This window comes from Poecilia mexicana, unplaced genomic scaffold, assembly GCF_051168715.1.
Source record: "Poecilia mexicana isolate PSO_F unplaced genomic scaffold, ASM5116871v1 scaffold_7, whole genome shotgun sequence".
Classification (NCBI taxonomy): Eukaryota; Metazoa; Chordata; class Actinopteri; order Cyprinodontiformes; family Poeciliidae; genus Poecilia; species Poecilia mexicana.
Genome location: NW_028263376.1, coordinates 17,532,531 through 17,673,053, shown reverse-complemented (window position 1 = coordinate 17,673,053; position 140,523 = coordinate 17,532,531). Strand labels below are relative to the sequence as shown.

Sequence of the window (140,523 nt, the reverse complement as noted above, 5' to 3'; positions counted from 1 at the left end):
GTTGTTTCTCCGCCATTAGCACATTGACCGATGTGTTCACACAGGTGATTGACAGCGCTAAGCCCCTCCTCCTGGCTCTGATTGGTTGTTTTTGGTCCATTTCATAGCAGCTCAGGGAGGAGGTGGATAAGCTTGAGCTTTTCACATATTATCAGTCTTGCAACAAGCTGTTATGACATGGTGATATATTTAACAAATATATAAAAACAAGTTTTTTTTCTTTTTAAAAAAAAGTTACAAAATGCAGCTTTAAAGCAGAGATTGTTGCCACCATCGGTGCTCCTCAGCTGTCAGTCCTCTGGACAGAAGGGGTCATGCCTCCTCGCTCCTAATGAGCCAAAGATGCCGTAATTATGCCCACAATCTCCCGCTGCGCGCTCTCCGATCCCCATGAGGTGAACTACTTCTGTCCTGGAGGGCCACAGTCGAGACTGTCTCACACTGAGAGACCCCACATGAAAGAATCTAATCCTGTGCTCCAAACAAACAAGCACAAATGTGCACAAGCACACTCATCTGGATCAAGTGGATCATTCTGAGTCGTCTCTGTAAAATTAGCCTGTTTCCAAAACACCCTGAACATTTTCAGTCAATCTTTCACACAGAGATACTTAAAAGAAATCAAACAAGGAAACACATTTACAGGCAATTTGGTGTCTATCACCACCGAACTCAACTTTTGAATTCTGGGAGGAAATCAAACCCCAAAAACAGTAATTCCTGAATTGATAACCCTGAAGAAGGCCACAAACTGAAAATGTTTTGGTTGTGAATCATGCTGGTTTCATGTAGCTTGTAAAGGTGAAGGTTTGGGCTTTGTCTCCGGTCCTGATAAAACCTGATCTAGTTTTGCCAGAAGAATAATATGAACGGAGGATGGCAGATGAGCTGAACCAGCGGTGGATTGGAGGTAAGGAGGGTCCTTGGGCCTTTACCTTGCAAGTTCTTCCGGTTCATAATTGAGTTTTCCAGTTTCCTTAATCGACTAAGGGTGTTTTCACACTTGATAATCCGGTATACTTGAGTCATTTGGCGACCAAAAGTGCAAAATTGTTACATTTTCAGTGTCGAACGAATCAAATCCCTTAGAAAAACCTGTTCCCCTCCTCGCCTCTGGGGGCGCTGCACCAAGAACGATCAAAGGAAACGACACAAAAACCTCTGAGGAAGACCAGGGCAACTTCCATCCATCCATCCATCCATTTTCCTTCACCCTTGTCCCTCGGTGGGGTCGGGAGGGGTGCTGGTGCCCATCTCCAGCTCACGTTCCGGGCGAGAGGCAGGGTACACCCTGGACAGGTAGCCAGTCTGTCGCAGGGCAACACAGAGACACACAGGACAAACAACCACGCACACACACACTCACACCTAGGGGCAATTTGGAAAGGCCAATTAACCTGACAGTCATGTTTTTGGACTGTGGGAGGAAACCGGAGAACCCGGAGAAAACCCACGCATGCACAGGGAGAACATGCAAACTCCATGCAGAAAGACCGGGGCTGGGAATCGAACCCAAAACCTTCTTGCTGCAAGGCGACAGCTCTACCAACCGCGCCACTGTGCAGCCCCAGGGCAACTTCCTTCTTCACAAAATGTAAACAAAAATGGTGTAGCGTCAGATTTTAGCGGCACGATTTCTCATTTTTCGTCGGTAAAAGACAGCAACCCATTTCTACCGCTAGCGCTTGTTTTGATTGTATTTACCCAGAATGCCCTGCGCTATAATCCGCTTCCTGCTTTTGGAGCGTCTCCGATCCGCTTGCATCCAAATATGCATTCAAACCGCAGCAGACATCACTGTTTTGGTCCGTATCAGAGTTAGATCCACATTTCTCCCAGAGCAGACTAAACAGGGTCAGTGAGTACAAGTTTAAATGTTTTTGCTGTGTCTTTATTTACCTTCTGATTAACTAATGACCTGTCCAGATGGATACAAGTCCCTTTTGATTCTATTATAGTAATAGTGCAAGAAATGCATGGAGCCACTTTTCTCTAAAAGAGAACTGTGGTGAATTACAGACAGACTAATCTTGCCACATAGAGCTCTAAGGGGCGGTATTATGTGTTTTCCAGACACATATGCTATAATGAGCTCAGTTGATGGGTTGTTCCTCCAGGTGTTTGCTACTCACTGGTGGCTAGTCTGAAGGAGCTGAGTGGGGAGCTGCAGCTCTGAGGAGGAGCTGCGCCTCGAAGGCGGAGCTAGGTCCACCCAAGCGTTTTGGACAGCTGGCTGGTTGCCATGGAGATTAAAGGATTTCTCAAACATGCGTGAAAGAATCAAAGAAACACTCCAGGTTTGTTTTTGATGAAAGAGTAATAATAATAGTAATAATGCATTTTATTTGACAGCCTCTTTCAAAACACCCAGTCACTTTACAATATTAAAAACACAAATTAAAACGGCAACAAAAAATGGCTATTGAGACAAAACCACGAAATTACTTAAAGAAATTAAAATGAGAAAACTAACTTGAACAGATGAGTTTTGAGTTGTGTTTTGAAGGTCAGAAGAGAATCTGTATAACATTATGACATGATGTAAAGCTGAAAAAAGTTGATTTTACATAACACTGCTCCTTTAAATCTCCTGACAGAGTGCCGGTCTGTGAGGTCTTCAGGCTACTGCTCTTTTTTCTCTTGACTTCCTCCTCTTCTAGCGAGTAAGTAAATAAACTCTATTCATGTAGCACCTTTCACAGGCTAAAAAATACAAAATGGTTTACAGAAAACCAAAATTAAAATCACAAAGGCTAAAAACATTAAATCAAATATTAAAAACAGCGTAAAATCCAGTCTGAATAAATGATTCTTTGACCCCTTTCTAAAAGAAACATGGCAGCGCAAAGATGGGAGTAAAGCTTTCCACAATTATTTATTCCCTCTTGCCTTAAAATGTGTTGGTGGAACCATTAACACCTTTTGACTGGAAGATCTCCAGAGGGTCAGAGACGGAGGCAGAACCTTGACCCGGCGCGGCTCAAAAAGAAAAGAGTCAAATGTAAAACTAATTCTGACATATAAAGGGAGTAAAACTGTCTCTTTAGTGTGTTTGGTAACACACTAAAGAGACAGCGGGTTTCTGAACTGAATGGAGACGGTCAAGATCTTTCTTATTCAAACACGTACAAAAGGTTTTTACAACAGTCGGGGCAAAGCAGGATTAATAATCTTAGAAATTTGTCTTCCTTATGTTCATTTTCTTTGTTTCACAACAGATTTTTACTTCAACTATAACACAATTAAAAATGAAAAACCTTTAACAAATATATTTTCCATTTAACTGCATAATTAACCTGAATAAATGACCATTTTCCTGAAACCAAAATGACAAACCACCCATTGGGTCAAAGACTGCAAATCAGAGGTTTATGTAGAAGGAAAAAAAAAGAAAAATGTATAATTTTATGTGTCAAAATCAAACTGACAACTTTTTTTCAACAAGTGAATCTGAAAAATAAAAGCTCTTCAAGTGAAATGAACCTTGACTTTTTCATGGAAACATTTTCTTTATAATTTAAGTGGTTGGAAATTAATTTCAGCAAAACAAAAGGAGAAAAAAAAATCAAAAGTAATAAAGATAACCAAGAGTTTGTTTTTAAAAAGGTTAAAAAAAGGTTAAAAAAAATAGAAGAAAAGCTTGTTTATTTGTTTGAATATATACAAACAAATACAGCCTGGAGCATAATGTCAAAACTTTTGTTGTACATATTTAATAAACTGGGTGGAAGCAAAAACTCATCAATATTCCCACTCCTTATCCTCATAATGTTACATTTATTTAATGTATAATAGTAACATATAATAATTAAATCTATGTTTAATATTGAATCCATTATTACAATCATTATTTCTTAAAGTTTCATGCAAAAAAAACAAAAACAAAAAAAATCTAGCATCAATAACAATAATAATATTATATATCATATCCAGCTATAATCATTTGTTTAAAATTTGATCAGTTTTATGTTTGGACATAATCTAAGTTCAAAATTCAAATTTTTTCAGTTTAACTCACTTACTGATGCAAAACGTTTTTCCAAGTATCTTTGATTTTACTGATTTTAAACTCTGATTCCTCCCTGAATTTATAATTTCAATTTTTTAGTCTTAAACAATTTTTGAATGTTTTTATGTAATTGTTTATTTTTTGGCTTTGTAAAGAACTAGAACTATTCATAGTTTTATAACAATTTAGATTTTACCAGTAATGTTTTGGTGTTTTATAAATATTCCACCTGGTGAATTATTCTTTTTGTTCTTTCTTGTAGTTTTGTATTTATTGCCCCAGATTTCTGCCCTTTTTAATGGACCTGATTATCTGTTAATATAAGGCAATTTATATGATCAAAAGGAGCTTTTTTTTCTTCTGGGGGTATTGGGCACCAAAACTGACTGCTGCAGCCCAGGGCCCTTATTCTTCTAAATTCAGCCCTGGTCGTTTGGCTTCTTTGATTCTTTGAAAAGGAGTAACATTGGATAATAAAACATAAACATGTTTTAAATAGAAACTTCAATGGAGAGACAAAAAATAAGTTCTGAGTTTTTACATTTAAACCATCAGTTTTAAAAATCAGCCCCAGCAGCGTAGAGAGCTCAGACGCACTTTTCAGATTTAGGTGAAGCCTCCTGAGCCGCTGCCGTCCCATCAGAATCTCCTGCAGACCATAAAACTCAGCTGCAGTCATCAAGTCCGCTGCATGAAGCAGCTCTGCTACACCTGTCAGACATTCGCTCTTTAATCCTTGAAACATTCAAATACTCCCAGGTGATCGCAGACTTAATTCAGACTTACTCTGCAACTGATTCAGAAATTCAGGAGGGAAAACTTCTGGGAGTAAAACTTTCCGTAACTTGTGGGATTGATCTCTGGGCTTTCATTCCTGCACCACCTTTGCCATAATCAAGCGCTCTCTGGTTTAATATAAGCTGCAGAAACGTTGCTGCTGCCGTTTAGACCTCCTCAGGTTTCTACTCCATAGCAACAGTGCTGCAAGCTTCTGAGACCTGCGGTATTTATAGACCGCCTTTGTGATTAAACCGTGTATAAACTAAAATTTTATCCTGAGAAATGAAATTACTGAAGTCTAATTAGTGGGTTATAGTGAGTTTGTGTCACTTCAGTTTGGTGGAAAGTCACAACAAGACGTCTGACGGCGCATTACGTTCAGACGAGCTTCTCCAGGTTAAATCCTGTTACTTTTCTTTAAGCCACAACATTCAGAAGAATCAGATTCAGGTAAATAAAAGATGCTCTCGCTCTCACTCCTTCATGAGGCTTGTTGAAAAACGTTTAACGTAGATCTGAACCTGAGGAAATTTAAAACGGTTTGTTCTTGTTAAGTCACTAAAGCCCAGGCTTCAGCTTGCTGACTGAATAAATCAAAATGTCCTCATAATCTGTTTTTAAAGTGCACCAGTCCCTCCTGCTGCAACACTGCAAACACAAAACATTCTGTTTAATAAAAGATTAAAGTGAACTTAACTGTTTACTCGTCTTTAAAAAAGTGGTGTGAACCTTTGGATTAAAAGGAATGCTTGATAAGTTAAAAAAGTTAAATATTTGATTGTCCAACTACATATCCCACAATGCATTGTGGCAGCAGTAGCGGCAATTAATGAAACCACTTTTTTTATTTGTCACAAAATGAGTTTTGAAATGCTCACAAAATGAGCTGTGTTTTATTTCCTGTTTCAGGACTCCAAACGGACGGTTAATCTAGGACGAGTTTTTCAGAACAGTGCAGAGTAATTAGTTACATTTACATCGACTTGAGTAACTTCTTTTGAGAAAATTTACTTTTACTAGGATTTTTACCACACTGTACATTTTCCTTTTTCTTGTGTAATTTCGTTATGAAGTATTTGTACTCTTATTTGAGTAAAATTTCTGGATTTTCTTCCCACTGGATGAAAAAGAAACATGTTTTAACCAAAGATTTACCAGAAACAGACACACATCTACAGTTTTGTTAAAGTTTAATACATTTTTTATTGAAAGAAACTGATTTGGAAAAATTTTCTTTTGCCTGATTTTGTTATTTTTTTGTTATTTATGTGATTTATTGTCATTTTCATTTTTAAAATACAAAAATTTCCACTTAACTTTATATTTTGGTCTGTCTGACAATGTGATTTTTAAATATTAAAAGATTTTTTATTTTTTTTATCAATTACTAAGTAAACTATCAGTGGGTATTTTACATATTCTGAGGAGTGATGTCATTAGGACATATAAACATTAGACAAAATACTAATAAATTGTTTATTCAGTAAAACATCTTTAAACTAAGAAACTTGCTTAATTAATTAAAAAAACATTCTGAGCTTTAAAAGATTAATCTTGTACATTTTCTAAATAATAAAAAAACAAGAACATTTATGAGCTGGAAAAGTTCAACATTTACTGGAAAAAAAAACTCTGAAATCTTCAGATTAATATGAGGAATTTTCCAGGAAAAAGGAATTTTCTGAGTTTTAAAAGTAAAGAAAATTCAGATTTCTTTTCTAGAAAATTTCTGAGTTTAATCTAATATTTATTAGATTTTTTTTAGCAAATGTTCAACTTTTAAGACAGAAATCAGTTTTTTCTAGAAAATTGAGTTTAATCTCAAAATTCTTGAGGTTTTTCTAGCAAATTTTAAACTTTTAAAACAGACATTTCCATTTTTTTTCTAGATTTTTTTTTTGATTAATCTCAAAATGTTTGATTTCTTTCTTTTGATTTCTGATATACTTGTTTTTGCTTAAAAATAATAAATAGATAAAAATTTAATCTCAAAATTTCTCAGTTTTTGTAGCAGAAATTTGCTCTTTTTTCCATCTTCAGTGGTTTTAAGATGACGCCCTAATGAAGTGACTGTTATTGTTTCCTGTTATTGTCAGGACTCTTCAGTGATGTCCATATTCACTCTGTGACGAACAAACCACCTGTAAACAGGAAGGCGAGGTAAACCGAGGCTGAGAGGCAAACGGAGCTGCGGCTGTGACTGGGTGAGAGGCAGACACTCTGAGGAGGAGTGATGGCGAATCAGCCTCGGTTAGGTTCACTCTGCTCGGCCCGGTTCGGCCATCAGCGGGAGGAAGAGAACGATTTGATTTACACCGCCCCCTAACGGAGAACCGGGTAAGTGCAGCTCTTTTTTTTAAGAAGCATAACTCAAATACCAAAGTCATTATTGCCAAAAGTACTTTTTTTGTTTGCCTTGCTGTTCTGTTGTTGTTGTTTTTATTTGTTTGTTTTTGCCACTTTTGGCAAAAAAATAATAAAAAAAGCAAAAACACTGGCCACTATTTCATTTTAAGAAGGTGACTTTATATTTTTTGTATTTACATCAGTTTCATAAAAAAATACTTGACTCACTTGACTCAATTACATGTAAAAAAAAAAAGACATGTAATTTTTTTAAAGTTGGAGCTCCATTCATTTTTTTAAATTATATAGAGCAGACAAAAATACATGTTTATTGCCATATTAGAAAAATAAGATAAATCTACAGTTACATGACCAATAAAATGAATTAAAATGTTAATAAAATAAATTCAAAAATTACTAGTGTGAAATTTGACATAATGACACATTAATTTCTCTGTGACGCTTTAATAAAACTACATTAACTGTTTTTGCAGCTCTTCTTGACGATGATGAGGTCTGAGTATGAAGATTGTAATTAAAAGCCCAAACAGAATAAAAAACAAAATCTTTCTGTCCGTTTCCCTCCTCATGCGCTGACACCTCTGTTTACTGTCGCCTCTTTCTGCTCATGCTGGCTGCATATTTATCGGCTGTGACTCCCCGTCCTGTCAGCCGCCACGGGCAGAAGCGGCCAGAAGTTCTGCGTTCGGGCGGTCTGGAACGGTGCGGCGCGGCGTTCTGCGGCGGGACGTGAACACGCAGTGACAGCCGAGCGGCTCCGCCGGGCAGGGGCACCGAGCTGCGGGGTCAAGGGCCCGGGGTGGCTGCAGGCCATCGGGACCTCGCTGCCGAGAAGTAGCCAGGAGACGACAGAACGGGCACAGTCGCCATGGAAACAGATGCGGCCCAGGATAATGATGGCAACTGGTAACTAAGTAACAGGAAGCAGAGGAATATGGAGGGAGATCATAGATTTTTACGCCTGTGTGTGTCTCTGGAGGGTGATCAGCGGTTAATTATGAAGGACGGGACACAATAGGAAGGGGGGGGGGGGGACAGGAAACGCATCACTTCCTCCTCTTTAAGCCTGTCAGATTGGCATGGGAGCTGATGCTAGCTGGAGATCGTGGGCCCCACCCTTCCGTTCCCATCACTTTGTTGAGGGGGTGGATAAGCTCTCACGATGCAAAGCAAAGAGAGGATAATGCAACTATGGAAGGAGGACATGATCAATACTTTGGTGTCATCACCAGCTGCAGAAACACAAAATATTACCAAGTATTTTTGGTCCAGTTACTAGTGAAAATATCACACTTGAAGTAAGACAAAACTAACTTACAAGTAACTTTTCAGCAAGATATGAGCTTGTTTTAAGTCAATAACTCCTGAATATTGATTTTAAAAAAGTACTATTTCTGATGACAGATTATTTTACTTCTAATATGGGAGAATGTCTTGTTATAAGTACAATAATCTGCCAGTGAAACTTGTACTTTTTTATTAATATTAAGAAATTATTGATTCAAAATAAGCTCATATATATATATATATATATATATATATATATATATATATATATTTATTTATTTTTTTTTTTTTTTGATATATATATATATATATATATATATATATATATATCAAAATAAGCTCTCATATATATATATATATATATATATATATATATATATATATATCAAAATAAGCTCATATATATATATATATATATATATATATATATATATATATATATATATATATATATATATATATATATATATATATGCTTGAATGTTAACTTTGTCTTATTTCATATGCAGAGCAAAGGGAGGATAATACGGAGGGAGGACACGATCAATATTTTTATTATGACTAAAATTAAATGTCAATGTGATAAAGGATGCATGTTTCAGCTTTACAGGTTAACTGACCAGCAACTTTACAATCTACTTCTAACATCATTTCATGCAGAGTTTGCTGCAAAACTACAGTGCAAAAACACAAAGTCTTACTAAGTATTTTTGGTCTTTTTTTCTAGTTCAAATATCTTATCGCAATTTAAATAAGACAAAACTAACTTACAAGTGACTATTTGGCAAAATATAGGAGCTTATTTTAACTCAATAATTTCTTAATATTAATTAAAAAAATCCAAGTTCCGTAGGCAAATTATTTCACCTCTAAAATGGGAAAATGTCTTGTTATAAGTAAATTAATCTTCCAGTAGAAATAGTACTTTTTAAATTAATATTTAGACATTATTGACTTAAAATAAGCTCCTATGCTTTGCTGTAAAGTTACTTGAAAGTTAGTTTTGTCTTATTTCATATGAGAGAATAATGTAATCTATGGAAGGAGGACACGATCAATATTTCTGTGATAACTCCAAATGAAATATTAGTGCGATAAAGCTTTACAGTTTAACTGATCAGCAACTTTAAAATCTACTTCCAACATAATCTTATGCAAACCTTGGTGCAAAATAACTAAAAAAACAAAGATCATCAGCTACACTGCAAAAACACAAAATCTTACAAAGTATTTTTGACCTAGTTTCTATTGTAAATATTTTAGTACACTTGAAATACGACAAAACTAACTTACAAGTAACTTTTAAGCGTGAAATAGGAGCTTATTTTAAATAAATAATTTCTTAATATTGATGGAAAAAGTTCTAGTTCCTCTGGCAGATTGACTAAAAACATTTTTCCATATAATAAGTGAAAAAATGTGAATGCAACTAGTAATTTATTAATCTATATTAAGGAGTTATTTACTTAAAAGCTAGTATATCTTGTTGAAAAGTTACTTGGAAGTTAGTTTTGTCTCATTTTACTGATATCTAGTAGAAACTAGACCAAAAATACTTGGTAAGATTTTGTGTTTTTGCAGTGCAAAACTTGTTGCCTCATGTAGAAGCGAGGAAAAAAGACGAATCCATAAACAGAGCATCAAATTTCTCTCACAGCATGCCAGTTGGCAGCATATGGCGCTGAAAAGGGCTTTGTGAATATTTAGTCAATTTGCCATTAAAGCTGATTATTGTCTTTGTCATTATGTAATTATCCAGAGGAGACAGAGAAGAAGAAGATCAGCAGCAGGTATTTGGAAACATAAAATACTGTGAAAAGTGTTCAGCATTTCTTCTGCTTTTGCTTTTTCATCACACAGAAATGTTCAAAATCATTCAAAAAAAATTTACATCAGACTAAAATAAGCCGAATTTATGGAAAATAGAAAATCTTGTTTTTAAAATATGTTCTAATGTAATATGAGAAAATAAGGAATTCAACCCAACATGGCGCCCATGTGAGAAAGTAATTGTTTCCTAAAGTTTAACTAGCTAACATACATAAATACCTCCTTTTTATATTTTTATAATATATGTTTTAGCTTAACTAACAGAAAATCCATCAATCACTGCAGGTCATTCAGGCTTTAAATCAGTCAAACACAAAATGTAAGAGAGATATTTGTTTGTTTTTTGAATCTCTTTATTGCTTAATCGTGAGTATTGACTTTAACTGATGTTGCTGTGAGGTTTTTTTGTTACTTCCTGGATGAGTTGTTGACTCTCTCTTGGAGTTATTTTGTTAAATCAAAGGTTTTCAATAGCAGCTGAGGCTTTTCTTCTTAAATTGTGTTCAGGCCTCTGAGCCAGGGGTGTCCAAACTTTTTGTAATGTCGGCCAAAATGGTCAAAAACTAAAACAAAAAATAAACTAAAATGAAGCAGATAAAGTAGTCTGATTTTTATTTTTATTTTGTCCAGGATTTTAAAAATGATGTTTTTCACACTTGTATGAAAACAGAGGAATCTAGTTGTCAAATTGTTTTGGACTCAACTGAATAAATTTATTCTCAGTTATGAAAATAGGATTTGGGTCACTTTCTTTCACAACAGTTGCTGAATTTAGTGGGTTTAGTAAAAAAAAAAAAAAAAAAAAAAAGATGATTTAGCTGCAGCAAATTATGCTTTTAAGTAGATAAACATGGTTGTACTTAATTAAATAAATCAATTAATTGATCCCAAAGGGAATTTAATGCTGTTTTAACTCACATTAACTCCAATTATTCAAAGTCTTACTGTAAATTTACAAGTTTGGTTGTAAAAAGATGAATACTTTTTGCTGTATTTAATATTTTCTTTTGAAACAAAATTATGTTGGGCACAATTTTATCCTGATTAAAAATAAAAAGTCTTTATCTTTGTCGACATCTGCTAAGTTTTTAAGTCTTGAACTACAGTTGAGTGGACCCATAAAATCAATTCAACGGCCATTAACGGCCCTCCAGCCTCACGTTGGACACCCCTGGTCTGGACTGCATTTAGTTTTTTATGAGCAGATCTTCCATTTTTTTTCTATAATGCAGAATGAGTCAGAAAAATGTGTATTTTGTAAATACATTCAGAATCTGGAGGGACATGAAGGAGGGTATAGTTTCTGTTTCCCATGTCTGAACAGAAAGCAACTTCAATTCCGTTCAGTTTATTTACATATGACAGAATTTGATTCTGAAGAGGAAACCAGATTATAATCAACAACTCAATGTGGGATTAGTTTATTAGTTTATTTAACTGTTTTAGGTAAAACTGTTTAATTGAAGTTTTCCTAATGTTGCCTGAATTTGAATTCCTTCTTTTCTTTGTGAAAAACAAAACCTGAGTTTTCCCAGATGACACTGAATTACATCTAAATTATTTAGCAGGTTTCAAATCATTACAAAACTCACTACTCTGTTGTCAGCTGCAGTAGTTTCTCGGCTACAAGGAGAAACTATTGGCCTTAAAACTCGTTGGTTTTAATATACAAATAAACAGGGATATTAATCTGAAACGCCGTTTATTGTTCTGTCACAATAAGCGACAGATGAGGAAAGACTGATGCGATTTCTCACTGCTGATCTCCTTCTCCTCCGGATTTATTGTGCAACATTATCTGCACAGTAAGCAAAATATCCCAACTGCATGAGAGATCAGCTGAGTGTTGAGACATCAGGAAAGAGAAATAAAGACACTGAGTCTGGAAAACTTTACAGAAGAAAGAAGAGCAGAGAGAGAAAAAGGCAAATGATGCATAAATGGAGGCTGATTTTTTTCTTTTTAGACTCTTCAGCATGAAATTTTAACTTTGCAGTGGTGTTGTTACTGTAAACATTATTGGGGAGAGAATTAAATTAAGTGGCACTAAGACAGACCTCATTGGCTACAAGTGCAAAAGATGATTCAATCATCAGCAGCAAGGCAGTTGAACTGCTTTACATCATAAAAACATAAAAAACATGCAGTTATTTAGAAAACCAGTAACAAACATTACATTTTGTAAAGTGCCATCATCAAATATGTTGGTCAATATTCCAGTGATTGTGGTTCAAACCAACTTCAAACAGCTGGGTTTTTACTCTATGGTTAAAGGAACTCAGTGTTTCGTCTGTTTTGCAGTTTTCTGGAAGTTTGTTCCAGAGTTGTGACGCATAGAAGCTGAATTCTGTTTCTCCGTGTTTCAGCGTTCTGGATCTGATTGATTTCTTAGGCATACCTGTGAAGACACTGCTGCAGTAATCAATGTGACTAAAGATAAACACATGGACGAGTTTCTCTGTCTGAGACTTCAGTCCTCTAACCCTGGAAATGTTCTGCAGGTGATAGAAGGCCGACTTTGTAACTGTCTTTATGTGTCTCTGAAGGTTCTGGTCAGATTTCAGCCTGATCTCTGGTTTCCAAACTTAATAACTTCTGTGACATGACTTGAAATTTGTCTTTTGTGAAGTTATACTGTGAATGAATCTTAATACAGCTCTTACAGGTGACACAACAATGTAACCATGCAGCTGCAAATCACAACGGTAAAGAAATTATTGATTTTTCATAATCTGAAAGTTGTCTGTGGATTTATCTCCACATAATCTTCTGCATCTGAATTCATATTTGATTCAAACAACCACTCTGTCTAATATTACACTGTGGCCTGAAGAGATGGCTGAATCTGTGCAGCAAAGACATGCGGACGGGTTCGGTCGGATCCATTAGAAATGCTGGGGAGGAAAACCAGAGAGGCAGAAATATTAACTAAAAATAAACTGTTAAAATAAGCAAAATATCATGTTTGCTCTGGATTTTAGACAATAAAGTTGATATTCTGTCTAAACAACTTGGGTATGTTTTACCATCCTGGGGATTTTAGTTTGATCTTTTCAAACCAGCTCAACATTTTTACTGACCAAACATGTTAATTTATGGGGATAATTAGTCCTGATTGCTTTAAGTAACCAATATGTCATATAAATCTAGTTTTCTTGTTTACCAAACATAAATTACTAGTTTATGTTTCAGTGGCTCATTGGCGGAATCTGTTTTATTTTTAATAATAATTATATATATATATATATATATATATATATATATTTTTTTTTTTTTTTTTTTTTTTTTTATTATTATAATTTTTTTTTTTTACAATATATTTTGCTACTGGTGGCATTTCAAAACTATTAGGATTAATCTGGCTTATTTATTTATTTATTTATTTAAGATTTTTAATTATTTTTCTTTGTCACATAATCATGTATAATGTTACATAATAAAAAGGAAACAAAAATCATATATATATATTTTTTTAAATTGCATAGTGTTCTTTTAATTTTATTTTATTTCCGTTGTTTCGCATTGGATTATATTTAAGGGCATATGGGAAAGAAAGATTGAAAAAATGTATATAAAATTTTTAAATTTGTTTAATTTTTGCCGGTTTTAAAAAACATTTATAGTTTCTATTTCACAAAGTGTGTAGAAATTTGTCTGTCATGTAAAATTACAGTAAACCATGCTGAAGTTTGTGACAAAATGTCAAAAGAAAGATAAATAACAGGAATATATATTTCTGCAGTAGATTTGAATCTGTGATTTTGATATTTTTGTCTGTGTGAGCAGAACCACCATAAAAAAATACAGAATGCATAGATTTGCTCATAATAATGTAAATGTGTAAATATGCACAACTTTTGTCTCACATTCATTTGTTCCCAGAAATCAAGCAGAAGTAATTTCAGTTTATGTGTTTCTGCTGCCCTCGTGTGGCCAACAAAGGAACTACGGCTACACTTTGGTGAAGATACGTTCAGTTTTTGACATAAATTAATCTTTTGCTGAAGTAACATAATCCCACCTTTAGATACATCTAATAAGGTGATTAAATGAAAATGTTACAGTTCAATGAAGAGAGGCTAAGATAAATGAAGTTCTATATATCATGTGATATATGTAACCCATGGTAACAGGAAATCATTTATAACAACTTATAGTATAACATGAAAATAGCTTAATAAAGTTGAAAAGTAACATATACATAAAAAGCTAGGTTTATGCTGTGTTGTTTGAAAAGTTACAAAATGTAACCTTAGTAGTAATTTGGGTTATTTAGCCTAAGAAAAAAATTAGGGAAAATTTTTCAGTCATATTTTACCATGTTAATTCATTTAAAAATGTCACTGTTATAATATTAAAAAATAAGCAACCTAAACTTTTAGTTAGCAAGCTAAATATTTAGTTTAGACACAAATATTTAGTTTAGACACAAATATTTAGTTTACAAACTAAATATCAAGCTCCAAATTAAATATATAAGTAACAAACCTAATATTTAGTTTGAAGCTAAATATTTAGCTTTAACCTAAATATTCAGTTAAATATTTAGTTAACAAGTTAAACATTTAGTTTGAAGCTAAATATTTAGCATTCAACTAGATATTTAGTGTACTAATGAAATATTTAGTTCATAGGCTAATTATTTAGCTTCAAACTATTTAGTTGGTGAGATAAATATTTAGGTAACTAAGTGGTCAGTTTGTAATTAACTATTCAGTTTTTAAACTAAATATTTAGCTTATTATTTAAATATTTTGTTTGAAACTTTAAGATAAATTAATGAATGACATGGAAAAAGTTTGACTTTGAAAACTGAGCTGCCATTTTTTTCCTGTTAGCTAAATAACGCAGATTATTGCTGTTGTTGTTTGACTATATAACTTTACAAATAAGATAAATTTAACACATCATCTTATGGGATTGGTGCTAAATGTGGAGGCGGCTGTTAATGAAAGTAACCGGGATGGAGTTTGAGGTCCAGCAGTTTAATTGAAGCAGAGGAAGTGCTGGTACTTCTCCTTCTGCTTTTGGAAACTTGTTAGCGGGAGGAAAAGCTGCCAGGGGCCCAGAGGAAACATGGCGGCATTACACAAAGAAATTTATTGCACGTATGACCCGCTTCTTGACCTAACCACCTCTGATAAGTACTTTATCTGAGACACAACATCTGTTCCGTAAAGTGACAGGCGTGAAAAACTGGATCCGAAGTTGACAGATCCAGTACTTCAGGTTTTGTCAGGGAGCCAACCGCCAACCATCCCCAGCCCAACGGTGGCTCTCACCTGATGGGAGCAGATTGCCTCCATCAACCACTGGCTCCTTCTCAGACGTGTTTGAATCCATCAGTGCCGCCCCGACTCTTTTGCTGCAATACCGCCGGGCCTTGTGAGCTGTTAAAGGCTCAACGTGGAGAGACATAATCACTCCCTGCTGCCTGAAAGCTCAGCAGCTCTTTGTCGAGCCTCCGGATCGGCTGTGACATGCTTACAGCGGTCTCCTGTGGCTGCACTGGCATCCGCTGTGCTGTGGATGTGTGACACATCTGATTGCACTGGTCAGGCCTGGTCCTTTAAGCCTGATCCCGTCAATTCTCATGTTGACCTTCTTTTCTAAGACGGCGTGTTCGGGCAGTTGTAAGAAAACAAATGGAGTAAATTTCTACCAAAAAATTCCTAGAAAAGACTTTAAAATTAGTGTAACTGGGTTTTATTTTAACAATATTGTAGATGTGAAGTTTGTCAAAATATTCGTTTTATTCTTTGAACCTATTTTGTTTAGTAAAGGTGTTTCTCCAGACATTTATTCCAGTATTAAGTTCTGTTATTCTACTCTTGACGTTGGTGGTTTCCATAGCAACCAGTAACTGAGCTCCGCCCCCTTTTTTGTTGCCATTGGTAACTGTGGTAGGTGTTAGGATCAGATCTGTGTTTTCTTTACAAGTATTATATTTTAACATATATTTTAGACAAATGTAATCATGTACAGTGTTCCATGAGTAATTTTGCGATGTTTGGTTTATGTTTTTAACTGTTATCATTATTAATGTTGTGGATTTTCTGTTTGATTAAACAATTGTTAACTGCTGCTAACCACTGCTAACTGCTGTTAGCTGCTCATTAAGAGCTATTGCTCTGTAGTTTGTTTAAATTAAAAACTGTATTTACTGGTTTTAATTTAATGTGTAGTGGCAGAAGCTGCTGGACTGATGTTAACTTGATTTCTTCTTTTGTTAAGTATGTTCTAATTTTTGATTACAAAGTTATGTTTCAGTTATCAATTTTGTGATAGTCTTTGAGTGTTACAAACGTAATTTTATTTCCTGCACTAAAAATATATGTTCATTGTTATTTATGTTAAAAATGAGATGAGCTATTTTGGTTTTTGGTTAAAGCACGTTTGTTTTTCAAGTAAAAGCAAAAAGTACAGCTTAGTAAAAAATACTCCTAAAAGTAATTTTTTTTCCCAAGTAAATGTAATTGAGTAAATAACTAGTTACGATCCAACTCTGACTACTTCAAAAGGGGATATTTGTAAACTATATGTTTTTATTATCTGGTAATGTTTGCTGTAAGGAAATGTTGACATGCGACTCCTGTTCCTGTTTCACAATCTATTATTTCAAAAGAACTGCCTTAAATCATGCATACAACAGATTCAACAAGGTGTGTGAAAAACAGACATTGGAGCAAGCTTTTGTGCAAAGCAGACCTTGTTATGAAAACTTGTAATAAAATCACTGTTTGCCTACTTTCATGTCAAACCAGTTTCCCCATTGTCCTTCATGGTGTTTCAACTGCTGGAAAGTTTCCCTCTGTTGAAGCCGTTTCTGTAAAGTTAAAAGATGGTTATAGCTAAATATTGCAGTAGATCAGCAGCTTATGAAATAGTCAGAAAACTGAACAGCCAAAGTGGGAACCCGAAATGCAGAAGTGAAATTTAGAGTGCCCAGCTTTTCCATTCTTTACAGTAACCGACTCTGCCAACGCAGGAAACGGCAGGCTTCCTTTCTCCATGTATATAAACTCTGCTCACAGTGAAAGTGGTATAAGTAACCTTAACTGGGGAAAACAGTAGAAATCTGTGGAAAACATGCATCAGTGACTGAAAGAAGAATTCAGAGAGGACAGAAATGTTTTCTTTGAGATGGAATAAACTCCTGCTTTGTTCATGTGGGGAAATGAACCCTGTACGTTTTGCAGCAGCAACTTGTAATAAATTGATTAATAATAAATTGTAATAAATTGATCCAACAGCATATTTAATTTTACATAATGATTGATAGGTAAAGTGACTGGCTGATTCACTCTTTATATTCTAAACACTTAATGACTGAATCAGTTTGTCTGATTAATTGTATTTCTCTCCCAGATGAAACTATAAGGTGCAGTTACTGCCATTAACTTTAACATATAGAAAGTACCCCTGGATCAGTGCTTTTGTGTTTTTTATGTATAATTTTCTCCTGTTAAAAGGGAGTTTTCCTGTCCACTGTCGCCACGTACATGCTCAGTATAAGAGATTACTGCAAAATCAACCATGTAATGCAAACTATTGTCCACTATCCCATGCTTAGTCTATGACTTGATGCAGTCTGCTGGGTTTGAAAAAGTTTAACCAATTAAAATAAACTGAACTTTACCGTATTGTTTGATAATTAGAATCAATTTAAATGTATGTAACAGACTTTAAATCTGTCTTTGTGACTGGATTAAATGGATAGGTTTGTTATAAAGTACCTTGAGACAACATTTGTTTTGAGTTATGTCAATAAACTGAATTAAACTGAATAAATGTACCTAATAAAGTGGCCAGTAATTGTGTAGACACATAAAATGGATCTCCAGTCCTCTAATACGCAGATTGGGTTCTGATTTGTTTAGGTGTAGGTAACTGATAAGACCCCAGTGTTGAACATTAACTTTCTGGGTTTCCATTAAACTTTACACAGAGAAGGTGAACGATGTCTGCATGTTATTATCATGTGTAACTCATTTAACGGTATTCTTGTCTGTTTCATTAGTATAAGTTGTTTCCTGTTGCTTATAGGTAGTTAGCCTTTGTACTCTTAGTTTGGTTTACCTGTTGTTTCAATTGTTTTCTACCTGTATAAAGAATATTGAGTTTCAACCGTCTGTTATCAGAACATCATTTTGACTGTATTCCTGTCCTGGTTAATGAAATATCATGGGATCTCTATGACTTCCTTTATGTTTACGCAGGTTTTTCAGTTCCTTTTTGTTTGGTTTTTCATTAAATGGATGTCTGTCGGCAGATTACTGTCTGCTTCACCTGTCCTGGTTTAGTGAATAATGGCGACATGCTGAAGGACAGCTGTTATGTCGATAAGTGTAAAAGCATAACAAAGGTAGACCATTTTGCACTCTGACAAACAACAAATTAGCTTACAAAAGGCAGACAGCAATGACAAAAGCAAAAGCACTTTCACTTTTGTTTTGTGCTCTGAATATTTTATTGCATGCTGGAGCTCAGCCAGTCATCTTTTCATAAAAAAAAGCATCCCAAAGTTTTTATAAAATAGTTTGGATATTTGTTTCAACTTATTCCTCTTTAAAACAAACTGTTTTCCCACTTTCCTCCTGTCATAGTTTCAGTTCATAATTTTTGTCCATTGGCATACTCCACATTTACCTTTTTTCAAAGTCTCATATATTTTCTAAATATATTTATAATCATTCTAAACAAATACAGGATAATATAACCATTAAAATCTGAGATAAGAGGGAAAATCCCTTTGGATGGACAGTTTTACAGATACATTAATTATTGCACCAGAACAAGAATCAGAGCTCTCCTCATATGTTATAATATTACTTTCTGAAGCTTATTATCTTAAATAAGTTTTAAATAAAGTTGCCAACCAAAGCTTTAAGTAACTTAGCTTGAGGTGGATTTTTTCTCTCATTTTGTCTCGCATTCTTTTGGTTGACCTCCTGACGAAACACATAATCCACCAAAAGAAATCACAGCAAATATCAACAGTTTTTAATATTGACATAAAAACTTTCACACTGTGGTTGACATGGAGTCTTCAAACATTGCTAACTGGTACAAGACTAAAAGGTGCTGTTGAAGAAAGTGGAGACTTCTGTCGTTCTTTACTTTCTGGTGACCCTTGTTTCTTGGAGGATGGGCAAGACAAACAAAGACTATCCTGACCTTTAACCCTGTGAACCCACTGTGAGCTTCAGTACGCTGTGGATGTCGAAATAAAAGGGATTAAAAAGAAGAATGTCAAGTGGCATATAGTTGTTTCTCGTTTAGTCCAATGTGCGTGCACCTGCAATCATTAAATCCACGATGTTTTCCGCTTCTCATAAAACTACAATACTATCACGACAAAAAATACTCCATATTTGAAAGAAAGTATTGTCAAACAACTAAAAGTATTTTTTATTTTTTTTACAACAAATTAAGATTTATTAAAAAATATTTTAATTTATAGAAGATGACTTGATCAGAGTTCCGAGGAACTTTTAATTTGCAATCATAACTTTGTTTCCCTGATGTATAAATATCATGTGACACAAAAGTCTATGCCTCTTCTCTATATTGGACAAAGATATCTTCTATGCATGGTAATGAGGACAGCAAAGAAGGCAAAAATCTACAAAACTTTATGTTACAGTATAGAGTGTACTTTGGGGATCATTGCACATTATCTCCATGCCAACCAGTTGTTTGGATCGAATGAGGGGAAGAAAGAGTTATACTGTAACAAACCTAAGTGGAAGGGTTTGCTAAACCTCACCCTGAACACGTTTTGGTCCAATAAGTTCAAGTTTGAGCTTTTCCGCTACAAAATGCAAAAGGTTGGTTGGTAGCAAAAGAAAATTACCTCAAAACCCATTTCTTTTTCAACGACCATGGGAAGTTTGCTAGGCTTTGTTTACAGAACGCTGTCTGAAAACTGCCTTTAAGGGTGTTGACTGATTAAAAAGTTCAAAGTTTAGTTTAAAGATCACTTGATTTGATATTAATAATGTCCAGAATTCAGCATAAATTCAACATACTTGGTGTGGACTTTGGACCTTGTAATGGGTCACATCAGATAAGAGTGCTTTGTTAAAAACCAAAAAACTAGCTGTAAGCACTTCAACAAGCTTTTGCTAACTGGTGAAGTGCTACCCACTTTTAGCAGCAACATCTTACTTCTCCTTCAGTTTAAATCCATTCAAACACTGAAGTACCATTTGAACAGCACACTATGACCAGCTTATTCATAGACAAATTGTCAAAAGTGCAAGTAAATAGTTTAAACTGGCAATTTTAACTACATTACAATATGACGACGCCCAAGTAGTCGTTCTTTGTAGTACCTCTAATAAACATTGTTTTAAGCTGTACTTTCCACATGTATTGCAAACACACCTTATCTACCTTATTCCTATGCCCCATGATGCTTTGCGTGATTTATGGACGCGACTTCCGCCGCAAGCTCGAACTCCCATTTGTTTACATGTTACCCTAACGCTAACCGGCTTTCGTTAGAGCTTTTAGGCTATAAAATATGTGGTTAACACCAGTGATCAAAGCTTAAATGTGACAATATTGCTTTACTGCAACCTACACCTATTGGGGGAGGGATGACAACTTGAAGAAATGGCCGCATTTCTTCAAGTTGCACTAGCATATGTGGCTACTTCACTGACTCAGTTGCTTCGGTTGCAGATGTGGGTTATCTTGAACTTGCTACAGCCACAAACTAAATGTGGTCTGATTATTAGAGTACAGCCACAAACAGCACAACAGTTACCCGAGCTCCACAAGGGCATCTTACAACACTGTCCAGTGGCAAGTTGCTCTCTATAATAGGTTAATATGTGATTCGGTTCGGTTCTAGTCCAGTGGGAAGATTCAGCTGTTGTGCACGATCTGGAGCTCAGAAGCTGCGGTTATTTCTCTGCTGGTTTGATTTGCAGCGACACTCAGCAACAGAGAACCTCGAGGTTCTGGTTCTGATGGATTAAATAGATCCCAATATTTTATTTTGTCTTATAAATAAAATGTCCAGGCCCAATCATAATGATAAATACTCAGATCATGAACTTTATTATTTTTTTCAATTCAAACGAAAAATAAAATTTACATCACACCAAGCTAATATTGTGTAGTTCTGGTGTTTCATACTGTCGGCACAACTCAGATCTATGACAGAGCTCAGATCTTCTCTGCTTTTCTCTTTATTACTGTCAGTTCTTCAGAGAAACGAGCTGTTAGCAGCGCTGCTAATTCACGGTCATTCCGTTACAAAACTTAACGATTGTGTTCCTGTCGCTCCCTGTGATTAAACTCACAATTATGACAATCTGTACTGAGCAGCTCTCTGATAGCAGACGGTGTGTCCGTAAACAAGTTTTACTAAATATTGTATTATAACCGAAAAGAATATAGATAAGCAAAAAAAAACTCTACAAATTACGATGAAATAATAGTACTTCCACTAGCCACCGGAAGTAACACCCATAATCATTTCCCCAATAAGCCCCTCAGGAATAAGGTCAATAGAGTTGCAGGTCCTACATGTAATATTCATTATACATACTCTTACAAGTGTAGCTTGTAAAATGACCATGTTTTCACCAGTTTGGTATTGTTGATGCAAGGAGCAGCCATATTGGATCTTAAAGTCAGTGTTAGAAAAATTATCAGACTTTCCGATTGGGAAGTCTGACCTCTCAGCTTTCTCGACTCGGAAGTTGTAACTTCCAAGTTCAGACAACAAATGGAACACACCAGCTGAATCACTGAGTGCCTTTAAATCTTGACTTAAAACCCACCTGTTCAGAGTGGCTTGTGGTTAAATAAGGGTTGGAGTCCCAGTTGACGGCGTTTCAACTAAAGTCCTAAGGGTTAGAGTCCCAGTTCACAGCGTTTCAACTAAAGTCCTAGGGGTTAGAGTCCCAGTTCACAGCGTTTCAACTAAAGTCATAAGGGTTAGAGTCCCCGTTGACTGTGTTTCAGCTAAAGTCCTAAGGGTTAGAGTCCCAGTTGACTGTGTTTCAGCTAAATTCCTAAGGGTTAGAGTCCCATTTCACAGTGTTTCAACTAAAGTCGTAAGGGTTAGAGTCCCAGTTGACTGTGTTTCAACTAAAGTCCTAAGGGTTAGAGTCCCATTTCACAGTGTTTCAACTAAAGTCGTAAGGGTTAGAGTCCCAGTTGACGGCTTTTCATCTGAAGTCCTAAGGGTTAGAGGCACAGTTGACTGTGTTTCAGCTAAAGTCCTAAGGGTTAGAGTACCATTTGACTGTGTTTCCACTAAAGTCCTAAGGGTTAGAGTCCCAGTTGATCTGCGTTTTAACTAAAGTTCTAAAGGGTTACAAAAGGGGTGCGGGTTTTAATGTTTTCTCTTTTTTATTGTATTCAATGTTACATGACTCTGTGTTTTTGTTTTTAATGATGTAAAGCACTTTGAAATGCCTTGCTGCTGAAATGTGCTATATACAAATTTTGATTGATTGTTTGTGTTAGAGATTTTTGTGTTATAATTTTTATTCATATTCAGTCTAATGTTAATCAATAGTTAATCAACATTCAGTCTAATATTAATCAGTAATGGCGTGCTGTACTAAAACCTTTTTGATTGCTGTGTTGAATATCTGTGCTCCTGAAAACTGATTATTCCCTCCAGATTTCATAGACTTGAATCCTTTTTCTGTCAAGGTAGCCAACGTTATATTTAGCTCCCTAACTCTTACTTTAATGATCAGCAGACTTTGAAACGGGAGCGGCTGAGCGTTAGCACTAGCCGACAGCTCAGTATGGGAGCTGAGAGCAGAAGGGCTACTGCAGCCGGTAGTAAAAAAAAGTGAAAAAAGTATGACTTTATTTCTTATCATCGTTTTATCATCCAATAATGAGATGGGATTTACGCCCTTGCATCTATCCTGTGATGGAACTGGACCTGGTTCATCATTATGATGGGACAGAGAGAAACTTTCTTCCCCGAGTTCAGTACACAACCTGCTTTCTGATCCGGACCCTGCTTGCACGTCATTGACTTGGGACTTGACTTGAAGCTGTTTACTTGAAAAGACTTGATATTTTACTCAAGTCAAAAGTTTAAAACACATTAATTATAAAGTGGCCCCATTAATTCATTTCACTCGTTCCGTATTAACCGGCGCAGACAGTCTCTCTGTTTTTCCACACTCCGCATGTATGTGTGCGTAGCTGCAGCACAACCAATCAAATTAATAGGATTTAAAAATAAAGTGCGAAAAAAAACGAGAGACGAAAAAACGCTCAAAGCTTTATGCCCTGTGAATAATTTCTTTTGGGTACATCAATAATGAAATATCTAACAAAAAACGGAGTGAAACATGCAAAACCTGCAAGATCCTGGTCTTGCAGGTTTTGCATCTGAGATCTGATCTCAGATGGAAATACAACTTCAAACTGTTCGGCATTTGAAGTTGCACAAAGAGGGAAGCGGTACTTTTCTTTTACTATGAGACAACTGATTAGCTTACGTCATGTTAGCAACTGTGGTTTACGTTGGTGATACCTCTTCTCTGTATACTATGTTTAGTCATAAATCCGGTGATTCATACGTATCCACATTAATGTTTACCATGTTAGCTCAGGAAGCCGGTGGATAGTGAGCAGGGAAGTCAAGTCCGAGTCTGAGCATTTTTTCAAGTCAAGTCTCAAGTCGTGATTTTAATGACTCCAGTCTGACTCGAGTCCAAGTCATGTGACTCGAGTCCCCACCTCTGCTCTGTAATATTGAATTTCTGTACAAATGTGACATACATTTGAGACCAACCTAAAAGAACCAACATTCAGTGATAAACAAACCATTTTTCGCTTGTTTGTTTATTATTATGATTTCTTATAACTCCCCCCAGGTGTCAGTCTTGCACTGTAACATGTAATGGCGTCTGGTGTGTTGTGGCCACATCACAAAATGGCCGCGGCAGAAAGGAAAGTTCTAACGGCCGAAATTTTAAACCATGAAAACCGGAAACGTAAAGCAGCCGTATCGTTGATAGTTTCAGCGGTTTATCTCCCCAGATACACTATGTATTGTCCTGTCATGTTCATCGTACGCAATGGTTGGAATTAACAATGTATATGGCACACAATGGTAGAAGCGGCAGAGTTATCAGATTTTGTTTTGGACGTATGAAAATAATCAATGACAGCATTTAGGTTTGCAATGTTTGCTTTCGGTAGTGTTTGTTCTGTGCAGGGCTTCTTTTGGATACGCTTTTTCCGTAAAACACATTCATTACGAATAACGTCCAAAGCAAACAGACCAGAAAAGCAAACAACAGAGCGGCCGCGATTGTCTCATTTGTGATTATATGTTAGTATAACATGCTAACACTTCCGTAACCACAAATTAGCATCACGGCGACGCATATCGGGTATGGATATTATTGTGTATGGTTGAAATGGATTTACTTAGTATGCCAATACACGAAACCGATTTTGTTTTTTAGTTTTCGAAATTCAAAAGTTTGATGATATAATATCTAGGTAAAACACTATTTTCGACATAAGTAGCTTTAAAAAACCGAAATCATTATTATGCTAAGAATTAAACGGACGAGTTAACTTTATTGTCAATTGGAGTATTTTCCCTTATTCGGCATTGTGTGAAGACTATTGCAGAGTAATTATAAGGGTGTGGGCTGCGGGGACAACCTTTTTTTTTTTTTTTTTTTTTAACTAACATTCTATTGGGTCATCCAAAAGACCGGGGTTGTGTGGACGTCAGCAGGCAGTGCACTGAATCCACTTCATGACGGAGTAAAGGGAGGAGGACCGTCTTGTACCTATAGGGAAGCGGCCGTGGTAAGTCTGCCATCATATAATCACAGTATAATATCAAAGCAAGCCGTTTTTGTTTAATTTTCGTGTAGAATAGTTTTATTTTTTTTTACCCTCCAGTGAATGCATTCCTTTGTTCTGGCTTTTTGTGAACCCGGTTGTCTATAGGCAACATCAACAAAGACCGGCGTAACCAGCAGTGAAAGCCGCGAAAGGTTTGAATTCTTAGGGGTAACTACAAGTCAGTTCCTATTTAGTTTACTAAAGCAAGTTAGTGGAAAAAGTCGCCTTTGCGTTCCGTATCAGCGTGCACGACAATAAAAAAGCTGCCTGGTTGTAAAATGTGTCGCTGTCTACGACGCAATAGTTTATGAAAAGATAAACATCGCTTTCTTTACACGGAAACACGGACTGTTAGTGCTCCACTGCGAAATGTGTCGCTATTACAAATGTGGAAACTGAACCAGAAGAGACAACATTCAATACATGTTGGTGTGGTTGTCACTATTGCGCTCATAATTGTTTTTCTTTGTGTGTTGTTGTCAAAACCGTAGGATCTTTAACTGAACGGGACCCCCAAAACTCGTGTTTTCGTGGTAGTAAAAGTTGCGTGTCGTGAAGAAGTTCGCGGCAAGAAAGATAACGCGAGACTTCACGCATGCTTTCTATGCATTGAGGAGATGGCAGAGGGGGCTGAGAGGAGGCATATCCCGCAGCATCATGACTCGTGTCCCGCAGGATTCCGATAAAACATTCTGTGGTTTGCTTCCGTGTACAAACTGGAAGATCTAGATACGACTAAACCGCAATACCAGATGGTAACATTTGATTTGACTGAAGAAATCTCAGCTTTTGTCCTGCAGTCATTCTGACAAAAGGAGATTAGGCCTTGTCCCACCCACCAACCCCCTCCTCAGACATCAGTCACGGAGAGAGCAGAGCGAACACCAGCCCAGCCTGCGTGTGACTACTTGTAGCAACCATGTGTGATAAAAATGCCAAAAGTGACGCCTTTTCTCTTTACTTACTTACGTTTGTTTTTTATTTTTATGTTTATCTTAACTAAAAATATTGTAGTACAAGTCTTTTCTGACAGTAAATGAAAGCAAGGTAGCTAAAAACAGTAAATTCAAGCCCACCCAACAGAAGGCAATACTGATATTATCAATATTTTTGTCTATTTGCGAATGACGGGGATGTCTGTTTACATGAAGTTTTGGTGTTAAAACTCTTTTTTGTGGAAAGCCTCTTCTACAAAATCCTAAAACACCTTCTTGCTAAATTGGTCTGTTTTCTGGAAGAACCAAAGCGACAAGTGGTGTCGAAGCAACCAAACAAGGTAGTAACAGGTCTGTAACAGCTGCCTGAATTTCCTGTTTTATTGTTTCATGTAGTAAAATCCTGTTTCATTAAAAACGTAGGACTATCAGAAAGTCTTGTGATGGTGATGATATTAGGGATGCACCAATGTGAAAGTTTGGGCCGGTACCAATATTAATATTGCAGTTAACGGTATTAAACGTACTTCCTACTCTTTCGACGCAGTTAAAAAAAACAATCTCACTGATGTCATCGCTTCTCCAGTTAAACGCTCTATAAGCTCGAGTGACCTCACCGTCACTGTCCCATGACTAACACACTGTCCTCCTGAAACAAAACATAAACAGCAACAAAATAGAAATAAACATCGTTTGTCGGCAAAGTTTTACTTATCGGACTGATACTGATATGTTTTAAAATCCCTACTACATATTGTCTTATTGCAAAGATAATCTTAGTTTGGATATATCCCTACTTTCTTCTTCCTGATCTGTACTTCCACCAAACTGCGAACTTTAGCAAGTTGAGCAATGTTATTTGTGTTAAATTCATGTTCCTAAAAGTTGGAATATATTCACCCACCATTATTTCACTCAATATTTTCTTTGTGATATTAATATTTCACATATCGTTGTCATGCCCTACCAAACGGTTCTGTCAGAAACTCAAAGGAATAAGCCTATTATTAGTTAGAAGAAAGTCTTGTCTTGGACACTTGATACTTAATAACATAAAAGCAGGCATCAAAAATCAGAGGCACCACTAATAAAACTGCACTATTTCTAAATGGTTTGTTTTGTTTCAGCATACCAAGGCACAACAAATTCAGTGTATTAACTTCTATGGCCCAGGAATGTTTTTGGTCACATCACAACCTTAAGGTCCAAACCCTTAATTAGCCAATTATTGCAGATCTGTGACTACCTTTCATGAATGCTACCTTCAGATGAATTAAATTTATACATGTTTACTTCTTCTTCTTTTTTTAAAAGAGACACACAGCATGGCAGGTTCTCCGGTTGTGAACCCCATCTCCACCCGTGATAAGTCGAGCCGTTTCTATGTGGTGTCGTGGATCAACAGGCTGCTCAAGACGAACTTCAAAAATGTGCAAGAGATGGGAACAGGTGATTGATTACAGCAGATGAACTGGTCATTTCATGCTCATCATGTTCATTTAGCCTACTTTTATCGCATAGTGAAGGCGTGGGTAACGCCAGTCTTTGAGATCAGACGCTCTGCACGCATTAAATGTTACTAATAATAACTGCATCATTAGCAAGAACTTGGTTCTGAGGAGATAATTCAGTGAACTGTCTGACTTCTCAGATTAGAGTCCTTCACTTTCAGCTCCCAATACCTGTTAGTTATTGTTGTTCCTAGCAAGCAATGTTCTTCAAATTTTGACAGTCCTGGCCTGTTCCTAACAATTCTGGGTTTTACCTAAAAATCTATTGTTTTTTTCACCCATAATGAAAATGTTCACAATAGGAGAGAAACTGTATTGGATCTTGCAGCTTCCCGTTTGTGTTACGTGAAGAAAGACTTGCACAGATTAAACAATCGTTATTGCAATATTTAAAGCAATGCACTGAGTTTATAAAGCAGAATAGCAGCTTGTTCACAGACAATTAACTGGAAGATTTGACCAGAATCAACAGGTAATATCAAAACAAAGAGGAAACCTGATCAAATGTATAGTAAAATAACTCAAAGAGCTTTAGCGATATAAAATAGAATTATAAAAAATTCATTTTGAACACCCTGTAACGTATTTAAGCACTGAGTTTGTTCATATTACATTTAAAGTGAATTCTACACACTTCATAACAGACGTTTTGTGCAACATTGTTTCTCTAAACCACATAGGGAAGTTGTTGTTTCACAAAGCAAACCCTCATGCCAACTCATGAGTTTGTTTAAAAGTTGGTTTAATAGATTGAAACCTTTAGTCTCCAGACATATTTTTTTACTGAGGTCTACAACATTGCCAAATAATTGCTTTATTTCGAGTTTGCATCTCATGAGGGGTCATTTTAATGTGATTTATCTTAGTTTATGATTGCAAAGTGGATATTAAAGACTGAAGTTGAACAAAGAAGATAAATACTAGTACAAACCGTGGCTCTGCTGCTGCCTGTCTTAAAGCAATACAAGCACCAAAAGGCTTTTGTTTTCAACCAACTTTAAAAAACTGGCTTACACAATACCGAGAGGCTCCTTTACCACCATGATTTGCATTTCATTATTGCAAATCCCTTCCTGCCTTCTTTCGTCACGGCTTGTAAATTTGTCTGTGTGGTTCAACAGGTGCATGCCAGTGTCAGATGATGGACTGCACTTTTCCTGGCTCCATTGACATGGCTATGGTGAAGTTTGATGCACAGAGTAAAGAAGACTTCAGGCACAATTTCAATCTTCTTCAGGACGCCTTCAACCAGAAGGGTGTTAAAAAGGTACAAATCTGTGTTTGCATTAACAAAATTCACTCTTCATGAGGAAAAAGTGCTGCTGCTCTCAAGGAATAATTTAGTTGCTCATTTATGTAAGAGTGTATTCACAACAAACAATTCTTTGAAAAAATTAAATTTTCCCTTTTTCTTTTCATTACAACCAGCAACCTTGTTGTATTTTATTGAGATTTTATGTTATAGAAATAAAGTAACACAATTAAAAATGGAAAAGAAAAATAAATATTTTTATTCACAAATAAAAATTTGGAAAATGTACAATACTAAATGAAGTGATGCTGGTGGTTTTCATATAAAAAAGTGTGCCAAGTTCGAGGGGCATAAATGATTGTACGAGATTCTGTAAAATGTCTTTAAATTCTCTCCTGTCTTTTTGTTTTGTTACAGACCATCCCAATTGATGGACTCATAGAGGGAGATTTCAAAACCTGCTATGAGTTCATGAAGTGGTTAAAACTTTTTTACACAGAAAATACAAAAAATAAAGAATCTACTCCTGTGAAAGCAGCAATTTGTAACAGCGTGGAGATAACTCCAGTTTCTCCATCTTCAGGTATCCACTTTTCACTTTTTTCCTCCATGTAATAAAAGAAAAAGGGTTTAGTTGACTTTAATTTACAGGAGATGATTAGGGCAACCAAAAATTTTCTTGATTTTTCCTCATAAGTCTGAGTTTTTCCCTCATAATGTAAACTCAGAATTCTAATTCTGTGCCAATCTATGTCAACATCCAAATAAACAATACATATTCTTAGGTGTATGTTCATTATGTTATTGGGGTGGATAAATCACAGTTTCTTCTCTGTTATATGATTTGTAAACCTGCATTTGATCCGCTCTGAAAACCTTTCCCAAATTCATTTGGTAAATTTGAGTTTTGAAACTAGATTTACCTGATGGTGAATAAACAATTTAAAAAAATTCTGAGAAAAAAAAGTCAAAATTCTGAGAAAATTGTAAAAATTCTGAGACTGAAGTTAGAATTCTTAGAATAAAGTCAGAATTCTGTGATTAGAATTAGAATTCTGAAACAAAGTGAGAATTCTATAAAAATAGTCAAATTCCGAAATTAAAGTCTGATTTCTGAAATTAAATTCAGAATTCTGAAAAAAAATATCTGAATACTTAGAAAAATTCAGAATTCTGAGATTAAATTAATAATTTTGAGAAAAAGTCAGAATTCTGAGAAAAAGGCCAAAATTTGAAGTCAGAATTAATTTTTTTCAGTTGCCCTAATCCTCTTTGGTATAACCAAAATCTTCTGTCTTTTCAGGGAACTCAGACGTTGAAACAAACGGCACTGCAAGGACAACTAAAACTTTTCCGTACACTGAAAAGTGGAAGGAGGAATACGATTGGGCCGATCCCAGCTCCCTGGGGGAGCAGCACACCTACTGCTCCATCTGCCACACCAACCTGGCCTCCTACAGGAGGGGCGCTGTTGAGCTGCAGCGGCACATGGAAACAAACAAACACCAAAAAAAGGTGAAGGATTTCCAAATCTGTCAAAATAAAACCGAAGCCGCCAAGCGATTCCCCTGCAGCGATGCGGCTGTCCGCTTCATTTTCAACCGCTGCTACACTGGGTCTGCTAAAGGCGAGCAGGTCTCTAGACATTTTGCACGCTGCAGACTGGGGTCAAAGTACCCCAAAGACCTTGTCGCTGTTAGCAACCGCACTCCTTACTGTGTTTATGTTTACGACGCACTGGCAGCTGGAAACGACGACACTGTCGCTGTCGTTCTGTTGGGCTTCTTCGACTCTGAGTCCTCTGGTTACCGCATCCGTCTTCTGGACGCCGTTGAGTCGGTGGACGGAGCCGGAGATCAAACTGCAGCGGCGGTGGTGCAGGCCTTGAAAAGACTCCAGCTTTCCACCGATAACCTCGCTGTTTGTTACCCCGGTGACTGCGAAGCTTCGGAGAAAATCTGCTCACATCTCAGGGAGCTGAACCCGAACATAATAGCTGTAGGAGGCCTGTACGCCATTGCTGATGCTGCGTATCACGCTGGGGTTCAGGAGCTTCCCGGTCAAATCCTAGAGCTGCTGGTCGACTTGTATGCACACTACTCCTCTTGCTCTATGAAGAACGACAACCTCAAGGCTCTCTTCGGCTCAGATATCACTAAAAACAGCAAGCCATTTTACGTCAGCATCAGCTGCCTTAGATTCCACCAGCTGGTCACCAAATTGACAGAAATATGGAGCGATTTGATTCTTTACTTCAGCTCCTGCTCTGAGGATGATGAAAAAGCCAAGTCATTGTGTTCCCAGCTGAAGGATCCCAAAGTCAAGGCAATGTTTATGTCGCTGGACCACACATTAAAGCCTCTGGAAAAATTTCAAAAGCAAATTCAGGAGTCGTCCTGGGCTAAGATGCCTCTCATCCTGGAAGAAGCCAGCACGTTGCTCAGCACGTATGCGTCTCGCTTCCTTCAGCCCAACGCCGCCGCTCGCTACCTCAACGAACACGATGCTCAAATCCTGAAAAACAAGAAACACCACCTCTCAGGCCCGAACCTTAATCTGGGCGGGAAAGGTGTGGAAGATTTCCTAAAAACAGAGGAGGCTGCAGAGGTGTTGCCACAGCTGCAAGAAGAGCTGCTGCAGTTTTATGTTGCAGCAACATGTTGCATCGCAGAGGAGTTGCCTTTAAGCGACACGGTGCTAAGAAACGTTGCTCAGCTGCTAAACCCGGAGAGCAGCCTGAAGGTTACAGATGTAGCTGTGGAGGATCTTGGGAGGAAGCTGGGAGTGTGCAGCTCCCCTGAGGAGGTCAGGCAGCTCAAACAGGAGTTCAGTGAGTATCAGCAGGCAGAGGAGGAGAGGAGTGACCAGGGAGAGAATGGAGACACACTGGAGAATCACTGGGCGAGGGTACTTGAAGGCACAGAGCCCACCTCAGTGTTCAGGAAGCTGGTTCTGACCCTGCTGTCATTCCCATGTCCTCCACTGGATGCTCAACATGTTTTATCCCAGGTATTCTAACAAACTTCCTTAAAATATTGCAACTTTTACATTTAAAGCTGCAGTTTGTAACTTTTATAAAAAAATATATATATTTTTTTTTCACATATTTGTTTAATGTCATGAAACTATTATATGAGACAGATAATCTGGAAAAAATCCAGCTCCTCCACATCCTCCCAGTGCTAACTAGAAACAACCAGTCAGAGCCAGGAGGAGGGTCTTAGTGCTGTCAATCACCCTTAGTGTATCGCTCATCTCATTCCCTTGCTCTCTGCTATGCTACAGCTAGTACATGAATGCTAAGTATAGTTAGCATAGCCACTGATGACAGCAGATAAATTGTTTTCCTGTAATGGTAACTTGTTTCTCTACCATTAGCACATTTGGCAGGGAGTACACTAGATTGATTGACAGCACTAAGACCTGCCTCCTGGCTCTGATTGGTTGTTTTTGGTTTGATAATAGCCTTAGGGTAATTTTTTTGGCTAAAAGTTTTGTTTGTTTGTTTTTTGCCTAAAACTTCTGTTGTATTTTTAAAAAATCACTTTTGGCAAAAAATTAGAAAAATTGGAAGGTGACGATATTAAACTGTTACAATATGGTGACAGTTTTAGCAAATACATAAAAAACTGCAGCTTCAACTAAATAACTAATATTGTCCTCTTTCCTTCAGGCTTTAGACAACAATGATGCTGCATCGTCTTCTGAGAGTGATACCGTCACAGAAAGCGAATGTGAGGTCATTCCTGACCGTGTTCTCACTAACGGCAGCAAAACAGACCTCCACCTTTACGCCGCCGGTACAATCCTCCACGAAGCAGATAACTAGGGATGCAAGTTATCGATTAATGAGTTAATCTAAAGTTGATTGATCTTATTGATTGACTAATGATTCATTGATAAATGGTCATTTTCTGAAAAACTTGAATTTTCTCTTGTGTCAAGATGGCTAACTGTCTTTTAAGAAAAAACGTTCATAATATGCTGAGTTAAAAAAAAATCTTCAAATCTTAACATTATTTTGTGTCAGCTGTATTAAATACTGACTGGATAAAAATGTGGTTTTCCCGCATTAAACTTAGACAAATTTATAAAATATAATAAAACAGGAACCTCTGAGGTTACTGAATTAAAGAATGATTTAAAAACAGAAACACATAAAGTGCATTTTGCAACCCGAACCAAACTCTGGATCATTTCTTTTTCCCGTTCTGGTATGGCCCCGCCAGCTTTGTTTCTGTATCAGCTGGTGTCTCTTAAGGATAACCAGCAACCCCTTCTGCTGGAAGGTGGCCACACATTTAGCAGGCAGTAAACTAGATTGAGAGCACTTTGAATTGCCTTGTTTCTGAAAATGTGCTATATAAATAAAATTACCTTACCTTATCTTACTACAACACTAAGCACAATGTCCGCTTAGAGACTAATAACATCTAAACGACGTTATTAGTTAATTGATTGCATATCATTTTAGTCTTATACACCATTAATCAACAATTAATTGTAAGTCGGTTGTTCGCATCCCTAGAAATGCATCACATTTCTGTCATTACTTGATGATTTATGTTTTAGAATCGCATTCTGTCATATTTTAACTCTTGATTTGCTTTTCCAGCTTTGAATGGCTTCGATTTGAAGCCTTGTGAAGTCCGCCTAATCAAGATAAACGGTAAAAATGAATTCTTTTATTAGCTGTGAGTAACTGTATCAATACGTTTTTATTGATAAAATTTAAAAAATCTTGCTAGCCGTCAAACTTTAAAAAGTAAGCACCCACAGTGTCTGATGCCATCAGTAATAAAGCACCTTTTGTTTATTTAGATTGTGATGACTTCATGAACGGCTCTCTGTCGCATGAGGTAATGTATGTTCATTATTTGCATCTTCTCTGATTTGGATTAGATGATAGACCATAAATGCAAATCTGAACTCTGCTATTGGACCTGAGAAACATCTGAATCTCCCCTCAGTGATCCAGGTTTTAAAACTTTTGCCCGACTTTCTTGATCTGTGTTTGGTTGTCCTACATCAAGACATCCCTGTTTTGTTTGTGTATTTGCGTGTGCATGGCATTTGGATAAGAAATGAGAGTGTGTTTTGTCTCAGGGAGTCTGGAGGGGAGGTCATGGCTGGGAGAGCAGTTTACGCCAGAAACCACAGGCCCGAAAAGTCTTTCAGGCTGGTGTTGGTACCTGGTCCAAACCCATTGGCCTAATTAAAGGCCGCAAAAGTGGTGCGGACTCCATAGACGAAGAGGTAAGTATACCTGTTTGTAACATGCAGAGTTGTTTATTCCAAGAATCATTATAATCTTAATTTGTTCAGTCAGTGTGATTAGGAATTTTAAATATAATGTAAAATAAATATTAAAGCTCAGAGCACAAAGCAGAGAATTAGACAGAATAGATCTGCCCTTATGGATCGGCCATATTGTCACTCAGTTTTTTTCAGTATCGGCACCGATACAGAAAATATCGGATTGTTGCGTGTGTAGTATTAATTATGTTAAAGTCCGTTTTGGGACTTTAATATAACTTTTTTTCAACTTTTTTCTAAGACTATATTAAGTTTAAAAATCACACACTTTTGAAAAAAGTCCTGCAAAATCTGATCTGTGATTTTAGGTTGCAACAATCACAAAAAACATCACAACATCCTGGAGGGACTGAGTAATCATTGCAGACATTCAATATAAAAATGTAAATGCTTTTTGTGAACAAAACTGGAGAATATACTGCTTAAAGCACATGTGTCAAACTCAGGGCCTGGAGGCCAATGTGGCCTCAAAATTCACACAAAATCAACAAATCCCTACATTTTTTCTGATTTTTACTGCAAATTCTTTCTCAAAATTGACCTAAAACATTGTTTTGATTGACTGCTGCCTCACCTTTCCTTGATGTCAAGTTATAATCCAAGACAAATATGGTGATTAATAAAAACATCATACATTAGCACAAATATCGTTAAAATTCCTTACAGATATTCCTAAATTAGCGCCACAAAATCTGTGATTTTGATTGCAAAAAATCCCCAAACACAAAAAATCCTGGATCAGTGAGAAAATATGTTCAAAATTATTTAACTTTAAGCAACACTTATTGTATTCATAAACAAATGGCTATTTATAGATATTTTAACAGTTCAGTGGGTTTTATCAATACATTCTGGCACAACCGGCCCTTTAAGAACATTCAGATATTTGATGTGGCCCAAAATGAAACTGAGTTCAACACTCCTGACTTAAAGTTTTCTACCATAGAAAAATGACACTTTTTTCAAGTTAGTTGTAATAATTTGACTTCTCTGATATTTCTTTAAGCTTGAAGGAATCTCACCGTTCAGTAAAAGCACTCCATCCAAAGGTCAATACCAGGTAATTATCCATTTCTGACAGTGAGGTTGGTCTGACTTACAGACCTTACAGGTCTTATTTCCATAAGACCTTACCTTACTTCCTTGTTTTTCCTTACTTCTGTTTTTCTGCAGGATGGGAAAGGATTCTCTGTGGGGGAACTGGTGTGGGGGAAACTAACTGGGATGTCCATGTGGCCTGGACTGGTGATGCCGTGGAAATCCAAGAACGCTCCTCCAGGCATGCGCAGGGTGGAGTGGTTCGGCGATGGGATGTTTTCAGAGGTAAAATCTGCTGCTCTGGTCAACCGGTTTTAATTTTTAATGTTTATTTGTGAGTGAGTGTCGGGTTTCTATTGCAGGTCAGCACAGAAAGGCTGAAACCATTTAGTTTCTTCACTTTGTGCTTCTGCAAAAACTCCTTTGCCAGTCTGCCAGTCTATAAGGACGCCATCTACCAAATCTGTGAGGTAATCAGAACAAACATGTTGCTACCCGCAGCCAGCATGGAGAGGGAATGTTTTCGCTTTCCTGAGTGGGTATTATGTCTGTCAGCTCTTATCTGCATTCCTTCCCTTTGCATTATTTACTCACAACATGAAACTTTACCATGGCTCAAAAAGGCTCACACAAAATTGTGCGTAGTTTTAAAGATTAAGGAAAGGACTTGAGATTGAACCAAAGGTTAACCTTCCAGCAGGACTATGAACCTAAACATGCAACCAGATTTACAGTGGTGTAGATCAGTGAATATCCATAAAAATATATGGCAATAATTGTTTTTGGCAAATGCTTTCCATAAAATCTGACTGAGCCTGATCTGTTTTCTCAAGAAGAGTAGAAAAATTAGTCGAGTCTCTGGATATTTAAAACTGGTGGAGATATAAACCAAATGACCTGCAGCAAAATGTGCTTCCGCCATCTTTGATTTGCTTTCATCTTCAGAAATATGGTCTGCTTAGTTTTGTTTTGTCAGGAAAGTCAAGTTTATTTTTACAGCACATTTCATTCAGCAGCAAGGCAGCTAAAAAAAAACAGTCACCAACTGTGAAATAAACAATAAACATTATATTTTACATTACAAGAAATATACAGCTCTGGAAAAAAATCAAGACACCACTAAAAATGATGAGTTTCTCTGATTTTAGTTTTTATATGCTCTTTCATTCTATGAACTTCTGACAGTATGTCTGTAAAAATTCAAACAAAATTTTAGTATTTATTTGCAGAAATGAGAAATGGTCAAAATAATTTAAATGATGCAGAGCTTTCAGACCTCAAATAAAGCAAAGAAAACAAGTTCATATTCATTTAGAAACAATAAAACTAATGTTTAAACTCAGGAAGAATTCAGAAATCAAAGTTTGGTGGAATAACCAGGTTTTCAATGGGGTTCAGCGCAGCGGGCTCTTCATTTTTACCAGAGCTGAATATGCTTTTGTAAGGCATAATGATGTAATTATGTCTTAATCAGTTGTTTTTAGCTTAAAATTGAAAAAAAAAAAAAAAACAGCCAAAAAGCTTAAAAATACAAATAATTCTGTGTTGTGAGCTCTTATTTTGAAACAGGAAATGCAGTTTTTCTTATATTTACTCTTATTATAAAGCAAAGTATTACTACTGTGTTTTTTATCTCTACTTTCCCAAGGATTATTAAACAAGAGTTAAAATTAAGTTATGATTCATGTTGAATTTAGCAATAATCATAAGTTAAACAGATTTAGAGTGACAAACTTGGAAGGATTTTGTTTATTTCACAGAGATAAATGTATCTGTACCTGTGAACATTATATGTTTATTTCTGACTTTCATATTATTTTTGTTTTCTAGCTGGCAGCTGAACGGTGTGGGAAGTCTTTTTCTAAGGCAGAAGGCGATAAAGAGCGAGAGCTGAAGATGATGGTGGATTGGGCTTCTGAAGGATTTCTGCCTACAGGACCCAGGGGATTTGCACCTCTTGGTAAAATTGAGGGCAATATGTTTTTCCTTCTACCTTAAATCTCTACATTTCAATCTCTTGAGTTTTTTCAGCATACAATAAACACTTAACAAATTGTATACTTCAGACTTGTCGTAATTACATCATAAATATACAATATTGCAGTTACAGAGGCTGCCTGGATGCAGTTTCTGGTGAGCTGTAATCTTCCAGGTCCAATGGGTTAAAACACTGAATGCCAATAATGTACAGTTCAAACCAGAAGTTTACTTACACCAAAAGAAGACACTCAAACCTTTTTTTCTCACTTTCTGAAGTCAAACCAGGCCAAATTTCTATTGTTTCAGTTAGAATCACCAAAATTATTTATATTTTTTAGTCTTGATTCTTGATTGATACTTAAATAAGTGATGGAAAGGAAAGAAAAGAGTGAGAAAAATATGGATTTGTTATTGACAATGTTATTGTATAAAAGCATTGCATGTTTTTGGCATATTTTTCACTCTGTACTTTCTTCATTTCAGGCTTGTTTTTTTGGGGGGATGTTCTGGTTATTGACTGATTAAGATTTCTTCAAGTAGAGTTATGTTTTTATTCATGCTTTTATTTTGAAGTGGGTAAAGGCTGCTTACACAGCAGTTCTGTTTTTAACTTTACTTAAAACAAGAAACAAGCAAAATCAAAATAAAACACAGTAAAGAACAAGACAAACATAAATACAATATCTAAGGGCATTTGTAGAACATGTACATTATAATATCAAACTCAAATTAGAGCTGGGAGGTTGTAGTCTTTCAAGGAAAATAATTTTAAAGCTTTAGCATTTAAACTTAATGTTATGATAGATAATAAAATATGAAAATTAGGTTTTGTTGCAGATTTTTGGAGATGTGAATATGACTTTTACCATAAATAATAAAAAAGTTAACAACATATAAGAGTTCAGGACACGGAGGGTATCAACAATTTAGCATTAGCTTCTGCTAAATATTGTATTGATGTAGCGCTTTAGTGTTAGAGCTAATGTTTAGGATTGGTGCTTTAGGGTTAGAAAAACTACTGTTAGCTAAACTAGTTAGCGGTGTATTGGAAAATAAATGCAACTACACAACATGACGGTCTGTCTTACACAGATGCTAATTCTGTACCTGTGTAAACTTTGGGTAAGCTTCATTGCTGTGAAATGATTGACTCCAGAACTCTGTGTCAAATATCAGTCTTTGTTTGCAACTTCAAACAAAGACGTTCCTGCTTTTCCTGAATGTTTCTTTTTCTTCCTCTCATTTAGAAGAATCCTCTCCAAATCAAGATCCTAGCGACTCTCCTTCCTCCGACTACCAACCTCCACCAAAACGAAAATATGTCTGTAAAAACAGGGCAGCAACCCCCAACGCCCCCTTCAATAGAGGTTTGGCATGTAGGAAGCATTTCAGTTATTTAACATTAATTTTGTTTTCTTACATGTGGTTTCTTTTCATAATTTTCTTTACAGAATCACTGAAAGAAAAGGTGAAAGAAAAAGGCAAAACAATTGAAGGTAAGTTTGCAATTTGTGGATTTAAAGTCTCAGACATAAACTCTGTTTTTTTAATAACTCCCTGTTTTATTTCAGATTTCTGCTTGTCTTGTGCATCATCTGAGATCGATGTCCAGCATCCCCTGTTTGAAGGCGGTCTTTGTCTGAGATGCAAGGTAATCCGACAACCCACCTTGATACCTTTATGCGTCCGGGCCGGGAGTCTGGATGTTCAGTTCAACAGCAGATCCAGGGTTTCCCTCAGTGTATTATAAGCCTGGCAGGCCACCAGGCTTTGCTTGTCCCCCTGCCAGGCTAAGTATTACTTATTTATTTAAATCTTTTTAAAATGTTTGCATTTTCTAAGACTTTATAGTTGGTGTTCAGGTATTAATCTTCCAATCTTTCAATATCACATAATTATCAAGTGATATTTAAAACTTTCCTGTCAGCTTTAAACATTTTTTAATTCAAAAACATGACAGGCTGCTGGATGAATGACTGCCTTAGGTCCTAACCACCGGGCTTAGCAAGTTTTCTGGGGGAAACCTTGAAATTTCTCCGTTTGCAGGAGAACTTCACAGAGACGCTGTATCGTTACGATGAAGATGGCTACCAGTCGTACTGCACGGTTTGCTGCGCGGGCTTGGAGGTCATTCTGTGTGGGAACGCCAGCTGCTGCAGGTAAACACAAAGCTCTTCACTCTGTTTTTAGTCAATTTATATCATGAAACAAACACAGAAGGCAATTAAATGGAACAAAATAAGATTATTGGTGAATAGAGTTTCAGTCAATAAATGTAAATATTAAATGGTGCTTAATAATATATTTTCTTTAGCAGAATTTGAACCAGGTGGAGCTAAAACTGCTTCTTGATATGTTTGGTCAGAACAGTTTTACAGAGAAAGAAGGTTTTTTTTATCTTAAATGCAAAATATATATAACTTATATTCATTTCTGGCTTATTTATTCACCTAAGTATGTTTTTCTTTCAAGGAATTTGACCTTTTTTGAGTTTGAATACACAAGTTAGCGATAAATTGATTACTAAATTGGTTGACAATTATTTCAATAAGATTCAAAGTCAGTGAGTTATTCTTGGAAAACTTCTTCCTGCTTTGATAATCACATTGGGAACTATCACCATAGCTTTGTAAAAAGCTGTGGAAAGAAAGTGTGTTTTGTCTGTATACATAATAATATTCAAAGTCAAGAGCTGAAAGTCATTTATGGGAACATATTGAGGTCATGAATGTGTGTCGGACTGTCAGGTCACAGGCAAAGATGCACTGGAAGCGACAGTATGTCTTTATTTCAGTTTCATTTTTCATCTAAATAAAACTCCCATCTTCTGGTGGTTCTGATTAATTACGATTTCTGGAGTGTAGTTTTATCTGTTTTGTTTTCTCTAAGATGTCTCATCCACCTCAGAGCATTTCTCCCTTCTCTTACAAGTCGGTTTACCTCCCATGTTTGTTTCTTTGTCCAGATGTTTCTGTAAGGACTGCCTGGACATCCTGGTCGCTGAAGGAACCTTCGACAAACTGAAAGACATGGACCCCTGGAGCTGCTTCATGTGTGAGCCGTCGCAGTGCGATGGGAACCTCAAACTGAGACCAGACTGGAGCGTCAAAGTTCAGGATCTATTCACTAATAACAGCGCCATGGAGTTTGTAAGTACCATGTCAAACATCATGGTGCATCATTTGGTAAAAACCTCTAATCTTACATTCATACTGTTTGTCTTTGTGCTGAAATTGTAAAATATTGTCTCTTGAATGGTGGCAGATAAAATGCTAACCAGTATATTTGCATGGGTGCTGTCAGCTGTGAGGATTGAACCCTCCCAGGACTCCAGACTAACTGGTTTCACTGGTCTGCTTATCTATGTTTTCTCTGCTGTACCAGCATAAAACCAGGGTGAACTCATTGTATTTTAAATCCAGTTTTACAGGTTTAATATTTTTTTTAACATTGTCTCTAAAGGCAACATTGACTGATAAAGTTCTTTAGTTAAAGAAAAATTGTGCAAGACAAATAGTGAAAAATGTTTAAAGTACTTAAAAGCATCTCAACATAAAATAAATAGATGATATTAAATTATAAAACATAAGAAAGGCTAATTATAAGTGCAAATATTTTATATTTCTGGAAAGCTCTTGAACATCTACATCTCATTTCTTTACGTTCAAGTTGTTTTTCTTTTGAGGAATTATTTCAGACTTGAACTTAGTGAAGGGAAGTACTTTTTTTGGTGTTTTGTTGTTTAATGTTTCCTACTGTTACCTGGGTTGCTAGGTAACAGTATAATTGCTTATCTGTTACATAGCAACCCAGGCAGAGTTCCAAGCAGGTCTGGTCATAAAGTGGTTTTACCACTTTATGAGCTGATCAGTGACAATAAATGATTATTTCATTTATAGTAATAACTGAAATAATCTGACAGCAGAACTGTCATATTAATTAATCAATATTAATTAATTAGTTACTTGTAAGTTAGTTTTGTCTTATTTCATGTGTACTAAGATATTTGCATCAGAAACTAGACAAAAGAAATGGAGTAAAATTTTGTGTTTTTGCGGTGAAGGCGGTAAATACTTTTGCAATTTGTATTTAATTGTCACTACATTGTAGAAATTACAATATAATGTCCCTTTGATAATAAAGTTTTTTTTTTTGTTTGTTTTCCTAAAAGCTCTCCACTGGATCTAATGTGTTGTGGATAAATGTTGGAAGAAATGGAGTTTTATCTCTATAAAACTCTTGTTTTCTTTTGGTTTAATAACCACAGGAGCCTCACAGGATTTACCCATCTATCCCTGCTGATCAACGAAAGCCACTCAAAGTGCTCTCGCTTTTTGATGGGATTGCAACAGGTAGGTTCACTGCAGATGTTTTTATATATGAAAACACAAAGTAATTTCTGTGTTAGTGTCACAATAATTGAGCTTGAGCTACACAAAAGTGTCCTTTTTATTGCTTAAAGGGTCGGATCTATGATTATAACGGGAAACAACATATTTTTATTCTTCTATTTGTGTCTTAAATGCTTCTAAAAACAGCCCAAGCACTTAAAAAAAAACACCCCAGCCATTTTTGGCAATAAGTTAATGTTTTCTAGTGCCTGGAAACCTTCCAAATATTAAATCAAATTCCATTGGCACTCTGCCGTTACCTAGCAACCCCAGCCATGCCCAGCCCCGTTACCTAGCAACCCCAGCCATGCCCAGCCCCGTTACCTAGCAACGCTGGCAGGGTTCCAAGCAGGTGTGGTCTGTTGGTTTTACCACTGTATGCGCTGAATAATGGCTGGTGGAACAGACAAGTGTTTTCTTGTTGACTTAACATTCAGAAAAGACGTTTGTGTTTTAAAGATGGCTGCATAATTGCTCAACTGTTTGCAGCCATTTACAAGTGCGTGTAAACGTTGAGTTGGGGGCGTGGCCAGAAGAAGTGTATTTGGATTTAAAGTGACAAGAGGCCCTAAAATAGCTCATTATCTAAGAATGATTTTGTTAAGAAATGTAATAAACATGTATTTTATAGTCCATAGACTTATCCTAACCTGTTCAAGGAAGCATAGAAAAAACATTCATTAGAGCTAATAATGAATGCTTTGACAGGTTATCTGGTGCTCAAAGACTTGGGGTTCAAGATCGAAAGATACATCGCTTCTGAGATCTGTGATGACTCGATTGTTGTGGGGATGATTAAACATGAAGGGAAGATTGAATATGTGAACGACGTCCGCACCATTACAAGGAAACATGTGAGACCCTCACTTAAAGCTGAAGTTAGGCTACACTAAAAACTTATTTTAAGTTATTCTATGTATGCTTCAGCTTGCTGAATGGGGTCCTTTTGACCTCCTGATCGGAGGCAGTCCATGCAACGACCTGTCCATGGTCAACCCACTGAGAAAAGGACTCTTTGGTACGTCTAAAAATTATTTTTTTAATTTAAGGGGTTTATTGAGATTTTATTATTTTTATGTATTGCCTCCTTTTCCCTCCCTTTTCTTCCTGCAGAGGGCACCGGGAGACTGTTTTTCGAGTTCTACCGCATTCTGACCCTGTTGAAGCCAAAGGAGGAAGACAGCCGTCCATTCTTCTGGCTCTTTGAGAACGTGGTTTTGATGAGCGCTCACGACAAAACCGACATCTGCAGGTTCCTGGAGGTGAAGACCTTTAAGCAGCATGATGGAAATAAAACAGCTGTGGTAAAAGTCGATCCTTGATATGGGAATTCTGCTCTGTTTCCAGTGCAACCCAGTGCTTGTTGATGCAGTGAAAGTCAGCCCTGCTCACAGAGCACGATACTTCTGGGGAAACATACCTGGGATGAGCAGGTAGGTTCTAATCCAGTCACGTTCCTTCCTTACTATGTGTTAAAGCTGAAACTATTAAACGTAAGCTATTAAAATGGAAGCTTAAAGCGTAAATTCAAGCTGGGAAGACTCCAATCAACTTGTCGGCCTCTTCTATTACCACGCCCACGCTTCAATCAACAAGTACCTAAATATATATATATATATATATATACAGTGTTTTTCAACCTTTTTTGAGCCAAGATACATTGTTTTAATTGAAAAAATTACGAGGCACACGGCCAACCAAAAATGTAAACAAAGATACGCTGTAGCCGCCTATATAATATATATAGTCATTCTTATCAAAGTGTCTTGAATAGGAATCAAATAAACACAAAAATGTATTTTTATCATATTTTACATTTCTTATTTCAAATTGCACTTAACATGTCCGCTTCAAAAATACACCTGAACAGTGCCACAACACTGTTGCGTCACTAATTTTCTTGTTTTAATGTAAAATGCTCTGTACTTACTGCCATCTAGTGGTAATAAAATTACATGATTACGCCGCTAGTCACTACTACAGAAAAGACACTCAAAGATGGCATTATTTGCAGATAATTCATTCGTTTTCAAAAAATCTTTTAAGACCAATTGCCGTATTTTCCGGACTATGAGCGCACCATACTATAAACCGTACCTTCACATTTTTTGAACTGCCAAATCGACACTCCTCAACTTAGAAGCTTCATCATATGAGTTTGAAAACATTTATCCGTCGTGCCTGCTGCTAGCATGCGCTTGTTCTAAATGAAAATTAGCCGTTCTTCTTTGATTTCCTATTTTGACTTCCAATGATTCACTTCCTGCTAAAGAGCCCCCTGGTGGTTGAAGAAAAATCCACAGAAAAGCTGCACGTTCAAAGTGTAGGAAAAAAGTAGCAGCTATAGTCCGGAAAATACGGGAGGTGAAATTGGATCATTTCCACGGCACACCTGACGATCACTCACGGTACACTAGTGTGCCGCGGCACAGTGGTTGAAAAACACTGTGCCGCGAAAAGAAAAAATCTTCTTTGTCTGTCAGGTGTCGTAGTTTTAACTTTTCCTGATTCACATTCAGTAAATAAATCTCTTATTAACCACCATATTAGTTCTACACTGTACTAGTCCAGCAGAAAGCACATATTGATGTTAGAGGTTTTGGGGTTTTTTGCTGCAAATGGTCAAGCATTGTTGAATTATTTGTTTATTTGCATATTTTAATGTAAAATATGTAAATAAATATAAAAAAGGCTGACATGAAAAATGTGCCAGTTTCTTATCAAATTAATTAATTAGTTGTCAGAATAATTGATAACTAAAATAATCCTTTGTTGTAACCCCTTATAATCACAACAAATAATTCTGCACTATTTTGTTCGGGATTCAGAAATGCAGAACTTAACTCCAAAAATTAGATTTCTGGTTTAAAAAAAAAAAAAAAACTACATACAAACAATAAACATTTATCATTTATTTTTCTGGTGAAATATATAATAGCAATACTTAATAAGACATCAGATTTTAGAGCACTTTTCTTTCCATAAGAGATACAAAACCCATTATTTGCTACAGGTGATTGAGTGTTCGCTGGAGGAATGTTATGTCATTGCATTTTAGGAACTAAAATGTTTATTTTCTTATTTAAAGAAGCAATTGAATAATTTGTTTATGTGCATCTTTTCATGTATTCATAGCATTGAATAAGAAAGGCAGAATGTACACATTATTTTTATCCGATTAATCGTCAGAATAATTGATGTCAGTCAATAACTAATATAATTGTTAGTTGCAGCCTTGCTGAACATAACTGCTGTAAAGTTGAATGTAAATTAACTTTGTCTGCTTTCCACCAGACCTCTGGCTACCTCTCTTGATGATAAAGTCACTCTGCAGGATTGTTTGGAAGTTGGTCGGACGGCAAAGGTAACCTCATGTTTGTTTCATGTGTTTTATTTCCATATTCTTTTCATTACAGTTTGAATTGTGCTTTTTTTTTAACGGTGTGATTTTGCATCTTCCAGTTTGATAAAGTTCGCACAATCACAACAAAGTCTAACTCCATAAGGCAAGGGAAGATGGGGCCACTTCCTGTCTCCATGAACGGAAAGGAGGACTACCTGTGGTGCACGGAAATGGAACAGTGAGTGTCGTTGGTTTACCACCAGCTGGTCCCACACCATAATGCAACCACTGCCATGCTTGACTGCCAACATTCAAGCTTAAAACCCTAAAGTGCTTTAGGGTTTTAAGGCTCCACCTGTTTTGGGTTTCATTTACCGTATATCCCAGACCATACATTGTATCAATACAAAATTAAAAACGTCATGAAGAGGAAAAAACAAAAACAAATATAAGCTGCATTAACTTAGAAACTGTTAAATTTTGATGAACGAGTACAGTGTGTTTTGACAAAAACTTTGATTCAAACTAGTTTTTCTATGTAAAAAGACGCATCTTTCTATGTGTTATTTTTTTCTACCTTTTTGTAATTTTTTTATAAGATGGCTTAAGTTCTGCAAGACAAATAAATGATGAGATTAAACCTTTTGTTGTTACTGTTCAGCTTTTATTTGGGAGCGAAGATGAGTTGAACAGGCGTTCGCATCGTGTTTTTATGAAAGTTTTCTGTTCTTTCAGGATCTTTGGCTTCCCCAAACACTACACTGATGTGAACAACATGAGCCGGATGCAAAGGCAGAAGGTTCTGGGTCGCTCCTGGAGCGTTCCTGTGATTCGCCACTTGTTCGCGCCGCTGAAGGATTATTTTGAATGTGAATAGGAGCAGTGAGGCAATCCAGAGGCGGAGCAGCTGTGGTAAACCCAACGCCTTATCTCTTGGTGCTTTAATAGTTTAGATTCTCTGGGCTTCTTTCTCCTTTAGATCCAGTTTGGTGTTTTGTCTCTTAACTTTCTTTAACCCCTTTGACTGCCAGCAGCCGGGGTCGTCTTTCTGCATATTTTATTTTTCTAGTTATTTGTGTTTTTGTTTGTTTTTTGTTTTTCTATGCTGTGATCCGATGGTGTTACTCCGAACACAGGCCTGTGTCACAAAGTGAGATGAGACAATTAGCTCCACATCTTCAGGTTTAACTCAGGTTTTTATCACTACTGACAACTTTGCATCGCCATGGCAACAGCACAAACTGACTACAAAACCAGCAATCTGCTACATCATTTGGTTTAGAAACAGAAGTTAAAAACCACTATGCTGCATTTTACCGCACACTGTTTTTAACTTTTTACACAGAATATAAATCAGCAACATAAAGTACATTTTAATCTGCAGTTATGTTAAAGAAATCATTGAGCTTAGATTAATCATGTGACCAAAAAGCTAATTTTTAACTCCTGCTCGACGTTTTATCCATTTTGATCTGCAATCAGATATTTTATCCTTATTAGTGTTTCTTTTTTATATCTAAGTGTTTAAAAATAATTTTTTTCCAGATCTTATCTATGGCTTTTGCATTTTTTATTCCAGTTTAAACCAAAGTTTAGCTCAATCCTGTGATTAATTATCACATATATTTTTACCCCAGTGTCCATTTGACCTAGATTTGCTACTGCAACAAGGCAAAAACACGACAAATTTGGAAATTTGTTATTCTGAAAGGAATTAACACACTGATCAATGTCAGTTCCCAAGATCCTGCTTTAATGTTTTAACACGACTGAACCCAATGAGTGTTAATTAGGCCTCTGCAGATCTAGATGACATGCTGAGGAGGTAAATATGGAGCTCAAATGGGGCCATAAAGATTGTTCACATAATTTTAAATTTAAAGAAAATTTTGGGAAAAAATAATTTTGAAGCAAAAAGAATTAAATTGAAACTTTACTTTTGAAAAAAAAAATTAAAACTAGAAAAATAATTTTAAAACAAAAACATTTTGACACTAAAAAATAACTGACACAAAAATAAAACTGAAAATAACATTAAAACAAAAAATATCTGAAACTGAACAATATTTTGAAACTTAAAAATAATTTGGAACACAAAAAAAAAATTTAAACTGCAAAATATATCTTAAACGAAAAAAACGAAACAAAAACAGGTAGCCATAGATTATCCATTATGTTTTAAAGACATTCCAGTTCCCATGGCAACATTGGGAAATATTTTGTCCAGTTGCTCTGTTGTCAAGTTGAAAAGTAGTTTTAAACTTATTTTCCCAGATTCAGGATTCTTTTTTTCAGCTTTAAAAAATGTAAACAAATTTTATGGCCCCAATTTATTTCCATATAAATAATCTATTTTTGATTCAGGTGTGGTGCAGCAGGAATGCATCTGAAAGCTGCAGTGGCTCTCATAACTGTTGAAATGCCAGGCTGTGGTGATGAAATGTTGTTACAGTTTTTGCACATGTGACATGCAGTCTGCACATTTTCTCGTTGAAGCAGCTTTTGATTCGGTTTCAGCACCAAGTCTTCCTGGATTCATTATAGCGCAATGTGATCAACCTGAAATCCAGTTCAGGTTTTCTAACTACGGCTGGGCGACGTAGAACTTTATCCCGATATTTTGTGGTGCTACACTGATGAAAATTATGATTAAAAAAAATCTAAATCAATTTCTTCTTTAGGTAACCGTATGGCTGTGACAGCCTTCACTGCTCCAGAAAAAAACATTCCCATTTGAAACTGGCTTATATTTAGTGATATAAACTGTGATTTATATCATTAATCTACACACAGTAACTGCATTTAATCATATTTTCATATTTACTGATATATATTGATGCTGTCGTTGAACAAATAACTGGAGAAAAAGTTAAAAATAACTTCAGATTATACTGTTAGTTTTGTTTTTTATTAACTGGAATTTATCGGGAAAACGAGTCAAATTTTTATCAGGATAAGAAATTTTTCATGATAAATGTTACACTAAATGCCACGGCAGAGTCAACACGATTAGTTTAATGGTGCTCGCAGGAATGCAACCAGGTTATCACACCTGTTTTTATGTATTTTTTCTTCTAGCACATTGTTTGTTTTCAGTTGAACTTTACAGGATTAAATGACTTCAACTGATTTACTGTGAATTATTTTTTATAAAAATCTCACCAGTACCACCCGGTTTCCTGTCCCGGTTCGGTTTTAATCCAGTGTGAAGGGCGACTTTAAGAAGCGCTGAACTCACTTTGTGGCGCAGGCATCGCACTCTACCTCAACCCCGACTTTAAATCAGCAGTTTCAGTTTGTTTAGTTTTTATATATAAATTTATATGTAATGAAAATGAAATGTGTTGACTTTTTGGTTTTTCTGTGTAACTCATTTTATTAATCTCAATGTGGAGCCACAATTTCTCTTTAAACAACCTCATGTTTGTGGCATTTTTACTCATATTTTTGTGTGTTTCAAGGACTTTTTGTTGTGTGCAAAAATGAACTGTGACTGTTAACAATATTTTAACTGTAGAGTTTTGCTGCGGTAAATACCTAAAATAGGAACAGAGCTTAAAGTACTGTATTGACGGTTTTCTTACTTAACCAGTTGAGCAACCTAATTATGTTGAAATATATCAAAATGCAGAATAAAAGCTAAATGTTAGGTTTCTCTTTGGTTTGATAAAAAGGGACAGAAAATAATAACATAAAATATGCAGTGAAAATAATAAAAGCCTTAAATTTGATACTTGAAATGCTTTGGGAAAACAGAATTAGCTGCAAAACAATTAAAAAAACTTCTGCTAAAAATCAATCCTTGATTTAAAACTTGAATTTTCCAGCTGTTTCACTCTCATCATGACACATTTTAAGATTTTACAGTAATTGTTTCAATTTCTGAATCTGAATATGATGTGATTCTTCACTCTAGTTTTCTAGATTAAAAAAAAAAGTTTTAAAAGATTTTGGATATTTTTTGTATTTTTCATAAGCAGTGAAGGAATAAAATTGTTTTCTGTTTCGTCAGTTTGCTAAAAGCTTTTTTAGCATCTGGACAAACTCAGACCATTTGAAAATCTGCAAAATCTTGACGTGTCAAAACACATTTTGAATATGACAAAATACATACAGATCGATGTTTTTGTTTCCTGAAACTCTCAAAATAAAACCAGGACTATCAATAATATGTCTGAAGATTAAACCAGATCCAGTTGAAGAATTATATGTAAACTTTGGCTTTTTTGTAATCTTTAAATTTGGTCTGCACCGATTTGAAAATCTGGACTGATATCAATATTCGTCCAACACATAAAAACACCAATAAGATGGAAATTAATATTGGTTATTAGCGTATTATTATTAGCGCATTTTTTTGCTATCAGACCAATACCATTGTGCTGAAATATTTTGCATCTCTACTTTAATTAAATGTACTTTTACCCATTATTACCTAAAACTAAATCTATTTTTTTTAAAACTATTTTTATAGGAACATTTTTATTTGGACAATGTATCAGCACCAAGAGATGTTAGTATTTTGACAAAATATATGTACATGTAAAACTGGGCTGATGGTAATGACCAACATTTAATTACATCTTGGTGCTTCCCATCAATGTTTTTGTTTGGTCATGTGACCATGACAGTGATGCAGCAAAGCATTATGGGATGAGAAGCAACATACACGGCTAACACAAAATCCTACCACATCTTACTGAAAAGTTACTTGTCAGGTAGTTTTCTCTTATTTGAAGTGTAGTAAGATATTAGTACTAGAAACTAGACCAAACTTACTTGGTAAGATTTTGCGTTTTTGCTGTGTGGTTTTTGTGGTTGCTTTTAGCCGGTCTCAAAAGTGTAGAGAAACATAATTCGTAATATCTGTAAATATCAGGTATCGGCCATAAGAGCAGATGTAAGCTCAAATGTTCATATCGATTATCCTAGATGTCAGAAAAAGGAATAAAGTCTCAAATTTCAAAATTTTTTCTTATCCAGATCTAAAAAATAATCAAACTATCGTCAATACTTTTGTCGGCTAGCTAAATGGCGTTGCGGCCAAAACCCTGACATGTAAAGTTTCATTTTATGCTCCAAGAAAATCATCTAAGTCATGCATTGTCATCAGGATTTATGTTGTTTTATTTTAAACTCTAAAGATATGTAGAATCTCCTAAACTTAAAAAAACAACCTGTGGGCCTAAATCTGATTTAATGTTTTTTTTGTTGTTTGATTTTGGTCACACTACATGTTACATGTTATCTACTGTAATGGTGCATAATCAGGAAGTGGGTCTGTGTCATTTCACGTGTTTGACAAACAATTCAGTGTGTTCTAGATGCATGAGGGGAGGCACTGAAATGACACGCTTACCTCGCTCTTTGTATGATGGTGCTGCACTCATGGTGCTGATGTTTTCTTGTGTACTTTTAGTTTTGTCCCTTAGGAGCCTCAGTTTGAACATCACCTCAGTTAAACTGGGTTTCTCAGTAGCATGTCGACTGTTCAGTTGTTTCAAAGTAACGTAGGAAAAAAAACGCTAGTTGATTCTCATGTAAAACAATAAATAAATCTGTGGGATTCATCATAAAAGGTGTGGCTTTGTTATTTACCATGAGTTTCTGTTTGCTGTTAAGTCCTAAGTACCAGGTTATGACATTTACTGTATGAAATTCTCCCTGATGGTTTCACTGGATTTTAACACAATATTAGGAAAACACGTGGCTGTAAATGCCACACAACGGGAGATTAACTCTGTAAAATATTGATTTGACGACTGAGCTCACCTTCTTATAAATTAGATTTTTGGTTTTTGAACATTTAATTTCTGAAAAATCTGGATTTTTTTTTTTTTTTCACCAAACGGCTTCTTGGGTTTCCATAGTTCAGTGACGTCAGCACGCCCACGCCCAAACAAGAAAGTCATATTATCAGAATAAAGTATTAATTTGATGAGAATACAAAAATTACAATGAGGAATGTTGAGCATCTTGTGAAGTTATACTTTGGTTTGGATTATTCAGTCTATTTTGAAGAAACAAACGTGCTGATGTGCTGCTCACGTAATATCCTGTTGACTCCATCTTAGCTTAATTCTCGTAATTAGAATTAAAAATATGGTTATCATAAGTCTGAACCGGAAGTGATCCGCGCCATCTTAGTAGGTAAGCACAGAGCAAGGAATACGAACCATGGCTTCATGACAAACAGAAAGTATCTTGACAATGTGCGAGAGAAAGATATATCAACAAAATGTGATATATGGAAACTTGTTAGACGATGCGGACAAGCTGCCTCCGATCTCTTACTATGATATATACTGCTCAAAAAAATAAAGGGAACATTTCACTTTAATTTTGTGTGTGGCTCCAAATCCAGGCCTCCATTGGTTAATAAATTTGATTTCCATTGATGATTTTTGTGTGATTTTGTTGTCAGCACATTCAACTTTGTACAGAACAAAGTATTCAATGAGAATATTTCATTCATTCAGATCTAGGATGTGTTATTTGAGTGTTCCCTTTATTTTTTTTGAGCAGTGTAGTTCATTGCTTAGTGAACACAGAGTGCTACACCATGGATGAGTTTCGTCTGAAATCTATGGACGCATACAAGCTCCGTTTCAACTGATTTATAAAGGACATACCAGCTCTTCATGTGAATCACAAGGTTCTGGTGACTGGCAGAGTAAGTACATGTAGTAAGACAAAGCTAGGCTAAATGTCCGTCTTAGCTAGCAGATACAAGCTACATTAGCTATGCTAATTTTGCTAGTTCGGCAGTAAGTACTACAATATCGCTGATATTTATCTTAGTATTACACAGGTGGGTAGAGTACTCAAATTGTAATCGAGTAATAGTTGTAATATCCTTGTATTGCTCATAAATTAAACAGGAGCGAGGTGAGAGTTCTAAGTTTGTTGTCATAGCAACTCCATAGCAACTGTCATGGCAGTTACTGTATCTACTAAGATGGCTGTCAGCTACAAAACGTGACACATGGAAACTACAGAAAATATTTTTCTGTCATTTATTTTTTATATTAGAAAGCAAAAAAAATATATAAATTAAAACAAGAAATTGGATCTGGTATGAAAAAATCTGAGATTTTATTTTTAAGCCATGTCACCTCATCTAGATTTTGTATAAAATGTGCAAAGTTGAACTTTTATTTTTATTACATGAGCACACAGATTGGGATGACAAAAAGTCATGATTTCTAACTGAACTACTTGCAGTTTCGGTTACAGAGTGCATCATTCATGGCACAGATTATAGCTGGAGCAGTTTCACAGCAAAATAATTTTCTCAGATGCCTGCATAAAGCCTGGTCCACTCATCTGAAGGCATCTGTGGGAGCCACCATTTTACGCTACAGGACCAGACAGATGAGCGTGAACATTTCTTTATCTTTAGATCAGTGTTTTCTTCTTCCCAAGTTTTATTTTCATAAAACTGACAAAAAAAGAGGAACAGATTGAAAACCGAAAGTTCAGGCATTATGCAGTTCTGCTCAAAACCTCACTGAAAACCTTAGGACATGTAAGTCAATGTAAAACTGACTAAAGTCTAAAATATAATAAATTAACAACTTAATTTCTTAGTCTTACCACAAAAAAATTGCTAGACTGTTGATTCCACAGCATCTGACATATCAACACTGTTAGGATTTATGTGGTAAAAAGTTTTTGAGTTCATGTAATTTTTTCAGCCATTTAACATTGGTTTTTAAGTGGAAGTTCAGTTATGATGGTGTAGTTTCCCACGGTTTCTGCACTCTTTGCATCTGAGACGGAGTGGGACTCTGGTTGCTGGGCTGGACGTCCGGCTTCGTCACTCCTGGCACTTCTTTTCCTTCTTGAACCAGCTGCATCACCTCTGCAAAAGAAAGCTGCTTTGTTTCTCCATCTGCAGACGTTTCTGTTTCATTTGAGTCTGGATCTGACTGAGCAGTTTGGTCCTGCTGGTTGTTACAAGACAGAGAGATCCACCGTTTGTAGCTTTGCTGATCTATTGGTTCCACAAACCTGAAGACAGACAGGAAAGAGGGATTTAAAAAATAAAAATGACACAGTTAAAGGAGAATTAATCAAAACAAATACTATTTATGGTTGCTAACATCTAATGTAGCAAAATAAAACATAACATTGTGAATAGCAATAAAAACAAATGTTTGAGACTAATTATGGTATTTTAGATGTGTAGCTTAGAATCACTTTAATATAAATAAACAGAAAGATTAAGCATCTCCATAATCTAATAAACATTGCAGGTGTACTAACAGCTTTAAGGAAAACAAAAGAAGTTAATAAATATGAGGATGCATATGTGTGTAAATACAGCAAAGTTGACCTGTTGTAGAAGAACAGCTTCAGTTTTAGCAGCTCGGTTTGCTCTCTGCAGTTTAAAGTCTTCAGGCCGTCGACAAAACGCTCATCTGCCTCGAAATTATAGGAGTCAAACCGGGAAAATACGGACTCCATGTTTACTTTAGCTTCATTAATATATATATAAATATATATATAAAAGCTCCACCTGGTGAACATAAACAGAAACGCTTCCTGAGGACCAATGCGCCGAAGAAGGTCTTCATCTGACTTAAACAGCACAGCTTCCGCTGCAGCGACACCGATGGTGAGATGTGGTACTGCACCGAAACTCAATTCATAACTGAAGGAGAGAAGATTTGGGGCCTCTCGTCCCGTTAGTACAAACATCTCCACTCACAACGTTTCAATACAGATTTAGTTAAAAATGCATTGCGAAAATGTTTTAGAGAATAAACCAAGCTTTAATCAAAAAGGATTAAACTAGATCCTTGAATCACACTATAACTATATAACTGTATATCATTATTGTCAGTCCTTTTACAAAGTAAACTTGCCAGCTACTTTAAATCTTAAATTTCACACAATTTAAAATATTGAGATTAATTTATGCTGAAACTGACCAACTAAATGTGATACTATTCGAATTCTTAATAAATAAAAAAACATATTTGTCTTCCAGAATATCAGATGTGAAACATCCTTAGTGATAACAGATTAAAGAAACAATTATGTTAATTATTTTTATTCACTGTAATACAGACCACGCTACAAGAGATCTTTCCTGCCAACAGCCATCACTGTCTACAATAACTCTTTGAAGACTTTGAATTAATGAGTTGCAACAATATTTCATTTCCTTTTGGGATGAATAAAGTATTTCTGAATTTGAATTTAAAAAAAATTAAAGTCATTTATAGTTTTCTTTCCACTGCACAAATATGCTTGCTATAAAATATGTTCAAGTTGGTTGCAATGTGATACCACTATATTATAAAAACTACTGCAGACTACTTTCCATTGTAGTCTGCAATCCAAGCCACTGTACCTTCTTGTATTCACCTTTCTGCAGTGATTTGTTAAAAAAAACAAACCAATAGCTACTATATGAGTTAGAAAGTATTTGTCTTTTTTAATTGTTGTAGTAGCTTCTCACTGTTGTGTTTAATGAAAAGCAGATATTTCAGCATGTTTTGTTTGAAATCGTAGATCTTAAGCACGTGTGGTTGAGCAGAAATCTGACCCCCGTGTGACTGTGTGCTTCAGCGCTGGCGCCGTCCTTGACCGCAGCCGACCAGCTGTTGAGTGAGGGGGTAAGTGTTTGAACAGATCAGTCTGAGGGAGAGTCAGAAATTCATATCCGATAGAACGACCTGCTTGTTGTTTTTCTCATCACTGGAAGCAAAGAGTCAAACAGATAAAGAGGCAGGAGGAGAGGAGGGTGGTGACCTCAACAAGTGAGGAAATCTCATCCTATTAACTTCTCAGAAGGTAATGTTTCCTTTTTGGAGCGTGTGGCGTAAACAGTCAGCAGACGTCCTGGAAGTAAAGACTGGGAGGTAATCAGGGTTTTGAAGGTGAAAGACGACCCATTATGCAAAATTCACATTTTGTGTGTTTCTGTACTTGTTTGGATCTCAACTGCTTCTAAAAAAAAAGGTTTAAAGAGAAAAACATCCACACTTTTTGTTGTTTGGTATCTGGAAAGTGAGCCGTTTCAAAAACCTCCCAAATGTTAAGTCACTTTCAATGAGCATTGCTCTGTTACCTAGCAACCCCAGCAAAGCCCAGTACATCACCTAGCAACACAAGCGAAGTTCCAGCATGTTTGGTCAGCTGGTTTTACCAGTGTATGCGCTGTACAATGGCTGATGGAAGAGGCAATGTTTTGTTGTTGACTTACCATTCAGAAACCACTTGCTGCATTCTTGTTGGTTGTGCAGGAGGCTCTACTAATGCTGTTCAAAGATATACAGCTGTATAATTGCGCATCTGTTTGCAGCCATTTTCACATGCGAGTGTAAACGTTATTTGTTTTTAAAGTGAACAAGAGGCCCTTAAATACACTGTACAAAAAAAATTATCTAATTTACGGTAAAATACCAGCAGCTATGGTTGCCAGAATTTTACCGAATAAATACGGTAAAATCTGTATTTATACGGTGAAATTCTTGCAGCCACAGCTGCCGGTAATTTACTGTAAATTAAATTTTTTTTAATTTTTTTTTTTGCAGCTCATTCTCAGAGGAAATCAAAATAGGCAGAAATGACCAAACTAAAATCTCATTATTTAAGAATTATTTTGTGCAAAAAAATGTAATTAACATTGTTTTGTATAGCGCACATATCTATCTCAGCCTGTTCAAGGAAGCATAATAGGTCAAGATTTGAACAAAAATTTATTGAATAGAATTTAGAAAATACAAAATTGAATCAAAAGTTAAGCAAATACAGTCACTTATAAAAAGAGATGAGCATTCAGATTGCACCAACAGTTTGCTCAGAGCTCCCCTAAACACTCCACACAAAACAGATTTTGCCTTTTAAAACAGCTGTACAGTAACTATGAAAACCCTCCTACACTGTTCTTATCTCTGGCATTTTCTAAGCTAAAAAGCACCATATTTTTTCCTTCTTCTCAGCCACAGCTGGAGTCTGCAGCAGCCCCTGCCGGCGCTGAGTATCTGTGTCGCTGGAGTTTGGGCGGGATGGACGTCGGCCTATGATTCTGACGAGAAGGACGAGCAAAGCAGAAGGTCAGAGTGCTGCTCGAGCTGCAGTCGTAGTTTCCATCCTGGTCAGACAGAATAAAAGAAGGAAGTTACAAAAAAAAAAAAATCTTTTGTAATTTAAATGGTTTCTAAATTACCATTGCAAAAAGGGTGAAAACTACACCTTCTTGTGATGGTCATTTAAAAACAACATATTCCACTTTGTTATTATTAATTAAGCAAAAATGAAGCCAGGATGGAAATGGAGAAGAGTTCCGCTTTGGTTGCTAGGTAACGGGGTTGGGCAAGGCTGGGGTTGCTAGGTAACGACACAGTGCCTGTCAAATGCGACTCAAGGTTTTTTAAACTGCTCGTTTTCTACATAGCTAAAAACATTAAATTATTGTAAAAAACGGTTAGGTGTTTTTTTAAGCTCTTGGGCTGTTTTTAGAAGCAGTTGAGGACCAAATAGAAGTATTAAAAACATGCAAAATGTGAATTTTGCATAATAAATCCACTTTGTTAGTTTCAATGGCAGTGCTATTTTGATAATGATTTAAGTAAATGAAAACAAACAGCTTTTTTAAGGACTGAAACCTACAGGTAGGTCAAACCTACAACTACAGTTAGTGTTATAGATCCTAAAGTGCTCCACAAATATGAAACCTTTAAGTTTCAAAACTAAGAAATGTTATCATTTTTTCTAGAAAATTTCTGAGATTAATGTATACATTTCAGAGTTATTTCTATCCACAATTGCCCTAATATGCTGTTGTAAGTCCAAATAAATAGAAGCTGTAGAAGCTGTTAAACAAGAGATTGCAGTGGATGTGCTGAAATCACCCTTAAGGTGACAAAAATTCAGATTTTCCAAAAATTTTATCTTCAAAAACCAAAAGAAATTGATGAAACCTACTTATCGCCCAGCCCTGCCCAGAGGCGGTAGGATGACACGTTTCTTTCCTCACCTCTGTTGCGGCCGTGCTCTGACTGTTTCTGGCTCTCTGGTTCACGCCGCCTCCCTTCTCCTCCCTCTCTCTCTGCTTAATGAACCTCTGGTTGACGATCCGGGTCACGCTGTCGTTCCTCTGCAGCGGTCTGGTCGGCGCCCGCTCCAGGTTCTTCAGCCCGCTCTTCGTCTTCTGGCCCGACCCCGCAGTGGCTCTGTCTGCCCGGCCGCTCACCCGGCGCAGGAACTCGGTCACTAAGCCGCACCGGTTTGCGCTGGTGGATCTGGTGGGCAGCTTGGAGGGGCTCAGGTTCTGGGCTGGGTTTGATCTGGTGCCAGTTTGCCGAGTCCAGGTAAGGCCGTTTGAGTTCTGCTGCGACGGGTGCCACAGCCCTCGATCTCTGGAGCCGGAGGACGACGAAGATGAGCTCAAACTGGGGGGTGAGGAAGGAGATGAGAAGTGTCTGCGGAACGGTTTGGGGGAGGAAGTAGAGCTCCTTCGACCTGCTAGCCCGTCCAGCGAGGTGGAGATGTGCTGGGAACGAGCAGAAACCAGAGAGGACCCGCTTCTCAACCCCTGAGTCTCATCCGTCTGCTGGCCAACGCTCACCATCTGCGGCTTCATGTGTGTCTGCGTACCTGAGCAGGCTACGTCCACCCAGCGGCCTGCTAGCTTCCCTTTCTTCTCCGGGGAGCCGGCGTGAACCATCTGCCTCCAACTGGCCGTCATCTCCTTCATGTCGTCGCTCAGGTTAGCGGAGGAGCCCAGGCAGAGCTGAGAGAAGGATGTCGGCGGCGTGCACCAGGGAGACGAGGTTTCCACAGACGCCCGGTCTGCAGCGGGGCTTTGCTTCAGTTGAGCCAGCTGGACTCTGCGGGCCGATGGGGGGCTGTAGTAGATGCGGAAAGTCGTCTTCTCTGGGGCCGTGTGGCTGCGCTCCGTCGACATCTGCTCAAAATCGAGACCGGGGAAGCTGAGAGGCATGATTAGGTGGTCCCACGTCTTAACCGGATCCTCTCGGTCCAGCTGGGCCGCCTCCTGGCTCAAGTAGCACCAGTTCTTCCTTCGTGGGCCGCGAGGGGAAAACAGCTGTCGGCGTCTGCAGATTCTGTGGAAGCAGCAAGAGAAAAATGAAATAATTAATCAGACAAATTGTGATTAGTCAATTATTTACAGACATTTTGCATGTTACCGTTTACATCTGGAAACTGCGCACACGCGAACAATGCCAAAGGGCAAAAAGGCTCTTCTTCTTCTTGCCATCCGTAGCTGCGCAACAAAATGACCTAATAACCCTAACCCTAATGAAACCTGAAGATGTAGGTATCATTCATTTAGTGCAGTGTGCTGCTGCAAAGGGAAAATAACCGTTGAAAAATAACTCAAAACCACTCCTATTCTTCTCATCTCGCACTCTGTGTCTCGTTGCCATAGCAACTGACTGACAACAGCTCCACTAATGTGTCAGTATTCAACACCAATAAACACGCAAACATTTCCCACACAAAGAACAGAATATTCAGTCTGTTACAGTTTTAGGTTTGATGTTTATTTTGCGATTACTAATAAGTGATCGACACAGGTGATTGATTAGCTAATTTAAACTCCTGCTCTCCTGATGATCAGTAATGGAGTTGCTGTTTAGGTCGTCTTTAACTGAACCAAAACACATCAAATTCTGCACCTCTTCTACATCTTATGACTGTCAAAGTCAAGTTAGCATCAAGCTAGCATAACTGACCCACTTTCCTCTCCATCAACATTTTTTATTATTAAAACTTTTTCCTCACCCTGTTGTCTAGTTGTCGTAGTTTTTACAATTGCTAGCAAAGCAATGCAAACAAAACGAAAACACAGACCTGTGATCTTCAACGTATTGCCCATCATGGAAAATGGCACCAACGGAAAGCTGAGCAAAGAAAGAGAAAGCAAATTAAACAAATGAAGCAAATTAATGTTTCATCTGAACTGTTGATTTTTAACTAAATTCCAACTTAATGCAGATCTACGGCTCATGTTAGCCACTTAAAGTCTCCAGTTCCCTCAATCGGCCTCCTCTAATAAGGTTAGTCAGGTCTGTTTTTCATTTTTTACTCAATTTATTTGTGCAGCACCACTTTACTTAACCTCAATATGTTTTATAAATCTGATACAAAATATACAAACAAATATGTCCAATTCCATAAATATACAGTCCAATACGAAGCTAGTTACGACACAAGGAAGTCAAACTGGCAGTGGTGGGCACCGCTAACTAGGAAGCTAGTTGTGCTAATGCTTCCTATTAGCACAGGAAGCAATCAACATAGTATTTAGCGGATGATAATGCTAAAGCGCTAAAACTAAAGCATAAATTTAGTTTTGCTAATTATAATTTAACTGTACTATATCTCCATATGCAGTATTTATGTTAATATATTGTTTTGTTTTGTATATAACTGACTACATGTATGAGCAGCCATTTTGGAAACCCACCAGTTATGAGTTCAAACTCTCCATGTGGTGCCCTGAGAAATCAGCTTGATGAGTAATTAATTAGTAATAAATGTTTTTTTGTTAATATTTGTCAATCACCAGACTGGCGCTCGAAGTCCACAAACCCGTTTTTTGTTTTTCTGGATCCTCCCTGACTGTGCAGCCCGTAATCATGAATCCGACTTAAACAAATCTAAAAGCAATAATGGTGATAAGTCACATTATGAGCATGTTATCCTGCTGAAGTTGAAGCTGAAACGCTGCCACATAAAGCTGCTGGCACGCCGTTAGAGTCTTTTTATCACTGCAGACTAAATGTTCTCAGTCTGGGAAGAAAGAGGGGAAAATAAATAATTAAATACAATTTTTGAAGTTACGGATGGTTAATATAAAGATCAGGTGTGAACAGTAAAGCAGAAAAGCTGAATTTGGAGAATTTTCCTGCATATAGAGTTTGTATATCTAAACGCGCCTGTCCTGGTTGGCTGCAGCTCCTACAAGAGATTACCCTAAATACTTTGGCATGAGTCTTCTCATGAAGCAGGCAGAGATCATGGGGAGGACTTCCCACTGTGTCAGACAGCCTCACACTCAGCGGGAGGATTGGAGTCTGAGCGGCACCGTTACCTCGGCTGCCTCCTCACACACAGCCGACTTCGCCTTGCTGTCGTCTCGAAGCTCGGCGCTGAGGTCCTGCAGCAACCCGAGCAGCGCTGACAAGGTTTTATCTCTACACTGAGGATAAAAGCAGAAAACGAGGCGCTCTTAAGCAAGCGTTAAAAAAAACATGCAATAAATGACAACTTTTCACTTTGCCATGCTGTACACTAATTATTGTTTTTAGGCATTTATGGAACAAATTAATACAAAGTAGAGATTTATATGTTTATGAAGTGGAAGGAAAGTGAAAATAGTAAGTAGTAAAATCTGACACAAACCACGGAGACCAAGGAACACTTAGACTCTGGAGAAAGTTATGCAGACATTTTTATCTGATTAATCAATTAATCAATTCTTCAATTTCAAAACTTCCACAGGTTTGAAAATTTATCTGTTACCTCTTTTCCTTCCAGGTTAGTTCCTCTAACGTTGCACCACTGATGAAGGATCCACAGAATCTGCAACGACAGCTGCAGCTTCGGATCCCTCCGGCCGTCCACGACTTCCCCTTGCTTCGCTTTCTGTTTCGCCTGCATGCTGCAGACTTCTTCCACATGCAACTCCTTCAAACGTTCGTAGTTTGCAGAGAGAAAAGAGGAAAAATCCCAAGCGAATCCCTCCTTCTGAGGGCCCTTATCGTCGCCCCTGAGGAGAGCATCCATCTTCTCGATGAAGGCCAGCAGCATGGCCTGCAGCAGCTCCAGCGCCTCCGTTAGAGGTCGCTGTGCCTGGACAGTTGAGGTCACGTCCATCGGGGATGTGAGGGGAAATGACGAAGGGGAGCTGTGCCCGTTTCTGGGCGGCACCGACAGAACCTGAATGGCTGAAGTTAAAATGCAGGCGTGATCTCTGAGAGCAAGCAGAAACTCGTAGTCTTTGGCGGCCATCTCTTTAAGCGTAGCGTCAGCTGTTTGGTTAGCATCTCTCTCCTGGCCAGATGGAGGCTCCTGCTCTCCGCCCACCGGACCTTCCCGACCTTTGCTGATCTGCTTGTTCGTCTGCGACTGGCTGCAGATCGACTCTCCCCCTGCATTCCCTTGTCCTTCCTCTGGTTTCTGTCTCTGGGTCGTCATTTCTCCATCTTTAATTGCTGCAGTCAGTGATGGATTCTCATCAGCAGCGTCTTCCTCTCCTCCTCCTCCTGTTTTCTCCCTAAGGTCACACATCTCCGCTCGCAGGCCGCGGTTCTCCACCTCCAGCTCGACAATGCGCCGGCTCAGGAGCGTGGCCTCTTCTTCCACCAGTTTCAAATGAACTTTGACCTCTGCTTCCCTGGCATGGGCAGAGCTCTGTTTGCCCTCAGGCAGCGGGAGGATGTCTACATCTCCGTACGTCGACTGGTACCGGGCCAGTTCCTCTCGCATGGCCTCGCTGTCTGACACCAGCTTGGTCAGCTTCTTACACATGAGAGCCAGCTCTTCTTTGGCAAAGTGGAGTTGGCACTTCAGGTCAGTGCTGTCCTCCTTCAACGAGACAATTGGAGTCGACAGTCAGGAACGCACAAGAGATCTATATATAGTATGAAACAGAAGTGACCTGCGCCATCTTGGTAGGCAAACGAAGTGCAAAGCATAGCGGACCCACGGCTTCGACACCAACACAAAGAAAGTACATTGACACTCTTAACCAATGTGCAGAAAAATATATCAACAAAATGGCTGCTGGTGGGATCGACCCGTTTGAGACAGAGAATGGAAACAAGTCACATGATGTGGACAAGCTGCCTTTGATCTCCTACTCTGACATAGTTCACTACTTAGAGAACACAAAGAGTGCCACACCATGGAGGAGCTTGAAATCTATGGACGCATACAATCAATGTTTTAACGGCTTTGTAAAGGAAGCAAGAACTCTTCAAGGTTCTGGTTCTGGTAGAGTAAGTACATGCAAACAAACACATTGGTTACATGTCCCTATTAGCTTTCAGATAAAAGCTACATTAGCTAAGCTAATTTTGCTAGTTCCACAGTAAGGACTGCAGTAAACATCACTGATACACAGAGGCATAATCGAGTAATACTTATAATTCAGTAATACTTGTAATATACTTCTATTGTTTATAATTTGGATAGAAATGAAGCAAGAGCTAGCTCTAATCTTGTGGCTTGTTGTCATAGCAACTGTCATGCCAGTTAGTTACAGTACCTACCAAGATGGCTGTCAGCTACACATGAGAACTAAGTATTGAAAGTTTCAGAAGAAGAAAATACCTCCATCTGCTGAGAAAGTCTCTTCTCTGCCTTGCTGACCGTTGATCGGATGCTTCTCCTCTTCAACGTGCTCTGAGGAAGAAAAAAACTCTTCTGTTGAGATTTTCAGCAGAAACTTTTAATACATCCTGATATTTCTCTGAACCTGCAGGCAGTGTAACTTGGTTATTTTACTGATTGCTTGATTTTGGAAGTTACTTTAGTTAACTTTCCACAGCTATCGACAAAAGCTTCGGCTGACTCAACAAAATGACAATCAGGGCAACAACAAGTGTAAGGGCAGAATTTACTCTGCTACATTCTGTCCAACAAACTTTTCTCAACCCTCCTGAAGCCCAGTTTTTGTTGTTTGGTACCTTCTGATTTCTGCTTTGCACCACCTGGTGGGACTTGCTCTGTCAGTTTGGTGCTGCAACAACAAATGTTTCTTCAAAGTTCATTTATTTGAAATGTGGTTTCATACTTTGGAAGTCTACATTGCTCCTCCAGTGCATTTGACCAAGTATTTTTGGTTTAGTTTCTGGTGCAAATATCTTAGTGCACTTGAAATAAGATGAAAAATAACTTAAAAGTAACTTTTCAGCAAGATACAGGAACTTGTTTTAAATTAACTCCTTGATGCTGATTAAAAAGTTCTAGTTCCACTGGCAGATTCTTCCTCTCTTTCAATTTTAACACATTATATGTGAAACAGTTTCAGTTTCTGAAATGTTTGTTCTCCTTCACTTCTATCTGCACAGAGTCAGGGTCTGAAACCTTTAAAATCCAAACAGACATTCCTGTCCTCAGATTAGGTGAATAAAACTTGCTTAGAGCCACAAGTGCAGCATGATGTTTCAGAAAAAGACAACTTGTACTCTTTGAAGAGTATTTTACAGTAGGAAATCTGTTATTTGTGCGAAATCATTTTATTTCTATTTTTAGGTGATGAAAGAGAGAAAAACAAAAAAAATTCTCAGAATTCTGACTTTAATCTAATTTTTTCTTCGTTAAAATGCAAAGAAAATATAAAAACGGCCAAACTTTTCTTCATTCTTTCATCATTTCCAGCCAAAGATTATGAAGAGCCGTTGTGGAAGTCGCAGAGAGCCACTTGCGGCTCCAGAGCCACAGGTTGCAGACCCCTGGATTAGGTAATCTAAGTGGATTTCACTGCTGGGATCAAAGAGACTAGCGGCTGTCTCAGAGCCAAAGTGCTGAATCCAGGATTAAACCGAACACATGTCACCGTCCTCCAAGGTGGTCGAGGGATCTAGATGGGTAAAACTCAGCCCGACGGTCCAGTGCTGGAGAATCGTCAATGTTTGGATAAAAACGTTTGATGGAGGTTCTGGGTCAGTGCATGCGGGCACCGACGCCTTTCTGGATGCCAAAATACGTCCTGATCCAGATTTAGCCCAGCTTATTGCAAGCAGAACGACAGAAAGTCGCAGAGGGTCTATTTTTGTAATCTCTGTGCCTTTTTTTCTGTCATCTCAGGCGACTGTGTCAGCTGTGCTCAGGGTTCTGGCCCAAGCATACCAGCGGGCTGCTTCACCCATCCCCGGCACCAAGCAGCTGCCGCCCGGCCCTCCTCTCATATCACTGAGGGTCGCCTTACCCAGGGATGAGGGGACAGCTGGCTGGATGGGTGCAGCTGTGGTGGGTAACGGAGAGGATGATGCCTGACCACAAAGATGGACGCTTATTACAGCTGAAAGCTTCACTTTCATCTAATGTATATCTGATCATCAATGTCATACAGGGGTGGGTGGAGTAAGAGTAGCCCTACTGTTTGACCAGAACAGCCTTAATGACAATATTATATTGTATAAAATGGAGCGAGAGTGAATGGAAGCAGCTGAAAGTCTCACTTTCCTACAATCAGAGGTCAAAATACCCAAAAAAATTAGCTCAAGTAAGAGTAGCACTACTTTAACATATTCTTACAAAAAAGTACAACATAACCTTCCAAGAAAATACTTAAGTTAGAGTAAAAAAAGTACTTGGTAAAAAGGCGACTCAAGAACTAAGTAACTTATGTAGAAATTTAAATGAAAATATTTCATATAAACAACATACAATATCTTGCCAAGTATTTTAGGTCTAGTTTCTAGTGTAAACACCTTCGTATATGTATATGTATATGTATATGTACATATATATGTATATGTATATATATATATATAAAACATTTTTTAAGTAAAATTTACATGCTCTATATTTAAGCAAACTTATTTTCGAAATGTCACCTTGCGCAATTTTATGGTTAAACTGATGACTTTTAATAAAAGTCACCTCTCTGGCTTTCTCCACCTCACTCTGCAGGACCTGCTTGGCGACCTCCAGCTCCTGCGTTTTCTCCCGCAGCATCTCGTTTTCCCACTCCAGCTGGGAGTTTTTCTTCTGCACCGCCTCCAGCTCGTTGTAGAGGCGGAGGGAGACGCTCTTCGCAACCTGCGAGCGAAACGAAAAGATGGTTAGCAGCAGCTGTTATGTCATATCCTGAGTAACAATTGTGACTGTAGGAGGCGCTGTTGCATATTTAAAAATATTTGGTATTTAATCAATACTAAATATTCAAACAAAACTGTTTCTGCTAAGTCTCTCCTTCCTCCGAATAATAAAATGTAACGTTATAATATTAGTGGTCAGATAGTTAGGTTTTACTTTTTGGAAAAAGGAGTGAGGTAGCAGGTTTAAACATTTAAACATTAAATATTACATTTAATAGTTACAGTCAGAGATGAACAGAGTACCCAGACATTGAACTCAAGTAAAAGTAGAATTATTTCAACATATTTTTACTCAAGTAAAAGTAAAATTAGTATTTGGTAGAAAGTCTACTCAAGTAAATGTAATAAAGTAGATGTAACTAGTTACTACCCATCTGTGGTTACAATATATGATAAGTCATAATATTAGCAGTCAGATGTGACCGATGATTCTATGTTTGGATTTTTCTTTTTTCCCCCCCGGCCCATAAAGCTTAAGTTTTTGACGAAGCATAGTGTTGAAATGCAACAGCGTCACGATATGCAGTGGTAACAGAATCTGGTGTAACACCGGCAACTCCAGTGAGGGAAAAAGAAGAGCGGGTTGCTTCCACTCTGCAGTGGTGTCGTTATTTTTAATGAGCGCGTGCAGCGTGGTTTCTGCAGCAGCTGGTCTTGGCTGACGCACTTTACAAGGAAATTCTTGTGACGGGAATTCTCCTTTTGAGTGGATGCAGAGGGGGAGTCAGAGTCAGGCCAGGCACCGTACTGAAAACATTCAACAGTCGCTACACTTTTATGTTTCTGGTAGATGGGAGAACAAGTCAGCTCCTAATTACAATCCTGTATGTTAAAAATATAAACAGGATGCATGAGAAAGGCTGTTTTGACATGACTGCAGTCATGGTGAGCAGCAGGAATGACTTTATATCAGAGCAAACATCCATGATTCAGGCTACAGTCAACTGATTGAGCTCTTCCAGTCAGTATGAGCAAGAATAAAAGCAATAACAGGAGAAAAGGTTTCGAAAGTCAATTTGATGATTCACACAGAAAAGGTTTGAGCTTTTACTGTTAGTTAGTTTTTAGATCGCTAACCTACAATTATTCTCATGATTAATTGGATAAATCATTGGCATATTCTGCAGATATTTTATTTAAAGTTGCAGCATGTAACATTTATGAAAAGATGTTTTTTATATATTTGTCAAAACTGTCACCATAACAGTTTAACATGAGACGAATAATCTGTGGAAAGATCGATCTCCTGAACATCCTTGTTGAGCTACTATTACTGTCTGAAGAAATGTAACGCTCTCAACCAAAAACAACCAATCAGAGCCAGGAGGCGGGTCTTAGCGCTGTCAATCAACTTCATGCACTTGCTGCTAAACTTGCTAATGACAGAGAAACAATTTACCATTACAGAAAAACCGTTTATCCGTCAGGTAAGTATCTTTAGCATAAAGAAGGGGGGAGAGTACACAGCAGTGATTGACGGCGCTAAGACCCGCCTCCTGGCTCTGATTGGTTGTTTCTAGTTTGCACTGGGAGAAGCCAAAGCACCTTGATTTTTTTTTTTCACAGATTCTGTCTCATAACAAACTGTCACAACATAGTTTCAGCAAATATGTTGTAAATTTTCATCTGGAATTAAAGTACATTCATTTAGTTATATAAAAAATATTTTTTTAATAAAAGTTACCTGCTGCAACTTTTTATACTATATTATAAATATTATAAAAAGATTAAGAAAGGAATTGAATAATGTGCTCATTTGCATATTTTAAACAAGAAAATAAAGATTTTATTGTCTAAAATACAAAAAAAATTTCTAACACTGACCTGTAAATCTTAGCCTTTTCTGCTCGACTTAACATAAATACAGTACAGGGCTGATCTGTTGATTATTTTTTGGATTAACCAAATAATAGCAAAAGATGCTTAATAGGAGATTATTTTACAGAACTGAAGCTAAAGCTGCCCTGCGACAGACTGGCGACCTGTCCAGGGTGACCCCGCCTCTCGCCCGGACCGTTAGCTGGAGACAGGCACCAGCAACCCTCCTAAGATAAAAATGGTTTTATTTTTATCTTTATACATTTTTTTTATGTTTTTCGTACAGGTTTGGTTTCTTTACTGCTCTGACTTTGTTTTTGTTTTGTTTTGTTTAGCAAATGGCCTTTTTTGAGTCTCTATACTCCAGTTAGCGACTAATCAGTATCTATATTAGTTGACCGTTATTTCAGTAATTGATTAATCACGATTAATCACTTCAGACTGAGCTAGTTTTAGCTTATTCCTGCCGGGTCCAGACCTTTATGTCGTGCTCCAGGCTCCGGACCAGCTCCCCGTCCACCTGCCCCGTCTGAGCCACCCGGATGCTGCGCCGCTCGGCCTTGCGGAGGCGATACTGCAGGATGCGACACGTCTTCTTGGCCTGCTCCAGCTGCAGCCGCAGCTCCTGCAGCTGGTACACCTCCTCCTCCTGGAACATGTCGCGCATCTCCAGCATCTCACAGCGAAGCTCCTCCACCTCATCCTGTGGCAAACAACACAGCTGGTATGATTCAAGGAAAATAAAGGGGCTTTTTTGAAAAACAAAAAATGTTTTTTGGTCAAGTTTCAAGCATGAATCAATTAACTGCACGATAAATTAAAATAAATTAAACAATTTCCATAGTTTATGATTTTTCTCTTTTCTTTCTTTCTACCAAAAACTGGAGGACAAAATTCTTCAGTCTGGTTTCAGCCAGCTCCTTTTTCTGAAGGGCAATTTTGTTTCCAAAGACTTCATAATTAATTTTATTTGTTGTTTTGTTTATTTATTTTGGATATTTAAAATGTCTTCCAGTTCCAGTGTTAAATATTCATTAGAAATTAAAGTTTATTGATCTTAAAGAATGTACTTGCATTATGCTATTATCATTATAGTACTAGAATGCGATCACAAAACAACAATATTATTGTTTATTAAAATAACTTCTAGGAAAATTTTAGGTCCAGCAAAATGTATTCTAGTGACAGAACTAGTTTGAAGATATGTTTTGTTTTTCTTCTCAAAGTCCAGAGAAGGGAAGGAGTTTAAGATTCCTCTTTTCATTTATAGAGTTGCTTTTTACATAAATACCAGGTTTTCTAACAAAAAATGAAGAAGAAATAATTATTATTTAATAATGCAGTTTATTATGCATTCAATCTTTACTTAGAAGTTATGTTTTTCAGGTTTTAACTTAAAAATAACAGGAAGGTCCCTAGAAGTTGGAGGTTTCTCACCAACCCTGACCACAAGATCCAACATTTTGGTGAAAAATAAACAAATTAACAATAAAACTTGACGTTTACTTAGAAGAAAATATGCCAATAAGCTCATCTTTATTGGTTTCTTAGATATTGTGATCAATAGTTGAATTGTGACGTGTGAGAGAGGACGACTGGAATGCCAAAATTAGAATTTAGTTGCCACACATGAACATTGAAATTAAAGGACACTCCGAAAATAGTGCAAACAATTTAAGATATGCAATAAAAGAGAAACTTAGTGATAGTTACGATTATAAGTTATTCCAAACGAAAACCAGCAAAGAGAATTTTAAAAATTAATAATAGCGCACTGAGTTCCGACTTACTTTCAGATACTCGTTCTCTGACCTCAAGTCTTCAACCTCCCTCTGCAGCTCCTCGGTTGTCTCCCCCATCAGGAGATCCATGAAGGCTGTTTTACCCGAACCGAGCCCCGCTGCCACCGCCGTCGCATCCGGCTGGAGCGCGCAGGTATCTGCCGCTGATTTTGCGCAGCAAGGCGCGTCCTGGCGCGTCCCCCCGCTGCCCGGGCTCTCATAAGCTCTGCCGTCGATCCAGCTTAACTCGTTATCGCTGCTCGGAGAGTCGCGCTTGTTGCCCTCCGAGGCGCAGTCGGAGATCTCCGAGCTGCTGTCCGAGGAGGACAGCTTCCCGGACAGGCAGCCGGAGTCTTTGCTCAGGTCCTCCGAGGCGTTGCTGGCGTCCGACAGCTTCCTCTGTGCGCCTGGGCTCCGGTGGCTCTCCGCGGGGACTCCAGAGAGTTTCCCCGCTTGCTTTCTCTGCGGTCCGGCTGGTTTCATGTCTGCTTTACTCTCCCACTGACCGGACTGTGTGTCCTCTTCAGCGGTCAGATCCTTCTTCTTCTTCTGGACCAAACGCTGCTGCTGCTGCGTCCTGGACTGCTTCTGACTGGGCGTAGACTTTGCGCTTTTATCACCGTCTTTAGTCATTCTCTTCTTCTAGTTTTTAAACAATATTATGATTTTTCGGGGTGAAATACCATGTTTCAGTGTTTTAACTCACAACTCACTGCTGGAGGATGTTTGGCCAAGAGCTCTGCATCTTCAGAACTGAAACTTTTCCACCGCGCGTAAAGACAGAAATAAATCGTGGTGGATGAAATGACTTCCGGTTACAGTGCAAAATAAAACGCTGCACGGTGATTATTGGTTATTCCCACTTTTAGTCACTTTTCTCAACTTTCTTTGCAGCAAAAACAAATTACTCAATATCTGAGTCATGACTCCTCACGTTCTTATTCCGGTAAAGGGTTTGGAAATTTAATCTCTGAATAGTTTTAAGGATAATCCTAAAGTTTTCAGTATTTTTAAGCCTCTCTTGAGAAAATGTTCTAGAGTTTTGTTTTCTGGACTCATTTCTGTTAAACTAAGTTTGCATGATCAGCCTCTTTCAGAAAATGTTTATGTTATAAAAAAAAAAAAATTACTTTCTACATGTTTGGTGAACAGCTTCCGTCACACTAACAACTTTTACATTCAGAGGTATATGAAGATTTGTAATGGCGTCATTATTTTAAAACCCACACTGTCTGCAACAAATGAAAGCAAATTAATTCATAAACACACTAATTTGTTCTGAAATTCATTGAGTTTTGAGCAACTTTTTCTTAACGTGTACTTAACTCTATATACACAAGATCTATATACATCTATAAGATCCATCCATCCATCCATCCATCCATCCATTTTCTTTTACACCCTTGTCCCTCAGTGGGGTCGGGAGGGTTGCTGGTGCCCATCTCCAGCTATCGTTCAGGGCGAGAGGCGGGGTCACCCTGGACAGGTCGCCAGTCTGTCGCAGGGCAACACAGAGACAAACACACTCACACCCATGGGCAATTTGGAGAGGCCAATTAACCTGATAGTCAAACTCCATGCAGAAGGACCGGGCCAGAACCTTCTTGCTGCAAGGCAACAGCTCTAAATTAAAAAAAGAAACTATTTGGTCATCCAAGACCATCACTTATTAAAATAAATGAGGCCCACATTTCCTAAAATATAAATATAGTGGGCATCAGTAAAAAAGAAAAAAAATATTTTATTCAGTGGTTTTTCAGATTCATGGTATTTATTTTAACAAAAATTTGGTAGTTTTACTCAATTACGTTTACTTGATTTATTTTTTTAAATTACTTTTATAGAAGTATTCTTACTATGCTGTATTTTTTTTTACGTGAGTTGTTGTATTGAGAAGTATCTGTTACTTTAGTAAGATCTTTGGATATTCCACTGTTAGTAACTTCACTGAATGAAAACAAGATTTTAACCAAAAATTCATCAGACACTGTCACACACCTGCAGTTTTTGTTAAAGATTTGTGAGTTTTATATTGAAAGAAACTGAAATTATGGAAAAAGAATTTTTGCCTGATTTTGTTATATTGTAACTATGTTATTTATATGAATTATTTTAATTTTGGTCCTTAAAATACCAAAATTTCCACATAACTTTATATTTGAGTCCATCCGATGAGTAATTTTTAAATCAATCAATCAATCAATCAAATTTTATTTGTATAGGACATTTCAGCAGCAAGGCATTTCAAAGTACTTTACATAATTAAAATAAAAACAGCATGTGAGAAAGAGATTTTATATTAAATATTAAATAGTTGGTGTTTTGATCAGTTACTCAGTACTTGAGCAGTATTTTATTTCTTTTTTACTCTTACTTGAGTAATTTCTTGCTTCTTTTTACTTTTACATGAGTAAAAATGTCAAAGTATTGCTGCTACTCTTATTAGAGTATCTTATCTGATTTTAATTATTTTTAATTCAAACCTGCTCAGACATGTCGACAAAATTAAATATTATTCCCTATGTCTGAAGATTAATGTTCAGCCTGGTGGAGGAATAAATTTCCTTTTTCTTATTATTGAGTGAGTTTAAAATAGCAGCTCTTTGCCTTCTATTTCTAGAAATCTCCTAGCTGCGATCTGATTGGCTGAAGGCCCTGCCAATCACCGTGTCCTTGCCGCCCACTTCCGGCAGGCTCCAGTGGCGCTACACTTTTCAGTTGTTTTTATAAGCCGAGGCCAAACTGACAAATTAACAGGTATGTGTACTGTGTAATTGTTCGTGTCAGAGTGTAAACACGTGTTTGCGTGTAAACGTGTCAGTGTCATGAGCTAAGCTCGGCTTCAGATCACTGTTAACTGTCTCCAGATGCGATGCTAGTAGCTAGTTAGCCGTTAGCTGAGACTTTGTGAGGAGCGTTGCGGCTGACAGCGAACCTGAAACAGGTTATCGTTTCTGTCACAACCTCTGTTGCGGTTATGTTCGGCTCCACCGAGTGGTTTTAAAGAACTGTCCGTCTTACAGGTCGTGTTTGTGGCAGTCTGTGATGCTCGCAGGGAGGCGGGGCAGCAGAAACGTCGGACCGACGGTGGAAACATGACTGCTGAGTAACATTTTGTTACCTTTTTCTGCTCAGTATGAACAGCGAGGAGGAATTTTTTGACGCTCAGACAGGTGAGACTGGCTAACAGAGGCGTGGAATCGTTATGGTTTCTCCTAATGTCTCAGTGAATGAAATGGGTTTTCTGTTTCTTTAAACTTCCCTCATCCCAGGACTGGAGTCTGATGATTCCGGTGAGGTCAGTTTCAAAGATGCCCTGGTGTTTGACAGCAACGAGGGGACCGATGGCAGCAGCGAGCAGGAGAACGGGGTGTGGGAGCGCAGGTGGGAAAATATCAATTAACTCAGTTTATTTATATTACTCCAACTCATGACCCATCATCTGAATGCAATTTACAGCAAAAAAAAAGGAGTTTCAATCCCATCATTGATGCCAAATTGGTGTTATCAAAGTGTTTTCTATCTAAAGAACTCCAGCAGTTTGCATTAAATTACTATTGAATCTCAATGAATGTGGCTATTTTATCGTTCAATTTGTACGGGTTCATCATGCAACATAAAGCTGCTTTTTATCTACAATAATTTTATGTGCAGATTTGAATTTGTTTTTGCTTTTTGTCTAAACTAGATACTTAAATCAAACAGTCAAGTTTATTTACTTAGCATATTTCAGCAGTTCAAAGTGCTTTACATCATGAAAACGGATGAAAACACATAATAGAGTCAACAGTTGTAAAAGCAAATAACAGATGTTGCATTTTGTAATCATCATCACCACACATCAAATGTATTGGTCAACATTCCATTTATTATGGTTTAAAATTGATTCTAAACTGGAGTGTTAGCCTTATTTAAAGGAACTCAGTGTTTCAGCTGTTTCCTGGAAGTTTGTTCCAGATTTGAGGTGCATAGAAGCTGAAAGCTTCTTTTCAGTGTCTATTTGGTCATTTGTGTCTTACAGTCAATCTTCAGAAAACAATATACTTTAGGACTAATATTTTAATGCTAACCAAGTCCAGTCAGTTGTCACAAACAAGCTTCATTTATAAGTTTTAGGCAAGATATTGATTTAGTAAAGAGCTGAAGAAAGTCATGCTTTTGTAACATGAACAGAAGTCATGACATGAACAATAATATATTAGAATATTATTGAAAAGTTAAATTATTTCAGCATCTCTCATGTAATTACACAGAGACTGATGTTTTTAAACCTTTCTTTTTGGCAATTATGATTTATTTTCCACGTACAGATAATGAAAACACAACATTTAAGATCTGAATATTTAATCAGACCAATTAAAATATTTGTCTCACTCTTGTACTCAACCTTCTGATCTGATTTTATTTACATGATGGATTTACATTTTACAGCAGCTGCTCTGATTATTTGGAGTAATTTAGCTTCTGATGTAGAAACGTTTTTATCTTGTGAATGAGAGTTGTGTCTAAAGTAAACCTTATCTGAGGGTTTTTGGCACAAAAAAGTAGTAAATTTTTGCCTTAAACCGAGTTAAAGGCTGAAATATGAAAGAAGGAGCTGAGCTTGCTGAATGTTTCCAAAGTGAAAATTGATTAAAAACTAAATATCCTGTTACAGTGAACATAAACAAAGAAGAGATTTGATCAGTCAGTGTGGAGTCCACTGAGTTCTTTCCTGGAAACGGTGTAAAAATAAATAGGCGGCGGTGCATGCAGAGAGCGCAGCGTCGCAGGATTCAGTCGGGTTTTGTTTACAACACAATGAGGTTACAGGATGAGATTTCCTTCAGACCCAAAATACAAAATATGGTTGTGACCATCATAAACAGCCCGGCGTGCAGCAGGAGGAATCACTAGAGAACGACAAAGATTCAGAGATAAAGAAGGCTTTTTACCTGTCTTTACCGGCTCATTTATTCACGTCTTAGCTTGTTTGTGACAATTAATACAAACATTCAGAAAACCTCTGAATGTTTGTGTTAATAGAAGGTAACTGTTGGTAATGTCTTGTATAACAAAAGTAATCTGTAAACTGTTTGAATACAGGAATGTCTTCAAACAAGTTTTGATTTGAGAAAACTTTTTAGTGCATTTTAAGTTTAAATGGATAAAAAAAAAATTGTTTTCATTCATGTGGAGCTACCATTACTTAAAATTGAGTGTGATGTAATTAAAAATTAATACGAGAATAAAGTCATGATGTTATCAGAATAAAAGCATAAGAATAGAAGAAAAAAGCTGATAGTATCAAGATCTGACGTGACCAAAATGACAAGTTTGTGTTTCTTTCTTCAAAATAAACTATTTTGTTTTCACAATAGCCTCAAAGTCCTGCTGCTGATAATTTGATTTTGATGTTTTAAGGATTAAATATTTCCTTATTTATTAAACCAATGCAAAAGTATAAAGTTATCTATTAAATCACAAGATGCTCAACATTCCTCATTTTAATTTTTGTTATTTTTTATGTGGAGTTCTCATAAAATTACCACTTTATTCTCCTAATATTTATTCCGGTAATGTTACAACTTTATTCTCGTAATTTAAAAGTAATAATTCTCAGCCTGGCTTTAATGCTTCTTTAATTTTTTTTTTTTGGCTGCTTTTTAGCAGTTTTTTAATATCCTTTTGTCTAAATGTGCGCCAGGAAAGCCCTGCCTGGAGAAACAATCTCCAGGAGCAATTTCAGTGTGTGGAGCATATTGAAGAAATGTGTTGGAATGGTGAGTCCCAAAAAACCCCAAACTCATCCAAAGGGTAGCAGAGTTGTGTGAATGCTAAAGTTTTCTCACAGCTTTATTTCGTAATTGTTGAAAAGTGACATTTCCAGTTATTTCTGACAGTGTTTTGCCATAATTACGAATGAATTTAATTTGCCTCCGATCGCAGGAGCTTTCCAAAATCGCGATGCCGGTTGAGTTTAACGAGCCGCTGAGTTTTCTCCAGAGAATCTCGGAGTACATGGAGCACACTCACCTCATCCACAAAGCCTGCAGCCTGTCGGACGCCGTCGACCGCATGCAGGTAGGGACGCGATTATTTCCTCTGGAAAGAATCGCAGTTTAATCACAAATTAAACTGATCTAGATGAGCTGTTTGGCTCCAAAACCTGCAAAACTTTTCTTTAATGATCCGTGAGAAAATATTTTTTTCTTATTGAACGAATCGCTGCTTATTTTCTTCTAAGATATGTTGACATATTAAATACAAAGGTGAAGGAAGCAAAAACATTTATCCAGAATCAAGTCCTTATTTTATCATCTCTGACCCGTCCCGTTACATTTAATGTGTATTTATTGAGATGAAGGGTGTAAAATGCAGCAATTTTTTTTTTTTTTGTCAGAAAAGCATTACTCTCTTTTTCTAATTATTATTATTATTATTATTATCTTTAATCCCTGAACATTAAATTCTCTTAGCACAGCCAAATAAATAAAAAAATTATTCATAAGTTGAGATAATTACAGATTTAAAACAAATGTAACGTTCTATTAATGCTTATGGAACAAATATGTAGAAAAAGCAGTCAAAAAAGAAAACTAAGCATCTAATTAATTAAAATTACCAGGTTATTGTGACAACATTGACCCAGAAGCTGAATATCTGTGACATATTTGAAGTCTCTGATTTACAACACAGCTTCTCTTCACCTGTTTATCAGCTAACGTTAGCCAGCGTTAGCCAGCGTATCACATTTTAAAGAGGCAGAGAGTTTGTTTTCTTACAGCATCTTTATCTGCCACTGAAATTATGCACGTCAGATGTGAAGTGGCGTGATTGGGGTAAAATGGTTCTGATCCGGTTCTCGTCTGGGTCACAGGTTGTTGCTGCGTTTGCCGTTTCCGCTGTAGCATCTCAATGGGAGAGAACTAGAAAGCCATTTAATCCTCTGCTGGGGGAAACGTATGAACTCATACGGTAAAACCCTACATATATTTATCCTAATATCTACCAGCGTTTCTAAGATTCTGCGCCTGTTTTCTGACTGATTTGTGTGTTTTTTGTTATTTTAGGGAGGATGAAGGATACAGATTGATCTCTGAGCAGGTGAGCCATCATCCCCCCGTCAGTGCCTTCCACGCTGAGTCTCTGAAGCAGGAGTTTGAGTTTCATGGCTCCATCTGCCCAAAGCTGAAGTTCTGGGGTAAAAGTGTTGAAGCTGAGCCTCAAGGCACAATGACGCTGGAGTTATTAAAGTAAGCTTTTACTCACTTTTTTCATTCATTTTTGTTGTGCATATTGTTGCTTTTATTTGTAACGCTGCAACTGATTATTATTTTAGCAATTCTGTTGGTTAATCAGAGCAAAATTGGCACATTCTACAGGATTTTCATTTAACCATTTAAGTCTTTTTTAGAATATTAAAATACATTAAAATATGCAAATAATTAATTTTTTAAATGAGAAAAGAAGCATTTCATTATTTATGTTTTTTGATTTTTCATCTTAAACCTTTGTTTCAAATGATGTTTTCCCCAAAACAACTCAAGTGGCATCGTTTAGTTTATCTGGTTCAAATTCACTAAAGAAATGCATATTATTGCATTTTATGTAACAAAATGTTTCTTTTCTTATTTAAAAAAGAAACTGATTTGTTCATTTGAATATTTTAATGCGAATAAAATATATATTAATGCAAAAATATTTTACATTAATAAACAAACAAGCAGTAATTAAGCTGTTTTTTTCTGCAAATGGCTTTCTTTTTGAGTCTGTATACTCCAGCTTACTATTAATCGATTACTAAATTAGTTGATGATTATGACAATAATTGATTAATCGTTTCAGATTGAGCTAGCTAAATATGATGCTAGTTGTTCAGGAAGCAGCTTCGTATTTAATCTCAATGTGGAAGTTTGGATCTTTCTTGGATTATCAGGACTGATGCTGTATTTTTACTGTAGACATAAAGAAGCGTACACCTGGACGAATCCAATGTGCTGCGTTCATAACATCATTTTGGGGAAACTCTGGATCGAACAGTACGGAACAGTGGAAATAGTCAACCACAGGTACGGTTACTGATGCTGGAAAAGCTTGTTGTGAGTTTTTATCCCTCATTAATGCTGCCTTGATTCCCTCAGCACTGGAGATAAATGCATCTTGAACTTTAAACCCTGTGGGATGTTTGGAAAAGATCTTCACAAAGTCGAAGGATTTATCCAAGACGAAAGGTGAGAACAGGAGCAGGTCGGGTACCAGGGCTGGGCGATTAACCCATTTTATCTATTCATTTCATTTTTGGGTTTTCAAAGGTTTAAATTTTGGAAAATATGGATTCTCTCCCCCACCCATCATTGCACTTGTTGGGTTTCCATAGTTACGAGTGATGCCAGCTCACCAAGGCAGCCATCTTGTTTAAGCTTCTATTTATTTGGACTTTGATATCAGATCAACTCGATGACAAAGTATTACGGCCAGGATACAAATATTTTTTTATTATAAGAATAAAATCATAATATCAGGAGAATTAAGTTATTTTTTATCACAACTCCTGCACAACCCACGTATTGAGGCCCTGGTCCTCATGGCGGTGGTCGCAGGCTCGATTCCCACCTGGTGACATCTGCCGCATGTCTTCCCCCTCTCTGATTACCCTCCTTCCTGTCAAAATACTTTCAAATATAGGCCACTAGAGCCAACAAAACCTTTAAAAAAAAACGATCTTTTTCCTATAATAATCGCCCAGCCCTCCTGAATCCGGTCTCAGGCATAAAGTGTGATTGTTTGTTTTCTGAACTGATCGCGTCGCTGCGGTCGGACCAGTAAGAAGAAGAGACGCGTCATCTACGGGAAGTGGACGGAGAGCATGTACAGCATCGACCCCAAGCTTTATGAAACAAAGAAGGCAGAGAAGAAGACGGGGAGCGACCCACAGAAAGAGGTGAGAAACCTTTGAGCCGATTTCATTTCTCTCACCTCGTCTGCAGAGCAGAAAAGCCTCCCGTCACTCCGGCTGGAGACCCGGCTGATCACTCATCATCTGGGACTAATTTACTGTCTTTGCCAGTTTTTGCTCTGTTAATATTCACAACCCTTCCGAAACGTTTCCAACAGCTGAAGCTGCGTGGTCTCCATCCGGCGGGAAGGGAGCGTTTCTGCAAACTCATGCGATTGTCAGTAACCTGTTTTACGTGTCACTGACTCTGTTTTCTCAAACGGCATCTCTTCCTTTCACAATAACACGCAGTGGCGTTAGCGTAAGGTAAGGTAATAGCGTGTTTGATATCTCTAGTGTGCTGCTGCTGTTGTCTAGTTATGTTTACAGTGTACTTGTTTGACTAGATCATTGCCAGCACCTAAACCATGATGTCTTGCAATGACATGCCGTTGTTGCTTGAAACGTTTTGAGTTTGTGGCAACCGTAGTTCCCATGATTCACCTGTTTGCACTGAACCGTCCGCTCGGTTGGTTTGGCCTCGACGGTTTGAACGTGACAGCTTTTTAAAAAATCTTTCTGTGTGTGTAGGGATGTAGCTATGAAGTGGAGGAGGACGACGAATTGCCAGAAGGTCAGGATACGGTGACTGTGATACCAGGAAGTGCCTTACTGTGGAGGATAACGCCGCGGCCCAGTCACTCAGCGCAGGTCGGCTCTAAACTCTGCCTCCATCACAGGAATCAGAAACATTTTGCAGTTGATCTCGAGGATTTAAAGTGTTCACCTTTTAATTGATTAGTCACGTTATCAATCTGTCAGCGCTGAACCTCAGCACCTGCCAGCAGGGCAGGTTCATCCGTTCTGCACTTTCGAGTAAAAATTACTGACGACTCATCGTCTGTTTTTCATCTCAAAGTCCTGGACTTTATCAATGTCTTTGATAACAGAGGCTAATTTTGCTGATGCTATCAATATTATTGTCTCTCAAACCACAATGCGTCTTTTTTATATATATATTCAGTGGATGTGAAATGTTTTGTTATTTACTGCTGAATCTGAGATAAGTATTTACACCCTGACCTAAAACCGATTGCAGAAGTCTGAGAAGATGTTTGGAAAGTTTGGAGTCTCTGGTTTGAGTCTTGCCTAGAGAGCGGGTTCAGCTTTATGTCAGTAAGTAACTTTTCACCAAATCTGACAAAAATCACATGTGGGGTACCACAAGGCTCATTCCTGGACTCCCTCTAATTTAATATGTACATGCTCCCATTAGCTCAAGTTATAACAAGTAATGAGATTAGCTACCACAGCGACACAGATGATGCACAATGAACCCATATAGACTTTGAGTAGATGCTTAGAACAGATAAATGTGTGGATGTTACATAACAGAAACTGAAGTTTTGGACCTAAAGAGGAACGATCTAGAGTCAACGCACAACTTCAGTTATTGCAGCTGGAAACTGGAAATCTGGGAGTAGAGATGAACTCTGACCTGAACCTTCAGAGCCACATCAAGACGGTTACAAAGTCAGCCTTCTATCACCTGAAGAACATTTACAGGATTAAAGGATAAAATATGCCAAGAAGTTCTAGAGAAACTGATCTATGTGTTTATCTTTAGTCGTATTGATTACTGCAGCAGCGTCTTTCTCGCAAATAAACCTGAAATGACTGAAAAGTTGCTGGAGCCAGTCACAAATGATTTGTAAATTAGTAATTTAAACAAACAAACCAAAACATTTAATAGGTTACTGTGTCCTTCTGGAGCACATTTTTAGTTTCGTATTGACTGTAGTGAGTTTATTTGGTTTGTTGGGGGATCGTTGACCCAGTGAGTGTAAAAGTTTCGGGCGTCTTGTGTTTTTTCTTTTTGGTAGATGTATAACTTCACCAGCTTTGCTGTGACGCTGAACGAGCTGGAGCCCGGCATGGAGAGGCTGCTGCCGCCAACGGACTGCCGGCTGAGGCCCGACATTAGAGCCATGGAACATGGAGACATGGGTAAGTCGACAAAACAAAAACCTTTTGATGTTTTATTAATTTGCTTTATTACTCTTGATTCTTCTGCTTTCGTCAGACTTAGCCAGTGCAGAGAAGGAGCGATTAGAGGAAAAACAGAGGGCTGCACGCAGAGAACGATCAGAGGGTGAAGAGGAGTGGTCGACCAGGTCAGAGCTAACAGCTGCCAGTCTTCTTTAGTCTGATACCCCTAAATAAAATCCAGTGCAACCAGTCGCCTTCCTACATGACCTTATTCTTAAAGTCTGTTCCTCGGGTTGTAACATGGGAAATAATTTCACTGGAACTGGAACGTTTTCATCAATACTGACGTAAAACAAACTCCTATATCTTGCTGAAAAGTTACTTGTAAATTAGTTTTGTCTTATTCCAAGTGTAATAAAAGATTTGCACAAGAAACTGGGTAAAAATACTTGGTGATAATTTTTGTTTTTACACAGTATCCATACAATTAAATTTGAATTATTTAAGAAATTGTTAAAAACCATTTATTGGTACCACTTTCCTTTTCACTGACACTGAAATTGTTTCATGTCGTAAATGTGGGTGTTGCTGTTTGACCTCTGATGACCTCAGGAAACTTTTTATTAATATCTTTAAAGTGATAGCAGCACAAACAAAAACTTCCATTTTGTTAGAGCTTCACTCAGTTCTTGTGTTTCAGTTAAAACGTTCGCTGATGTCTGTAGAGTCATTATTAATTAAAAAGATCAAAGGTAAATTGTTTTGTATCTCCAGGAACTTTTGATTTCTCTCTAAAAGCAGGTTTCGTCTGTTTCCCTTCAGGTGGTTCCGGATGGTAACAAACCCTTTCACCGGAGCCGAGGACTGGCAGTACGCAGGCGGATACTTTGACAGGAAGTACACGGACTGTCCCAACATTTACTGACACAAAAAAAGACAAAGAAACTCTGTGTTTCTGGAAAATGTTCACTTTATTTCTCTGCGACTTGAAAACCGGGCAGGTTACTCAGACCGGCACTGTGTCTCTGTTAGAGCAAACCGTTAAGAGACTGTGAATGTGCTCTGTGGGAGAGCTTTAGAGAAATGTTGACGTCAGACATCTTCATCATTATTTACCCTAAATGCTCGTCATTTAAGGGTTTTAATCCAGCCACCGGTGGGAGCTCTGCAAAACACAAACGAGCTGCAGAAGCGTTTTAGTTCACTTCATGTTGCATTTAAATATCAGGGATTATTTAAACACATCCGCTACTTTTATATAACCGACTCTGAAATTAGATGTCTATTTTATTCAGCACTATGTATCTTTAAAATGTCACAAGTGTTTCTGTGAATAGAGATAAAAAAAAAACACAAGCTGCTTTTAACCATGTTTACGTTTATCGTAAGCAGATATTGTTGGTACAAATATATAGTTGTGTTTAGAGAACAAAAAATATAAAAATACAGTGGTGCTTGCATGTTCACCAAGATGCTAATAGACAAGTTAGAGCCATAAAATAATGATTTCCTGCACTGAGTATAGAAACATTTATGGACAAACTCTCTGAGTTTGACACTTGCTGCCTCTCACCTTTATGCTCTGAAACAGAAACACAGTGTCAGAAATCCAGTTAAGAAAACTAAATGATTATTAAGCTTCTTCTCCTTTTTCTAAACCTTTAAACGTGGAGCCGTGGAGCCCCCTAGAGGACAAATTAAAAAAACTATTTTGCGTTCTCTAGCGATAAATTAGCAAACACACCGGGTCTATTTTTTATACGAAAACATTCTTAGATCTTTGGTGCAAAAAAAAAATTTAAAATGAATCTATTGCTGTGTGTTTGTTTGTAAACCAATCAGACTACCAGTATGAAAAACACAATCAAAACATTCAGATGACTGTGAAAATAACTCAAAAATAGTCAAAATAGTTTAGATGTATTTTTCTTTCCTCCTTAGAGAAAGTTTCTGTTTATTTCTTAGAAGGGATGGAAAACCCATGTTTGACCTGCTTTGCTTTCTTACAGCAGAAAATATTTCAGTATTCAAGTGTGTACATTATTTCAAAGGGAAAAACATCCCCCTTGTCGCTTAGGGGGCTCCGTACGGAGCAGAATGTTGGCATGGATGTGTTTTTTTTTGTGTGGAAAATTTAAGCTAATTTGCACCTTTAAAATGATGCCAAACTGTCTCTTAGTTGAAACTCAACAAAAGCGTCAAAAGAAAAGGGAAATGTTGCTTTGAGAGCGTCTGTGCGCTCTGGATAAATGCTGGGTTTCAAAAGGAGAGCTTTCCCTGCATGACAGAGAAAGCTTTAAGTTTCCGTGCGGAAGCCTGCGCTTCATTTTCAGCCTCGCCTCGTGACCCCGGGTCGCTGCAGACGCTGTGTACCTATGAACACCGACCCATCCTCTCCGCCCTCCTGAAATGTGAACCCTCAAACTCTGATTTCCCCTTCAGATGCGCCGAGTGCTGAAAGTAACACACTAAATAAGTAGATGCTACAGCAGATTTTTGTTGCTGTTGAGCATAAAAGCTGCACATTTGAGAGCTCACAGTCCTATGCACTTATATGTACAGTGAGAGTTTTCCTTTTACTCTGATTTTTAAAGCACTTTTGAAGCCTGCAGGTTCAATCTGACGGATATTTTCATCCTTTTACCCCCATGTCTCTTTACTTTGTTGATGATGTTTACACTGTTTGTTCTTTTCCTCCTCTCTTCGTACTGTTACCCAAAACCATATGCATACAAGCATATTTAAATAATAAATTATGGACTACAAAATGAGCTGCTTCGTTGTGGTTTTTAAGCGTTCATGGTGTTCAGTCAGAAAATGAATAAGAATAAAATAAGTGTTTCAGTTAGAAAATGAGTTGTTTTCTCTTGTTTACTTTTGTTTTAAATTAATTTTTGTATATAGCTGTTTATTTTTTTATTACTATATGATGCTGAATAGATTTTTCATTTTATGGAAATTAAATTGGGTAGAACTGGATAGAATTAAACAGTTTTTTTAAATCTTAAATACAAAATGTATACATTTTTATACAGTTTTGGCTTAATTGAAGTTGGAGTGTGTTGTTTTTACAGCAGACATACTCCAGTTAATGATTAATCAGTTACTAAATTAGTTTATTTCTAAAAAATTTTGATTTAGAATAAATTTATTTTTACTTTCAAAGTATTCACTTAAGGTTAGATTCTTTAGCTTGTTATGTTATGTATATTTTGTATTTATTATTTTCCATATACTTAAAGTATAAAGGAAAAAATACATATTGACATAAAAAATTCTTATTTTAAATAAGGAAAAATAAAAAGTGACAAGTTTTGGTGCATTTTCCCCAGCTTTTTAAAGTCTAAATGTAATGTTGCTTTATCTGTCTTTTTGTTAGCTTTAATTTTATTTATTTATTTATTGTATTTAACAAAAAAGTCATATAAAACATTTTTGGTTATGTTTTTAGCCTTTTTATCAAATTTATTACATTTTATAAAGAAATCACTTCCATATAATTCAATTTAAAAAAATGTAAATATTGATAATGACATTAATACTTTTTGATAATATTTTTACATTATAATAGTCAAAGTTTAATATGATTTGTAAAATTTTAGTTTATTCACTAATTTGTCTAAAGTATTTTTCAGTATTTTTCACAATTAGGGAAAATAAGAAATTAATTTGGAAAACAATCTGCATCTTAGTGCATTTTTAGCCTGGTTTAACCTCGGAGTAATGTTTGTATTGGTTACATTTATTTTCATTCAGCTGCTGATGTAAAACACGCATCAAACTAATTACGTAGTAAAAATAAAATGATAGCATACATTTATTTTATTAACCTTATTATATCTTTTAGTTTGACGTGTTTAGTGTTAGTCTAATTTAATTATATTACACTGCCAGCGCTATAATAAATATAAATTTGATTTACTTCTGTGTCTTCTAGTTTGACGTGTCAACCTAACTCTGTTATCTCTACCGAACATGCGCAGCAGGTTTAAACACCCTCATGTTGACGCTCGGTTGAGCCAATCAGAACGAAGCTCCGCCGCTGGTCAGCCAATCACAACAGGCGTCGCAGACTTTTGCGGTTTTGCAGCTGAAGGAAAATTTCGACAGAAATGTGAGTATAAATGGTGTTTTTATCCGGGTTTCTGGTCTACATTACGGCTCTGGCTGCATGGTAAGTCGGTGGGGGTGAAATGTGAAGCCGCAGCCGAGCGGTGACGGCTCGGAGCTGGAAACAGACCTCTGTGTGCAGGATGCAGAGTCATGTCCGTCTGCGGCAGGACTCCGCTCCAGTTCATCTGTGTTTATGGGAGAACTGGGACAAGTCTGCTTCCAGTTGGATTCACACTCGTATATCAGTTTCCACAGAATAGTCCGACAAAGATAAAATGTGTTTTTTATTGTAGGCTGTGAAAGAAAAGCACATGAGACTTTAAACATCATAAGTATTTTTAAATTTTTAATATCAAACCTGTTTTCATTCTTAATCTTACAGCTTGAATCTCATTCAGAGGACTTGATCTTAGTATGTTGCATGCAAAATTCATTTACTGCGTTGATAAGTGTATATAATTGAAAGGTTCAGGTATATTTGACTAATATACTTGTCAAATATCAAACCAATAAGTAAAAATAATGCTTTGAAGCTTTGTTGCAGAATTTCTGTGGAGCTAAATTGGGGCCATTAAAATGCGTTTATAATCAACATTTTTGAAACAGAAAAAAATGTAAACTAAAAAATATTGAAACTGAAGAAATCTGTTTTAGAACTTTAAGAATTAAAACATTTGAATTAAAAAAATTAACTAAAACTTAAACTACCTTTGAGATTCAAAGTTTGTTTTTTATTTCAGTTTCAAAATTATTTTTAACAAATTTTATGACCCCAGATTGTCTCTTTATATTTCTTCTTCAATCCTTTCAGTTTAATGGGTTCAAGTTTCACATTGAGGAGTAACAATACTGGAAAAAACACTTAAAAGACCAGAAATTCACAAAATAAATCTGTAGATAATAGGATATTTGCTCTGGTTAAATATCCATCCACAGACTGGAGAAATTTAAACTTGCACCAGTTATTTTATAAGTTTGTTTCATGTAACGGCATATTAGGACCATTTTACAAAGAAAAAAGAGGAGTAAGTTTTAGCCAAAATTTGGGGATTTTTTTTTTCTTGTTGTTGGCAAAAAAAAATCACATTTTTGTGATTGTTTTAAAAAAAATTCTAGAAAAAAACAAGGAAATTTCTGAGCTTGAAAAGTAGAAGGTTTGTTTTAAATAACTCTGATTAATCTCATAATTTTTTTAGTAAAGAGAACAAGAAAATTTCCTAGTTTGAAAAGTTGAAAATGTTCGACTTTTTGAAATGTTCTTCGCTTTTCTTTTTCATTTTATTTTTTTTATTTTTAGAATATTTACAACTTTTGAAACTCGGAAATTTACTTTTTTCCCCCCCTCAAATTTCTGAGATTAATCTCAACATTTCTGAGTTTTTTCCTAGCAAATTTTTGACTTTTCAAAGTCAAAAGTTTTTGTCTTTTCTAGAAAATTTTTGTGATGTATAGGTAGAAATGTACTCATTTTCTTCTAGCCACAATGGCCCCATAACACCATCGTAGTTTTATTAAACAACAACCCTGTATTTCAAGACGTCCATGTGCGGAGCCGTGGAGTTGTACCACCTTCCAGATGTTTGTGTCTCCCTTCCTGCAGCAAACCATCCTCCTCCTCATGGCGTCCGGCGCTCTGTTCCCCAGCCTGGTGTCCAGCTCCCGCGGCTCCTCCAGCAAATACCTGGTGGAGTTTCGGGCCGGTAAGATGACGATGAAGGGCAGCACGGTGACCCCCGACAAGCGTAAAGGTCAGGTCTATATCCAGCAGACGGATGACTCCCTCATCCACTTCTGCTGGAAGGATCGCACCACCGGGAATGTGGATGATGTAGGCAACAGAGTGGATTTTTAACCAAACTGACCTGCAGCTGGGTTTTCTAATATCACCTTGATTCCTCCGTTTAGGACCTGATTATCTTCCCTGATGACTGTGAGTTTAAACGGGTCAACCAGTGCACCACCGGACGGGTTTATGTGCTGAAGTTTAAAGCCGGCTCTAAGAGACTCTTCTTCTGGATGCAGGTTTGAAGCCAAAACACATCAAAATCTGTCGACTTCATCACTAATTTCCTCTTGGAACATTTTTGGCAACAATCGTCCTCCACAGACTGTCTGGAGGCTGTTTCATGCTATTTGGCACTTCCACTAAAAGTGGAGCTAATTTTTTGAATAGCAAAAACGATTAGTCGCAATAATCATGATTAACTGATTATTGAAATAATCGCCAACTAATTTAGTAATCAATTAATTGTTAACTTGAGTATACAAACTTAAAAAACAACATATATAGAGCAGTAATTGAGCCGAAACTGTAAATATGTTTTAGTCAAATCTCCTCTAGAGGCATAGTTTTACCCGGCTCAGATTTACTAAATGAATGCTGTTATTGCTTTTTCAGCAATAAAATTTTATTTTCATATTTAAAAAATAAATTGAATTATTTGTTTATTTGAGTCTTTTTATGTATTTCTAGTATTGTATAAAAAAGCTTAATTGATTAAATGAAAGATCTGCAGATTGTGTTTTTTTCTTTCCAATTAATCAATAAAATAATAGATATAAGGATGGATTAATCAGATGTGCATCACACTTTTCAGATATTTTTCTGTTGAAAAATTGAAAATGGTCATTCTTAAACTTAATTATTATCCACTTTGCATAGGTTTGTCAAATCCAAATCAGATGCATTGAAATTCAACAGCTGTGAATACTTTTATTCACTTTTATTATGACATCAATGAAAGTTACTTAAAACTTGTAGTGTGTTAGTTATTATTTTCTGTTTTCAGGAACCGAAAAACGATAAGGATGACGAGTACTGCCGCAAAGTGAATGAGTACTTGAACAACCCGCCCATCCCAGGCGCTCTGGGCAGCGGCGGCAGTGGAGGTCACGACCTTTCTGCGTTGGGAGGTAGAATAGCCAATAATTAAACTTTATGATGATAAACCCTCAGTTCTGTATGACATTTAATTCCTTTTTCTCTTTCTCTAAAGGCGAGGGTGGTCTGCAGAGCCTTCTGGGTAACATGAGTCACAACCAGCTCATGCAGCTCATCGGACCAACTGGACTGGGGGGGATCGGTACGTGAAGGCAACAGTGTGGAGATAATGTGTTGTAAACAATAAATTTATAATTAATTGTCATTTAATTGTTTATTAGATTAAATTACTAATAAAGTCCGTATAGACCGTCTTTTAGTGTTGTAGTTTGGCCGCCATCCAGCAGAGGGCACCGCTGGTCACCCGTAAGCGGAGCCGTTGAAGCAGATTAAAAATGGCGGCGGCGCCATTCTGTAACGGGAAAGAGAAACGGTCCAAACTGAATCCGGTGTATGCGGTTCTGTTTTGAAATATAAACATTCGACAAATTAAGTCATCACCTTTAATAGCGCTCATTTAGCCGAGTTGTCTGTCGGAACCCCGTCGACATTATCAATAAAAAATTACCGATTTGCAATGAAGACGAGGTGATGACAGAAAAGGTGTAGCGAAGAAAAATGGAAACATGGTGGGGGAAAAAATCCTCTCCATGAAGTTAATTCACTTCATGGGGCGAAGTTTGAACTTTCTTTAAAGAGCAACAGACGGTGATTCTGAATGGACACCTTGTCCTTCTCTTTTTTTTTTCTACTCTAATGTGAGAAAAGTACAATTTCCTGTTTGTTCAGTTTGATTTTTAATACAGCTGACAAAACAATGTTAAAAATATATATATATTATTAAAAAAAAAAAAATTCCCTTCTCACCCTCCGCGGGTGGTCTCTCTCTCTCTCTCTCTCTCTCTCTCTCTCTCTCTCTTCATCCTCTGAGCTCGGGTCCTCTACCAGAGCCCTGGGAGCTTGAGGGTTCTGCGCAGTATCTTGGCTGTGCCTAGAACTGCACATTTCTGGACTGAGATGTCTGATGTTGTTCTTGGGATCTGTTTGAGCCACTGCTCCACTATATATATATATATATATATATATATATATATATATATATATATATATATATATATATATATATATATATATATATATTAAATTCAGCATATTATGAAAAATGTAGCACTTTGTGTTATGGAAAGATGGCCGGTCCTCTTGATACAAGAGAAAGCTCAGGTTTTTAATAAAATGGTCGCTCATTTGATCAAGTTTAGATGAATTAATTGTTAACTTTAAGCTGCGATGTGTCTTTCTCCTGATGCCAGGTGGTCTGGGGGCTCTGGCTGGGCCGGGCTTGGCCAACCTCCTGGGCAGCAGCAGCAGCAGCAGCAGCAGCAGCGTTCCTGCAGTCAGCAACTCCACCACCAGGTGCCTCAGTGTGTTTTCATTATAGAAGCAGCTTCAACTGGAGGCTGACTCTCATCTGATTCCTGTTTTCCAGTCCGTCCACTGCCGTCACGCCGACCTCCACCTCCACCGCCAGCCGGCTGGGCTCCACCCAGGTGCCCACCACTCCCATCACCCCCCTGGCCACGTCTTCACCCTCCCCCACAGCCTCCACCCTCTCCATCCCTGCTGCGACCACCGCTGCAGCCGCAGCCAATCCCACGCAGCCCATCCAGCTGAGAGACCTGCAGAGCATCCTGGCCACCATGAACGTCCCAGCCAGCAGCCAGGGAGGTGAGGAGGGGAACATCCATCCATCCAATTATCTGATCATCCATCCATCCATCCATCTGATCATCCATCCATCCATCCATCTGATCATCCATCCATCCGTCTATCTGATCATCCATCCATCCATCTATCTGATCATCCATCCATCCATCTGATTACCTCATCATCCATCCATCCATCCATCCATCCATCCATCCATCCATCCATCCATCCATCCATCCATCCATCCATCCATCCATCCATCCGATTACCTGATCATCCATCCATCCATCCATCCAATTATCTGATCATCCATCCATCCATCTGATTACCTCATCATCCATCCATCCATTCATCTGATCATCCATCCATCCATCCATCCATCCATCCATCCATCCATTCATCTGATCATCCATCCATCCATCCAATTATCTGATCATCCATCCATCCGTCCAGGTTTTTTTTTCATTTAAATATTTACCTTAGAGTAAATATCTTGTGTAACTTGGTATTGAACCTTTTGATTTATACTTAAATAATTGACCAGAAAGAAGTGATTAAAAATTAGATTTTCAACCATCCAATCAGAAAAATGCCTCATTAATAGTTTCTAAAACATCAAATTGTGTAAAACCCAAACAGCTGCTGCGTCTCACCACAGCGCTCAGCGGCAAAAGCCTGACGTTTCTCAGATTTTTATTAAATTGGTTGATAAAAGCTTTTAATCATCAGAATGTCCGTTTGTTTACGACGGCGTTTTGTGGTGAATTTGTAGTCAGAAAGGGAAAAAGGATTTCAAAAAGGTTTCGCTGTACAAAAAGATAAAAACCAGTGTTGGTGTGTTTGCTTCTTGCAGTGGACCTGGCCAGTGTGTTGACCCCTGAGGTCATGGCTCCCATCCTGGCCAACCCGGAGGTGCATCAGAGGCTGATGCCCTACCTGCCGTCCGGCGAGTCGCTGCCGCAGAGCTCAGAGGAGCTGCACAACACGCTCAGCTCGCCTCAGTTCCAGCAGGTGCAAACCTCGTCCAGGAATCAAAACCCCGAGCTCGGCTCGCTTTTGTTCACCTCTAATATTTGTGCTTGGTTTTTGTGTCTGTTCAGGCTATGAGCATGTTCAGCAGCGCTCTGGCGTCCGGCCAGCTGGGGCCTCTGATGAACCAGTTTGGTCTCCCAGCAGAGGCTGTGGATGCCGCCAATAAAGGAGGTCAGTCTCTAAACCAGAGGTGTCCAAACCTTTTAATGTTCTCCAAAATCATCAGCTTGAAAGCGGGTCAAAGGAAAGTTATTTTTAAAAACTAAAATCACCAACAATAAACTAAACATTTTAACTTTGTTAGTCTTATTATTTCAAGCAAGTTTTTAAAAACAAAACACATAACACTTTATTTGAATGAACATGACAAATAACCAAGAATAAGATAATTAGCTTACCTCTACTTTTCGTTTTGAAAAGAAGTAGGAAAAACTGAGCACTAAAAACTAATCATCATAAAACACTTTCTGCATTTAGCCAAGTTTTAATACAGCAATTAAAAGCAGATTTAGGTGTAATTTGTTGCCATGACAATGGAAGGAAACCAAAAGCAATAATCACTTTGTGATCATTTTTGTAAATGGATTTTAATTTAAAACTTATTTTATTTTTTATTTATTTTATTTCCTTTATTTAACCAGGTAAACCCCATTGAGATCTAGATCTCATTTTCAAGGGGGACCTGGGCAACTTGTAGTTTTGTCCTGATTTATTCTTGAATTGTGGTCAGTGGGGCCACATAAAATCAGTCCAGGGGCCGCAAATGGCCCCGGCCCCCAGTTTGAACACCCCTGCTCAAAACGTAATACAGTCATGGCTCCAAATGTTTTTATGTTTCCAATGAAATTAAAAAAGATTAAACTGTAATTTTTACCCCAGAATAAAACGATTAACATCTGTACTTTTTTGCAAACTGAGATTTTACATTAAAACATTAATTTAACATTTCCCTAACCTGAATAATCTGTGGAATCTCTACAATATTTATAGTACTAACTGGTATTTTGTTTGGTCTTCATTTATTTTTATGCTACACTAGCACCACCTGCTGGTAGGTGCTGAAGCATCAACAGTGATGGTGCACTTTGCTCATTTATAGAGACTCATATAGTCATATTAAACAAATTAGATTATACTTTCAGATCAGGATTGTTTCAGATTAAAAGTTCTTTTTAAAATAATAACTTTCATTTGAAATAATTGAATAAGGTAATTTATAATAAGGTGTAAAATACTTTATTATCCCAAACAGATTGCTGTGGATGGTGATGCCGCTGGCAGGAAGAAGCTCCACTAGCAGTCAGTGTTTTGCAACAAATCAGAAAAGGCCTCTGACTGAAGACAGTTGTTTTATGACATGATGTGCTAACAGCTCATTTTCTGGGCAGCAGAGACGATATTCCACAGTAACAAGTCGTCGTTGGAAAGCGCTGCTAATCCATCTCATTTGCTTTTGCCGCTGCTCTTTAAATTTCTGTCTGGACGAACCGTGAGAAAGATGCTAGAGTCTGAGATGTGACTCTTACTCATTACGGCTGATAGAAGAGATTTACTCGTTTTTCCTTTATTCCTTGCTCAGTGTTTTAACCTCGTATTCAAAGATGTTTTATTTAAATTAATACTATTTGCTCACGTTTCCTTGTAGATGTGGAGGCTTTTGCCAAAGCCATGGAGACGGAGACGAAGTCAGACCAGGACAGCGACTCCAAAGACAAGAAGGACGACGACGAAGACATGAGTTTGGACTAAATGCTCCTTAAAGAAAGCTAACACTATTATTTATAACTATTTATTTACCTGTTGCTGCTTAGTTTCTGTTACTTAAAGATCAGGGGCCTCATGCATAAAGCGCGTGTGCTCGCAAAAAATGTGCGGCGTCATATTTTACGCACAAGTCGGCAGGTATAAAAATTAACTTTTTGTCAAGAGTTTGCGTAAATATACGCACACTTTTTCACTAGCGTGAAAATGTGCGGCAGCCACGCAAATTTTTTCTGTGGACAATATCAAACTTACAAAGCATCAAAACTCACCTAAAGGCACTGAAATCTGACGACATTCAGTTATTTAGACCAAGAAGCACCAAAACCGATGTTATTTCATGATTTTAATATTTTATTGTTTAAATGTAAACGATGAAACTGAACCGCATATAACACGCACACTCAATAAAGAAAATAAAAATAGAAGGATGTGAAAACTTCACTCGAATGTAAATAGTAGTTTTCCTCAGTTTTTGTCTCATGAAGATGAAACGTGTCGGTCTGTGAGCCGAAGCGCATGGACTGCATCTATGGAGTAATTTAATTCTGACTGGAAAAGGAAATGGGTTGGATCAGCAGATTAACTCAAACCTGCCGATTAAAAACAATCAACAGGTTTGATTATTTTTAAGGTGTGTATCATCACACATGTTCAGGTAGCGGTGACCTGCGCGAAGGTGGAGCGTTTGGCTCGGGTGGAGAACATCGCCAAGGGTTCAGAGGGAGCGATTGGTCATATTGATCTGCTGGGAAATGTTGTTGGTTTATGAACCTTTAGATTAATCCAGACTGATCATCCTGGATCTCTGAGCAGAACTTAGAGCCGTACGGTACCGGTACCGGTCCAGCTGCAGACATCCTTCAGCCGAGCCGCCCGCTTTGTGAATGCGCCTTTCTGGACAGAAAGCATCTTTATTCTCTAAATGTACTTCTGCACATGATTCCACTATTTAGAATAAACGTCCACTTTCCTCCGACGCTGGTCTGCCCGGCTGAAAGCGCAGCCGTTTATTTATTTGGATTTTTTTTTCCCTCTTTAAAATTTATTTTTATTTTTGTGAGGTGACCTTATGTGTCCTGAAAGCACCTTTTAAATAAAATATATAATTATAAATACTTGTACTGCTACAAACAAGGACGTTGCCATGGTTACTGCCTCACATGGTGGCAGACTTCCGGATATTTATACTAATTTGTATTTATGGGCGGACCAGCTGCTGTGCTCGATTTCCCGCAGATTGGGATGCACAAAGAAAAGGTGTGCGGCCACCACATGCGTGCGCACGGCTTTATGCATCCGAATTTTTTCGTGTGCCGCACTTTTCTAAGTTTTTCCGCACGCCAAGTTTTAGTGTGAAAACTGTGCAGGCTTTATGCATGAGGCCCCTGCTGTGGTAACTGTTGCTCCAGTCCCAGCTGATCCCATCTGTAGACATGACTCCATGTCTGTCTCACTGTGTTAACGTGTCCTTATCCCAGGAGAGTCTAAATTAAAACTTTGATTGATGCATTAATGACTCGCATTGTTTTGCAACAGATTGGGTGAAACTCGTCTTAAATTGGATTAAAAATCCATGAATTATCTGCTTACCTGAGATTAGGTGGTAGTGGCAGCAGCTCCAGGAGGGAAAACCAGACATTTGATATTTAATTTTATGTAAAGGGGAAGTATGTGTTCTCCAGGCACATAGTGACATTTTATAGTACAATTAAATAACATTACCTTCAGTTGTTATAAAAATGCTACATATTTCAAGTATGACTTAAAAGAAATTTGACTTTGTAATTTAACTCCTTGAAATTGGGCCTCTGTCTCTTTAAAAACTCCCGTTTCTGCCTTCAGGAAGTCATCACAACATGGCTCTTTTATTAACCCTTTAACATTTTTACCAGCGTTTCACTGAGAAGTAGCTCCTGTAATGAGCTCAGCTGATGCGCAGTTCCACCAGGTGTTTGCTAATTGCTGCCGGCTAGTCTGAAGGAGTTTTGTGGCAGAGCTGAATGGTTACCATGGAGATTTGGGGGCAAAAAAGATGATAAAAATACAGTTTTCCAATTAAGCTTTTTTTGTATTAGACCAGAGAAACTTTCTGTTCATAATCAGTCCTGAAATATTAAACATTTATCATGCTAGATTTAAACATATCCTACAGATTTGCATGTTTATTCCAAACTCTCTTTACTGCATCTGACTGACTCGTGTCTAAATTAGGTCATGATTATCTGAAGATGCACCATTTGAGCGATGCTGTGGGACAAAATAAAAACAGACTAGGACCATCATGTTTGGATAGTTTTACTGATACTGTGGTTTTTCCAGGCACTTTTTCACCAAATTCACACAAATGCTAAAATCTGAGGAGATACTGCTGCTGGGTACAACGTTAAAAATCCACCCATGTGCACTGAAATCTACAATCAGGTGTTTTCCATTAACCTCCAATGGAACAACTTCTTTGGGTTGGATTTTAGGAGCTACTGAAATGAATTTAAATTCCTGAGAACTGAAAGATTAATACGAAACAAATCCCTGCAGAATTACATCAAACAGTAAATACTACACAGACGTTTGTCTAAATGTGGTATTACAGCACATGAGGACACCACCACCAGAGTCAGAGCTGCCACAATAACATCCTGTGTTCAGTACAAATATGAGACAATGAAACAAGTTGATTAAATGAAATTAAAGGTCTCTTCTCAGCCTACTGAGTTCTGTTCTCACAGCTAAAAATGCTTCACAGTGTCAGAAACCCAACTAGAAAATCTGTCGTTTGCAGTTTAAATACAACAGCCTGTAGAATAAAAATCCACAAAGCTACATCTCTCTTTTTGTCTCTAAAAACACACAAATCACAGCCACTACTACGTGTAAATACAAGTTAAGAACATCATGGTGTTTTAAAAAAGATGCATCACAAGAAACCTAAAGTAAAAGCACATTTAATGTGCTGAATGAACATCTCTAACATAGAGCTCATGACTGAATCTTCACGTACAGACACATTCGAGACGCTCACGACCTACATACAGTGTTTGACAAAGAATGTAAACGATTCCCCCCTCCTCACATTTACAATAAATAGAATAATTTATTTCAAACAGCACAGCTTATAAAAGATGATGGATCCCGTCTAACCCTGCTGCACCAGGCGGCGGTAGTGCGGCATGACCTTGCTCTCTGGGAGGTACAGGCCCATCTCCAACGCCACCAGAACCGGGAACTCCAGAGCAATCAGCTCCCGCCGGTTGATCCGGAAACGCTCCTCCAGCTTCTGCTCAAAACGCAGAGGAAAAGTTTCAGGTACCGAGAACACGACCCTGGTGGACTAATCCAGTCAAACCAGGACAGAGAAATGTTTACAAAGTGTTTTAAAAGGCACACACTTCAATGTGAGTTATAGAGAGTTATTGATTTAGAAAGGAGAAAGAGGAACAGAGTAAAAGAAAACAGAACAGAGAAAATGAAAGCATAAAAGACAGAAGAGAAAGAGACAGAAAAATATCTGAGAAAGGAAGTAATAGAAAAATAGAGATGAAAAGAGAACAAAAAGATGGTAAAAGGGAAAAGAGAAAAATGGAAAAGAGAGAGTGAAAAAGTAATCTTCAGAGTGTTTTAAAGGTTAAAATAAATACAAAAACCTTTTTTAAAATACAGACTTTAAAGTTTTAAAACCTTTAACAATCTTAATTTGTATATTTTTAAAAACTGCATCTCTTTCCCTTCCCTCATAAAATCCTAATTAAACGTATTAAAGTTTGTTTCTGCGATGGAAAGGGGGGTGTACATACTTTTTAACAATCACTGCATTTGATGTTGAATTTCACGACTTTGTCGTTCGGCCGATCAAACGTAAGAAATCGTTTCATTCAACAAACGGCATGCCGGGACTTTGAACCCCGTCGCCATGGTTACCGAGACAACGCAGCCTCCGTTTGTTTGAGTTGCAGCTTTCATTCTCCTGCAGCAGCCGTTGCCATGGAAACTACAGGTGCAGCAGCCTAAACCAATCAGCAGTGGAGATCCTGGGAGAGTTTTGAAGCTCAGTTTGAGGAAAAACGTGTCAGAAGTGGAGATCATTAGATGATCTGCAGAGGGAACCCTGCTGCGTCCGACAGGCTGCAGAAAACACCCGACTGGGTGGAGTACATAAACCGATATAAAAACAAAGTTAACGCTATGATTTTAATGACTCAGGCTGTTATTTTTATAGGGTTAAACATAAGTTCAGTGTTTTGCTGCAAATTTGCTTTTAATTAACTAAGATGACTCAGTTACTGATGTGTAAAGAAACATTTAAAGCCTCTATTCCACATTTTATTTCCATTCAGAAATCTGATTTTTCTTCATTCTCAGAGACAAACATATCTGTTAAAGTAAAGGCAACAGATAGTTTCCACTGTTTCTGTTTTATGAGCTGATCATCTGTGCTGCAGTTTTTAATTAGAAACAACTAATCAGATTAGTTGCGATGAACTGATTAATCGATAACTAAATAAGTGAACGATTATTTCAACAATCAATAACTGGAGTAGACTCTAAAACATGCCATTTGCTGAAAGAACATATTCAGAGCTGTAATTAAGCCAAAACTGTGCAAAAGATGTAAAAAAACATTCCTTTATCTTTAAATATGTTCCACCTAAAACTCCTAAAGTGGCATATTTTCAGCTTCACCTGGTACCGATTCTGTAAAAACAAAACATAAATCTTCTATTAAGCACTAAAGCAACAGATTAGCAATTCACTGTACTGATGTTAAGTCAAGCAGAAAGGCCTGAGCTTTTCAAATGTTGATGTTAGAAGTGGTTATTTTAGCTGCCTTCGAATCCTTTGCTGCAAATTATCAAGCCTTCACCAAAGGAATGATATGATACAGTATTTCAGACAATAAGATGTTTATTTTCTTATTTAAAAATGAGCTAAGTGGTTTGTTTATTTGCATCCTTTAATATTTCTATAATACTGTATAAAAAACTGAAGTGGTAAAATTAAAATCTGTAGAAAGTGTTTTTATGCAATTGTCGATAATTGATACAATAATCAATTACTAAAATAATTGTTAGTTGCAGACATGTTTTTAATTACGACGCAAGTTGTTTTGTGAGCAATCCAGCTTAAAAAAACGAAACCAAGCTGCAGCTCCTCCTCAGAGTCATGATGATGACTGAACACATATTTCTGCCTGTTGCTGCACCAAAACATTTTGAGAAAGTTGCGAGGATTTTTGTTAAAAAGAGCCAGATTTTTTTTTACTACCAGGTTGCTGATGAAGCCTGATAAATTGATGTAAATTTGATGCGCATAAACCTTTAAACATCTTTACATTCTCTGGTTCACCACATAAATAAGACAAGTCTTTCAGCAGACGGCCATCTTTGTTACAGATTCCTAAATACACAATAACATGAAGTTTAATTAAATTTTTTCTGTCTTCAGCAGCTCTTAAATTGCATTTTGTTCAGATAAACTACACAGGATAATATTTCTACAGAACAGGAGCCACACAGAAGCTGTTTAGTAAAAACCCCTGAGGTGAATGAAGAATTCAAGGTCTCGTTATTAAAGGTTCTGCAGTCTTTAAATCGGATCCTGTTAGCGCCCTTAGCGTGTTGACTCACATCAATGAGCTGCTTGACTTCTGGTTTCCGCAGATCGCTGCTGATCTTCGCAGCCAGCAGAACACACTCAGCCGCCACAAGCTTCCTGTTCTGCTTGTTGAGGCGACCTTGCAGCACCAGTTTCTCAAAGTAAACGAAGGCCATTGCTATGGTGACCGGCTGCAGGCCGCACTCTTCGCTCATGGCCCTCATCTCCCTCTTCAGGCTGGCAGAGAAGAAGAAGAAGAAGAAGAAGAAGTAGTCACAGTCACTCCATTGTTTGCAAAGAAAGAGCGAGTTGTATCAGCCGGAACTGCAAAAACACAAAACTATTTTTGGTCTAGTGTCTAGTGCAAATATCGAATTTTAAATAAGACAAAAATGAACTTTTCAGCAACATATAGGAGCTTTTTTTTAGGTGAATAATGATGAAAAAGTACAAGTTGCATTGGCAGATTATTTCTATTATAAAATAAATGTTTTATTACAAGTGAAATAATCTGCTACTGGACTTTTTCATCAATATTAAGGAATTATGTTAGTTTTGTTTAATTTCAAATGCATTAACATATTTATTCTAGAAACTACACCAAATTTAGATGGTGACATTTTGTGCTTTTGCAGTGAGACCATGTTGAGAGAGGACGATTCTTAAACCACAGAAGAAGAGGAGAAGCACCTTCTTATCTTGCTCAGTGTCAGCTTGATGTGAGGAAACTTCTCCTTGAAGGTTTCATTCATGTCCTTCTTCAGATCGGACGGTTTCACGTATTCAATAATGGTCGTCTGCAGAGACGGGAAACAAACCAGCAGCTCAATACAAACCTGCTGCTAAGTGATGTATTCTCTCTTTCTCACACACACACCCACACACACCCTCACACAGCTGTCTTTGTGGGGACTTTCTATTGACTTCCATTCATTTCCACACCCTAAACCTTATCCTAACCCTACCCAAATCTCAATTCACACCTTAGTCCTAAATCTAACCCCTGACCCAAAACCAGCGTTTCCCCTTGTGGAGGCCAGGCTTCGGTCCCCACAACGTAGTATGTGTCAGGAAAATGGTCCCCACAAGGTATTACAAACTAACGCACACACACTAAGGGCTAAAGGTTGCTGCCATGTGACACAACAAAGATATAGTATCACATGAGCACGGCATAAAGGGGATATTCTCTCTCCAGAGGTTGTAAAGACTCGGCGGACTGACTGAACGATTTACAAGTCAAATAAAACCATGTCCTGATTTCTGCAATCAACCTCAGAAACTCACACAGATGGTATAGAGAAACCAGGATACGACAATCTGTGTGACTTATATTCTGTTCATATTGTGTTTACATGTTTCACTCTTACAGATCAACTGATATTGTTTGTTTGTCACAAATTTTAAAGGGGACATGTAATGCAAAATTAACATTTTGCATGTTTTTTATACATCATTTGGGTCTCAGTTGCTTTTAAAAACAAACCAAGTACTTAAAAAAACAAATCACCCAGCTATTTTTTGGCAATAAGTTAATATTTTATTGGAGTCTGGAAAATGAGTAATATTTAAAACCTTCTCATTATGTCACATTCAATGGGCACTGTCTCGTTGCCTAGCAACTTAAGCCAAGCCCAGCCCGTTACCTAGAAACCCAAGTAGAAGTCTAGAATGTTTGGTCACCTGGCTTTAGCGCTCTAAGCGCTGTACAATGGCTACTGGAAAAGACAAGAGTTTTTTGTTGACTGCCATTTAGAAACCACTTGCTGCATTCTAGTTGGTTGTGCAGGAGCCTATATTAATGCTTTTCAAAGATGTACGGTTGTATAATTACTCATCTGTTTGCAGCCATTTTCACATGCGAGTGTAAACATTGCGTTGGGGGATGTGGCCAGCGGCTGCTTATTTGGATTTACAGTGACAGGAGGCCTAAAACAGCTCATCCTGAAAGGAGCTCAAAACAGGCAGAACTGAGTAAACCAAAGTCTGATTATCTAGGAATAATATTGTGCGAAAAATGTAATAAACATGATTAGTAAAGCCCACAGACCTATCCTAATCTGACCAAACATGCCAGAGCTCTGTTTCGGTTGCTTGGTGATGGACTGGGCTCAGCTAGGGTTGCTAGGTAACGGCGCAGTGACAGGAGGTTTTTGAAATGGCTAATTTTCCAAAAACAATAACTTATTGCCAAAAATGGCATGGTGTTATTAGAAGCAGCAAATGGGATTACAAAAACGTTTAAAATGTGAATTTTATATTATAGATCCCTTTAAAAACAAACAAAAGTTGATCATTTAACAATTCAACTCAGCCTCTTGTGAGGATTTGTCTTCACTTTTCTTCAAACTGCAGGGGAATTAGATTTATTTTAACTCTATAATCTAATTTGATAAATTTAATCAAAACTTCATTAAATAATTCAAATGTAATTTGATTCCTGCAGCGTTTCTAATAAAAAATAAACAGTTTAACACCTTTTCTATTTACTTCCGCAGAGATAATCGGGAACAGAAAAAGAAGCTGCAGCTCCGCTCACCACATACGATGCAAATATCAGAACCCTTTTATGTCTCCCACACGGCCACCGGGGGTCACTGAGCAGGTTGGGGTCATAATCCCCGACCTCCTCTATGTCTGCAACACAGAATCCAGAGAACCGTCAGAGCTGGGGGGGGAAGTGTGTGTGTGTGTGTGTGTGTGTGTAAGCTTGGAGTCATACATGGGTCTTGCGGTGTGCCGCTGTTCGGACGAGCAGGGATGAAGCCTTTTTGCCCGTTGCCACGGAAACGACACTGAGGGGTCTGGGATGTGCAGCTCTCCAACATGCTGATGCTCTTCTGCCTCACCAAGGCGTTGGTCGGGAACAGAAACTGAGCGTACGACACCGTCTGAAAACCAGGAATTGTACCGTTTATTTTTTTTATTTTTTCGGTTATTCTAATTACTAAACTAAAACTTTTATAAGGATTTTAAAAAAACAAATATTGGATGCTAAATGTTGAATTTTTTATGAATTTTCTCCAGTTCACACAGGGTCACACCTATACAGCTCAGATATTTACATACAGATGGGGGTCGCAGCTAATGATTATTTTAGTAATCAATTATTCTGATTATGTGACAAAAAAAAGACATTCTGCAGATTTTTCACTAAAGCTTATTTTATAAATTCAAAAATGTGGGTTGGACAGACAGACGGTTGGTTAGTTGGTTGGTTGGATGGATGAATAAATGGTTGGATGAACGGACGGATGGATGGACAGATGGATGATGTGCAGATGTACGGCTGGTTGAATGGATGGTTGATGGCTGTATGGATGCATGATTGGTTGGTTGGTTGTACGGTTGTACGAATGGTTGGATGGATGGATGGATGGTTGCATGGATGATTGTATGGATGGTTGGTTATACGGTTGGTTGTACGCATTGGATGGTTGTACGGTTATCTGTACAGTTGGATGGTTGTACGGTTGGATGCTTGGATGTACGGTTGGTTGGATGTACGGTTGGATGTGCAGTTGGATGTACGGCTGGTTGTACGGCTGGTTGTACGGCTGGATGTAGGGCTGGTTGTACGGCTGGATGTGCGGCTGGTTGTACGGCTGGATGTGCGGTTGGTTGTACGGTTGGATGTAGGGCTGGTTGTACGGCTGGATGTGCGGTTGGTTGTACGGTTGGATGTAGGGCTGGTTGTACGGCTGGTTGTACGGTTGGATGTAGGGCTGGTTGTACGGCTGGTTGTACGGTTGGTTGCGCGGTTGGTTGTGCGGCTGGTTGTATGGTTGGTTGTACAGCTGGATGTGCGGTTCGTTGTAAGGTTGGATGTGCGGCTGGATGTGCGTTTAGATGTGCGGTTGGTTGTACGGTTGGATGTGCGGCTGGATGTGCGGCTGGTTGGATGTGCAGCTGGTTGTACAGTTGGATGTGCGGATGGTTGGATGTGCGGCTGGATGTGCGGTTGGTTGTACGGTTGGATGTGCGGTTGGTTGTACGGTTGGATGTGCGGCTGGTTGGATGTGCAGCTGGTTGTACGGTTGGATGTGCGGCTGGTTGGATGTGCAGCTGGTTGGATGTGCAGCTGGTTGTATTTATGGATGTCTGGCTGGTTGTACGGTTGGATGTGCGGTTTGTTGTGCGGCTGGATGTGCGGTTGGTTGTACGGTTGGATGTGCGGCTGGTTGGATGTGCAGCTGGTTGGACGGTTGGATGTGCGGTTGGTTGTACGGTTGGTTGTGCGGTTGGTTGTACGGTTGGATGTGCGGCTGGTTGGATGTGCAGCTGGTGGGATGTGCAGCTGGTTGTACGGTTGGATGTGCGGTTTGTTGTGCAGCTGGTTGTACGGTTGGATGTGTGGCTGGTTTTACGGCTGGTTGTACGGTTGGATGTGCGGTTTGTTGTGCAGCTGGTTGTACGGTTGGATGTGCGGTTTGTTGTGCAGCTGGTTGTACGGTTGGATGTGTGGCTGGTTTTACGGCTGGTTGTACGGTTGGATGTGCGGTTTGTTGTGCAGCTGGTTGTACGGTTGGATGTGCGGTTTGTTGTGCAGCTGGTTGTATGGCTGGATGTGTGGCTGGTTTTACGGCTGGTTGTACGGTTGGATGTGCGGCTGGATGTGCGGTTGGTTGTACGGTTGGATGTGCGGCTGGTTGTACGGTTGGATGTGCGGTTTGTTGTGCAGCTGGTTGTATGGCTGGATGTGTGGCTGGTTTTACGGCTGGTTGTACGGTTGGATGTGCGGCTGGATGTGCGGTTGGTTGTACGGTTGGATGTGCGGCTAGTTGGATGTGCAGTTGGTTGGACGGTTGGATGTGCGGTTTGTTGTACGGTTGGATGTGCGGCTGGTTGTATGGCTCGTTTTACGGCTGGTTGTATGGTTGGTTGTACGGTTGGATCTGCAGCTGGTTGTACGGATGGACGTGTGGCTGGTTGGATGTGCGGTTTGTTGTGCGGCTGGATGTGCGGTTTGTTGTACGGTTGGATGTGCGGCTGGTTGTACGGTTGGATCTGCAGCTGGTTGTACGGTTGGATGTGCGGCTGGTTGGATGTGCGGTTTGTTGTGCGGCTGGATGTGCGGTTTGTTGTACGGTTGGATGTACGGCTGGTTGTACGGTTGGATGTGCGGCTGGTTGGATGTGGGGCTGGATGTGTGGTTTGTTGTACGGCTGGATGTGCGGCTGGTTGGATGTGCGGTTGGATGTGCGGTTTGTTGTACGGCTGGATGTGCGGCTGGTTGGATGTGCGGTTGGATGTGCGGTTGGATGTGCGGTTGGATGTGCGGTTTGTTGTGCGGCTGGATGTGCGGCTGGATGTGCGGTTTGTTGTACGGTTGGATGTGCGGCTGGTTGGATGTGCGGCTGGATGTGCGGTTTGTTGTACGGTTGGATGTGCGGCTGGTTGTACGGCTGGATGTGCGGCTGGTTGGATGTGCGGTTTGTTGTGCGGCTGGATGTGCGGCTGGTTGGATGTGCGGTTGGATGTGCGGTTTGTTGTGCGGCTGGATGTGCGGCTGGTTGGATGTGCGGTTGGATGTGCGGTTTGTTGTACGGCTGGATGTGCGGCTGGTTGGATGTGCGGTTTGTTGTACGGTTGGATGTGCGGCTGGTTGGATGTGCGGCTGGATGTGCGGTTTGTTGTACGGTTGGATGTGCGCCTGGTTGTTCGGTTGGATGTGCGGTTTGTTGTGCGGCTGGATGTGCGGCTGGTTGGATGCGCGGTTGGATGCACGGCTGGTTGTACGGTTGGATGTGCGGCTGGTTGGATGCGCGGTTGGATGCGTACCTTCCCGGTGGCGCCCAGCTCCACTCCCTCCAGCGACGGCAGCAGGTCAGCAGCCGCCACAGAGGACAGCCTCTGTCTCTGAGCGTCCAGCTTCGGGTCACTGTTCACAAACACACAAACATTTCTACGTAATTCTCGGCGCCAACCCGGCTCTCCTCTGAGAACGACGTAGGTCAGACGGGTGGTGATGAGAACGTAAAAGTGAGGGTGGGTGATGTTGCTCCCTGCTGGGAGGGGAGGAGGTAGCTGCGTTCTTAGTACCTGAGGTGAGCTCTCTCTCCATAGGGCAGCACTGAGAAAGCAGCATAAAGCGACCGCTTGGTACAAATCAGCATGATCCTGCAGGACACAGCGTGAACAGGCAGACAGAACAGATGGAGTGTCAGTCTACAGACAGCAGCGACAGGAACTGCCAGGATACACACCACAGACATCAGCTGCAGTGACCAGGGATGGGCAATCATCCTGAGAGGCCATGGGAATTTAAATTTATACGCAAAACATGACTGAGATCAATACTAATCAAATTTAATGTTTTTCTCCGTAAGAGCAGAAACCAATGGCAATATCGAAGCCCTTACATTACTCTACGGGCTGCAGTCACAACGATTAATCGGATTAATCGTGATTAATCTATTATTGAAATAATCGACAACTAATTTTGTAATTGATTGATTAACTGGAAAAGACTCAGAAAAATTACAATTTCCTTAACAACATATTCAGAGCAGTAGTTAAGCCAAAACTGTACCAAAAAAAATAAGCAAAGTTTTAGCTGGGAATGCCCGATATATCAGTACTAACATCGTTATCGAATGATATTAGTCATTTTTAATATATTGCATTGGCCCAATAGATAAAACTGGGCTGATAGTAACCTCCAATATTTATTTCCATCTTGTTGCCATCTCTTTCTGGTAATTTAATTTTTTGACCAAAGGTGTGAAAAAGGTAGAGAAATATATATATAATACCAGAAAGTATTGATTATCGGCCATAACAGCAATTCTGATGATAAGTATCGATATTGGCCCAAATTTTCATGCGAGTGCATTCCTAGTTTTAACTTCATCGTTTTATTTATTTCTTGAATAAATGTTTTCTTTTGTTGTTATTTTTTACTTATTTTAACAGAACTGTGTGAAATGTGTTTGTATCGGTGGGGCGTTTTGTGTTTTCTGCTTACTTACTTGAAATTTAGCTATTGTGCCAATTCCTGCATAATTACACTGCCATGAATTTCAGTAATGTTGATTAATCTCTATTAAAGCACCTTCTGCTATGAAATAATTCAAAATATAATCACCAGATTAGTCCAAACGGAAATTATGTTTACTCTGAGTTTCTCACATTTTTTTACTGCCTTTGCTACAAATAAAGCATTCACTAAAGGATTGACATATTGCTGCATTTTAGGCAATAAAATGCTTATTTTCTTATTTAAAAAGTGAATTGAATTATGTGTTAATTGCAGCTTTTAATATATTTCTAATATTGTATCAAAAAGTCTGCAGATTATGGCAAATTTAAAAAATCAGAATAATCGATTAATCGTCAGAATAATTGATAACTTAAATACTTGCACAACCCAATCAAATAACCACCAAAATAGACTTTAAATTTGCATTTACCATCAGTATTATCACAGTAAACAAATGTTTTGTTGGACGTTTAGTTCGTATCGCCCATCCCTAGCAGTGACACAGAAATAAGTCACAGAGCCACATCTAGAGACGGTCACTAATGAAGCTACACGGCTGTGAAAAACCACTGAAAGCAACGACACCCGGCTCATTTTCACCATCACAGTCAGTCACAGAGCTAATGACGAGATCTGGATCTTCAGATGAGATCTGGATCTTCAAAAAGCGCCAAACACCAACCAGCCTGGGGTTCGATATTCAGAAAGTCTTCAGCAGGTCAACTGAAGTCAAGTCACTCTCTTAAAATGCTGTTTTATTCATTTTTAATATTTATGCACGTTAATAATTTACTTTTTCACAGAAACGTGAAGCATGAATTATATATTTTTCCTCCATTTATGGAGGACTTTCTGAGGGAAAGTGTCTCTGTGCTGAATCCTTGTGTGTTCAAATTTCTACTGGAAACATAAAATCTATGAATTTCACCATAAAGTCTATTGGTAATTATTACATTTAAAACACTAAAAAAACAACATTGTAAGCTGCATAAAGGTAAAGTCAACCTGTCAATGCAAAGAGTTTAACTATAAAAGCAGCTGTATTTTAAAAGAGAAGCACTCTAATTTTATTGTTGTTTTTTTTATTTGTAACATGAAGGCAGAGAGTTTTATTTTGGTTTAATTGAATCAGAGAAGCAACAGTCTTACTGCAAGATGTTTGTCTTACCAGATGAAACTGAAAGAGAAAATAGGTGCAGAAATTTTCTGTTTCACTTGCACAAATTTCAAACTTTTATTTGCCATCAGTGAAATTTAGAACAGACAGCAGCTAATCATAATAAAAGAAATGGTAAATAAATTTTCCAAATTTGTACTTTTTTATACATTACAGTTTAGGTATTGTTTTCTATTCTTTATCCACTGTTAATTATAGAAAGGATACTTTAGTCTTTTTATTTTACTGTATAACGGAGCTGAATGGAGATTTAAAAATGAATATATGTACAGAGGAATTGTGATTTTTGTGCAGACTGGAACAAGCCGGGATAGACTATAAATGGTATTTATATTTATAATCCGATTCTAGAAATTTGTCGCTCATGATGGGATACATTTTTTTGTTTAGACGTTGCATGTATGGACAATTAGTCCCTCTTGTTCTGGATGCTGTGAAGCAGGAAGGATTTTTCTCTTACTTTTTTACTTAAGGATATTTGTTGTGATGCGTCACCATGGCAACAAGGTATTGTTTTTACAAGTGGAAGCAGCTGATTAGCATCTCAAAAGCTCAAATAAAATGTGAACTATGACCCCAAATTTATCCTTAAATGTATCCCGTTTATCCCAAACCGTCCCTTTAATTGATCATGTCCCCTACTCCAACATCTCTGAGGCAGCAAAACCAAATTAGGTGGATTAGCAGTGAAATATCATCTCTGCTGTCCATAAATTGAGCTCTTAGCATGTCATGAGACTGCCATGCAGCAACAAGCGGTCTTCAGTCAGAGGCCTCTTTAGATTTGCTGCAAGACTGGCTGCTAGTGGAGAGCCTTCCTGCCCACAGCATCACCATCAACAATGACTCTTTGAATGATATTTAACTTCCCTTTTGGAATAAATAAAGTATTTTTTAACTGAATTTTTAGCTGCCATCTTTGACATGATGTGCAAACCTGATAAAGTGAAGCATTAAAACCAATAATGATCAGAATTGTTTTGTTAGTTAATTTGTTAGTTAAGTGTTTTGTTAGTCTATTAAAAATTGTCTAGAAGTGTTTTTTTTTGTGATCTTGAGACTGAACTGCTTTGGTAAAGAGACACAGGCTGGAGGCAAATCAGCTGAAACACAACGCATAAACAAACACACTCTGACTCTATAGAGCTTCTGTATGGAGTAAAATGTGGAGAAACTAGTTCCTCCCAGTCTTTATGACACCACCACAACCAGTAAATGTACAAAACACCGGCTTTAGCTCCTCACAAGACAACAATGACATGCACTCTGCAGCCTCTGCTGTAAAAACCTGCCAATAAACACCCAGAGCTTCAGGGCTGACAGGCATCTGCTGGAGTTTGAGGTCTTTAACTTACACAATCTAAACGGGTTCGCTTCCCGTCGGGACAAAAACAGAAACTCAAACCTGTGGGACAGTTTAGGATCACTTAGTTTGCACTCACCGGCAGAATAAACACAAACAAACGAAAGCGTGTGGAGATGAATATGAAGGAGATGATGAGACAAATGAAAAATAGAGGCAAATATCTGTACCAAAATATTCATGACATCCACTTTTCTGAAGTTGTGTGAGAAACCAGCCTAATTGGACACCAACAGCATGTCATCTAAGCCACATCTTGCTTTGGGATAACCTTACTGCTGGTGCCATACGGTGTTAGATTTCCTCACTGCACCTCTTTTGGCTTTTGCTAAGCTTCCAAGGGTGATTAAATTCACTGTGGCAATCCCCTAACAGCAGCTGTGTATCCCGGTTATTTCTCTGCAGCCTCTGTACCAGAATTAATCAGCTTACAACAACTCCATGCAGGAGCATTATGCTGTTGCTACCAAAGCACCTTTATGAATATTACAACAGATTTTGTTTTTCTGTGTTCTGCTCATTAAATGTGATTTTAAAGCGGACGTACCTGCTTCCTCTTGTGTCATACTGCCTCATGCTCTTGATGAAGTGAACTTTCTTTGGCACCTTGGGTCCAGGAGAACCAGAAATGTTCCTCTGCCTGCACAAAAAAACAGAAAGAGACGGCTTTATGGGACGATTTCACGGGAAACCCAAAACATTCATGCGATGCAGCTCCAGGGCCGGCCAAAGGTTAAATGAGGCCCGAAGCAGAATTTTCTTTGGAGGCCCGTAATGCTGGGCAAAATGGCTTGAAAATAAAATGTGATTAATTTTTTTTATACCAAATTTGACTTACGATTTTAACCCATTTTTTTCCTCACTTTTTTTTCTTAAAAAAATTACAAATAACTAGGACTGTCCCAATAACAAATTTTACTGGACAATAAATTGTCCCAGAAGTTACTGAGATAAATGATAATATTGCTGTTTTGAGACCATTTGCAGGTAATATAACGGTAATGACAGAATAATGCAAGAACACATTCTCAAAGATCAATAAAATTTAAATTCTGATTAACATTTAACACTTAAACTGGAAAATGCTTTAAATATCCAGAATAAACAACAAAACAACTAATAAAATCAATCATGGGGACTAAACAAAATTAATATTGTTGCTTTGAGTACTTTTTCAAGTATTGATAATAGGATAATCATGCAACTTTCCCTCTCATAAACTTAATTTTGTTCAGAACACTCAACACTGGACCTGGTAGATATTTTAAATATCCAAAACAAAACACACCCAAGAACAATAAATAAACAGAAAGTAAAAAAAACTCAGATAACTGAAACCATAAATAAAATGAATTATGAAGTCTCTGTAAATAAAATTGCCCTTCAAAAATATTAATCACCAGAATGGAAGCTCGTTTAAAATGTGATTAATTTATTAATTGCTCATAGGCTTACTAATACCTCGGGGCGGACTTCAATAGGTTCTGTTATTATTAAAAGTATATTTATATAAATATTTGGAAGGTAAGTCAATAGTTTAACATTCAAAACAGTTAATGTAACAGATAATTTATATGGCAGACAATCTGGAGCATATGAGTGAATTCCTTTGGTAGAGCGAATCAAAACCATTTAATACGGAAGTCAGTGGCCCGTTTCGAGGTCCCCAGTGCTCCGTGGAGACACACTGACAACAAGCCTCACCTCTGCCGGGAATCCAGAGGGTTTCCGGTCGGGGTCGGGCTGAGTACGGCCGGCGTTGATTTGGCCCGGGAGCAGGGCTGGTGTCCGCTTGTCAAAGGAGACAGCGGGATACCCGGAAACTGCGTCTCACCCGCGCCGCTGGTCTCTAAAAATACCTCGTTGGGTCCCACAGAATTGGTGGCAGTCGGTCCAGGAGACGTTACCAACGAAGGCCGGACAAGACCGAATCCTCCGGGTAAACTGGAGGACGAGCCGCTCCCTGGTTCCGCTGCGGGGTCTGTCACCTGGTTGACAGGACCTCCGCTATCAGTCCGGAGGAGCTTAACGGCCGCGCCGCCCTCTCCGTCCCTGAGTCCGGTCTCCTCACCGGCTTTTTGGTCGGCATTTCCAGTGGTAGGTTGACCCTGAGGTCTTCCATCGAGAGAAATATTGCTGAGGAAGAAAATAGCAGCCCGTCTCCTGAGGGAGTCCTTCGTCTTCCTCCGGTGTTCTCGACGAGCTCTCGTTTGTTTACCGTTACTAGACTGCAGACCGCACAGAGCGGTCGCCATTCTACTCTGAAAATGCAGCTGTTGAACACAAAGGCAACGAGTACCGGTAAATGCAGTTTAGCCACTCCCACTTAGACGTGATTGGTTGTTAAGCTAATTATGCATCTTGAACCTTGAAAATAAGCGTAGGTGATTGGGTACTTCAGAAAATCCCCTCGCTCCCGACAGTTGATTGGGTGTAGCACCGGAAGGGAGGAGTCATGAAAAAAATGTAAATTTTAAAGGTTTTATCTGAAAAATGTGGACCATATTAAATATTAGTCCCCATAAAGTGTTTATTATGGTCCATCAACTTTAGTTTTGAGAACTTAAATGATGATTCCTTATTGTTTTTTTGATGATGTAGTGACATAGATCAAATATGTAATTTCATAATTTGCACCTTAAAATTCCATTATTGGACTTAATTGACCCTTACTTGCCTCTCACAAAGTCCAGATGCAGACAAAAGTAGGCCTAAATTTAAAAAAAAGTTAGAAACACAAAGAAAGTTGAAAACTAGGCAAAATAAAATGACTTAAATTTGTCAGTTATCTGGCTTTTATTCTAACCACATAAAAGACAGAACATTGCATCGTTGGAAGTTTCATGCCAAGTTATAGACAGATTTTTAGAAACGAATCCATCTGTATGACAGTGAAGTAGAGTGGTAACTATTAATTTGTAACTTATCCACACCAACCTGGGATTTTTAGTTATTTAAATGCTCTGTCACATTAAAATCTTTGCTTGAAAAACAACTCTTCTGAAAATGTCCATGTCTGTGTAAAAAATATATCTTGTAATGATGAGGTAGCAAAGTTATGAAATACAGTTTCGTAATTATGACAAGCTAGAAAGTCTTGTAGTCAACATAAATGTGCAACCCTCAAGATAAGCCCAAACAGCTGATAAATACTTCCTTGTATCATAAACCACCAATATCTGACTACCAACTCTTTAATCATTTTGTTTTCTTATGTTTTAAAGTGTACAACTTTAGTTGTTTTGTTTCCATACACTGACTTAACGTTCAGTAGACCTGAAGCCTGTTCAGTCATGTTCAAACAGGATTTCATATCAATGGTAATCATAAAACCAAATGCATCTCCTATAGCTACTTGGAACCTGTGAATAAGTCAGTTGCATTTCAACCTGCAAACTCAACAGCTTGGTATTTAAAACTAATAACAGTATTTAGTGTGACAGTTTGGCCTGGAGTTTGATCTAGGACTCACAGTTGTTGGGTTGTAAGAATGAAACCGAAAGTGAATTCTTGAAAAATTCACTATTACACATTTTGTCAACATGCCAAAAAGTGTTGTAAGTCAGTTATGTTATGTATGTCTGTGACTGTCTGTCGTCCCTTCTTCATTGTAAACTGGATCTTCACTGGATCACTGCATAATAAAAAATGACATAAAAATGTAATGACACTGTAAATAATGTCACATTTCTGTCCAGATTAGAGGGGAAAACATATGCGATGAAATAAACCACCTTCAATTGTTGCACATCCTCATTCTGACAGCTTGAGTTTTATGAGAACTATGAATTTTATGACGAAAAACAATCATTTTTGTGTAGCTGAACAATCTGTTTCCTAGAATTTCACCCATGAATTTCCAGTTGGACTGGTATCCAGACTCTTTTCCCTGTGTATTAACGAGATCATCTGCATTTGTTTCGCTCTGAGGACAGATGCCATATAACCCTGGAAAACAGCTTCATAATCACCAAACCCAAAGTGTCCCCCTGTGCATTCATGCAGAACTAAGGACGAGTATCTGCTCCGCTCATTTAATTTACACGCAGCCGCATATATCAGTGACGGATGCAATGTGCTTGTTTCCTTCCGGCAACATCTTCTTGGTCACTATTAGGGATTTAGTTTTGGATCTTAGTTTTCATAAACTACAACCTTGCTTTCTAATGTTTAGGCATATATTATATTCTAATTTCACAGAGTGGAATGTGATTTAAAGGGGCAGTATTATGTATTTCCAGGCACATAATGCCATTTTATAGCACAATTAAGTAATTTTGTTAACTTCAGTTGCTATAAAAGTTATATTTATTAAATATGACTTAAAAGAGATTTGATTCTGTAATTTAAAGCCTTGAAATTGGGCATCTGTCTCTTTAAGAAGCTCTTGATCTCAGGAAGTCATCACATTGCTCTTCTTTTAACCCTTTCACACCATTTCTACCAGCGTTGAACTGAGAAGGAGCTCCTATAATGAGCCCAGCTGATACACAGTTCCACCAGGTGCTTGCTAATTGCTGCTGGCTAGTCTGAAGGAACTGCCTGGGAGAATGGTAGATTAAAGTATTTCCCAAGCATTCATGAAAGAATCAAGGCAATGCTCCAGGTATGCTTTTGAGGAGTGAATAACATTTTAACACATTGGTGTCCAAACTTTGCCAAAACTAGCAAATTTAAATTACCACAAAATTTGTTAACTTAAAAATTTGAAAAACATTTTATTTGTTTTTTTTGTTTTGTTTTTGACATAAAATCTGCACATCATTTAAAATCAAAACATTAAAAGGGCTTTGGACTGTTGCCTTAAATTTGGAAACAGAGAATTTCCAAATTTTTGGGTCAATTGTTTTCAATCTAATTTGTGTGTGTGTGTGTGTGTGTGTGTGTGTGTGTGTGTGTGTGTGTGTGTGTGTGTGTGTGTGTGTGTGTGTGTGTGTGTGTGTGTTGTGGTCTGGGGCCAAACAAAAAAATTTCAAGGGCCACAAATGGCCTGTGAGCCACACTTTGGACAAACTTGTTACAACATGATGTAAAGCTCAAAAAAGTAAATTTTATATAATACTGCCCCTTTAACAATCAGGAGGTTTTTGAAACGACTCATTTTAAAGACACTAAAAAAGTTAACTTATTGTCAAAAAATGGCTGAGTGTTTTTTTTAAGTGCTAGTCTGTTTTTAGAAGCAGGTGAAACCCAAATGGAAGCACAAAAATGCTTTTTGAATAATAAATCCTCTTGGGGGAATTTTCTTCTATTCAGCCAATTATAAAAGCTTATTGTCTGCAAACACCCTTCAATCTCCATATTCTTCGCATTATTATTTAACTGGTGCAGATATTTGTTTACAAAAAACAAAATAAAAACTGAATCCGTCTTTTTATTGTGTACTTGAAAGTACTTTTACTTATAATAACTCCATTTAATTATTTTAAGGTAGGTTGATTAAATAATTGAATTAAGTTTAAACCGTCTGAACATCCTACCAGAGTTGTGATACGTTTGTGGTTTGAATCAGCCAGGAAAAGTGAAACTCAGGTAAACACATTGCTCTTTATTTTAGCAACAATACCACAATGAAATTGTCATCACCTTCTTGTTGATCAGTTTTTGTTTTTATTTTATTCATCAGAACAGAAACAGTCTGGCACGACCAGCTTAAGGCTTTTTGATTCCAGCTCTGTCTCTGAGGTACAGCCTCGCCCAGGTCCTGCCACAACAAGCACTTTTTATGGTTCACTTTATGGTTCTCACATGATGGACTTAAACCTTTAGCACCATGACTACAGCCTGAGCGGCTTCCAGGAAACCGCAGCAGGGAATGCAAATAAAAAAGAAAATAATTTTTAAAAGAGTCTCTGTGGGAGGTGGATTTTGTTCAGAGTCATTTGGGAAAACAAACTGAGATCATACATACAGAACCGTAGCATCTCAGCGACACAGTTTCAGATTAATTACCCATAATCCCCCTGTTCAGTCCCACCATCTTCACTCGTGCTGGTCTGTGAAGCTCACAAACAAACACACACCTCAAAAACACATAATTTATAAATGTCCATTTTCTATCTGCACTAAAGGAAAACAGGCCAGGTAAGAGTTCGGGTCAGAACCTGTTGGGTGTAATTTAAGAAACAAATGTTTTCTTTAGTTTTGGGTTTAAAAACGTCAGACTGCGATCAGATGGTGAACTGGAAAAGATCCAGTTCAGTTCAGTTAAATCTGAGGAAACTAAAACACACAAAGAGATTCAGAGGATCTGAAACACATTATGAACCATCCAACCATCCATCTGCTCATCCATCCATCCATCTGTTCATCCATCCATCCATCTGTTCATCCAACCATCCATCTGTTCATCCATCCATCCATCCATCTGTTCATCCATCCATCCATCTGTTCATCCAACCATCCATCTGCTCATCCATCCATCTGTTCATCCAACCATCCATCTGCTCATCCATCCATCCATCCATCTGCTCATCCATCCATCTGTTCATCCATCCATCTGTTCATCCAACCATCCATCTGTTCATCCAACCATCCATCAGCTCATTCATCCATCCATCTGTTCATCCAACCATCCATCTGCTCATCCAACCATCCATCTGTTCATCCATCCATCCATCTGTTCATCCATCCATCCATCTGTTCATCCAACCATCCATCTGCTCATCCATCCATCTGTTCATCCATCCATCTGTTCATCCAACCATCCATCTGCTCATCCATCCATCTGTTCATCCAACCATCCATCTGTTCATCCATCCATCCATCTGTTCATCCATCCATCCATCTGTTCATCCAACCATCCATCTGTTCATCCATCCATCCATCTGTTCATCCATCCATCCATCTGTTCATCCAACCATCCATCTGTTCATCCATCCATCCATCTGTTCATCCAACCATCCATCTGCTCATCCATCCATCCATCTGTTCATCCAACCATCCATCTGTTCATCCATCCATCCATCCATCTGTTCATCCATCCATCCATCTGTTCATCCAACCATCCATCTGCTCATCCATCCATCCGTTCATCCAACCATCCATCTGTCCATCCATCCAACCATCTGTTCATCCATCCAACCATCTGTTCATCCAACCATCCATCTGCTCATCCATCCATCCGTTCATCCAACCATCCATCTGTCCATCCATCCAACCATCTGTTCATCCATCCAACCATCTGTTCATCCAACCATCCATCTGTTCATCCATCCATCCGTTCATCCAACCATCCATCTGCTCATCCATCCATCCGTTCATCCATCCATCCATCTGTTCATCCAACCATCCATCTGTTCATCCAACCATCCATCTGTTCATCCATCCATCCGTTCATCCAACCATCCATCTGCTCATCCATCCAACCATCTGTTCATCCAACCATCCATCTGCTCATCCAACCATCCATCTGCTCATCCATCCAACCATCCATCTGCTCATCCAGCCATTCATCCAATCATCCATCCATCCATCTGTTCATCTGTCTAATAATCCACCCATCCATCTAATTATTCATCTACCCAACCATCAATCCATCCACCTAATTATTCATCCAACCATCCGTCATGCATCCATCTGTTCAACCATCTAACAATCCATTCATCAGTCCATTAATCCATCCATTAATTTATCAATTAATCTGTCTAATCATCCATCCATTAATTCATCCATCCATACATATATACATCTATTTATCCATCCATCCATTCAAATATCAAGAACATCCATTTGTCCGTCTGTCTCATCATCCATCCATCCATCCATCCATCCATCCATCCATCCATCCATCCATCCATCCATCCATCCATCCATCCATCCATCCATCCATCCATCTCTGGTTGTCGTAGGTTCCATTTTTTTCTGACTGTCTAGTATTCATATTTTTAAAATGGGTTTAAAATTACTGAGATTTCTGGAAATTTGTTTTTTAATATAAAAAAAAAATGCCAGGAAATCTGCTGCAAAGTATTCAAAGTAAAACTGAATCTTGTGTTTTTACCATCACTACTATCATAGCTTTGATGCTTGGATTTCAGGATTGGGAACTGTTTGTTTTTTTCTACATTTTTTAAGATAGTTCCTTTAAGAAAGTATCAGTACAGTAACAATAACAAACACCGGTGTCCCTAAAACTTCCTCTTCATTATACAATAATTTACATGTTAAATAATATCTGTCATGTAGCTTTTGCTGCTTATGATGGGCTTTTATTTGGACATTTAAAGTCCATCACTTTTATGCCCTGTAAAAATTATAAAAATCACAACAAATTTGTTTTTCAGTGCATTTCCATTTTTAAAAGAGAAATGAACAACATAACAGCCCGCTTGTAAACAAATTTTCTTTCAATTTTAACTAAAAAAGAACCACAGGAATGTTGAAAATCCTACTAACAGCATGAAAATGCGTAAAAAGCCTTGTAATAAATATTCACACTGTCCACAGTTTTTACATTCAGCCCAAATTGTTGCTTTTACACTCCACTCTTCCCTTGCAACGTGACTCTAAGCTACTGAAAAATGACAATAGCCAAGAAAACTACCTGTGCTGTGGTTCTTGTGGGTTGTTTGCAGAATTAAATTTTGATCAGCCTCATGTACTCGCTCAGCCGTGTTGTAGCTGCCATAAATAATCCTGCGTGCTTGAAGGGCTGTCTCTGCCGTCGACCCCCTGCAGAGGTTGGTGCTTCCCTCACGGCGGAGGAACTAACATTTCTCTGCCTGCCTGTGCTTTTTCCTCACCTCTTTGTGCCACATCATGACCTGAGAACTGATACAGAAACCAAAGTATGCACCTTCTGTACACCACTAGGGCTGGGCGATATGACTTAAAAAATGAAATCTCCGATCTTTTCATATCAAATCCGACTTCCGATTAGTTCTTTTCTCGCTTTCTTTTCTAAAAGAGAAATTACAGATGATAGAAAATGTTTTTTTAATCATCCCTTAAGATTACCACGGAGTATTAGGGTATGAAAATTTTTGTTTAATTACGAGAATATAGTCAACGTTAGCTAAAGATACAATTTTAGCAGAAAAAAACATCTTAAAACAAGTCGTCTTAATGATAAAAAACAAGTAGACTAAACAAAATTTATTGAGGGGAAACTTAAAAAGCTTGTCGAGTGTTTATATTTCAAAACAAAACCGCATTAAATTAATTTTGCATCACATCGGACTGTGTTCGGACCGCTGTTATGCTATTCCGCCAACTTTGTTTCTGGATCAAGGGCTCCGTTTAAGGATGACTAGTAGCGCCTCTGCTGGATGGAGGCCAAACTACAACACCAGAAGGTTTACTTTATTAATCTGAAACAATTAATCGGCAGTTAATTATAAGTCGTGTAACTGTTTGCATCCCTATTTAAAAGTCCAGCTGCTGATAATAATTTGATGCTCAGCATTTCTCATTTTAATTTTTGTTATTGTTTTGTTGTGTTTGAAAAACACTACTTTATTCTAGTAATTAAAAAATAAATTTGTGGTCTGGTCTTAATTCTATATAGAAGAGTTGACCTGATTCCAAAATCCAAATAAAACAAGAAACAAAATGGCGGACTTGGGTATGCTGATATCACCCAAGAAGTGCATTAGTGGAAAGAAATCTTAATTTTCTACAAATTATATATTCAAAAATTGACTAAAGAGATTTATCGCCCAGCCCCATACACAACATAATTTCTTTTAAACCTTTCTCTTTTTTCAAGCAGAACATAAAGACGCATTCCTCCACCTCTCTCTTCTTCAGCACAGAGAGCAATCGGAGATCGCGGAGCTGAAACAGACTGTGCATTGACAGCAGTTCCTCCTGCCATCTTCACTTTAAGGCGGGATGTCCAGCTGAGTCACAGCAACTCCGGCACATCACACGGTGGTTTCGTACTCCATCACTTCTTTGGCTGTGCTCAGGCAGCGGTACTGAATCCTCGGCGTCACTGGGGCTGCGCTCTCCAGCACCAGTATGGTTTTTCGCAGCCGTCGGTCGATGTAATGAGCGTCCCATGCCGGGTATTTCTTTCTCGGTAGGTCTATTCGGATGACGGGGCCCTCTGTCCTGGGTTTGAGGTGAGGCACAGGGGGCTTGGCGCCCCGCGGAGGGCGCACCTTAAACACGTCTCCGTCCACCCCAGGCTCCCTGTCCAAGCCTTTAGTTCTCTGGAGGGTCCTCGGCGGGCTGCCAACTAGATCCGGCGGGAGGCTGGAGGTCGGCGACGCCAGCACCTCCACGGGAACCTCCTTCTCCGCTATGTAGCCCCACCCGGACATGGAGCCGTCAGGGTGCAGCAGGCAGTAATACACAAACATGAAGAAGGTGCCAAGCGCGTAGCTGCTGGCCACAATGCACACCATGACGACGGCATAGAAGTCCGGGCCGCCTTGACGCTCGGCTGTGCCGCGGTACACGAACCAGGCGGCGGTGAGCGCCACGTTCTCCACGAACACCGTCAGGCTGTAGATGAGCAACCTGCAACGCGTGCGGCCCTCTCTGACGCTGAACCAGCAGAAAATATACACGATGCCCACCATCATGTTGTAGATGATCTCCTCCCACTTGGACATGCAGAAGTCTGTCTCGCCTTGGATGATCCAGAAGGTCATGATGCACCAGTGGGCCACGATGAAGATGCCAAAGTAAAGCTGGAACACGGAGGCGAAGAGGGCGAAGGCCAGCGCCCGGGCACCGATGGTGAACAGGTGCCACAGGATCTGGACCATCACGGCCTTGTAGGTCATGGGGAGCTTGTCGTCTCTTGAGTCCCTCAGGACTTTCTGGTAGGACGAGATCATCCAGGCGAGGGACAGCAGCGAGGCGGAGGCAGAAATCCCTGCAGAGACGGAACAAGAACAGGGTGGTATTAAGGACAACTAGATAGAAATAAAGAGGAGTAATTTACTGCCAAAGAAAAAATCTGAAATTTTTCAATTAATCTCAGAAATGTTCTAGAAAAAACTTTCTGAAATTTCTGAGATTCAAAAGTGTAAAAAAATTTTACTTTTGGAAAAAAAAACATTCTTGGAAAGTTTCTTTCTTGAAAATTTCTAAGATTAATCAAAAAATATCTGATTTTTTCAAAGCAAATTCTAATTCTGATTAATTAGAATTTTTCTAGGAAAATAATTAGACATTTCTGAGATTGAAAAGTCAAACTCAGAAATGACTTTTGGGGGAAAAAAAATCTCACAATATTTTGTCCAGAAACTTTCTGAGATAATTCAGAATCAGAAATTGCTTGAAAAAATCAGAAATTTGAAGATTAATCTTAACAATTTTCTACTAAAAACTTGGAAATTTCTGAGTTGAAAAATTGAAAATTTGTTAGAGAAATCTAGAATTTCTCAAATTTGCTAGAAAAACAAGAAATTTCTTAGTTTGAAAAGTGTAAGATTTGCAAGAGAAAACTCAGGGAATAATAATATAAAACAAGGACATTTCTGAACTCCAAAAGTGGAAAATTTACAGGAAAAAAACTCTGAAACTTTGAGCTTAATCTCAGAAATGTTTTAATGTGGTGTGATTGAAGCAGCAATTATGCTAAATGAATGTTATATTTATGAAATAGTGGATGAAAGACATTCCAAAAGTTGATGTTTCTTTACATATGTAGTTGTTTTGTCTTTGGGTTTGCAAAGGGGGTCAGAGGTTAAAGCTCTTTTGGGTAGATGGTTTGAGAACTCGTGGTCTAATTAACACATAAAATCACAGTGAAACACCATGAAGGCTGTGGTCTGAAGTCTGTGATCGTCTTTGCCTTCAAATCCATCAAAGTGCTTGCTAATGGTGTCTGTGGTGTTGGGTCATCGCTCACCCTGAAGAGGTAGAACCTGACTGGTGTGGATCATGATGCTAAGCTGCAGCACCAGCTGAGGAGCGCTCTTCAGGAAGGACTCCAGCAGACGCAGCATGCTGATGTCCGCGCTCTCAAACATCATTCGCCAGTAGTAGTGGCGCCGCTCCGGGTCGCCATGCCAACGGCTCTGCACCCCCAAGTACAAGGCGTGGACGTACCTGAGCGTCAGAGGAAGATTCACATGCCATCATGGTTAGATTTAGAGGCTCAAAAGTCAAACATCTTTTCCTTAATCTCAAAATTTCTGCGTTTTTTTCAAGCAAATTCTGGTAAATCACAGAAATTTTCCAGAAAAAACTTGGAACTTTATGATCTGCAAAAGTCAAAATTTTGCAACAAAACACAGACATCTTCAGATAAATGTCATACATTTTCAAAGGAAGATTTTCTAGAAACCCCACCAGAAATTTCTGAGATATAAATGTGATGATTTGCTTTAAAAAACTAAGAAATATTGAGATTAATCTCAGAAATTTTCTAGAAAAAAAAACGTGGAAATTTCTGAGCTCCAAAATTAAAAAAAAAAAAAAAAAACTCAGAAATGTTCAGATTAATCTCAGAAATTTTCATGGAAAACAAACTAATTTCTGAGTTTGAAAAGTCAAAAATTTGCTAGATAAAACTCAGAATGTTTTTAGATTAATCTCAGAAAATGTTTATAAAAAATATAAAAAAAACAAACGCGGAAAGTTTTGAGTTTAAAAAGCTGAAAATTTAATGCAAAAAATCTCTAAAATTTTGAGACTCATGAGGAAAACAAGCAAATTTCTCTAGCAATTCTAAGACTTATTTTGTGGTTGAAAAGTCAGAAATTAGCTAGAGACAGACATTTTTAGATCAATCTCAGAAATTAGACAAATGGCCCCGGGTCTCACTTTGAACACCCCTTTGAAATCCCAGTCTCTCTAAAGTTATGCTTTCTGTGCTGAGATCAGAAAAAAGAGGAACAAGGCTGCAGAAAGAGGAAAAACGGCCACAAAAACAGAGAACAGATCCAAATTAATGCTGTTTTTAATGCAACATTTCTGAATCCAAATGACAAACTTCACCTTAACAGGACATGTTTGGAGAAACGCTGATAAATTTCAGTGCATTGAAGCAGTAAATGTCTCTGTAAATGCCTTGAGAAACAGGGTCAGAAGAGACTCGTGTCAAGGAGACCAGTGAGCCACAAGAGACAGTGTGCAGTGATACATTTTGTCATATTAAAGTCACAATCTTCAGTGGGTTTTATTTGCTTTTCATGTGATCGAAGAACACAAAGGAGTGAGGCATGTACTTTGCAGAAGCAGTGAGGAAAAAGGATACATGGATAACATCTTTACAAATAAAAGCAGAAAAGATTATTTTATAAGTGCATTTGTTTTCAGTTGGAATTAGCTTCTGCTCATCTGCTAATGCTATAGAAACAGAGCTAATCTTTAGCTTAGCTTTAATGATTTTGCTGACTTTCAAGACGTCTTGCTCACTTAGTTTCCTCTAAATTATTTATCCTATATAAATTCTAAACCTCTAATTTCCCTGGCTGTTTTGTAAACTTTTTTTTCTTTTCGGCATATTGCAACCTGTACGTGATCTTTTCATGACAGTCTGAATAACCCACATCGGACTTTTTCGAATGTGACCCAGGCTACTTTGACATGTGGTCTGAAATCCGATTCGTATCTGATCTTTTCAAATGTATCGTGTCTGAACGGCCAGTTCGAATGCGTCTGACCTGAACGTCATTGATGCTCGACAAACGTCATTATTCTGCGACCTGATACGCGCAAGCGGGAAGAAAAATATCAACCTTGGCGGGTGATAATGAGGATTAAGTTGTTAATTTGCTGGCTCCGGATGGAAAACAACTTTAAAAACACAAGATAGGCTCCACCGTTAGCATCCATGTTTACTTCCCCAAACACTGAGCTCTTCTTCTTCTTCTTCTTTTTTATCGCGGTTAGCAAAACACTAAGCACGCTCTTTGTGACTCTACTGCGCCCTCTACTGCGCATGAGGGACTCATTTGCAGAAGTCGAATATCTTTAGAAATGTGAACAACCACACCAAAGAATAAAGAAAACATCAGAATTGTGTTAACGTAGCCATAGATACACAAGTCTAAGACTTTTTATGGCCTGCAAGACATAAAATTACTGTAACCCCTTTTTTTCTTGGTTTCTTCAACACAAAGCTGTTCTTGAAATGTACACACAACAAGAGAATGGAGCATATGTGCCGTAATGAGGGTCAAAGACTCACAGATGGTTTCATTGCACTCTATCCATGACACAACCCTCCCATATCACATCTCATGTGAGCTGACATTCAGTTCAGGTTGCAGGCCTCAATTGATCCCAGTTCACCTGACTAAATGTGTATCAGTGACAGATCATTCGCGAGTTAACAGCTCGGGGTAAAACACACAGCGCTAATCCTCTTTAACGTTCAGACACACTCCTGCAAGTGCGGCACCCACGAACAGGACACACACACACACACACGCACACACACACACACACGCACACACACACACACACACACACACACACACACACACACACACACACACACACACACACACACACACACACAACAGCTTTAATGGCATTACCGGTAATTCTGTGCTGCCACAACGTTTTAATGTGCTCCTGGACACACTCACACTCACTCAGTCTCAGTCTCCGGGCGGATGTATGGGATCAATACTGCTGTCTCAAGAGGAAGGAAGCGAGCGGGCACAGAAAGACACACATTGTGTTGTTCTACAGGTAAATCAAGCCATATGAGTCCAAGTTATCCCTCTCTAACATGACCAAATGCCAAGTATTTATATACATTTGTCTCATAACGGGAATGTTGCCTCACACCCGTCATACAGCTGAATGTTTCTCTGAACTGGCAGTAGTTCAAGCCTGTCAAAACCTATCAGAAGACTTCTAAAGTCTGAGCCCCGACTCACCATCACTGACCGAGTTGTTGACCCACAGACCTACTACTGTCCATCTGGGGAGTTTATGGCTACGTGTGTGTCATAAATAGGTTTGGATCTAAATATTGTGATAGAGAAAAGTATATTAACATGTGACTTATAAGTCATAAAAGGTTGCAGAAATGATCTTATTATTTGAATGAAAAGGATTAATCGATTCATTTAGTAACTGGTTAATCATTAACGCTAGTGTACAGACTCAAAAAACAGCATTTCCTGAAAGAACAACACACTCAGCGCAGTAATTAAGTCAAAACTGAACAGAAAATTTAAACATTTTTTATTTAAGATGATAATTTACCAAAATAAAGTGAAACTGGACTGAAAAAAATGGTTATTTCTGTAAATACGTTCTGTACAGAATTCCTCAAGTGGCATAGTTTTAGCTTCACCTGGTTCAGATTATGTCAGTAAATCTCCTACTTAACACCTTGTGCTTAATTAATTATTAATTGAATAATTTAAAAAATAATCAACAGGTTAGCTTTAATCTGCACTGATGCTAGTCATGCAGAAAGAGTTGATCTTTTCAAATGTTGATGTTAGAAGTATTTAGATGAATCCTTTGCTACAAATGATCAGGCGTTCACTTAAGGAATGCCAGGTTGTTGCATTTTAGGCTATAAAGTGTTATTATTATTATTATTATTATTATTATTATTTAAAAACCAAAATTGAATTGTGTATTTGCTTTTTTGTAATTAAATGAAAAATGTTCAGAATATAATTTTTTTTGTCTGATTACTCGATTAATCGTCGGGATAATCAATGGAATAATCCATGTGAATGTGTTTCTAATTTTCCAAGGAATGGTTGACCCACGGCCGGCGGCCGCGGGGGAGACGGTGGATTTAATCCCCTTGTCCCCTTTGTCCCCTATATATGTCCCCTTTTTGACATTTCCCCGGGGAGAAATGTCAAAAACACAAAACCACATTGGCACCACAATGATTAGGTAGGAAGAGATGTTGGACTGAAACACAAAAACCAAAGACAAGGTGTACCGATCCGAACCTCTCGGATCTCCGACTCACCTCCAGACCTGCGCCAGCTGCAAAATGTGAATGAGGGCTTGAAAGACCCACATGAAGGCTCTGCAGCAGCCCCGGACTCGGCCCCCGCCGGTCGGCCCCGGCAGCACCGCGGCGGCCCGGCCAGCGCCCCACTCTCCGCTGTCCTTGGTGCTGAAGTCGCCTCCCTCCGCGCCCACCGCTGCCGCCACCACGGCCGCCGCCGTGCCGCTCTCCACGGACTCCGTGAAATCATAGGCGAACCACCGAAAGCTCAACACCTGCACGACCACGGACGGGACGATCACAAAGACCAGAGTCAAGGCGAAGCACCAGTACTCCCTCCGCAGGTAGTAGTCGGCAGCCAGCCACAGGTCTGAGGCCCCGTCCGAGAAAAACACCAGCAGGACGCAGAGGGTCCAGCAGAAGTCCTGCAGGCTGTACCGATGCTCGCTCACGCGGCGCTCCGGCGGTGCCGGTTCGGACCGGGCGGGACACTCGGGTGGGATTTCGTTTCGCGGAGAGGCAGGAGCACCATCAGATTTCGCGGCCATGTTTGTTGAGGGGAAGAGATGGGAAAATGATGGAAGCGAGGGGGAGGGGGCGAGCAGCCAGTGGGGCCGCGTGTGAGGGGAGGAGGAGCGGGTAAGGAGGGCGGGAGCCGCCGCTGATCAATCACCGGATTTAATGCAGATAAATTCAATTTAAAGGCACAAAAAGCTGCTGGTCTGGTGTAACGGTATCAGACTGGGTTTCACTGCGCCAGTGAAGGTTCTGTTGATCAACATGAGGTCTGAATCCATTCAGCAAAATCTGAATACTATAAAAACGATTCTTGGAGGATATTCAATTTTAGATACTAAATTGTTACCATGATATGGTTCTTGGACTTTTAGTTTTGTTTGTTTTTTTTACTATTGATAAATTCTGTCTTTGTTTCTATTTTAGGATGTTTTCACATCTGATAGTCCGGGTAGGCTCACTTTGACTTGGAACCGAAATTGTAACATTTTCAGCTGGAACGTTCACTTTCACACTGCACTGTATCAAACGATCCAAACTAATTGGATCGCCTGTTCCCCTCCACGCCTGCGGTGGCGCTGCACCAACAACTATTGAAGGAAAGGACATGAAAACCTTAGAAGACCAGCAGAACTTTCTTCTTCACAAAATGTAAACAAAAATGGAGTAGCGTCAAATTTTAGCGGTTGAATGATTTCTCTTTTGTCTTTGGTAAAGACCACAACCCATTTCTCCCTGTAGTAGTAGACTCTCACGTTTACTTTGGTTGTATTTAGCCAGAATCCCTTGTGTTGTAGTCCACTTCCTGCTTTTGGAGCGGTCTCTGGTCCGTTTTGCTTTCACATCTGCATACAAAACGCACCAGATTTTACGTCAACCATACCGAGACCAGGGTTTTTAGGCGAGTTTGCTTTTTTGGTCCACATCATAGTTTGATTACTCATTCACACTCCCTCAAACGAACCAGACTTTGTAGAGAGGTGAACTAGAGTTGGATTAAAAGTTGATGTGAATGCACAAGGTGACACCGAGTGCCACTTTCCTCTTAACAAAAATGTAAAACAAATAGAGTGGCATAAAATTTTAGATGTAGGATTTTGCCTTTGTCTTCTTTGGCAAAAGAAAGCAAGCCATTTCTCCTGTTAAAATTTACCCAGAATCCCCTGTGCTATAGTTTGGATTTGCTCTAAGGTTTTCCAGGTGGTAAAATTATGTTTTTTGTTTCTTATGCATGTCATATTTTCAAGGTTTGATAGATTATTTTTGTCTGTAAGCTTACAGGACTGTATTTTGACTTTTTTTTCTATTCCTAACACTTAAAGCAACATTTTAAAAAGTCCCAAATTAATTTGACTCATAAATATGGTGGCATGCTTTAAACATCTGATCACTTTTGCTCTGGAGCCTTCAAGTTCATCCCGCAGTCAGTTTTCGATTCTGCTTTTTACTTCACATCCTGCCTGCTGTTGAGGCCAGAAGTCTGGGTTCCTCATTGCTGCCGCTTCCTCTCTCAGCTCAATCTTAATCTGCTGAACCAGAGACATTTCTGCCAGCAGGAAACGCTCCTCTTACACTTTGTCTGATAAACTTCTCCTTAAACAGGAAGGACAACAAAAACAAGAGTAATGAAAATGTACTAAAATTTAATCATTCATAAAAGCTGGAAAATCATCTGTGACAGGGTAAGAAGAAGCAGTATTAGAGGTGGTTTAGTACGTTTTCAACCTCGACACAAATCAGAGCGCACCCTTACCCCCATCTGTCTATAAAATACTAATTTCCTTAACTTTATTATGCAAAAATGGAAGAATATATTATGGGAAATATGGAAGGCTTGCAGCTTTCAATATAAAACAAAGTCACTTAGGAGAGATGTTATTAATACACATCCTTGTAAGTAGGAGCGAGTAACTTATGGACAATGATGCATCTTCATTGACAATGTTAGTGCAGAATTGTACAAGAAGATCAACATTTTTACATGGATTCCTTTACAAATATATTGTCACAATATGCCAAAGACTGTTGTTACTCATAATAAAATTCTCATTAGTTCCCTTAAATGGATTCAAATCCACAGTTTCCTCTTTTACTTTGTTATTTCCAGAAGAAAAGACACATTGGAGAAAAAAAAAAAAAAAAAAAGAAAAATATATTTTGTCATCAGGCTTGACAATACAAGAAGAGGTTGATTTTCTCTGCCAGTAAAAAGCAAAACATTTTTTTCTTTAAAGTATGTGCCTTCCGCTGTTTTGCAAGTGGTGTGGTTTTCTCAGTCAGCCTTTTTCAAAAATGCTCTGGAGAGGACTTGGAATGCTGGCACCATCCACCGGGAAACAGTTCATCATTCTGCAGGTGAGAACAGAAACGCAGCGATAAAATAAAATATGAAACATTCACTTTGAACACTGTCATTCATTCTGTCAGTCCGATTAACTCAGCGGCTGCTTAAATGAACAGGTTTTAAATAATCTGTGTTCAATAATCATTTCTTAAGATCAGATAATCAATTATTGTCAAAATGTAATTTATTTATTTTTTAATTTAGATCATGGGTGTTCAAAGTGTGGGAAGGGGGCCATTGAAGGCCCTCTCATGGATTCTGTGCGGACCTCAGACCTCAAAGCAAACAGGTGATTGATACAGAAGAAAACCACCTAAATATGAGGTACAAAAAAATACATCACCACTCATTAAATTTTCTACATTTGTCTTAGTTTTAGAGTAATTAGAACCATGAACATCAACCTACTTTTACTCAAAGCAAAGCATTCAGGAATGTAAAGCTAATGGCATAATAACAGAACATATTCTTAAAGATTAATAAACTTTAAATTCTAACAAACATTCAACACAAGAGCTGGAAGACACTTTAAATATCCAAATTAAAAACAAAAAGGCAAATAAAATAAATTATAAAGTCTCTGTGAACAAAATTGTCCTTCAAAAAAGCGCTGGTTGAGACCAAAGCCAATTTTTGGTAGACAGAGAAAAATAACAAATCATGCAAACGGAAATTTTTGAATTTGTTTTAATTTATCATGCAATGAATTGATTTATTGCTTATTGCCACATTCACATGAAATAAGTAAAATAAATAAATCAACCTCCCAAAAACAAACAAAAAGAAATTAAATAAAAACAGAAATTTGTGCCCGTCTTATAACTCATTGTGTAAAACCTTTGATTTAAAATTCGACTTTAGTTTATTACGGAGTAGAAAAAAATACCATAATATCACAAAAAAAGTTTCTTTTAAAATACCCTTAGTGGCCCCCCAAGCACTTTTATATTAATTTTGGCTCCCAAAAAGTTCAATAAAGATTTATTCACAACAAAAAGAAAAACTAGTTGTTTGGTGTATTTTATAGCTAAAGCTCCAGACCTTGTCTATCACTTAAACCTTTTTATTCAGATAAAGTTATAGTTACTTTGCTAAAACAGATTCAGAAATAACATTTCACGTTTGAGAAATTTGCTCCAATTAAATTATTAATTTATGATCAAATGAAATTGGATTTTGTTTTTTGGAAAATTAGAATTTCTGTTCGTTAAACCAAATGTGACATCTATATTTGATTAACTTGTTAGTTACATCAGATAAAAACTGGTTTAAAGAAATGATTCAAGTGATTTTTACTCTGTGGTCTGAAATTACGAGTTTCACTCAGAACGTCACCATTAATGACAACTAATGAGTATTTTAGTTATTGATTATCCTGACAATTAATTGGATTAAATATTGGAGCATTTTGCAGATTTTTGATTTAAACACTGGAGCCTTTTTAATACAATATTAGAAAAATATTGAGATGCCAAAAAACAATTTAATAAATTACATAAAATGCATCAACATAACATTCTTTTATTTTACGCCTGAGGTGACTTAGTTTTCTGTATGACAACGTTGAAGGATTCAGAAATTAAAACCTTTTTAAGTTTATATAGAGAAAGAGGTGTTTAATTTAGTTTTGGTCAGGAAAACCTGTAAAAAAAATTAAAAATTTTACTGCTACTAACGAGTTTGAACTTGCAGTAGCTAAGACTTGCATGTAATGCCTCTTTTGTTAAATAATTCATATGAGAAAAATAAATGTTTGTATAATCCAACATTAAAAAATACTACAAAAATAGTTACAGTTGCAATGTGTTTGACAGTGCAGGTTAAATAATCAAAATGTTCCCTTCAAAACGAGATCAAGCTCTAAAGTATCAGAGAATCGCAGCTAATTTTATCCATTATACAGAAGTTTTTCTGGTTCCTAAAACGTTCTGTTTTTCAAAGTATAAAGATATTTCCGCTCACAGGAAAAAAAGCTTCGCTTCTTCCCCGTCGGTTTGTTTTAAGTGTTCGGTAACAACCCGGAGCGCAGAAAGCCCGGCAGCCATGCGAACGTCTGGAATAAATTTAGTCCAGACTCCCACTCACCTGGCCTGGAGCAACCGTGGGAGAGCGTTTTTAGAGCAGCGTGCAACTCGACTTCTTTTTTGTCTTCCTTTTTTCCATCGGCGTTTTCCTGTTGATCTGTCGTACCAGATCATAGAAAATCTGCAACACAGAGACGAGAGTGAGCTTAGATTTTTACATACAAACAGGATTTTGGGCAACATGGAATCAATTATTGTCAAATGTTATTATATACGTTTCATACAGCAAAATTAAAGAACTTTTCACATATTTTAAAGGCAAGTTTTCAAATTTTCCAGCACTTCGGAGTTAAAAATGATACAAATTATCTACAAAAAATAAAGAATTTCAGTAAAATAATATAATATTGTTTGTTACCGTTTTAAATAATGTTTTGTGAGACAAGGTGAAATAAAATATAACACTGCAAAAACACAAAATCTTACCAAGTAATTTTGGTTTAGTTTCTGGAGCCAATATTTTAGTTCACTTGAAATAAAACAAATGAACTTATAAGTAACTATTTAGCAAGATAGAGGCTTTTCTAAGGTAAATAATTCCTTAATATTGATAAAGATTTTGTTCCATTGGCAGATAAATTAACTGACAACATGGGAAAATATCTTGTTATGAGTTAAACAACAACTCATAAGTGAAACAAGCACTTTTTAAAATCAACAGTAAGGGATTATTTACTTAAAACAAATGTATTGGCATTTAGCAAATAGAAATAATTTTGCTAATTCTAACCAACCTAAAACTAGAAACGCTTATCCTGAATTAACTTCAGACGGTCAAAGTTTTTATTAGGTGTATGAAAATATCTGGTGTCAACCGTAAACAACATGTCCAAATTTAGGCTTTTAATAAAACGCTCAATGTTTTTATCAGTCTGAATATCAAACACTTTCAAGAAATCAAGCACTTCCAAACCTTGAAATTGAACCATTTAAGGATTTTAAGCGCGTGGATGAATCCTGCACAAACATTAGTTCACTGAAAACTGAAAAGCATTTCTAAACAAAATGCGTCTTCTATGTCGATTTACCTCGTTAACATTGATCTTTGATTTAGCTGAAGTCTCTAAAAAGGCACAGTTGTTCCACTGCCGGGCCAGGCTCTGGCCCTGCTCCTTCCCGACCACGCGCTCGTCCTCCAGGTCACATTTATTCCCCACCAGGATCATCGGAACCTGATCGATCAGAATAAACGCATAAAGATTAAAGTCATGTAGCAACAGATCAGGATTCTCATGAAAATAAATCTGCCCAGTAATCAGATTTATGCAGCAGCACTGAAGAAAGAAAGTGTCTACTACTGGTGAAATGTGTTAATTTTACCTGAAGAGATTTTATCATAATATAGTGAAATAAATGTAAATACCCTTACAAATAAATTAAATTAATCCCAGTGACATTGAAATGTGGTTCTGTTGAAGTGTTACATTTTAAACATTAATCTTATGATTGATGAATCCTGTTGTATTTGGCAATAAACTGAGAAACTCTCAGTTTTCTATCTTTTTTCATGTAAAGAAAAAAAGACGAGTCACAATATTAACCCTCAAAGGTGAGAACGTGGTGACTGCCAAGTGTCCACAAGTATCTGTACTCATTCTGATATTGATATTATTATTGATATTTCTTGATACAGTGAAGAAAATAAACAATCTCGACTTTAAGGAGTTTTTTTTTTATTCTTTATGGCCTGAGTTTCAAATCTCCGCCTAGATATTTTAATTGTTTGAAGTTCTTTAAATGTCCTCTGAGTAAATATATTGGCCCATTTCTCAATAACTGGAACTTTCAATATCTAGTAAGTTATTTTTGCAATTTACCATCTATTAAAAGAGTGTCTCATCAGATGAAACCAAAGAAAAACCTGCTTCCTGCTAAAGCGGGAGTGAAATTACCGTAATAACCCGATGTTGGCTGGAAAGCACAACGTCTCCACTTTCAGAAAACGTTGGGATTTTTCAGATGGTGCAAAGTGTTGCAGAATTACGGTACCGCAAATTCGGCTGTGTCATCACTGACACGTTCGGTACATGAGGGATAAACGTAACTTAATTGGATTTTATCACAATACAACTAAATTTTTAAGATAAATGATAAATGATATGATAAATTCCCACACCTAATTGAACCAAGGCATTTTGGATTTCCAGTGTATTTTCTTTAGAAAATCTTAGATACCCTTTATGGAAATAAAAAACAGCAAGCAGCCGGATTTTCTGTAAACAATTTGGAGTTATGTGCAACAGAAAAATACACAAACAGATGAATCTTTGTGAGTTGACCGCCTCAGTTTTTCCCTGAGAACTCGTTCTTCAACGCTGAACATTCATTCTTACTTCCAGCTTCAACATGGTTCAAGTGGTGTTAAAGAAAAACTGTTGCCTCTTGACTGGGATTGCATAATTTTTCCAGTGCTTACCAAAATTGGGAAGCAAACCGGATCATCCGGGCCTGATTCTGATTGGCTAATAAATAACAACCGTGGTGCTTCTGTTTACTGGGATTGAAGTTCGCTGACAGGTCAGCTGTACTGCCACAGTTTGATGCGTTTTAATAAACAAGCTCAAGTTCTACGTATAACAACAACCAGTGAGACAGGCTCCTCGACCTGCACAGACGGAGAGCAACACACCTACGGGTGACTCATGCAGGTTTTTACTGTCATCATTTGCTTTCCTAAGAAGCGCTTCGCTTCATGTCACGACTGCTGGCAGCTGTCGGTTCTCCCTTCATTTTTATGGGTCATATTTGTTAAAAGAAAACTATGCGACATAAAGGAAATTTTTAAAAACATACCTCCAGCTCAAAGGTGAGATTGGATTATTGGTACTTATTCGACTCATTTACACCGTATGTGGAAATGAATCAGCATGAGGTTTACATCCTCCAATAAAAACAAGGGATAAAATGTGTAGGACGACATAATTATAAAATAATACACTTTTAATGTTAAACTGACTTTAAAATGGTAAGACAGCTAATGACAGCGACTGTTTCATTCCTATAACAATAAACTAGTTTTTAAAGCTGAAGAACAGAAAACTAAAGGAGAAAAACATAGATCTGCAATACTTAGAATGTGCCCATCATTATAATCTTGCATGACCTAAAATCTCTTTAGTGTTTTCCTTTAATTTAAACCAGGTAAAACATGTAAATAATACATTGCTATTATATGTATAAATGCTATAAGAGCCAATTAGAGGGTTTATAATTACATTTTAAACAAATAGTTTAGTAAAAAACTGATTTATTTTTTAATAAAGTTGCACTCAGGACTGAACATTGCCGCTTCCTGTTTGGCATTACAATATTTGACATCCACAACCTGCTACATAATAAACTGCAGCTAAAATTAAAACAAATATTAATTTTTGTCAAATATTAATTTTTGTCACACAGGAAGTGGCACTTTATACCTTAAAATTGAGCCATTTATACAGATTAATTGATAAATAAGTCAACTGTTTAATAAAAAAGTGACAATTTAAGATTGTGGATCATATTAATGAGACTGAACTGAGAAGCAGAGATGCTAATCATCCTGTTCTGACTAAATGCAGCTTAGATTCAGCTCAGTGTACATCCTTCCTGAATCAAAAGTTGAAGAAACAAAGACTGAAAGGGGCAGATAGCATCTAGCAACACCTCTGACATTTCCTCTGTCACAAAGCTGCTGCTGCCCCCCTCAGCCGCCAGCCTGAGGTGGGGGATGAACCTAAGCAAAGCCTGCTGGGTTCACACTGACGTGCAAAAAGATGCAAGCAGAGCCATTTCTAGAACGACAAAACGGCTCCTACTTTTACTTTTACTTTAAGGTGACCCATTATGCTTCCTTGAACAAGTTAGGATAAGTTTCTGGGCAACACAAAACACGTTCGTACACCATTCTTACATAATCAGATCTCATCTGCTCAGTTCTGCTTATTTTGATGTGACCAATAAAATATGTGACCAATAAAATATTTGTCTTTTCCAGCAGCCATTGTACAGCACATACAGTAGTAAAACCAGCTGACCAAATGTCCTGGAGCTCCTTGGGTTGCTAGCTTACGAGGGTTTGGCTAGGTAACAGCATAACTTTTAACAACTGGGAGGTTTTTGAAAGAACTCATTTTCCAGACACTAAAAAAAACCCTTAACTTATTGTCAAAAAACAGCTCTGTGTTTTTTTAAGTGTTTGATGTGTTTCTAGAAGCAGCAGAAACCCAAATGGAAGTATAAAAAAAGTACAAAATGTGAATTTCGCCTTTAATTGTTCTCAGAAAGGGTTCAGATTTCTGATTGTTTGGGTGTCTGTTTTAAAAACGTGTTGCACTCACATCCTCGGTGTCCTTTACTCGCAGGATTTGTTCCCGCAGGTCTTGTAGGTCGTTAAATGTTGACTGTGCTGTAATGGAGTACACCAAAGCAAAGCCTTGCCCGTTCTTCATGTACAGGTCTCTCATCGCTGTGAACTGTTCCTGCAGAGCAACAGCAGAGGAGAAACGGCATCAGTGACCTGGAGGGCCTCTCTGAGCCAAACGCAGCGGCAGGCGAGACTCACTGTTCCAGCGGTGTCCAGGATTTCCAGCATACATTGCTGCCCATCTACCTCAACTTGCTGTTATGTCAGAAAAGAAGAATGTAGAGGTAATCAGACGAATTCGATAATGTTCAGGAGGCAACAAGAAGTATTTTTTATACCCCTTACCTTTCTGTAAGAGTCTTCTATAGTAGGGTCATACTTCTCCACAAAAATGCCTTGAACAAACTGGACTGTCTGGAATCAACCAAGTACAAGACAAAATTAAAATAGGTAACCGAATTGTGGTAAATAATATTTTATACAGTAACCTTTATTAAAATTTCACATCAGTTTTGTCTCAACTTTGTCTCTTTTTATGACTTGAAATGAAAAAGCCAATTAAATCAAATCACAGCTGGATACACTGTAAAAACACAAAATCCTATCAAATATTTTTGGTTTAGTTTCTAGTGCTAATGTGTTACTACACTACAAATAAAACCAAACTAACTTACAAGTAACTTTTCAGAAAGATATGAGATCTTGTTTTAAATAATTCCTTACTATTGATTAAAAAAAATAACTAGTTCCACTTATAACAAGACATTTTCTAGTGAAAATCGAGCACTTTAGGAATTATTTACTTAAACAAGCTCCAGAATCTTGCTGAAAAGTTACTTGCAAGTTATTTTTGCTTTATTTAAATGTATTAAGATATTTGCACTATAAACTAAACCAAAACTACTTGAAAGATTTTGTGTATTTGTAATGATCTTCCAAGAAATGCTTACCAGTGCAGATTTCCCCACACCTCCTGATCCAAGCACGACTAGCTTGTACTCACGCATGGTGGGCGACTTCACTGGACAGCACAAGAGTCTGAAAAGACAGAGACACAGAAATCAGTCAGATAAATTTAGAGATGGAGACATTCTCCGCCTTTCCACAGACAGACGGGGGAAAACGGTTATTCTGTGCTGAAATATGAATAAAAACAGTTTGAGAATATCCCAGAATTGATCACAGATCAGCTATGACTCAAAATATATATGAGTATTTTAAATAGTTTGGAAAAACAAAGTGTCTGATGAACTTTGAAGACAGTGAACTAATCATAAAATCATGGCATTTCTCCAATATCGTCTTGTTGAATTATTCTTGTTCATTTTTGCAAAAACAAAAAGTCAGAGCTGAAAATAAATGTAAAAACTTAACGTGTTTTTGTATTAAAAATATTTAAAGTTGCTAAGAAATATGACTTGGTAATTTTATGTTATTGTAAGATGTTATTGAGAATACTTAAACGCCAACATTTGAGTCTTAAAAAAGGCAAACACACCAAAAAAAGCAACTCAAATGAATATTTTTTTCATTTCAGTTAAATCCTAAATAAGTAATGTTGGTGAAATTTAAAAGCAAAATATGTTAAAATGGACAATGATGAGTAAGAATACTTTAGTAAATATTCTTAAGATCCAAAATTTAAGTATTTATTATAAAGTTTTCTTTTGTTTCTCTAAATCCTACCGTTTTATTTAGTGATGTTTGACTTTTCATGCAGCATTTTATCTGCTGGTTGTGATTAGTTAGCCAAGCAAATGCAGAATTTGAAAGAAATACTCTGATTGGACAGGGGGGGAGGAGGGGGGAACTCTCTGTGATTGGCTGATTGGTGTGGCTCATTTACATAAACTTTACCAAGTTGCAAATCCAGACACAAAGTATGAGATGTAAACATAAACAGCACATGTTGTTCTTTGTTCACAAATATATATGCGCTCACATCAACATTGTCTCTAACCTCTAAAACAATGTTTAGCCTGGCGGGGAGCAAGAAAAGTCTGGCAGCCGCCATGCTTACAATGCACTGCAGCCAAACTAATTTGATCACATTTTATTTAATATCAGTCAGTTTCTTAGATGTTCATAGGTAACTTCTTGTTTAAATCTATGTAGTTACATAGATTTAAAAAAATGCTGAGGAATGTAGATAAATAAATCTTAGATGTTACGTGTCAGTAGGCCGGTTACAATAAGCAATAAATCAATTCATCGCATGAGTAATTAAAATCAACTCAATTTCCATTTGAATAATTTGTTGTTTCTCTTTCTGCAAAAACAGGATGACAAAAGTCTTCACTCTGGTTCAGCGCTGTTTCGTTTGTTTATTTTGGATATTTAAAGTGTCTTCCAGTTCCAGTGTTAAAAGTTTATTAGCATTTAAAGTCTTGAAAACACTTGACAATAGTCTCAAGACAATATTACCGTTAATCGCAGTCAGACACCTTCTGAGACGAGCAAAATGTCTTACCATGACAGACCTATCTGACGTCTTATGAATCAAGTAGCTTTCTGAAACACGAGTAAAGAGTATAATCTTCACAACATGAGATTTAAAATCATGTAAACTGATGACAAGGTTGATTTTTCTGCATACAGTTTTAATTTTAGAACTATATTCTGACTCATTTTATTTCACTTCCTCTTTCCAGTTCAGATCTAATTAAGTTAGCAATTTTAGCTCCTCTTGCAAGCAGAGTTAGGCTTTGTTAAAGTAATGCTTGGGTGTGAGTATCAAACAATGTGTCTGGTTCCTGTGAAACGTAAATTTTAGTTGATTAAACATAACTTCATACTCATAACAGCCTTGTCTGCGGCGTTTTTACTGGATGAAAATAAATAAGTGACACCACTGTAAATCAGTGTGAAATGTGAAGTATTATAAAAATTTTTGCAGCACCTGCAATCTCACACCGAAGTTCAAGCCCTTGTTAAGTGCTCCAGTTTCACAAATAGCTTCATCTCATTACAATACAGAAGAAAAAGGTCACAGTGAGTAACCTATCATCAGCTTGACACACATTGGAAACACTAACTGGCCTAGAAAAAGGTTTTGGCACAAAGAGAAGCTGCCACCTGCATTTTACGATAAAGACATGAGTGTTTTATGCAAATTAAAAATATAAATCTTTGCAATAGTTTAGTGCTTGTTGAGATTTAACCATACAGTTGTTACTAAGCAATAATACTGAAAAGAATTAAGATGTAATTTAAAATGATCAGTTTCTCTGATTTTACTCCTTATAGGTTTATGTTTGAGCAAAATTAACAGTATTCTTTTAATCTATGAACTACTGACATGTCTCTGAAATTTAAAGCAAAAATTTAGTATTTCTTTGTAGAAAATGAGAAATGGTCCAAATAAGGAAAAAGATGCAGAGCTTTCAGACCTCAAATAATGCAAAGAAAACAAGTTCATATTCATTTAGGAACAACAATATTAATGTTTTAACTCAGGAAAAGTTCAGGAATCAGCATTTGGTGGAATAACCAGGAGGTTTTCAGTCGGGTTCAGTGCAGTGGACTCTTAGTTTATTTCCACAGCCGTACATATGAATAAACCACATAATTGTAGGCATACTTCCTGGTTAAGCTCTAACCAGGTGCTGACACATATCAAGTAGTAAAAAAGAGAATGACACATAACATGGTCCAGAAAAAGTTTAGAATCAAAACATTTAGAAAAGCTGAACACATGAAGTCAAATAAAACATCTTGGGACATAATTCTGAATTTAAAACAAACAAATGTACATTTCTAACATCAAATGTCAAAGTGGGGGAGAGATTTACAGTAAAATCTTGTCTAACAACCTCTGAATGTAATAATTATGCTAGGTCAGTAGGATCTTTGTCAAATGCTGCGACAAACAATACAAAACCCACTCTGTCGCAATCGGCCAGCATTAGCAATTCTAACTACGACGTCTGAAGCACCACAGTGAGAGACAGGCACACAGCGGACTTCACAAAGAGCCATTGTGACGACCCTCATCTACTCAAGTACGCCACACAGACAGAAAACGGAGATCAGAGAGCGTAGGCATGACAAACGCTCACAAAAACGAGGATGGGGTGCACAGAAAGTTAACGAAAGCACACGGATGATGAGCTCAAAGGTGCTCTTAAAGTAAAAGTCACAAACTTGCTTCGAAGTTTTTACATCAGATAAGTACCAGAAATGTTCCCCTAACTAGAAACGAGACATGGCGAGGTAGGCGTATCAGAGCCTGGCGATTTTTTTACCACGCCTGCTCTTAGTTTTCATAATAAGGAGTCTCTATGTTCTTGCCAACAGTAAATGAATAATTTAATTCCAGATTTTGACGAGATAATGTAAAACTGAAAAAAGGCTTTCACAACCACCAGAAAATTCATTTACTCTAATAAAGCTGCTTCGTTTACCTTGTACACAGCTGTAATGATAGAAAGTCCCTCTACATCTGGGGAGGAAGGCCTTATGGATCCTCAGGTTCACTGATGCCAACCAGTCTCCAAGGCGATGAGATGTAGAGAGGAACCAGAGAGCGAGGCCAAACAAATCTGTCCAAATGGCTCCTAAACGTAAACAATAAGACAGAAGTCGGTTACAGAAACAAATAATAACCTGATTACAAACTGGGTAAACTTGAGTGACCATTACTAAAATGCTGGGATTATTTTATTCCGAGGCCGAGAACATTTACAGTTAAACACTGAAATTAAGATAAGAAATTTCCAGTTTGAGAAGGAACCTGAATCTAGCACTGAATAATTAAACTTTTCCTCGCATCTCTAATCCATTCATGTTTGGTATGTAGGTTGTTGTAAAAATTTATTAAACTATTTGGCTCATATTAAAAATTCTTGTCATCTTTGTGTAAATCAAACAGGGTTTTGTTGGACCATTCCTAAAAGCCTTTGCTATTTTATTAGCAACAGAAATAATAATAATAATAATATATATATATATATATATATATATATATATATATATATATATATATATATATATATAAATAAACAAATGATGGTATGCTTACATTGTTATAGGAAATATTCCAAAAAGAAAGAAACAGCGGATAAAAAAGCTGCTTTTTAAGGAGATAGCTCAGCTGGTAGTGTGATAAATCAAGGGACTGGAGCAAATAAAGTGGTAGGCGTGACCGTAAATAAATATCTATAATAAGCAGAGCTGTGTGATATGGCTTAAAAATATATATTTTTTATGTTTTTCCTACCTAATCCAATTTTAATCAATACATTTTTTATCCATTTTTAAAAAGAAATTATAAATGACAAAAATATTTTCAAAAACTAGCTTTTTTTCCACCAATCATACGTTCTTGGAGTTGACCTGAATTCAAAGTACAACTAAATACAAGCTGTAAAACATGCCTGCAAATCAAAATGACAAGTCACTGGGCGGACTGGAATCACTCTGAACTACCGAAGCCCGAAGAGTCCATTTGTGAAAGATTTTCAAAAGAATTAAATCTTCATAAACAGCTATTTCCAGCTCATGCTTACCAGTATCAAATGTAAAGATACAAATATATATTTTTCTGTTAGCATGTCATTGCTAAATGTACAGGGAACTAAGTGTAATGGTTACTCAATGATTAAAAAAGCAATGGTATTGCGTTTAGCTTTATAATTTGAACAAACAGATTAATAGTTTACGTCATAACATGATTTGTCGCACATTTTCTTTGATTTAGACCGAGTTAAAAGTATGTTGTAACTTTATATTACAAAACTTCTCAAATTACTAAAGCTGTCTGCCACGTTCAGTATGAAAAAAGGATGATCTGAACCATTAATAACAAAAGGTATTAATTTTCCTCCCACAGTGGCAAGCCAGGGGACAACATCTTCAGCTCAGAGACAGGATCATGTGTCAGCGCCAGAGGAGGGAGGGGGATTTCAGCTCGACTCAAACGATCAAATACACTTCTAGTCTGGATTTAAAACTATTTCTATAAACCTCCTCATTTAGGAGCTCTGTTGAAAACACCAAAAGTTAGGGCAGCTGTAAAGTTACCAATAAAAATGAACTCGCATCTTGTACCGTAGTTGGTTTCGAAAGGAAGGGAAGGGTGTGGCTATTAGTTTCAAAAACCTCAACACTGAGACTTTAACACCGTTTAAAAATCCACAGCTCTTACAAACAAAAACAAGCACACTAAACCGTGATTTATCGCAAAGTCTGATACGGAGTAAACAGAAACTAGAAGTAGCTCACCAGAAAAAAGTTTGACAACTTATTTACTAGCATTTCGTTAGCACACTCAGGTAAATGCTAACTAACGGCGTTTATTGGTAGCCTTGTAAATATATTTGAAAATGTAGTTAGCAGCATCCAAGGTGGTAACTAATTTTAACCAAACCTCCTCAAACCACAAAGGCCACAGTTTTATGTTTCCTGGTGTCTAACACGCAGTTTGGGCTCTCTGTACTTTTTAGCTAAAATGGGGCGCTAACTAGCTAGCCAGTTAGCATTAGTCACTACTCTGAAACTATTAGCTTTTCCCAAAAGTTTAAGCCCCAAGTCATTACTGTTTTTAACGTCGGTATGCGGATAAACCACTAAAAGCTTGAAAACCGCTTGGGTATAATTAAATACGCTTACTTGATACGAAAACATAGTTTGCGTCGAGAACTCGTCAGTTACTCACTAGCTCTCTTGTTAGCCATAGCTAAGCTATATTACCCACAGCACTGCTTCTCTACAACTGAGGATATAAGTCATAAACAAATACGGACTAGGAAACAAACACAAGCTCACACGATAACTATTAATCCAACAAAGACACACTTTAGATAATTAGCCTTGAAATATTTTTTTTTTCCAGATGTATTAGCTTTTTGAAGAGACTCACCGTGCTCCGCTATGTGAGTGCGTTAAATCAGACTGAATGTACGGAGAGCTCCGGCTGTAGTTGCTGATTGGAGCAGAAGCAGCCAATCAGAGCGATCCAAGTTACGATAGAAAGGAATATCCCTGACTTGAAACTGTCCGGATAAAAGCGTGGAGACCTAACAAACAGGCATTTCACTCAGGAATTTAAAAGCATCAGAAAAATAATGTGGATCAGCATTGTTATTCTGATCCATGTGGAAGTCAACATCTCATTTCTACCGTGAAGCGTTTGACAGCAAACACTGTATTTTGTAAAATAATGTATAATGTTACACATTCTATTGTGTAAAATATATTATAAAATTTCTAACCTTGAGGGCTTTTTTATCATTTTTTCCTTTGAATTATTCTGTTAAAATTTGGGACAGAATTTTGGATAAAGTACATATATGGCTTCAAAATACTTAACATTTTAACATAATAAACAGTAACAATAGAAAACAGAACAAATTTGTTAGCATTTTTTCTTAAATACAACAAAAATCAAATCAAAATCTTTTTAGTGAGAGTTCAGAACCCAAAAATGAAATACATTTTCAAGAGGGAGTCTGAAACTGAAATTTATCAATATTTTTGGATTGATCCATCTTCTAGTAAATGGAAGCAGCTGAAAGTCTTACTTTGTACAATCAATTTAGCAGAGGACGGTAGAGTACCCAAAAAATTTACTCAGGTAAGAATAGCACTAATAACACATATTTTTACTCAAGTAAACGTAAAAAGTAACCCTCTAAGAAATTACTCTAGCATACATCATAACATAATTTTTGATGTCACCACACAGACAAAAAACATAATGATATGTGCAAATTTTGGTATTTTAAAGACTGACATAAAAAAATTACTACAAATAACATAATTCCAAAATAACACATTCTAAATACTTTTCTAAATAATTTCATTAAATATAAAACTTGATAAATGAAAACTTCTCACAGTGTGATGAGCTGGAAAACTTCTAGAGGATCTGATACTTTTTATTCCTGTGTTTCTCTTGCTTTGCACTGCTTGGCTCTCTTTTTAGAAACTACATTTCCTGGTTATAGATGCTGACCTCTGACCTCTCCTCTGTAATGCTTGTTTGTGTCACATCATGAGTAGAAATTTCCTTTCCAACTGGTCTTCCTCTGTCCTCTGTTCTCTGACTGAATGGATCAGATGAGTTAGCCTTAAAGTATTTCTTTCTTGTTCCATAGGCTAAATATGGGAGTTGGGTTTATCACTGAGGCCGCTCATACTCTTATGACTGCAGGATATTATTAGCTGCTTTGTAGAGGGAGTGTTGCCATGCTTTCAAAACAAAGTGTTCCTGCCTTTATTTAATCAAGTCGACAAACAAGGATCTTGCAACAGCTCCGGCCATTAACCAGATGTAATGAAAATACCAAGAGCAAAACCGAAAGCACAGAACTGGTTTTGAAATCAGCTTAACCCAATTGAACATGTGAACTGTTTAATACTTTATGAGAACAAAAATAAATTATAACGAAATGCAACAGACCAAACTAAATGGTATGTGGAAATATTGGTAACTTTTTTATGCATGTATATTTTTCTTTTAAATAATTTCCTTGTATTAGTTTATATCTTTGTCTAATTCTGTATGTGCTGAGTTTCGTTTGCTCGTATTGTTTACTTTTATTATTATTTTAATTAAAATGGAAGCTGTTATGAACTCAGTTCAGATTAATTTCACTTCCTGCTACAACGTTAGTGAAATTACCGTAATAACCCGATGTTGGCTGGAAAGCGCAACGTCGCCCCTTTCAGAAACCGTTGGAATTTTTCAAATAGTGCAAAGTGACGTGGATTTACGGTACTGCGAATTTGGCTGAGTCGTCGACGCGTTCAGCCTAGAAGGGTTAATTTAGCAAAGAAATAAAACTAAAACAAAAACGTCTTATTTTAATTTTTGTGATCTCACTTCTATTTCACCATTACAAGAATTTCAGCTTGAGCTTGTAAGGGAGCCTTAGTTATTCCAGCAGATGGCTACATAAATGTGGTTTCTGTTGCAACACCTGTTAGTAGGCTGTAAGTATTTATTCAAGAGTTTAGTCAGGAATGTCTGGATGATTTCATTTGGCCCCTCAGTCCACAATTCAATAATGAAGCAAATTCAAGAGGTTTAATTCCAGATTTTTACAGACAAATAAAATATTTTTAAACATTTAAGTAGGTACAAGACAAAATCATGTTTGCTTTATTAATGTTCCTGTTTTAATTTATTACACTACATGCTAAAACCAGGAAGCAATATCTAATCATTGTTGTAAAAAGTAAAAAAAATAAATAAAAAATGAGAAAACGAGGACGATAAAAAGAGTAGTAGGGCCATGCTAAAAACAATAAATAAAAGAAAAATGATGAGAATGGCGTTATAATATTACAAGAATAAAGTCACAAAAGAATAAAATCATAATATGACTATATTCTTGTAATACAACTTTATTCTTGTATTATATTGACTTTATATTTGTGGTATTGACTTTATTCTCGTAACATAACTTTATTCTCATACTATTTTTTTCATTTTTTAGCAACTTTTTTGACTTTATTGTTATAATAAAGTCATAAAGTAAAATTTATTGTTATAATCTCATAATTTTATTCTTGTAATTTCATGTTTTTATTTTTTTCTTAGTATGGCCCCAATACGCCATCATAATAA

General features: G+C 37.7%; 8 protein-coding genes across 11 annotated transcripts; 3 read left to right on the top strand and 5 right to left on the bottom strand.

Moving 5' to 3' along the window:
* Window positions 1-24,556: 24,556 nt before the first annotated feature.
* Window positions 24,557-50,476, top strand: dnmt3ba (DNA (cytosine-5-)-methyltransferase 3 beta, duplicate a). Its single transcript, XM_014985111.2, has 26 exons — window positions 24,557-25,093; window positions 27,382-27,516; window positions 28,700-28,845; window positions 29,248-29,413; window positions 30,134-31,839; window positions 32,504-32,630; window positions 33,446-33,499; window positions 33,652-33,689; window positions 33,937-34,086; window positions 35,153-35,206; window positions 35,320-35,469; window positions 35,547-35,654; window positions 37,015-37,144; window positions 38,412-38,531; window positions 38,616-38,660; window positions 38,736-38,815; window positions 39,211-39,323; window positions 40,130-40,313; window positions 41,432-41,516; window positions 42,264-42,409; window positions 42,483-42,573; window positions 42,669-42,817; window positions 42,903-42,988; window positions 44,850-44,919; window positions 45,018-45,136; window positions 45,634-50,476. The coding sequence occupies exons 2-26, from the start codon at window positions 27,393-27,395 to the stop codon at window positions 45,773-45,775; spliced, it is 4,383 nt and encodes a 1,460-aa protein (XP_014840597.2). The 5' UTR covers window positions 24,557-25,093; window positions 27,382-27,392; the 3' UTR covers window positions 45,776-50,476.
* Window positions 50,477-51,969: 1,493 nt separating this feature from the next.
* Window positions 51,970-53,474, bottom strand: LOC106916676 (uncharacterized). The gene is made up of 2 exons (XM_014985121.2): window positions 53,237-53,474; window positions 51,970-52,911 (listed from the first exon to the last, which is right to left on the bottom strand). The coding sequence occupies exons 1-2, from the start codon at window positions 53,428-53,430 to the stop codon at window positions 52,629-52,631; spliced, it is 477 nt and encodes a 158-aa protein (XP_014840607.2). The 5' UTR covers window positions 53,431-53,474; the 3' UTR covers window positions 51,970-52,628.
* A 2,117-nt stretch (window positions 53,475-55,591) lies between these two features.
* LOC106916682 (uncharacterized) lies at window positions 55,592-69,530 on the bottom strand. The gene is made up of 9 exons (XM_014985134.2): window positions 68,321-69,530; window positions 67,009-67,233; window positions 64,495-64,653; window positions 62,218-62,289; window positions 60,406-61,470; window positions 59,975-60,082; window positions 58,732-58,781; window positions 56,891-57,980; window positions 55,592-56,005 (listed from the first exon to the last, which is right to left on the bottom strand). Exons 1-9 carry the CDS (start codon window positions 68,942-68,944, stop codon window positions 55,850-55,852), a joined length of 3,549 nt encoding a protein of 1,182 aa, XP_014840620.2. The 5' UTR covers window positions 68,945-69,530; the 3' UTR covers window positions 55,592-55,849.
* Window positions 69,531-70,962: 1,432 nt separating this feature from the next.
* On the top strand, window positions 70,963-81,985 carry LOC106916687 (oxysterol-binding protein-related protein 2-like). 2 transcript variants are annotated; one of them, XM_014985147.2, is made up of 14 exons: window positions 70,963-71,068; window positions 71,335-71,484; window positions 71,584-71,695; window positions 73,998-74,073; window positions 74,240-74,374; window positions 75,171-75,268; window positions 75,364-75,546; window positions 76,255-76,362; window positions 76,435-76,524; window positions 77,117-77,234; window positions 77,820-77,939; window positions 79,112-79,235; window positions 79,312-79,402; window positions 80,040-81,985. In XM_014985147.2, exons 2-14 carry the CDS (start codon window positions 71,448-71,450, stop codon window positions 80,140-80,142), a joined length of 1,395 nt encoding a protein of 464 aa, XP_014840633.2. In that variant the 5' UTR covers window positions 70,963-71,068; window positions 71,335-71,447; the 3' UTR covers window positions 80,143-81,985. The 2 variants fall into 2 exon arrangements, with proteins under 2 accessions (XP_014840633.2, XP_014840642.2); XM_014985156.2 differs by lacking the exon at window positions 70,963-71,068 and adding an exon at window positions 71,088-71,255.
* A 1,247-nt stretch (window positions 81,986-83,232) lies between these two features.
* LOC106916722 (proteasomal ubiquitin receptor ADRM1-like) lies at window positions 83,233-92,224 on the top strand. 2 transcript variants are annotated; one of them, XM_014985206.2, is made up of 10 exons: window positions 83,233-83,331; window positions 84,931-85,158; window positions 85,236-85,352; window positions 86,120-86,243; window positions 86,327-86,413; window positions 87,522-87,624; window positions 87,698-87,936; window positions 88,769-88,926; window positions 89,016-89,118; window positions 90,593-92,224. In XM_014985206.2, the coding sequence occupies exons 2-10, from the start codon at window positions 84,949-84,951 to the stop codon at window positions 90,694-90,696; spliced, it is 1,245 nt and encodes a 414-aa protein (XP_014840692.2). In that variant the 5' UTR covers window positions 83,233-83,331; window positions 84,931-84,948; the 3' UTR covers window positions 90,697-92,224. The 2 variants fall into 2 exon arrangements, with proteins under 2 accessions (XP_014840692.2, XP_014840701.2); XM_014985215.2 differs by lacking the exon at window positions 83,233-83,331 and having other exon boundaries at window positions 84,178-85,158.
* A 766-nt stretch (window positions 92,225-92,990) lies between these two features.
* Window positions 92,991-108,127, bottom strand: cables2a (Cdk5 and Abl enzyme substrate 2a). 2 transcript variants are annotated; one of them, XM_014985187.2, is made up of 9 exons: window positions 107,527-108,127; window positions 106,370-106,462; window positions 102,343-102,420; window positions 102,082-102,181; window positions 99,023-99,191; window positions 98,840-98,937; window positions 96,991-97,097; window positions 96,333-96,537; window positions 92,991-93,985 (listed from the first exon to the last, which is right to left on the bottom strand). In XM_014985187.2, exons 1-9 carry the CDS (start codon window positions 108,075-108,077, stop codon window positions 93,845-93,847), a joined length of 1,542 nt encoding a protein of 513 aa, XP_014840673.2. In that variant the 5' UTR covers window positions 108,078-108,127; the 3' UTR covers window positions 92,991-93,844. The 2 variants fall into 2 exon arrangements, with proteins under 2 accessions (XP_014840673.2, XP_014840683.2); XM_014985197.2 differs by lacking the exon at window positions 102,343-102,420.
* A 7,328-nt stretch (window positions 108,128-115,455) lies between these two features.
* xkr7a (XK related 7a) lies at window positions 115,456-122,211 on the bottom strand. Its single transcript, XM_014985178.2, has 3 exons — window positions 121,682-122,211; window positions 117,632-117,831; window positions 115,456-116,650 (listed from the first exon to the last, which is right to left on the bottom strand). Exons 1-3 carry the CDS (start codon window positions 122,209-122,211, stop codon window positions 115,689-115,691), a joined length of 1,692 nt encoding a protein of 563 aa, XP_014840664.1. The 3' UTR covers window positions 115,456-115,688.
* A 1,591-nt stretch (window positions 122,212-123,802) lies between these two features.
* On the bottom strand, window positions 123,803-137,917 carry rap1aa (RAP1A, member of RAS oncogene family a). The gene is made up of 9 exons (XM_014985226.2): window positions 137,812-137,917; window positions 135,356-135,508; window positions 131,903-131,990; window positions 131,298-131,366; window positions 131,151-131,207; window positions 130,927-131,067; window positions 127,636-127,779; window positions 126,609-126,728; window positions 123,803-124,528 (listed from the first exon to the last, which is right to left on the bottom strand). Exons 3-8 carry the CDS (start codon window positions 131,957-131,959, stop codon window positions 126,639-126,641), a joined length of 558 nt encoding a protein of 185 aa, XP_014840712.1. The 5' UTR covers window positions 131,960-131,990; window positions 135,356-135,508; window positions 137,812-137,917; the 3' UTR covers window positions 123,803-124,528; window positions 126,609-126,638.
* Window positions 137,918-140,523: the final 2,606 nt, after the last annotated feature.

Excerpts from the sequence above, each read along its gene's own strand:
- dnmt3ba (XM_014985111.2), top strand. The coding sequence starts at position 27,393 with ATGGCAGGTTCTCCGGTTGTGAACCCCATCTCCACCCGTGATAAGTCG. Across the intron at positions 39,324-40,129 it reads GGGAACGCCAGCTGCTGCAG|ATGTTTCTGTAAGGACTGCC; the intron begins GTAAACACAAAG and ends TTCTTTGTCCAG. Across the intron at positions 42,818-42,902 it reads ACATCTGCAGGTTCCTGGAG|TGCAACCCAGTGCTTGTTGA; the intron begins GTGAAGACCTTT and ends CTCTGTTTCCAG.
- LOC106916676 (XM_014985121.2), bottom strand. The coding sequence starts at position 53,430 with ATGTTCACCAGGTGGAGCTTTTATATATATATTTATATATATATTAAT. Across the intron at positions 52,912-53,236 it reads AAGCTGTTCTTCTACAACAG|GTTTGTGGAACCAATAGATC; the intron begins GTCAACTTTGCT and ends GTCTGTCTTCAG.
- LOC106916682 (XM_014985134.2), bottom strand. The coding sequence starts at position 68,944 with ATGACTAAAGACGGTGATAAAAGCGCAAAGTCTACGCCCAGTCAGAAG. Across the intron at positions 62,290-64,494 it reads AGGTGGAGAAAGCCAGAGAG|AGCACGTTGAAGAGGAGAAG; the intron begins GTGACTTTTATT and ends TTTCTTCCTCAG. Across the intron at positions 58,782-59,974 it reads TGTGTGAGGAGGCAGCCGAG|CTTTCCGTTGGTGCCATTTT; the intron begins GTAACGGTGCCG and ends TTCTTTGCTCAG.
- LOC106916687 (XM_014985147.2), top strand. The coding sequence starts at position 71,448 with ATGAACAGCGAGGAGGAATTTTTTGACGCTCAGACAG. Across the intron at positions 74,375-75,170 it reads ACGCCGTCGACCGCATGCAG|GTTGTTGCTGCGTTTGCCGT; the intron begins GTAGGGACGCGA and ends TCTGGGTCACAG. Across the intron at positions 77,940-79,111 it reads GGCCCAGTCACTCAGCGCAG|ATGTATAACTTCACCAGCTT; the intron begins GTCGGCTCTAAA and ends TCTTTTTGGTAG.
- LOC106916722 (XM_014985215.2), top strand. The coding sequence starts at position 84,907 with ATGTTTGTGTCTCCCTTCCTGCAGCAAACCATCCTCCTCCTCATGGCG. Across the intron at positions 86,414-87,521 it reads AACTGGACTGGGGGGGATCG|GTGGTCTGGGGGCTCTGGCT; the intron begins GTACGTGAAGGC and ends TCCTGATGCCAG. Across the intron at positions 87,937-88,768 it reads CCCAGCCAGCAGCCAGGGAG|TGGACCTGGCCAGTGTGTTG; the intron begins GTGAGGAGGGGA and ends TGCTTCTTGCAG.
- cables2a (XM_014985187.2), bottom strand. The coding sequence starts at position 108,077 with ATGGCGACCGCTCTGTGCGGTCTGCAGTCTAGTAACGGTAAACAAACG. Across the intron at positions 99,192-102,081 it reads AGCTGGGCGCCACCGGGAAG|ACGGTGTCGTACGCTCAGTT; the intron begins GTACGCATCCAA and ends CCTGGTTTTCAG. Across the intron at positions 93,986-96,332 it reads AAGTCAAGCAGCTCATTGAT|AAGCTGGAGGAGCGTTTCCG; the intron begins GTGAGTCAACAC and ends CGTTTTGAGCAG.
- xkr7a (XM_014985178.2), bottom strand. The coding sequence starts at position 122,211 with ATGGCCGCGAAATCTGATGGTGCTCCTGCCTCTCCGCGAAACGAAATC. Across the intron at positions 117,832-121,681 it reads CAGCTGGCGCAGGTCTGGAG|GTACGTCCACGCCTTGTACT; the intron begins GTGAGTCGGAGA and ends TCTGACGCTCAG. Across the intron at positions 116,651-117,631 it reads TCAGGTTCTACCTCTTCAGG|GGATTTCTGCCTCCGCCTCG; the intron begins GTGAGCGATGAC and ends CCGTCTCTGCAG.
- rap1aa (XM_014985226.2), bottom strand. The coding sequence starts at position 131,959 with ATGCGTGAGTACAAGCTAGTCGTGCTTGGATCAGGAGGTGTGGGGAAA. Across the intron at positions 131,367-131,902 it reads GTGTGGGGAAATCTGCACTG|ACAGTCCAGTTTGTTCAAGG; the intron begins GTAAGCATTTCT and ends GGTTGATTCCAG. Across the intron at positions 127,780-130,926 it reads GAGTAAAGGACACCGAGGAT|GTTCCGATGATCCTGGTGGG; the intron begins GTGAGTGCAACA and ends CTGATCGATCAG.